The 144,179-nt window shown below is 42.3% G+C and overlaps 4 protein-coding genes across 5 annotated transcripts in view; 2 read left to right on the top strand and 2 right to left on the bottom strand.

Annotated features, from left to right (window-relative positions):
* Positions 1 to 8,444, top strand: part of LOC120059249 (PAN2-PAN3 deadenylation complex catalytic subunit PAN2-like) — a 17,837-nt gene extending 9,393 nt beyond the window's left edge. The window contains exons 19-25 of the mRNA XM_039008150.1: positions 2,666 to 2,725; positions 2,843 to 2,933; positions 3,220 to 3,377; positions 6,610 to 6,753; positions 6,932 to 7,111; positions 7,417 to 7,510; positions 7,639 to 8,444. Coding sequence (XP_038864078.1) covers positions 2,666 to 2,725; positions 2,843 to 2,933; positions 3,220 to 3,377; positions 6,610 to 6,753; positions 6,932 to 7,111; positions 7,417 to 7,510; positions 7,639 to 7,865 — 954 coding nt within the window. The 3' untranslated portion in view covers positions 7,866 to 8,444. The remainder of the gene's footprint in view (positions 1 to 2,665; positions 2,726 to 2,842; positions 2,934 to 3,219; positions 3,378 to 6,609; positions 6,754 to 6,931; positions 7,112 to 7,416; positions 7,511 to 7,638) is intronic.
* Positions 8,445 to 37,756: 29,312 nt separating this feature from the next.
* LOC120059247 (spermatogenesis-associated serine-rich protein 2-like) lies at positions 37,757 to 116,068 on the bottom strand. Of its 2 annotated transcripts, XM_039008148.1 has the most exons (13): positions 69,633 to 69,706; positions 63,943 to 64,285; positions 60,577 to 60,656; positions 48,011 to 48,119; positions 47,818 to 47,867; positions 45,548 to 45,779; positions 45,211 to 45,396; positions 44,866 to 45,001; positions 44,463 to 44,521; positions 42,943 to 43,052; positions 41,098 to 41,200; positions 40,748 to 40,896; positions 37,757 to 40,608 (listed from the first exon to the last, which is right to left on the bottom strand). In XM_039008148.1, exons 2-13 carry the CDS (start codon positions 63,965 to 63,967, stop codon positions 40,306 to 40,308), a joined length of 1,542 nt encoding a protein of 513 aa, XP_038864076.1. In that variant the 5' UTR covers positions 63,968 to 64,285; positions 69,633 to 69,706; the 3' UTR covers positions 37,757 to 40,305. The 2 variants fall into 2 exon arrangements, 1 of the variants encoding a protein (XP_038864076.1); XR_005478135.1 differs by lacking the exons at positions 37,757 to 40,608; positions 40,748 to 40,896; positions 41,098 to 41,200; ... (8 more) ...; positions 63,943 to 64,285; positions 69,633 to 69,706 and adding exons at positions 101,401 to 101,936; positions 102,035 to 102,135; positions 102,335 to 102,476; positions 102,613 to 102,749; positions 115,905 to 116,068.
* LOC120059248 (partner of Y14 and mago A) lies at positions 115,852 to 128,538 on the top strand. The gene is made up of 3 exons (XM_039008149.1): positions 115,852 to 116,236; positions 118,251 to 118,344; positions 127,027 to 128,538. Exons 1-3 carry the CDS (start codon positions 116,206 to 116,208, stop codon positions 127,508 to 127,510), a joined length of 609 nt encoding a protein of 202 aa, XP_038864077.1. The 5' UTR covers positions 115,852 to 116,205; the 3' UTR covers positions 127,511 to 128,538.
* A 9,150-nt stretch (positions 128,539 to 137,688) lies between these two features.
* Positions 137,689 to 139,405, bottom strand: LOC120058890 (transmembrane protein 198-like). Its single transcript, XM_039007635.1, has 3 exons — positions 138,842 to 139,405; positions 138,557 to 138,696; positions 137,689 to 138,358 (listed from the first exon to the last, which is right to left on the bottom strand). The coding sequence occupies exons 1-3, from the start codon at positions 139,398 to 139,400 to the stop codon at positions 138,206 to 138,208; spliced, it is 852 nt and encodes a 283-aa protein (XP_038863563.1). The 5' UTR covers positions 139,401 to 139,405; the 3' UTR covers positions 137,689 to 138,205.
* Between the last annotated feature and the right edge of the window lie 4,774 nt (positions 139,406 to 144,179).

The following is a 144,179-nucleotide window of genomic DNA, read 5'->3' as shown; positions in this document are numbered from 1 at the left end:
AATAGCTGTGCAGTGACACTCCCCATCCAACCTGACAGAGCTTGAGAGAATTTGTAAAGCCCTTCTTACATCAGCTGATGTCACAAAGTGCTGTACAGAAACCCAGCCTAAAACCCCAAACATCAAGCAATGCAGGTGTAGAAGCACGGTGGCTAGGACAAACTCCCTAGAGAGGCCAGAACCTAGGAAGAAACCTAGAGAGGAACCAGGCTATGAGGGGTGGCCAGTCCTCTTCTGGCTGTGCCGGGTGGAGATTATAACAGAACATGGCCAAGATGTTCAAATGTTCATAGATGACCAGCATGGTCAAATAATAATAATCACAATGGTTGTCGAGGGTGCGACAGGTCAGCACCTCACTAGTAAATGTCAGTTGGCTTTTCATAGCCGATCATTCAGAGTATTTCTACCACTCCTGCTGTCTCTAGAGAGTTGAAAACAGCAGGTCTGGGACAGGTAGCATGTCCGGTGAACAGGTCAGGCTTCCATAGCCACATGCAGAACAGTTGAAACTGGAGCAGCAGCATGGCCAGGTGGACTGGGGACAGCAAGGAGTCATCAGGCCAGGTTGTGAGGCATGGTCCTAGGTCTCAGGTCCTCTGAGAGAGAGAAAGAATGAAAGAAAGAGAGAAAAAGAGAGAGCATTAGAGAGAGCATACTTAAATTCACACAGGACACCAGATAAGACAGGAGAAATAGTCCAGATATAACAGACTGAGCCTGGCCCCCCGACACATAAACTACTGCAGCATAAATACTTGAGGCTGAGACAGGAGGGGTCGGGAGACACTGTGGCCCCGTCCGACGATACCGGACAGGGCCAAACAGGCAGGATATAACCCCAATGGGAGAAAGAGAGAAACTCCCCAAATACAGATGTGCCAAGCTTGTAGCGTCATAACCAAGAAGACTTGAGGCTGTAATCGCTGCCAAAAGGTTCTTCAACAAAGTACTGAGTTAAGGGTCTGAATATTTATGTAAGTGAGATATCAAAAAATTATATACATTTGCAAAAATTTCTAAAAACCTGTTTTTGCTTTGTCATTATTGGGTATTGTGTGTAGATAGATGAGTAAAAAAAACTATTTAATCCAACTTTACTTAAATCTGATGTCTCACCCCGTGTTCAAGAATTGCTTTTTTTTTCCTTCATTCAGATTACAACCTCTCACTTTCGGTTATTTGAAAATGAAATAATCTCCAAAATATCACTATTTTTAAAACAAGCTATAGAAAGCTGGTTGCAATTTCAGTTTAACCTCAAATATACTAATTGATAAAAATTAAAATTAAAATTGGAAAAAGTGTTTAAAAATTGTATAATCAGGGGCCTCCCGAGTGGCACACAATTGGTCCAGCGTCGTCCAGGTTCGGGGAGGGTTTGGCCCGGGGTGGCTTCATTTGGCTCATCGCGCTCTAGCGATTCCTTGTGGCGGGCCAGGCCCCTGCATGATGACTTCGGTCAACAGTTCAACGGTGTTTCCTCCGACACATTGGTGCGGCTGGCTTCCGGGTTAAGCGTGTGGGTGTTAAGAAGTGCGGCTTGGCGGGTCATGTTTCGGAGGACGCATGACTCGACCTTCGCCTCTCCCAAGCTCGTTGGGTAGTTGCAGCGATGAGACAAGATTGTAATTGGATCGCAATTGGATATCACAAAATTGTGGAGAAAAAGGGGGTAAAATTTCACACACAAAAAAAAGTATAATCTTTGTAAATGATATCCTAAATAGGACTTGTGGAGTTGTGTCACACATGCAGTTAACAAAAATATATGGAAATGTCTGCGCTATGCAAAATTACAACCAACTGATCGTAGCATTACTGCAAAAATGGAGGAGATAAGTGAAAAGGGGAGAAGGTAAGGAACTTGACAGTTGGTCCTGAATTTAAGACCAAAATTGGCTAAAGAAAATTTCATTTAAGGACCAAAAAATTGACAGCTGCGCCATACAGGTTGCAAAATAGTTGGGAGGAGATTTTTTATGTACCGATTCCATGGCACATGGTTTATGAACTGATACACAAAACGACGCCGGATTCAAAACTTCAAGTTTTAATTAAAATTATTATACAAAATTCTTGCAACCAATAGATATATATAGACCAATTATATACAGTGGGGAGAACAAGTATTTGATACACTGACGATTTTGCAGGTTTTCGTACTTACAAAGCATGTAGAGGTCTGTAATTTTTAATCATAGGTACACTTCAACTGTGAGAGACGGAATCTAAAACAAAAATCCAGAAAATCACATTGTATGATTTTTAAGTAATTCATTTGCATTTTAGAAATCTAAACTGGATAGTCTACAGTGATAAGATGTGAGGGGTTGAAGTTTGGCTGAAGGCTGGGACTAAAAACAAACAATAGTTAACTAATGTAAAATATACTGTCCATGAAATGTATGTAGTATGTAAAAGCTGGAAGTGGAAGCATAAGTATTGTTGTCCATTAGTTTACTTGGGTTAGGGGAAAATAATAAAGAAGGAAATATATTTCAAAAATATATATTGGGAATGGAAATTATGTAGACAATTACATTGATAAAAGCCACAATCTATCTGTATTAAAATAAAAAAGAATGAAATGCTAAAAGTGCTAAAAACAATATTTTGAAAATCTTATTTGACTAACTTCTTTTTGTTGATATTGCGGTGTAAGGGGGTAACACATCAGCAGTGGTATCTATTCAATGACTTCCTGATTGAGCCAATTGACAAGGTAATCTTTGGTTACTCACTGAATCAACATATCAAATATCTTATCAATAAATTAGCTCTTATCAATTCCTCAAATATAACTATGTGTTTGTATTTTGTTTTTGTTCATGTGTCTCAGGCTGAAGCAGCACAGTTTGATGTGAACTGGAAGCTTCCAGCCATCCTGTATTACGCCAAGAGAAACTACCACTCCAAATACGACCTACGCAGTAAGCCATCCACTCATTGTCAGTTACAGTTTCTTCATTTATCTGATCAGGGTCAACATGACCGTGGATTGCCATACATTATACATACAGGATTACATTTAAATCATATAAAATAAATAAGGTAATTTCAGCAGTAGATATTTGCTTTAGTGCATGCCACTCCACAACATAACCTTGACATCCTCTGTGAAGATGTGGGATGGTTGTGGTACTGTGTATGACTGCACTCATTACCTGTTTAAGAACATGCCCACCCCGACACTTGATGCCTGTCTGTCTTCCCCAGTTAAGAACCCCATCGAGGCCAGTGTGCTGTTGACAGAGGCATCGCTGGCGCGGAAGCAGAGGAAGAGCCACGCCACGTTCATCCCCCTCATGGTCAGTGAGATGCCCCAGGCCGGAGACCTCGTGGGACTGGACGCAGAGTTTGTCACCCTCAACCAGGTCAGTCTGGCAGGTGTGATTGCTAGGTTTAGAGTATACAGTGCATTCGGAAAGTATTCAGGCCCCTTGACTTTTTCCACATTTAGTTATGTTACAGCCTTACTCTAAAACAGATTAAATCGTTTTTTTTAGGGATGCACGATATATTGGTGAGCATATCGGAATCGGACGATATTAGCTAAAAATGCCAACATCAAAGCTGACGTGCATACCTATATAATGTAAGTAGATGACGTAACGACGCCACGAAAAATACAGCGCTACACAGAACAAAAGCAGAAAAATACTAAGCACACACTTCCAAGAACTAAACAAGTTCAAGTCGAGCAGTCATTTGAAAGAGTAAGAAAATTTCAGCGAGACAACTCAAAGGTGAAAACCATTAACGCCAAGATAATGGAATTAATTGCTCTTGACAATCAACCATCTTCTGTCATGGATGATGTTGGCTTTCGCCGACTGGTCGAGCCCCGGTACACACTATTTTTCAGATTTTCCTTGAAATATTACATACACGGCTGGACAAGATGGAAACGGACACAGTGACAGTGGTCACCGAGTAAGAGAGGCCACGGACAGACAGAGCTGAAACTTCACTGCTTGACATGTATGATGAAATCCTGGTTGAGAATGAAACGATTGAACAAATGAACAACGAAACAGCACAGCAAGTAAGTGAAAGAAATAGGTTTTGATTATGTTTTACTGGTAATGGGGACATACGTAAATGCCAACAAAATTACTCTTTGGTCAGTGTGGCGTGTTTGTGTGTGTAACCTTTATTTAACTGGGCAAGTCAGTTAAGAACAAATTCTTATTTACAATGACGGCCTACCCCGGCCAAACCCGGACGACGCTGGGCCAATTGTGTGCCGCACTATGGGACTCCCAATCACGGCCGGATGTGATACAGCCTAGATTTGAACCAGGGACTGTAGTGATGCCTCTTGCACTGAGATGCAGTGCCTTAGACCGCTGCGTCCAAGTGTGTGTGTGTTAACTATTTAACTGTATTAGAATGCTTAAAAGGCTGAAAAAAAAAGTAAATATCTGTTATCGTTATCGTTTTTTTGGCAAGGAAAATATTGGATGTCGGTATCGGCCAAAAATGTAATATCGGTGCATCCCTCGTTTTTTCCCTCATCAATCTACACACAATACCCCATAATGACAGATCAAAAACAGGTTTGTAGAATTTTTTGCAAATGTATTAAAAATACAAAACTGAAATATCACATTTACATAAGTATTCAGACCCTTTACTCAGTACTTTGTTGAAGCACCTTTGGCAGCGATTACAGCCTCGAGATTTCTTGGGTATGATGCTACAAGCTTGGCACAACTGTAGTTGGGGAGTTTCTCCCATTTTTCTCTGCAGATCCTTTCAAGCTCTGTCAGGTTCTGACTGAGCTCAATTGTCATGAAACGCATATACAGTGATTACTTTTTTGTCTCTTTCATACAAACTTTGAGAAATAACGAGGAGCGCCCACAATGTGTTTTGTGTGGGGAAGTGCTTAGTAATGAGTATCTCAAAACGAACAAATTAATAAAACGACACGTCCTGACCAAACATCCAGGCAAAACATGACGGTTAACCCAGGGAATTATTTCAGAACAGGGCAGAATGCTTTAAGAAACAGTGCTTCGAAAGTGGAAAAGTAAGTCAACTAACAAGGCATTGTTGTAATTTTATAACAGGTGATGATAAACAGAAATAATGGAGTACTATCTCTCATTGTAGTAGATGTGAGTTTATCTTTCAAACAATCCCCAGGCCTTGTAACGTTACACAGCTAATAACTAACGTTAGCCAAAGCAAGCTAACTAGCTACTGATAGTGCAACCCTAAGAAACAGTACAGATGAAGATGAAAAATTCAGGCCTACTGTACATTTTACTGTAGAAATGATTGTTTAAAACAAGTTTAGGTTGGAACTGTTGCAAGTAATACGTTTTATTCTGAACTGGAATAAACTGATTGAAGCAAGATGCTTTTTGAGACGAACACAGTTCTGGGTTGCTCATCTTCAGCAGGAAGCAGTCTCCTGCCTGACTGAGAAAGCAGTAGATGTTCAGATCCAGTTTGGCACCACATACCTATGCAAGTCAGGGTTCTCAAGTACAGAAACAGTGTCAATGCTGAGCATCACCTCAGTGTTGCACTGTCAAAAGGTTTAAGAACCCCTGCTCAAGGATATTCAGAGACTTGTCCTGAAGCCACTCCTGCATTGTCTTGGCTGTGTGCTTAGGGTCGTTGTCCTGTTGGAAGGTGAACCTTCGCCCCAGTCTGAGGTTCTAAGTGCTCTGGAGCAGGTTTTCATCAAGCATCTCTCTGTACTTTTCTCTGTTCATCTTTCCCTCGATCCTGACTAGTCTCCCAGTCCCTGCCGCTGAAAAACATCCCCACAGCATGATGCTGCCACCATCATGCTTCACTGTAGCGATGGTGCCAGGTTTACTCCAGACGTGACGCTTGGCATTCAGGCCAAAGAGTTCAATCTTGGTTTCATCAGACCAGAGAATCTTGTTTCTCATGGTCTGAGAGTCCTTTAGGTGCCTTTTGGCAAACTCCAAGCGGGCTGTCATGTGCCTTTTACTGAGGGGCTTCCGTCTGGACACTACCATAAAGGCCTGATTGGTGGAGTGCTGCAGAGATGGTTGTTCTCTCATCTACACAGAGGAACTCTAGAGCTCTGTCAGAATGACCATCGGGTTCTTGGTCACCTCCCTGACCAAGGCCCTTCTCCACCGATTGTTCAGTTTGGCTGGGCGAGTCTTGGTGGTTGCAGACTTCTTCCATTTAAGAAAGTTTGAGGCCACTGTGTTCTTGGGGACTCCCCAGATCTGTGCCTTGAAAACAATCCTGTCTTAGAGCTCTACGAACAATTGCTTTGTCCTCATGGCTTGGTTTTTGCTCTGCCATGCACTGTCAACTGTGGGACCTTATATAGACAGGTTTGTGCCTTTCCAAATCATGTCGAATCAATTGAATGTACCACAGGTAGCAAAGGGTCTGAATAGTTATGAAAATAAGGTATTTCTGTAAAATAAAAATATATTTGCAAACATGTATAAAACCCTGTTTTCGCTTTGTCATTATGGGGTATTGTCTGTAGATACATTAGGAATTGATTTTATACGTTTTAACAACAGTGATACATCAGGGAGCTCTGCTTGGAGATCCACTGTTTAAATTCCCCCTTATGGACCGGATACTGTCTTTATATAGGAGGAGGCAGAGCTACGCAGCGACGGCACCAAGTCCACCATTAAGCCTAGTCAGATGTCTGTGGCACGGATCACCTGCGTGCGTGGTCAGGGTCCCAACGAGGGAGTACCGTTCATCGATGACTACATCTCTACTCAGGAGCAGGTAATGCAGCCCCTCTCGCCCTGGCAATAATAATGACTACTTTAACAGGATGGATGGATGTCCATATAATTATTGCTATGCAGTAAAATCTGATGTGACAGCTTCCTAACAAAGCGACCTAGATTTAACTAATCTTAGTTCTTAAAGTTTATTCTTCCTCACTGTTTTGCTGGTGCAGGTGGTGGACTATCTGACCCAGTACTCAGGCATCAAACCAGGGGACCTGGATGCTAAGATTTCCTCTAAGCACTTGACCACTCTGAAGTCAACATACCTGAAGCTGCGCTTCCTCATTGACACCGGAGTGCGCTTTGTTGGCCATGGTTTACAGAAGGACTTCCGGGTTATAAATTTGCTGGTAAGTTTGTATACTTAATTTACCTGATTTTTAAATGGACCCAATTTTACCTGTATTTCTATACCCCTGGCTGCAGTTTTAGTAAAGATTATGGGCCGGTTTCCCGGAGACAGATCAAGCCTAGTCCTGGACTAAAAGCATGCTCAATGGGGAATCTGCTTTGAAAAATGGCTGTTTAGTCTAGGACTAGTCTTTATATGTGTCCAGGAAATCAGCCCTATAGGTTAGCTAGATTAACAGTAGACGGGGTCATTTCAATGGAGGGAGTGTGGGAGCTCATCTCTGTTTTGATGTACATTGCTCAGGTGCTGAAGGATCAGGTAGTTGACACAGTCTATCTGTTCCATATGCCTCGTAAGAGGATGATCTCTCTGCGCTTCCTCGCCTGGTACTTTCTGGGTAAGAGCTTATACTCCTCAACCACTGTTTTGGTCATATAGAAATTACCACTTAGTCTGACATTTTCCAAATTAATCCATGTAACAACCAAATTGTGTGAAATGGCAAACTTCTACTTGCTTCTCCAGACCTTAACATCCAAGGTGAGACCCATGACAGTATTGAGGACGCACGGACTGCCCTTGCTCTGTACAGGAAGTACCTGGAACTGAGTCGTGGAGGAGGGAACGACGAAGTCCGCAAAGTTCTGAAGGGACTCTATGAGAAAGGCCGCAAGCTAGACTGGAAAGTCCCTGACTGTGACACAGGAGATGGTCAAGGTAGCCCAAAAAGTATGAAACTGGCATTGCATTAGAGGGTGTAATGTTGGTGGGATCTGGATATTATTGGGGCTAACTAAACTTTATTTTTATTAGCAGTATACGGGATCTATCAATCCGCATTGATTGAATGTAGTCCCCTCAGTACAGTCTTCCCCTCAGTGAAGGGTCTGTGAAGAGAGCCTGAAGACATTCCTGCCAAACTGATTTAATCATGGTGTTTAATCATTTCAATCAGCCTTTTATTTTTTATTGTTAAAACCAGTACTCACAAGGTATTGACTCCCATAAAGTATGAAACTGGACAAGTTATCGACAAGAGCAGAATGCTGAAAGTGGTTGTGTCAGTGTCCCAACTTTCCACATAATCTTGCTTGCCTGTACAGTACCCTGATTTGACTCAGCCATTTACATTATTTGAAAAAGGACTGAACAGTTTTGATCTTCTCCAAAACAGAAGTCAAAACAATTTCTACTTTCATTTAGTATTTTTCTTTAGGTTTGTAAAGAGTGTTCGTCATTATGCTGTACATTATGCTGCTTACATGGGCAAATAATGTTAAAATTGTGATAAACTTTTTATAGTTACTTAAAAATAAAAGCTTAATACAGTACACTGAATTGTATATTTATATTTTCTTCCAAATTCACATTTTATGATAAAGTGGGAGATGGACATTTAAAAGCTAGAATCCTCAGTTGCTACATCCACTTATACATTAATGATATATACCCATTGATTCTTGAAGAATATAACTTATAAATATAAATATGCTTCATGAACTTATTTCAACTGTCTTAGCCCAGCAGAACCAAAAATATAAGGGTGTTTGACACCAATGTTTTTAAACAATGTGAAATGTAAACAAACACTATATAACCTCAAAACATGGTTAAAACGATGATTTTGATATCATTGATGAGTCCTTGCATCCACAGCCCTGTCTGAATTTGAGAGGGGTTACATTTCTCCAGGCCCATTACTTTTTACCAAAACAGAGGCGGGGTAACCCATGTTTCACTTTGAGGGATAATTATCCCATATATTGAAGTGTAGTGCGACATTGTGTGACGGCACGCGTTTATAGCACCCTCTGCTGACCATACTTGGAAATGTTTGCTTCTGTAATTCCAGGTGAGACGGGTGTAATCATTCATCTTGAATAGGTCAACGCAGGCTACTTCCAGTCTGCTTGTCTGACCATAATAAACCATTGAAAAGTTTTCCTGCAACAGAAACTCTTTCTTGGCCTAATTTTGCAATGTCCAATACGTTTTTGTTAGCTACCCTACATTTGTGCAGGAACGACGGGAGGTAGGCTATTTACTTTTGCAGCTTTTGAAAATGTTTTTCTGGAGCAAGTAAAAAATGAGATTTTATTGGTTAACGTTGCACAGAGTTGCAATTTAAATGAGTAGACAATGGGTGAGCGTATTTCTAAATGTTAATATGGATTTGAATTAGGCCTAAAACGTGCTATTTGGGTTATTGGACGGGATCCTGCGATGACGACCACCCAACGTTTCATTAGCCGTGCGCTAAACCGTGCTGTTACGTCATCCGTGTCTCTATTGTGACGTATGAGATTAAGTGGTTTTCAATGTCAGACAATGGCTAATCATATGGTCATCATTTTCTACAAGACCGGTCATGAGGCGAAGTCGATCAGCAGACATCTTACCAGCCAGCCACCCTACTCAGTAGACCCCACCGTCTCGACAATTATGATCGGACAGAAGAACAAAGTAAATGCTGTGTTTCTCTACTCTAGAATATCCCATAGCCAAATATACAGTCCATAATAATGCCAATGGACTTTTCGACTGCAATCAATTTAGTCACCATAGGCCTATTAATGTTTTAGGATACGTTTAGCAGATTATGTCCTTATTAAGCCGCATACAGACAGTCAGCGAAAACGCTGCTGACTATTCGTTTTCAAGTGAAAATATATTTCTCAAGCGGCAGAGAAAAATGACCAGCACGTGCGGTAGTAGTTGTGATCGGTAGCTAGCTGCGCCTTCGATGCCGCTGGGTGGGAGGCAAATCTTCCGCTGGCTTTTCATAGAAACCAATTGAGGGGGCTACGTTTTCTTTCGTTGTGTGTAGACCATTACATGCTCAAAAAAAGGTGCTAGTTAATAGCCTACCAAAAAAGGGTTATTAATTTGCCCCTCCAGGTAGAACCAATAACGTGTTCTATCCGGGACTGAACTAGAATTGCATTATCTGATTACTATTTACATTTAGCAGAATGGCGTATCCATAATTAAACTTGAGGAGTTGAACCCTTTTGGAACCTTTTTTTCTAAACTGTAGTAGATAATTTATTTCACATATGCAATCCATTCTCTCTTCTCTTCATCTACAGCGTAATAGTCTAAAGCGTAGCAGCCGCCGTGCATTGCAGGTGAGGTTGCTGTATGCTAGCATGCTTTCCATGCAATGCAGTCTGTTAACATCTGTTACAACGATGCATCATACCATTAGGCCTATATTCAGATGAGACCCAACTATACTGAAGATTCTACATAGAGGATGCTTTTAAGTCCATGGCAGGATAATATTTATTTTTGTTAGTATAAATCCCAAATGGCACTCTATTCCTTATTTAGTGCACTACTTTTGACCAGGCAATAGGGGAATAGGGTGCCATTTGGGACACATTATATTATTTAATAAGGGTACAGGAAATACAATTATGTTCACAGGCCACGTTGACCTACCCTGAGGTGATCGTTCGGAGTGTGGAGATGACATCGGTCAGTAGGAGAGACATCTCCTCTTCGATCAGCAACAACACCTACAACCGATACTTGCTGGAGAAACAACAGAAGATAGGTTTGAAACACTTAGAAGTTGGTAGCCCTTAAGACTCGTATCCATATATGGGTTGAAAATGGCTGATTTGAGCACTGATAATCGCCTAAATTGGAACGCATTGGCTGTTCAGTAAAATGCTATACATTATGTCAGCGCTCAGGCTGGCTCTAAGCTTCACAGCGCTGAATGGATTTTGACTGAAAACTTTCTGAACCGCACGCAACAAAGTTACCCCCATCCCTCCCGCTAAGTGTGCAACGTTTGCACCTTTTTCGTTGTCTGAGTGAGGGAAATGCTTTAAATTAAGAGGGCTCGATGTATTTTGAAAGATGAGAAGTTGAGGATTATAATAAATATTGCTTTGATGTCCTACAAGCAAGTCAAACACCTGTGAGTCCAAATGTGCACTTCACATTTCCATATCATAAAACTCATGTCATATACAGTGTCAACGTTTATGATCACTATATTTGATGTAGTTACAAGATAACATGACGTCGTACCCTGGGTTGTTCTGAACAGAATGAGCCTATGTTTGTCTATTGTGGAGCCAATTTGCTGTGGAACACGTACCTGAATGCATGCATGACTCCTTTCAATGCGCATCAAAATGATGATCTGTTTCTCTGAATTGCCCTGTGAAAGCCTAACACTCTAAGATCGTATTTTATAACTTAGCTAGTCATGTTGCAATAGAACAAGCTTTCAAATGATGCCCACCTGACCCACGGGCTGTTTTTTTGATTGCGTAAACAACAACAGTAATCGTATGTTGGCGGGGATGCAAGGTTGTGTTCCAAACAAAACAACCACAAGTGTGTTTGCTCTAGTTCATTTGAGCGATAAAAGTGCATTGAAATTACTTAAGAACTTTGCACTTTTTTTGAGAAGTGTGTGTCTGTCCACACCAGTTAGTCCTCTCACTCAAACCCATTTTTTTGTCATGTTGCACCTACTCCACATTTTCCAGGAATATTCTTATCATGTTACTGAATGTAATTTTCAGATTTCGTTATCAACAAATGCAGCATAAAGTAAATATAAAATGCACATAAAATCAAATCCAAATTTTCCCTAAATCTGCAAACTGTTTCATTTCAATTGCTACCATGCTTATGCATATGCTTTTTCGATTTATTCTGTTAGAAATATTTCAATTTAGACCTATAGGCCAAGGGTTAAATAGGCAAATGGATGGTGTTTTTTTAGTTTGGGCGTCTTACACAACTATGAAACAGATTTTGTATAATACGGAAATACTCGAGTACCAGTTTGGTAAACTGAAAAAATATATAAAACGCAACATGTAAAGGGTTGGTGTCATGAGCTGAAATAAAAGATCCCAGAAATTTTCCATATGCACAAAGCTTATTTCTCTCAAATTTTGTGCACAAATTTGTTTACATCCCTGTTAGTGAGCATTTCTCCTTTGCCAAGAGAATCCATCCACCTGACAGGTGTGGCATATCAAGAAGCTGATTAAAAAGCATGATCATTACACTGGGGACAATAAAAGGCCACTCTAAAATGTGCTGTTTTGTCACACAGCACAATGCAACAGATGTCTCAAGTTTTGAGGAAGCGTGCAATTGGCATGCTGACTGCAAGAATGTCCACCGGAGTTGTTGCCAGAGAATTGAATGTTAACTGCTCTACCATAAGCCACCTCCAACCTCATTTTAGAGAATTTGTCAGTACGTCCAACCGGCCTCACAACTGCAGACCAAGTGTAACCACCCCAGCCCAGGACCTCCACAACCTGCTTTTTCACCTGCGGGATCGTCTGAGCCCAGCCACCCAGACTGGTGAAACTGGGTTTGCACAACCAAAGAATTTCTGCACAAACTGTCAGAAACCGTTTCAGGGAAGCTCATCTGCGTGCTCGTCGTTCTCACCAGGGTCTAGACCTGACTGCAGTTCGACGTCGTAACTTACTTCAGTTGGCAAATGTTGACCTTCGATGGCCATTGGCACGCTGGAGAAGTGTACTCTTCATGGATGAATCATGGTTTCAACTGTACCGGGCAGATGGCAGACAGCATGTATTGGGCCATTGGGGCGCGTGATTTGCTGATGTCAACGTTGTGAACAGAGTGCCTCATGGTGGCGGAGGGGTTATGGTATGGGCAGGCAGGCATAAGCTACAGACAACGAACACAATTGCATTTTATGGATGGCAATTTGAATGCACAAAAATACCGTGACAATATCCTGAGGCCATTGTCATGCCATTCATCTGCCACCATCACCTCATGTTTTAGCATGATAACGCAAGAATCTGTAAACAATTCCTGGAAGCTGAAAATGTTCCAGTTCTTCCATGGCCTGCATACTCACCAGATATGTCACCCATTGAGCATGTTTGGGATGCTCTGGATCACTGTGTACCACAGCGTGTTCCAGTTCCCGCCAATATCCAGCAACTTCGCACAGCCATTGAAGAGGAGTGGGACAACATTCCATAGGCCACAATCAACAGCCTGATCAACTCTATGCAAAGGAGATGTGTCGCGCTGCACAAGGCACATGGTGGTTACACCAGATACTGACTGGTTTTCTGATCCACGTCCCTACCTTTTTTTAAGGTATCTGTGACCAGCAGATGCATATCTGTATTCCCAGTCATGTGAAATCTGTCACACCTTGATCTGTTTGATCTGTCTTTGCTCTCCATCCCCCACCAGTTGTCTCCCATCTTCCCCCATTATCCCGTGTATTTATACCTGCGTTTTCTGTTTGTCTGTTGCCAGTTCATCTTGTCCCATCAAGTCCTACCACCGTGTTTCCATGTTTCCTGTGCTCTAGTTTTTGTCTTTCCTAGTCCTCCCAGTTCTGACCTTTCTGCATGTCCTGACCCTGATCCTGCCGCCCTGTACCTGCCTGACTCTGATTTGGATTACAACTCTTTGCCTGCCTTGACGTACCTTTTGCCTGCCCCTTGTGTCTGCATCTGGGTCTTAGCCTGAGCCGTGACAAAATCCATAGATTAGGTTCTTGTGAATTTATTTCAATTGACTGATTTCCTTATATGAAATGTATCTCAGTTAAATCTTTGAAATTGTTGCATGTTGCTTTTATATTTTTGTTGTCATTGGGAAACATACATTTCCCAATGAGCAAAAACTGGTTGAATCAACGTTGTTTCCACTTCATTTCAACCAAAACATTTAATGTGATGATGTTGAATCAAAGTGGATAACTGATTGGATTTGAAAATCAGCGCAAGAGAATTTCATTTTTTCCCAGACAACTTTTAGCCTAAATCTAATGACATGGTGACATTTTTTGTTGATTTCACATTGAATTCATGTTAGTTGACAACTCAACCAAATGTAAATCAAAACTAGATGTTGAAATGACATGTGTGCCCAGTGGGTTGATACTTGGACTCGATATTAAGCCTTTGTCAAGTACTTGTTACACTGTAAAGATTAAACATCTAATCAACTTTATTTTTGGGCTTACAGAGTTGGTTTGGTTCCAGAAGACAGGGAAGAAATCAACTCTGGCTGTCGGAGCAACCAGTCCAACACCTGCTGTGTTCAATGTCACTAAGGGTCTATCTGACAAGTAAGGTATTTTTTACATATCCTTTGTGATTCAGGGTTGGTATGATGTCGACGGATCCCCTGCAGTTGTCAATTTATGAAGTGCATATGCACATTAGGCCTACAACAGAGCCATAGATTGATATGGCTCTGGCTGTATTGCAGTTGCATTGCACACATGATCAGATCTCACAACGCCTGGAGAAGTGTTTAATGTCTCAGGATGTATCATATTGAAGTGGATCCTTAGACTTTCAAATAAAATAAAATGTTATTTGTCACATACACATGGTTAGCAGATGTTAATGCGAGTGTGGCGAAATGCTTCTGCTTCTAGTTCCAACAGTGCAGTAATATTCAACACTTCTCCAGGCGTTGTGAGATCTGATCATCTGTGCAATGCAAATGCCATATGATCAGAGCTTTATATAGGCTATGTAGAAATCTATGGCTCTGTTGTAGACCTGGAACACAGCCATTTTAATGATTTCTATTGACCAGCGATATGTGAGTAAGACCTTTAAACAGGTCAACATTCACAAGGCCGCTGGGCCAGACGGATTACCAGGACGTGTACTCCGAGCATGTGCTGACCAACTATCAAGTGTCTTCACTGACATTCTCAACCTCTCACTGTCTGAGGCTGTAATACCAACATGTTTCAAGCAGACCACCATAGTCCTTGTGCCCAAGAACACTAAGGTAACCTGCCTAAATGACTACCGACCCGTAGCACTCACGTCTGTAGCCATGAAATGCTTTGAAAGGCTGGTCATGGCTCACATCAACACCATTATCCCAGAAAACCTAGACCCACTCCAATTTGCATACCGCAGATGATGCAATCTCTATTGCACTCCACACTGCCCTTTCCCACCTGGTCAAAAGGAACACCTATGAGAGAATGCTATTCATTGACTACAGCTCAGCGTTCAACACCATAGTGCCTTCAAAGCTCATCACTAAGCTAAGAACCCTGGGATTAAGCACCTCCCTCTGCAACTGGATCCTGGACTTCCTGACGGCCCGCCCCCAGGTGGTAAGGGTAGGTAACAACACATCCGCCACGCTGATCCTCAACACAGGGACCCCTCAGGGGTGCGTACTCAGTCCCCTCCTGTACTCCCTGTTCACTCATGACTGCACGGCCAGGCATGACTCCAACACCATCATTACGTTTGCTGATGACACAACAGTGGTAGGCCTGATCACCGACAACGATGAGACAGCCTATAGGGAGGAGGGCAGAGACCTGACCGTGTGGTGCAAGGACAACAACCTCTCCCTCAACGTGATCAAGACAAAGGAGATGATTGTGGACTACAGGAAAAGGAGGACCGAGCACGCCTCCATTCTCATCGACGGGGCTGTAGTGGAGCAGGTTGAGAGCTTCAAGTTCCTTGGCATCCACATCACCAACAAACTAACATGGTCCAAGCACACCAAGACAGTCGTGAAGAGGGCTCAACAAAACCTATTCCCCCTCAGGAGACTGAAAAGATTTGGCATAGGTCCTCAGATCCTCAAAAGGTTCTACAGCTGCACCATCGAAAGCATCCTGATGGGTTGCATCATTGCCTGGTGTGGCAACTGCTCGGCCTCCGACAGCAAGGCACTACAGAGGGTAGTGCATATGGCCCAGTACATCACCGGGACCAAGCTTCCTGCCATCCAGGACCTTAGTACCAGGCGGTGTTAAGGCCCAAAAAATTGTCAAAGACTCCAGCCACCTTAGTCATAGACTGTTCTCTCTGCTACCACATGGAAAGTGGTACCGGAGCACCAAGTCTAGGTCCAAGAGGCTTCTAAACAGCTTCTACCCCCAAGCCATTAGACTCCTGAACAGCTAATCAAATGGCTACCCAGACTATTTGCATTGCCCCCCCCCCCCACCCCCCACCCCCACACTCTGTTATTATCTATGCATAGCCACTTTAATAACTCTACCTACATGTACATAATTACCTCAATTACCTCGACACCGGTGCCCCCCTCACATTGACTCTGTACAGGTACCCCCTGTATATAGCCCAGCTATTGTTATTTACTGCTGCTCTTTAATTATTATTTATTCTTATCTCTTACTTTTTGGGGGGATTTTCATAAAACTGCATTGTTGGTTAAGGGCTTGTAAGTAAGCATTTCACTGTAAGGTCTACTACACCTGTTGTATTATTTGATTTGATTTATGTAGTGACCAAAGGCAACCAAAGATATTGCAGAGAGATGGCGAAGCATGAGGCTGCACTCATCAGCACCCAAACACAGATACTATTAAGCATCTGCGTATGTGCACAGGAATTAGCTTCTCTCTCTCTCTCTCCTGCAACATTGTTTCGCACTGTCTTTGTGTCGGAAGTTGTGCCACTGCTCATGTTTACGTCATATTACTCAATCTGTATTTAAATCAAATTGGAACACATTTTAATTGACATTTGTTTCAGGCAGTGGCAGTCCATACAAGGGGAGATGCCAGGCAATGTAAGATTATTTTCTCTTTATTCCACCAGAAGAGGCTGGTGGGAGGAGCTATAGGAGGACAGGCTCATTGTAATGGCTAGAATGGAAAGATGGAACGGTATCAAATACATCAAACATATGAAAACCACGTTTGACACGTTCCATTTATTCCATTCCAGCCATTACAATGAGCCCGTCCTCCTATAGCTCCTCCCACCAGACTCCTTGTCATACCGTTTCTGTACCACACAGGGTAAATGGTATTATCGCCCAAGCCTACTTCATAGAGCTCCTCCCACCAGCCTCCTGTTCATTCAACATACAGTTGAAGTCGGAAGTTTACATACACTTAGGTTGGAGTCATTAAAACCTGTTTTTCAACCACTCCACAAATGTCTTGTTAACAAACTATAGTTTTGGCAAGTCGGTTAGGACATCTACTTTGTGCATGACACAAGTAATTTTTCCAACAATTGTTTACAGACAGATTATTTCACTTATAATTCACTATCACAATTCCAGTGGGTCAGAAGTTTACATACACTAAGTTGACTGACATTGACATAATTTGAGTCAATTGGAGGTGTACCTGTGGATGTATTTCAAGGCCTACCTTCAAACTCAGTGCCTCTTTGCTTGACATCATGTGAAAATCAAAAGAAATCAGCCAAGACCTCAGAAAAAAAAATGTAGACCTCCACAAGTCTGGTTCATACTTGGGAGCAATTTCCAAACGCCTGAAGGTAACACGTTCATCTGCACAAACAATAGTACACAAGTATAAACACCATGGGACCACGCAGCCGTCATACCGCTCAGGAAGGAGACGCGTTCTGTCTCCTAGAGATGAAGGTACTTTGGTGCGAAAAGTGCAAATCAATCCCAGAACAACAGCAAAGGACCTTGTGAAGATGCTGGAGGAAACAGGTACAAAAGTATCTATATCCACAGTAAAACGAGTCCTATATCGACATAACCTGAAAGGCCGCTCAGCAAGGAAGAAGCCACTGCTCCAAAACCGCCATAAAAAAGCAAGACGACGGTTTGCAACTGCACATGGGGACAAGATCGTACTTTTTGGAGAAATGTCCTCTGGTCTGATGAAACAAACATAGAACTGTTTGGCCATAATGACCATCGTTATGTTTGGAGGAAAAAGGGGGAGGCTTGCAAGCCGAAGAACACCATCCCAACCGTGAAGCACGGGGGAGGCAGCATCATGTTGTGGGGGTGCTTTGCTGCAGGAGGGACTGGTGCACTTCACAAAATAGATGGCATCATGAGGTAGGAAAATGATGTGGATATATTGAAGCAACATCTCAAGACATCAGTCAGGAAGTGAAAGCTTGGTCGCAAATGGGTCTTCCAAATGGACAATGACCCCAAGCATACTTCCAAAGTTGTGGCAGAATGGCTTAAGGACAACAAAGTCAAGGTATTGGAGTGGCCATCACAAAGCCCTGACCTCAATCCTATAGAAAATGTGTAGGCAGAACTAAAAAAGTGTGTGCGAGCAAGTAGGCCTACAAACCTGACTCAGTTACACCAGCTCTGTCAGGAGGAATGGGTCCAAATTTACCCAACTTATTGTGGGAAGCTTGTGGAAGGCTACCTGAAACATTTTACCCAAGTTAAACAATTTAAAGGCAATTCTCCCAAATGCTAATTGAGTGTATGTAAACTTCTGACCCACTGGGAATGTGATGAAAGAAATAAAAGCTGAAATAAATCATTCTCTCTACTATTATTCTGACATTTCACATTCTTAAAATAAAGTGGTGATCCTAACTGACCTTAGACAGGGCATTTTTACGAGGATTAAATGTCAGGAATTGTGAAAAACTGAGTTTAAATGTATTTGGCTAAGGTGTATGTAAACTTCTGACTTCAACTGTGCCCTTCCTCACCATCAAATCCCTCAATTGTTGTTACTTATATACTATTACAGTATATTGTAAAAATCTTTTTAGTAATGTAGTTTCAGGAGACATGTCAAAAGACAAAGTGCTAAATATTTTTGGCATTCACATTACCTCTAATTTAAAAAAAGATCTGAATTTTCTTTCCCCTCTGTGTAAAAAAAGATGACAAGAGAGGACTTTAATGAGACCTGCAACACCATCCTATCGTGGGTGAAAGAGGCCGTTGGGACTGCTGTGAAGCCTGCCCTGGACCTGACCTGGGAAATCATCACCACTAACGGATCTTCAATTTTGTCCACCCCCTCCAGCTGCTCACGAACAGAGGAATGCTCAGTTGTGATCTGTCCCTTTCCATCAAGGTATTTTGAACGTAATAGTACTCTATGGTCAGTGGTAAGAACTTTGACCTGTGTTAATTGTCACATGTCAGACATTGACTGTACTGCTACTCTGCTGTTCTCTGAATTTTATTTATTATGGATCCCCATTAGCTGCTGCCACAGATTGTAAACTGTCATGGTCAAAACATATTGATACAACATTAGCTAAGATGGGGAGAAGTCTGTCCATAATAAAGGGCTCTTCTGCCTTCTTAACAGCATTATCAACAAGGCAGGTCCTACAGGCCCTAGTTTTGTCGCACCAGGACTACTGTTCAGTCGTGTGGTTAGGTTCCACAAAGAGGGACTTAGGAAAATTGCAATTGGCTCAGAACAGGGCAGCACGGCTGGCCCTTAGATGTATTCAGAGAGCTAACATTAATGTACACAGAGAGCAGCTACTCTTCCTGGGGTCCAGCAAAATTAAGGCAGTTATACAATTTTAAAAACATAATACATTCACAACAGATTTCACAACACATTAAGTGTGTGCCCTCAGGGTCTTACTCTACTACCACATATCTGCAACACAAAATTAATGTGTACGTGTGTGTATAGTGCGTATGTTATCGTGTGTTTGTATGCATGTATCTGTGCCTATGTTTGTGTTGCTTCACAGTCCCCGCTATTCCATAAGGTGTATTTTTTTCAAATCTAATTTGACTGCTTGCATGAGTTACTTGATGTGAAATAGAGTTCCATGTACGCATGGCTCTATGTAGTACTGTGCGCCTCCCATAGTCTGTTCTGGACTTGGGGACTGTAAAGAGACCTCTGGTGGCATGTCTTGTGGGGTATGCATGGGTGCCAGTAGTTCAAACAGAGAGCTCGGTGCATTCAACATGTCAATACATCTCACAAATACAAGTAGTGATGAAGTCAATCTCTCCTCCACTTTGAGTGGAAACAAGTCTCTCACCGTTGCCGCTTGCTATAGACCACCCTCTGCCCTCAGCTGTGCCCTGGACACCATATGTGAACTGATTGCCCCCCATCTATCTTCAGAGCTAGTGCTGCTAGGTGACCTAAACTGGGACATGCTTAACACCCCGGCCATCCTACAATCTAAGCTTGATGCCCTTAATCTCTCACAAATTATCAATGAACCTAAATATACCTCTGCTGTTTTCAACCAAGATCTCAGCGATCACTGCCTCATTGCCTGCATCCGTAACGGGTCTGTGGTCAAACGACCACCTCTCATCACTATCAAACTCTCCCTAAAACACTTCAGTGAGCAGGCCTTCCTAATCGACCTGGCCCGGGTATCCTGGAAGGATATTGACCTCATCCCGTCAGTAGAGGATGACTGGTCATTCTTTAAAAGTGCCTTCCTCACCATCTTAAATAAGCATGCCCCTTTCAAAAACATTCTAACCAGGAACAGATATAGCCCTTGGTTCTCTCCAGACCTGACTGCCCTTGACCAGCACAAAAACATCCTGCAGCAGTCTGCATTAGCATCGAATGGCCCCCGTGATATGCAACTTTTCAGGGAAGTCAGGAACAAATATACACAGGCAGTTAGGAAAGCTAAGGCTAGCTTTTTCAAGCAGAAATGTGCATCCTGTAGCACAAACTCAAAAAAGTTCTGGGACTCTGTAAACTCCATGGAGAATAAGAGCACCTCCTCCCAGCTGCCCACTGCACTGAGGCTAGGAAACACTGTCACCACCGATAAATCCACTATAATTGAAAATTTCAATAAGCATTTTTCTACAGCTGGCCATGCTTTCCACCTGGCTACCCCTACCCCGGTTAACAGCCCTGCACTCCCCACAGCAACTTGCCCAAGCCTCCCCCATTTCTCTTTCACCCAAATCCAGATAGCTGATGTTCTTAAAGAACTGCAAAACCTGGACCCCTACAAATCAGCCGGGCTAGACAATCTGGACCCTCTCTTTTTAAAATTATCTGCCGAAATTGTTGCAACCCCTATTACTAGCCTGTTCAACCTCTCTTTCATATCGTCTGAGATTCCCAAAGATTGGAAAGCTGCCGCGGTCATCCCCCTCTTCAAAGGGGGAGACACTCTAGACCCAAATTGCTACAGACCTATATCTAGCCTACCCTGCCTTTCTAAGATCTTCGGAATCCAAGTCAACAAACAGATTACCGACCATTTCGAATCCCACCGTATCTTCTCCGCTATGCAATCTGGTTTCCGAACTGGTCACGGGTGCACCTCAGCCACACTCAAGGTCCTAAACGATATCATAACCGCCATTGATAAGAGACATTACTGTGCAGCCGTATTCATCGACCTGGCCAAGGCTTTCGACTCTGTCAATCACCACATTCTTATTGGCAGCCTTGGTTTCTCAAATGATTGGCTCGCCTGGTTCACCAACTACTTCTCAGATAGAGTTCAGTGTGTCAAATCGGAGGGCCTGTTGTCCGGACCTCTGGCAGTCTCTATAGGGGTGCCACAGGGTTCAATTCTCGGGCCGACTCTTCTCTCTATACATCGATGATGTCGCTCTCGCTGCTGGTGATTCTCTGATCCACCTCTACGCAGACAACACCATTCTGTATACTTCTGGCCCTTCTTTGGACACTGTGTTAACTAACCTCCAGACGAGCTTCAATGCCATACAATTCTCCTTCCGTGGCCTCCAACTGCTCTTAAATGCATGTAAAACTAAATGCATGCTCTTCAACCGATCACTGCCCGCACCTGCCCGCACGTCCAGCATCACTACTCTAGACGGTTCTGACTTAGAATATGTGGACAACTACAAATACCTAGGTGTCTGGCTAGACTGTAAACTCTCCTTCCAGACTCACATTAAGCATCTCCAATCCAAAATGAAATCTAGAATCGGGTTCCTATTTCGCAACAAAGCATCCATCACTCATGCTGCCAAACATACCCTCGTAAAAATGACCATCCTACCGATCCTCGACTTCGGCGATGTCATCTATAAAATAGCCTCCAATACTCTACTCAACAAATTGGATACAGTCTATCACAGTGCCATCCGTTTTGTCACCAAAGCCCCATATACTACCCACCACTGCGACCTGTACGCTCTCATTGGCTGGCCATCGCTTCATATTCGTCGCCAAACACACTGGCTCCAGGTCATCTACAAGTCTCTGCTAGGTAAAGCCCCGCAGCAACCATTCGTAGCACGCGCTCCAGCAGGTATATCTCACTGGTCACCCCCAAAGCCAATTCCTCTTTTGGCTGCCTTTCCTTCCAGTTCTCTGCTGCCAATGACTGGAACGAACTGCAAAAATCACTGAAGCTGGAGACCCATATCTCCCTCACTAACTTTAAGCACCAGCTGTCAGAGCAGCTCACAGATCACTGCACCTGTACATAGCCATCTGTAAACAGCCTATCCAACTACCTCATCCCCATACTGTATTTATTTATTTATCTTGCTCCTTTGCACCCCAGTATCTCTACTTGCACATTAATCTTCTGCACATCTACCATTCCAGTGTCTAATTGTCAATTACAATTGCTAAATTTTAATTACTTCGCCACCATGGCCTATTTATTGCCTTATCTCCCTTATCTTACCTCATTTGCACTCAATGTATATAGATTTTTCTTTTTTCTACTGTATTATTGACTGCATGTTTGTTTAGTCCATGTGTAACTCTGTGTTGTTGTATGTGTCGAACTGCTGTGCTTTATCTTGGCCAGGTCGCAGTTGTAAATGAGAACTTGTTCTCAACTAGCCTACCTGGTTAAATAAAGGTGAAATAAAATTTTAAAAATATATATTATTAATGTTAGCTCTCTGTGAACATCTTAGGGCCAGCTGTGCTGCCTTGTTCTGAGCCAGTTGCAATTTTCCTAAGTCCCTCTTTGTGACACCTGACCACACGACTGAACAGTAGTCCTGGTGCGACAAAACTAGGGCTTGTAGGACCTGCCTTGTTTATAGTGCTGTTAAGAAGGCAATCCAGGGTTACTCCAAGCAGTTTAGTCACCTCAACTTGCTCAAATTCCACATTATTCATTACAAGATTTAGTTGAGGTTTAGGGTTTAGTGAATGATTTGTCCCAAATACAATGCTTTTAGTTTTAGAAATATTTCGGACTAACTTATTCCTTGCCACCCATTCTGAAACTAACTGCAGCTCTTTGTTAAGTGTTGGAGTCCTTTCAGTCGCTGTAGTAGCTGACATGTACAGGCGTGGCCAAAAGTTTTGAGAATGACACAAATATACATTTTCACGAAGTCTGCTGCCTCAGTGTTTTTAGATATTTGTGTCAGATGTTACTATGGAATACTGAAGTATAATTACAAGCATTTCATAAGTGTCAAAGGCATTTATTGACAATTACATGAAGTTGATGCAAAGAGTCAATATTTGCAGTGTTGACCCTTCTTTTTCAAGACCTATGCAATCCGCCCTGGCATGCTGTCAATTAACTTCTGGACCACATCCTGACTGATGGCAGCCCATTCTCGCATAATCAATGCTTGGAGTTTGTCAGAATCTGTAGGTTTTTGTTTGTCCACCCGCCTCTTGAGGATTGACCACAAGTTCTCAATGGGATTCATGGTCTGGGGTGTTTCCTGGCCATGGACCCAAAATATGGATGTTTTGTTCCCCGAGCCACTTAGTAATCACTTTTGCCTTATGGCAAGGTGCTCCATCATGCTGGAAAAGGCATTGTTCGTCACCAAACTGTTCCTGGATGGTTGGGAGAAGTTGCTCTCGGAGGATGTGTTGGTACCATTCTTTATTCATGGCTGTGTTCTTCGGCAAAATTGTGAGTGAGCCCACTCCCTTGGCTGAGAAGCAACCCCACACATGAATGGTCTCAGGATGCTTTACTGTTGGCATGACACAGGACTGATGGTAGCGCTCACTTTGTCTTCTCCGGACAAGCTTTTTTCCGGATGCCCCAAACAATCGGAAAGGGGATTCATCAGCGAAAATGACTTTAATCCAGTCCTCAGCAGTCCAATCCCTGTATCTTTTGCAGAATATCAGTCTGTACCTGATGTTTTTCCTGGAGAGAAGTGGCTTTGCTGCCCTTCTTGACACCAGGCCATCCTCCAAAACTCTTCGCCTCACTCTGCGTGCAGATGCACTCACACCTGCCTGCTGCCATTCCTGAGCAAGCTCTGTACTGGTGGTGCCCTAATCCCGCAGCTAAATCAACTTTAGGAGACGGTCCTGGCGCTTGCTGGACTTTCTTGGGCGCCCTGAAGCCTTCACAACAATTGAACTGCTCTCCTTGAAGTTCTTGATAATCCGATAAATGGTTGATTTAGGTGCAATCTTACTGGCAGCAATATCCTTACCTGTGAAGCCCTTTTAGTGCAAAGCAATGATGACGGCACGTGTTTCCTTGCAGGTAACCATGGTTGACAGAGGAATAACAATGATTCCAAGCACCACCCTCCTTTTGAAGCTTCCAGTCTGTTATTCGAACTCAATCAGCATGACAGAGTGATTTCCAGCCTTGTCCTCGTCAACACTCACACCTGTGTTAACGAGAGAATCACTGGCATGATGTCAGCTGGTCCTTTTGTGGCAGGGCTGAAATGCAGTGGAAATGTTTTTTGGGGATTCAGTTAATTTGCATGGCAAAGAGGGACTTTGCAATTAATTGCAATTCATCTGATCACTCTTCATAACATTCTGGAGTATATGCAAATTGCCATCATACAAACTGAGGCAGGAGACTTTGTGATAATGTATATTTGTGTCATTCTCAAAACTTTTGGCCACGACTGTATAGTGTTGAGTCATCCGCATACATAGACACACTGGTTTTACTCAAAGCCAGTGGCATATCGTTAATAAAGATTGAAAAAAGTAAGGGGCCTAGACAGCTTTCCCGATTATACCTGGATTATGTTGGATAGGTTTCCATTAAAGAACACCCTCTGTGTGCTGTTAGACAGGTAACTCTTTATCCACAACAAAAGTCTTTAAGGCTACTTTGAAGAATCTTCAATATAAAATATATTTAGATTTAAAAACACTTTTTTGGTTACTACATGGTTCCATATGTGTTATTTCATAGTTTTGATGTCTTCACTATTATTCTACAATGTAGAAAATAGTAAAAATATAGAAAAACCCTTGAATGAGTAGGTGTGTCCAAACTTTTGACTGGTACTGTATATATTAAAAAATTCGCAAAAGTTTCAAGAAGAAAAAATTCGCAAAAGTTTTGCACTGGGCCTTTAGTAGGATTAGCGTACCAATATAGACAGTATATTCGGAAAGTATTCAGACCCCTTGAATTTTTTCCACATTTTGTTACGTTACAGCCTTATTCAAAAATTTATTAAATCGTTTTTTCCCCTCATCATACTACACACAATACCCCATAATGATGAAGCGAAAACAGGTTTTTAGAAATTTTTGCAAATGTATATCATTTTTTGATATCTCACTTACATAAGTATTCAGACCCTTAACTCAGTACTTTGTTGAAGCACATTTGGCAGCGATTACAGCCTCAAGTCTTCTTGGGTATGACGCTACAGACTTGGTATACCTGTATTTGGGGTGTTTCTCCAATTCTTCTCTGCAGATCCTCTCAAGCTCTGTCAGGTTGGATGGGGAGTGTTGCTGCACAGCTATTTTCAGGTTTCTCCAGAACTGTTAGATCTTTCAAGTCCGGGCTCTGCTGGGTCACTCAAGGACATTCAGAGACTTGTCCCGAATCCACTCCTGCGTTGTCTTGGCTGTGTGCTTAGGGTCATTGTCCTGTTGGAAGGTGGACCTTTGCCCCAGTCTGTGTTCCTGAGCACTCTGGAGCAGGGTTTCATGAAGGATCTCTATGTACTTTGCTCCATTCATCTTTTCCTCAATCCTGACTAGTCTCCCAATCCCTGCTGCTGAAAAACAGCCCCACAGTATGATGCTGCCACCACCATGCTTCACCGTAGGGATGGTGCCAGGTTTCCTCCAGACATTATGCTTGGCATTCAGGCCAAAGAGTTCAATCTTGGTTTCATCAGACCAGAGAATCTTGTTTCTCATGGTCGGAGAGTCCTTTAAGTGCCTTTTGGAAAAATCCAAGCGTGCTGTCTTGCCTTTTACTGAGGAGTGGCTTCTGTCTAACCACTCTACCATGAAGGCATGATTGGTGGAGTGCTGCAGATATGGTTGTCCTTCTGGAAGGTTCTCCCATCTCCACAGAGGAACTCTGGAGCTCTGTCAGAGTGACCATCGGGTTCTTGGTCACCTCCCTGACCAAGGCCCTTCTCCGATTGCTCAGTTTGGCCGGGCGGCCAGCTCTAGGAAGATTCTTGGTTGTTACAAACTTCTTCCATTTAAGAATGATGGAGGCCACTGTGTTCTTGGGGACCTTCAATGCTGCAGACATTTTATTGTACCCTTCCCCAGATCTGTGCCTCTAAAACAATCCTGTCTTGGAGCTCTACGGACAATTGTTTCAACCTCATGGCTTGGTTTTTGCTCTGACATGCATTGTCAACTGTGGGATCTCATATAGACAGGTGTGTGCTTTTCCAAATCATGTCCAATCAATTGAATTTACCACAGGTGGATTCCAATCAAGTTGTAGAAACATGTCAAGGATTATCAATGGAAACAGGATGCACCTGAGCTCAGTTTCGAGTGTCATAGCATAAGGTCTGAATACTTAATTACATTTGAAAAAATATATATATAGTTACAAAAATATAAAAAGCATTTTTTGCTTTGTCATTATGGGGTATTGTGTGTAGATTGATGAGGATTTTATTTAATCAAGTTTAGAATAAGGCTGTAACGTAACAAAATGTGGAAAAAGGGAAGGTGTCTGAATACTTTCTGAATACACTGTAGACATCTGTAGCGCAGGCAACAACAAAAAATGTCAGCATCTCTGCTTTGGCAAAAAAGGTAGTTGTATAATTAAGCAATAAGGGCAGAGGGTGTGTGGTATATGGCCAACGCCGTGGTATATTGGCCATATATCACAAACCCCCGAGATGCCTTATTGCTATTATAAACTGTTTACCAACGGAATTAGAGCAGTAAAAATAAGTGTTTTGTCATACCCGTGGTATACGGTCTGATATACCACAGCTGTCAGGCAATCAGCATTCAGGACTCAAACCTTTCTCTGGTTTAGAATTTGTCATTCTAATGGAATCCAGAAACAACAACAACCCTGCCCTCAAAAATGTACATCAAAAGGTGCAAAGTTATGGGCAAAGACATAAAATTAAATATTTTTCTTGATCAAATAACATGGAAAACAACCACTTTGTGTGCAGTATTAATTTACCATCCTTACAAACCACTTGTACATTAGTGTATTGTACATAGGCTGGTCATCTAGGTTTGTACCTGTAGACTTTCCATCACTATGAAGAAAAACAATGCACAATACAGTAATTGAGTACATTGAGACGTCAAGGAGTTTTTGGTGATGTGATGATGTGGCTCAGTTGGTAGAGCATTGCGCTTGCAATGCTAGGGCTGTGGGTTCGATTGCAACAATTTCAAAGATTTTACTGAGTTACAATTCATATAAGGAAATCAGTCAATTTAAATGAATTCATTAGGCTGTAATCTATGGATTTCACGACTGGGAATAGAGATATGCATCTGTTGGTCACAGATGCCTTTAAAAAAATGGGCCTCACAATGGGCCTCAGGATCTCGTCACGGTATCTCTGTGCATTCAAATTGCATCGATAAAATGCAATTGTGTTCGTTGTCCGTAGCTTATGCCTGCCCATATCATAACCCCACCACCACTATAGGGCACTCTGTTCACAACGTTGACATCAGCAAACTGCTCGCCCACATGACACAATACACGTGGTCTGTGGTTGGGAGGCAGATTGGACGTACTGCCAAATTCTCTAAAATGACGTTGGTAGAGAAATTAACATTAAATTCTCTGGAAACAGCTCTGTTGGACATTCCTGCAGTCAGCATGACAATTGCACGCTCCCTCAACTTGAGACATCTGTGGCATTGTGCACATTTTAGAGTGGCCTTACTTTTATTGTCCCCAGCCCAAGGTGCACCTGTGTAAGGATCATGCTGTTTAATCAGCTTCTTGATATGCCACACCTGTCAGGTGGATGGATTATCTTGGCAAAGAAGAAATGCTGACTAACAGATATGTAAACAAATTTGTGCAGAAAATTCGAGAGGAATAAGCTTTTTGCGCATATGGAAAATGTTGGGGATCGTGAAACATGGGACTAACACTTTACATGTCCCCCCCAATCTCTGCTTGTTCATAAAAAATCTGTCAAAGTCAATATTGCTCAACTGAAAAGAGAATTTGAACAAAAGAGCTCGAGTTTGAACATGCCAAAGTTTCTTTAGACAACTTCTGCCCTATACAGTGAGGGAAAAAAGTATATGATCCCCTGCTGATTTCGTACGTTTGCCCACTGACAAAAAATTGTCAGTCTATAATTTTAATGGTAGGTTTATTTGAACAGTGAGAGACAGAATAACAACAACAAAATCCAGAAAAACGCATGTCAAAAATGTTATAAATTGATTAGCATTTTAATGAGGGAAATAAGTATTTGACCCCCTCTCAATCAGAAAGATTTTTGGCTCCCAGGTGTCTTTTATACAGGTAACGAGCTGAGATTAGGAGCACACTCTTAAAGGGAGTGCTCCTAATCTCAGTTTGTTACCTGTATAAAAGGCACCTGTCCACAGAAGCAATCAATCAATCAGATTCCAAACTCTCCACCATGGCCAAGACCAAAGAGCTCTCCAAGGATGTCAGGGACAATATTGTAGACCTACACAAGGCTGGAATGGGCTACAAGACCATCGCCAAGCAGCTTGGTGAGAAGGTGACAACAGTTGGTGCGATTATTCGCAAATGGAAGAAACACAAAAGAACTGTCAATCTCCCTCGGCCTGGGGCTCCATGCAAGATCTCACCTCGTGGAGTTGCAATGATCATGAAAACGGTGAGGAATCAGCCTCCTACACGGGAGGATCTTGTCAATGATCTCAAGGCAGCTGGGACCATAGTCACCAAGAAAACAATTGGTAACACTACACCGTGAAGGACTGAAATCCTGCAGCGCCCGCAAGGTCCCCCTGCTCAAGAAAGCACATATACATGCCCGTCTGAAGTTTGCCAATGAACATCTGAATGATTCAGAGGACAACTGGGTGAAAGTGTTGTGGTCAGATGAGACCAAAATGGAGCTCTTTGGCATCAACTCAACTCGCCGTGTTTGGAGGAGGAGGAATGCTGCCTATGACCCCAAGAACACCATCCCCACCGTCAAACATGGAGGTGGAAACATTATGCTTTGGGGGTGTTTTTCTGCTAAGGGGACAGGACAACTTCACCGCATCAAAGGGACGATGGACGGGGCCATGTACCGTCAAATCTTGGGTGAGAAACTCCTTCCCTCAGCCAGGGCATTGAAAATGGGTCGTGGATGGGTATTCCAGCATGACAATGACCCAAAACACACGACCAAGGCAACAAAGGAGTGGCTCAAGAAGAAGCACATTAAGGTCCTGGAGTGGCCTAGCCAGTCTCCAGACCTTAATCCCATAGAAAATCTGTGGAGGGAGCTGAAGGTTCGAGTTGCCAAACGTCAGCCTAGAAACCTTTATGACTTGGAGAAGATCTGCAAAGAGGAGTGGGACAAAATCCCTCCTGAGATGTGTGCAAACCTGGTGGCCAACTACAAGAAACGTCTGACCTCTGTGATTGCCAACCAGGGTTTTGCCACCAAGTATTAAGTCATGTTTTGCAGAGGGGTCAAATACTTATTTCCCTCAATAAATGCAAATCAATTTATAACATTTTGACATGCGTTTTTCTGGATTTTTTTGTTGTTATTCTGTCTCTCACTGTTCAAATAAACCTACCATTAAAATTATAGACGGATCATTTCTTTGTCAGTGGGTAAACGTACGAAATGAGCAGGGGATCAAAAACTTTTTCCCCTCACTGTATATCCCTATATGTAGATGAAAGCAAGCAAAAATTCTGAACTCATTGCTATGCTAACAGAACAAACACAGTGAGCAAGCAACATTTGTTTTGGTAAATTATCTTGTGTATGTCATAAATGACATTATAGCATGTTTCAATGTCTATCTTGATATTTCAGCAGCAGATCTAAGAGTGCTTTGTTGGATGAGGTTGACGATGAACACGGTGAGTTGCCCTGTGGATCAAACAGGTCCAGGCCAAGTAGGAATGGAAGTAGACTGTTGGTGGAACCAGTAGTAGTTCTGTTAGGTGGGTCGCAAGAAAACGTCTATCAGTGCATTCAGTCTGAGATTGATGAGTCAGTAAGCAACATAATTCTCTCGTCAGAGCTTAGAGATGACAATCTGTTGAAAGCAGTGAGTTCATCCAAGACTGTGAGCTCTGATATCTTTGAGGTGGCAATAAGGTACATCAACGCTGGCCTCTCTTATGTCCTCCTGCAAGCAACATGTAGCAGAAGCAGCCAAGTTGCCAGAGAGATGCTTTGCGTTGTCTCTGTGAAGTTGCTGCCGTTGTTCCCTGAGCTGACAGGAAAGGTGTTTCCCAGTGTCCCTGTAGAATTGCAGAGGATACTGGAATCGAAGTTGCCTCATGCCACAGCACAGGTTATTGTTTCTGTCATTGATGCCATGATTCATCTCTGTGGAAAGGAATGCACAAGGGATACTACAGAAGGGCAGGATTCCGTTAATAGCCAACTAAGTAGCTTTCTACATGCTGTGTCTGACAGAATCAAAGACATGATATTGAAGATCAAATCATTTAGCACCCAGCCTGACAAACAACCCGGAACATCCAAATCCATGGAATCTTTCCAGGACACAATGCCATACTCAAAACCCAAGCTTCTATTGTCATCCACCTCATCCATAGACCAGTCTTGCTCAAGCTTGATAAAGCTGTGCTCCTACTGTTATTCCACACCTGACTTTAACAGAGAGTTCAGTGACCTGGAACAGGAGAGACAAGTGGTTCAGTCACCTCAGCCGTCAATGTCAAGAAAGGAGGTTGTTGACCTTGGAGACATTCCATCTGCAATTTGGGACCAATCAAGAAATATGGAATTCCATAAAATAGCCTCAATGGCAGTGAGCCAGATCATGGAAAACACTGTAAATGAGATCACCACACTTTTTGATTCCAAAATCGGCACCATTTACCAAGGGGGATCACTTGAGAAGCTTGATGAACAAAGCATGCCACTGGAGCCCTCTATAAAGCTCCCACACAACACTGGTGAGGCAGCATTTGGTGTGGTAGATATCATCTTGGAGGGTGTGCGAACTGTAATTGATGCCAACAAGGATTTTTTAAATATTCTCACAGACCCTACACTCTTTTGGGAGCAAGTCCAATTGGTTTCTGACATTATCCTTCAAATGGTCCAGGCTAAATTGAAGGAAATGTTCACCGTACAACTGCTCCTCAACACTGAAAGCGACATCGGATTTAGTCAACACGGTGTAGTAACCAGTGCAAAAGAGATCCTGAGCCGGATCTTGGTGAACATCAAGAAGGGACTGCCAACATGTGAGTTGAAAGGGTCCAGGGAGGCACTTGCAAAGCAGTTTTTGGACTCCCTAACCCAAAACCTCGAGCTACTGATCACCAGGGACGTGGATCAACAGCCAGAACAAGGTGCCACCAGCTGCTTTGTTGAACAGAGAGTGGCTGACATTAGTGCCTCAATTATTGCAGAGACTAGATGCAGCAGTTTTCTAGAGCTCGAATGTATGGTTGCTGATGTTAGGCCTATAACAACTAATTTGTATCATGCCATTGTGGAGACAGCAAACGTCCTCTCTAAGGATTCGATTCACTTCTTGTCTGAGACTGTGCTCATTGAAAAGGCCCAGCAGGTAATGCTAGATTCCAGCAGCACCAATATACTACGCCTGGCAATCAGTAATTCACAGATGGCTTTCAAGAAATCATGCCCTGGGAAGGAGGACCTTCAGAAACAACTTGTTTTGGATTTTGTGAAGACATCGGTAGGGAACCTACTCCAGAAGTGTTTGGGTTTAAATGCTTCCCAAGATGAATCTCAACACCCTGCCTCTGGCTCAAGCCAAAAGTCTATTCACTCCATCCCAGGCTGGGTGATGTCGAAGCTGAAGGGTACTAAGACAAGCGTGGAAACTGTCTCTGCAACAGCCTTGATCACAACAGCCATGGTCCAGGAAGTAATGTGCTCCGTCCCACTGACCAGAGATCTGTCAGTGGATGCAAGTGTTTGCCTCAGCAAAGGTAAGGCATTTATTAATTTCATACATTATTTTCTAAACTGAATGTTATCCCAAATGTAAGGGAGATTTGAATATAAGGTGTTATTGTACTTATCTTACTTTCGCAACTTTCAATCATTTCAAATATTCATATTTTTATAAAATGTCCATTTTATTTTTTAAAGATCCTTCAAATATGTCTTTGCCGCTTGAGGATATTCAATGTTATGAGGAGCTAGTAACAGAATGTGACATAGGAAAAATGGCTGAGAAACCTTTGGACACTGAGGCTGACCGTCCAAAAACAGGACTGAAAACTGTAAATTGGCGCGAGAGAGTCCCCTATTTCATGGGTCTTTGTCAAAAGAAAGCACAGACAATGTCCCGTGTAAGTCTGACTAAAAGTTTGGCTTCAGAAAAAAAAAATTCTCAGGAAGATGTACAAGAGTTTCAGGCCTCTTCAAGTCAATGCACGGTGGCAAGAACCTCATCCCCAGTGGAATTGATCAGCAATGGGTCTGTGAATAGTGTAATGAATGCCCTTCTCTTGAAAGTCGAAGAAGATTTGATCGAATCAGTGTTGGATTTGCACCAGGCAGCAGGCGGGTTCAGTGCAGAGGTTCCCAGAGCCATTGCTTTGTCTGTAGTTCCGGCAATCCGCACTGACAAAATGCCTGAGCCATCTCTCACCATAACTAAGGCTCAAGGAAAGACAACCAAAAACAGGCGAGAGAGATCCTATTTCCCAAGTTGTTGTCCACAGAAGGCTCAAAAGAAAGACAAAGTGAGTTCCGTTTCTACTTTGTCTGACAAAGCTATGTTTGTTGACGACGTGTACCAGGACCTGCTCCAAGAAAAGGGATCTGCCATAAAATTGTGCCAATCAGTTGAACAATTGCACCTTGCGGTAGACGAGTGCAGTGCAGAGAAAATCGCCCATTTCTTGGGTCTTAGTCAAAAGAAACCAGAGACAATGTCCCTTGTAAGTCTTGCTTCAGACAAAACTAATTCTCAGGAAGATGTGCAAGAATTTCAGGCCACTTCAAGTCTATCCACGGAGGCAAGAATCCCATCCCCAGTGGAATTGATCTCCAATGGGTCTGTGCACAGTGTAATGAATGCCCTTCTCTCGAAAGTCAAAGAGAATTCAGTTGAATCCGTTTTGGAATTGCACCAGGCAGTAGAGGAGTTCAGTGCAGAGGTCCCAAGAGCCATTGCTTTGTCTGTGGTTCAGGCAATCAGCACTGACAAAATTCCTGAACCATCTCTCACCATCACTAAAGCTCAAGGAAAGACAACCAAAAACAGGCGAGAGAGATTCTATTTCCCTAGTTGTTGTCCACAGAAGGCTCAAAAGAAAGACAAAGTGAGTTCCGTTTCTACTTTGTCTGACAAAGCTATGTTTGTTGACGACGTGTACCAGGACCTGCTCCAAGAAAAGGGATCTGCCATAAAATTGTGCCAATCAGTTGAACAATTGCACCTTGCGGTAGACGAGTGCAGTGCAGAGAAAATCGCCCATTTCTTGGGTCTTAGTCAAAAGAAACCAGAGACAATGTCCCTTGTAAGTCTTGCTTCAGACAAAACTAATTCTCAGGAAGATGTGCAAGAATTTCAGGCCACTTCAAGTCTATCCACGGAGGCAAGAATCCCATCCCCAGTGGAATTGATCTCCAATGGGTCTGTGCACAGTGTAATGAATGCCCTTCTCTCGAAAGTCAAAGAGAATTCAGTTGAATCAGTTTTGGAATTGCACCAGGCAGTAGAGGAGTTCAGTGCAGAGGTCCCAAGAGCCATTGCTTTGTCTGTGGTTCAGGCAATCAGCACTGACAAAATTCCTGAACCATCTCTCACCATCACTAAAGCTCAAGGAAAGACAACCAAAAACAGGCGAGAGAGATTCTATTTCCCTAGTTGTTGTCCACAGAAGGCTCAAAAGAAAGACAAAGTGAGTTCCGTTTCTACTTTGTCTGACAAAGCTATGTTTGTTGACGACGTGTACCAGGACCTGCTCCAAGAAAAGGGATCTGCCATAAAATTGTGCCAATCAGTTGAACAATTGCACCTTGCGGTAGACGAGTGCAGTGCAGAGAGAATCCCCCATTACTTGGGTCTTAGTCAAAAGAAACCAGAGACAATGTCCCTTGTAAGTCTTGCTTCAGACAAAACTAATTCTCAGGAAGACGTACAAGAATTTCAGGCCACTTCAAGTCAATGCACGGTGGCAAGAACCTCATCCCCATTGGAATTGATCAGCAATGGGTCTGTGAATAGTGTAATGAATGCCCTTCTCTTGAAAGTCGAAGAAGATTTGATCGAAACAGTGTTGGATTTGCACCAGGCAGCAGGCGGGTTCAGTGCAGAGGTTCCCAGAGCCATTGCTTTGTCTGTAGTTCCGGCAATCCGCACTGACAAAATGCCTGAGCCATCTCTCACCATCACTAAGGCTCAAGGAAAGACAACCAAAAACAGGCGAGAGAGATTCGATTTCCCTAGTTGTTGTCCACAGAAAGCGCACAAGAAAGCCAAAGTGAGTTCCGTTTCTACTTTGTCTGACAAAGCTAAGTTTGTTGACGACGTGTACCAGGACCTGCTCCAAGAAAAGGGATCTGCCATAAAATTGTGCCAATCAGTTGAACAATTGCACCTTGCAGTAGATGAGTGGAGTACAGAAGTCCCCAAAGCCATTGCTTCGTCTGTGGCTAGAGTGATTAGCATAGAACAAATGGCTGAGTCATCTCTTAACACTATTGCTCAAGGAAAGCAAACCAATAACAGGCAAGAGAGATCCTATTTCCCTAGCTTTTGTCTGCAGAAGAAGAAAAAGCAAAACAAAGCCGAACAGAGTTTCACTTCTACTTTGTCTAACAAAGCTAATACCTCTTGTCCCCAAGAAGTCCTACCCCAAGTCTGTGGCAGTGCCTCCCCAAGTCTATGCAATACAACAGAAACTCAGTCCACAGCTACAGGAACTCCATCTACACCCGTGGTTTCCTTTTCCAGTGGGTCTGTGCATAGCTTGGTATGTGCACTCCTCTTGAAGATCCGGAAGAATGCCGATGGATCTCCTCCTCAGTCAGAGCCAGAGCTGATTGAGAAAGCCCTGTCTGTCAGTGGATCTGTGTTGACGCTGTTGGCAGAGGTCAACGGAATGTCCGTTGATGAGGAATCATCTACCCCTATTCGGGCACCTCCTGATGAGGTAGTTGAAGCAGTGTACAAGGACCTGCTGCAGGAAAAGGGTTCTGCAATCGAATTGCACCAGGCAGTGGAGCAGTGCAGTGCAGAGGTCCCTAGAGTCATAGCCTGGTCTCTGGTAAAGGAGATAAGCACGACTCCCCCCAATGAATTCCTTGCTGCCCCAGCTTTCCTCCTCTCCTCTGTGCTGCTTCTCTCCGGACATCCAAGTAAGGCGATCTCATTATCTGGAAATTCCAAATCACTTGCCGCAGCAGCAAGTGATAGACTCCCTAAGGATGAGAGTCAGAAGAGGTTTGGCTTGTTGCCAAAGCTGCCTAAGACACATAAAATGCAGAAGATGCCAAAGTTGAAAGCGAAGGTATGGTTTGAAAGTCTTTGAATTAATAACACTTTATTTAGTTAAGCGTCTCTATTTTGACATTTTATGCTGTTTGTGTGAACCATCAGTTTTAATTGTTAGTGAATTACAATTATTGGGAATGATCAGAATTTCTGTTTCTGACAGCTTTGTGACTTGTGTTAACACTTTTCTATGACCTTCCAGAACAAAGTGGATCCACTGGCCATCTACCCCTCTTTTGATCTTCTGAGAGAGGATCCACTTGAGGACACTTATGATCATTCATAAGAGGATCTATTGGAAGGCACCTCGGATGATCATACAAATGGTAAATCGAAAAAAATTGCAAACATATTTTTTTTGTTGAATACACATCCTCTTGTCCATACCATTTTGAAGTGTTACTGTTGATGGGTATAGTGGGTCTGGGCCCTGATTTTAGCTCATGCACAGAATTGATTTATCTCATGAGTTTCGCTCACACATCTGAAGTCAGGATATGACACGTTAACACCATAGATATTTGTCAGCAGCCTGTCACCATCTCACTACTCTGTAATATGTTGGGATGCTGAGCATGTGCAAATTGGTTTTTGAACTGTGGTGAAATGTTTTATGACAATGGGGTCCTAACTAACTCTCTCTAATTAGACTTACAGTGCAGCTGTCCTTTTAAATCACCTCCCAACCCATTGGAGAAGAACTGACATTCTGGCTCTGGCACCAAAAGACAGTCTCTCTTCACTAGCACTGCCAGTGTCATCACCAAGGCCTTCACTAGAGCACTTCACCCAGTCATGACCAGGTCTAGGACCATCTGTAGTAGTAGTTAACTTGACCACCTGATAATTCAAGAGAGGATCCACTGGATCTTCGGACCTTATGATCATCCATCTTTGTTTAGATAAATTGGATTCTGAACTAACAAGTTTATCATTCCATTCTTTTCATTCTTATTTGAGGTTGGTAGCCACACAATTACATTTAGACTTTAGCTAGGTTTCCATCCAATTGGCGACATATTTGCATGCAAATATTCTAAATTCTGCCTTAAAAACAATGTGTGCATTTTTACAACAGTGATGTTTTCATCAAATGACGTAGTGCACATAATACCTTTTGCGGTACTGTTAAATTCCCATGTGTCGAATAAGAAATACAAATGAAATGGATTTTCAACTCTGATGGTTTTCTCACAAAAAGAAATGTGCGCTATGTAGCGAATGTTTCCACTCCGGTATTGGCACATGCACTCTAGCCAACAGCGTGCAGATACAAGATCTGTGCGCTGTTGGCTAGAGCGCAGATATAGCCTACATCAGTGGTTTCCAACCAGGGGTACTTGGCCTATCCAGAAGACTCATGAGACCATAGGCCTACTGGTAAAATTGCACAAGGGGTTACTTCTGGGCTACTCCAGGCAGAGCAAAATTCAGTTGGTGGTACAGTAATCAAAAAAAGGTTTGGAATCACTAGCCTACATGAGATTATGGATTATTCTTATTTGTCAAGCGGCAGCAAAACATCGTTGATCATGTCATCAGCATAAGACACTCAACATTTATTGGAAAGGAGAATCAAACTCATCACCTTGCACTTTCAATCTGTAGCATAATAAACTGCATGCTTTCCCTACAAGTCGTAGGTGGAGGACAACATGTCATCGTGTGACTCCAAGTTGACTTCGATACGATGGTTACTATATAATTTCTCGCATAATTCATTTTACAGACAAAAAGATCCCACCTTGTCTAATGTATTTTGTTTTGTTGACATTTATAAAGCAGCCAAATGTTTCTCTCCATCTGTCCTGACATTTTATCTGACATGTACTTTCGTCGCATAAAAAGATTGGATGGAAACCTGCTTTATAACACTATCAAACTGCATCTCTGATTTCAGTTTTGGAGGATGCAGAGGCCTGTCACAGTTTAAAGCAATAGCTCCAGCCCTCATTTGACATGTTGCCGATTACTGAGATAAAGGCTTGATGGGACATCTTAAACAACCTTACTTGCTCCAATATGGCAAATTGAATTACACAATTCTTACATAGTTAACCATACAATGAGAAGTGAGCGTATCGCCATTTATTTTGCTTACAGTTAAGTTGACACGGATCTGTAAAATACTGTGCCCATGAAAAGCATATGAAGACAAAGGACACCTGCTTATGTATTGCAAAGTTTAATAGTAAATGAAAAGTGTGCCTTTCCGCATATGGGGGGGGGGGGGGGGTGTATTAGAATGGATGGGGAGGGCAGATGTCTTTGGTCCATACTTTGTGGTTGCTGTAAGGAGGGGGGGTGTATGAATTGGATGGAGGCAAGAGAAGGCACTTAAGTTTACAGTTTGGACTGGAAGAATTGGACTGAACTAGATTGTTAGTTCAGTCCATATGACTGAACTAGTTCAGGGGTAAACCATATGTTCAGCATGTATATAACATACAAAATGCCCCATGTGAGCGCAACAGAATTATAGCTATATATATACACACACAGTAAAGAAAGAAAATGTAAAAGAAAAAAAGGTAACATGCTACTCAATCTAGAATAGATTATCCAATTGGAAAACAATGAAGTAATTTTTTTATAGGCAGAGAACGAAAAAAGGAAATGTTTTTCTCTTTGGTGATCACCAGATAGTTGAGAATGTAGACAAAGCTGTGAATGGGAGTTCTTACACTTGGTAAAAGAGATGGACAGGCATAATTAATTCCCCATAGAGAATAACTCTAGCTTTTTGACAACTGTAAGAAATACTACATGTACATGCTTGAAGCTACCACAAGGTAACAACTAGCAATGTGTTGTGGAGAGAAAATGCAGTGCATGCATCTCCGCAATTGAAAGGTAGGCCTACTGTGCATTAGGATTACTGAAAATAGGCCTATATTTACAGTGCAGATCTGAGATTAGGAAAAATTTGCTGAAGGCAGGAAGCTCCTGGAATTGGCTACCAAGCCTTATGTGCTCAAGCACAGTTGCTGATACATGCCAATTGATCTACCCTGCTGTATACACTCTGCACTTCCCCAGAAGACTTTGTAAACCATTGAACAAACAAGAACTACATAATCTTTATGTTGATGTGAAATATAACAAAAATGAAGACATTTTCCTCATGGCCAAATTATACTCCTATGAAAAGAAGACTTCAGTACCTATGTTTATAACATATCTAAAACACAAAGGTATTCCTATGGATAACTTCCTACCAGTAATATTGGAGGAGATGGAGGGGGTTCTCTCAATTCTTCTACTCATCGGGTATGACCCTTTGGTACACAGAGGAAACAGCTGTATAACCTTATACACATGCCTTGCAGTTTGACACGACACCGCTCTGCTTTCGGTAAATGGTGAACCATACCAAGCCCCATTTCAAAAGAACATTATCAGGGGAAAAAGCAACATTATGCCTCCAGGCAGTGTACAAGGGGAAACAATCAGATATTTCTCCAGATTTTGTTAAGTTATTGTATACTTTACTAAGAATCTTAAATCAGTCCCAACTCGGTAGTCATAAAACGTATTCAAACTAAGATCGAAACAGCATTCACAAATTTGATCCGATTTTTTTCCTTCTCTAGGAAATGATCAAGAGGAAAGTTGATATATTAAAAAAGGACAGAAAGCTCCTAAAGCTCGCTTTTTAACATGTAAAAGATCACAAGAACGTGCACTGATGTTCGTGATGCAGGCATCTCTTCATTTCTAGAAAGGCAAAGTTGCACTGTGATACCTGGCAAGCATGTCAAGTGTGTGCCGTTTATGGTCCTGTCTGAGATGCACTGAAAATAAGAATGAGAGTAGACCAAATAACACCTAAATATATGTACTTCTAACAAAGGGAAGTCCAAATTCAGACTAGGTGTAGGGGTTCCTTTCTCATACCTGAGATTTGAGAAGTGGAATAATTCATAATTAAATATGTATGTAATAAAGAAATCGAGCCTTCTCCTTGGATTATACAATAACAATATAGAGAAGGACAGGACAACTATCCACTAAACTATTCTCATACATGTGAGGGAGGGAATAAACAACCGCCATCAGGCAACATCCAAAGTGATTACCTCTAGTTCTAATTATCAACTGATTCATTGTCCAGTTCAAGGAGTACATATTATTTACAGGCGCAACCAGTATTTATGGAAAGCTCTAAATGAATTGGATACAAATAAACGTATGTAGTGTTGATTGTATGCCATTGATGAAAGTCTTCCATACATACTAGCAAGCATGCCATAACATATGGAACTAAAATGGTGATGGACTACAAAAAAAAATAATAAGGCAACTAAAATATAAATGCCATTTAGCAGTGCACAAAATGCATATAAATCACAGCAGTCTCTGTGCTGAACTCATCATCAGATAACACTGGCCTCTGAAGTAGCAAAATGCTGCTAGATCAACAGGCATGAGAAAATAGGTCTTATTAGCGGATTTTCAAGTTTGGTGGATGAATGGTTTTGCCTATGGGTGGCACTACAGCTCAATTGACAAAAAGATGTAAACTTGTATTCTATTCTTCATCAAAAAGGACTTAGTGGGGTGGAAGGGGAAGGGTATCGAGGGTGGAGTGCCAGGGTTAGTAGGGGGTTTTAAGCCAGGTAGTTCCGGTGTCAGGGGCAGTGTGTCCGCGGAGGCCTTTGGGGCAGACCGTTATGAGAAGGGTGGTCTTGACGGTAAGAAGAGGATGGAGTGGAGTTGGAAGGGCCTCTTGTGGAGTTGGAGGATTGTGTGGCAGTGCTGGTAGGATGGCTGGGGCCGTCATCTTGGCCTTGGTTGCCCTGGTAGCCTTGGTAACCCTCGGAGCGGTAGCCTCCGCGATTGGTGTTCCTGTCGCGATAGGAGCCGCCATTATACCGCTGACCACCGGAGTAGTATCCCGGGCCCGCCGTATACCGCCTGTTGCCTTGGAAAGTCTGAAAGGTGCAGATTAAAAGCACACTTAAAACACAAAGCAATCATATTATGTTTAATATTTTTACTCCTAAAGAAACACGACTGAAAACAGTTAGCAACTCCTTTAGTTGCATGTTTATGATTGCTTTGTGAGCTGACCGTTTTGTTCGGCTGGGTAGGGTGTCCTTCGAAGCTGGAGCCCTGGTGCTGAGACGGAGGTGGTGCTTCTAGGGACCCTGGGCCTGTGATGGACGAGGAGGTGGAACTACAGCGGGACCGGCTGGAGTAGCCTGTCTGAGGATGGTACACTGAAAGGAGAGGGCGTCACGGGGGCAGGCGTTACCATAGAGATACATAGTATTATTATACAAATATGTGTTCTATTTAATTCTGTGGGCGTTACTATCAAGACAATTGATTAATTACCCTCTAAATAGCAATGCAATACTGTATGATCACAGTGAGTTTCTGTAAGAGGAAAGACATCAAAGAAGAAAAAAGGAATGTACCTGATCCAAATCCTGTGACGCTTGTCTTCAGTGGTTCTAGCTCGAAAGTGAACTTCACAGCTTTTCCCAGGTCTTCATCATACTTACGTTCACTTACAAAGTGCTGGAAAAAGAGGAGACAAGACATACAGTATGTGGACACCCCTTTAAATGAGTGGATTCGGCTATTTCAGCCACACCCATTGCTGACAGGTGTATTAAAATAGAGCACACAGCCATGCGATCTCCAGAGTTCCCAACTCTGCCACTGGCCTCTGGAGCACTGGAAACACGTTGGGGGTGCGTTCTCAGCCCTCTCCTGTACTCCCTTGTTCACCCATGACTGCGTGGCCATGCACGCCTCCAACTCAATCATCAAGTTTGCAGACGACACTACAGTGGTAGGCTTGATTACCAACAACGACGAGACGGCCTACAGGGAGGAGGTGAGGGCCCTCGGAGTGTGGTGTCAGGAAAATAACCTCAAACTCAACAAAACAAAGGAGATGGACTTCAGGAAACAGCAGAGGGAGCACCCCCCTATCCACATCGACGGGACAGTAGTGGAGAAGGTGGAAAGTTTTAAGTTCCTTGGCGTACACATCACGGACAAACTGAAATGGTCCACCAACACAGACAGCGTGGTGAAGAAGGTGCAACAGCGCCTCTTCAACCTCAGGAGGCTGAAGAAATTTGGCTTGTCACCCAAAACACTCAAACTTTTACAGATGCACAATCGAGAGCATCCTGTCGGGCTGTATCACCGCCTGGTACGGCAACTGCTCCGCCCACAACCGTAAGGCTCTCCAGAGGGTAGTGAGGTCTGCACAACGCATCACCGGGGGCAAACTACGTGCCCTCCAGGACACCTACACCACCCGATGTCACAGGAAGGCCAAAAAGATCATCAAGGACAACCACCCGAGCCACTGCCTGTTCACAAATTTGGCTTGTCACCCAAAACACATATCATCCAGAAGGCGAGGTCAGTACAGGTGCAAAGCTGAGACTGAAAACAGCTTCTATCTCAAGGCCATCAGACTGTTAAACAGCCATCACTAACATTGAGTGGCTGCTGCCAACATACTGACTCAAATCTCTAGCCACTTTAATAATGAAAAATGTATTACTAGTCACTTTAAACAATGCCACTTTATATGTTTACATACCCTACATTACTCATCTCTATACCATCTACTGCATCTTGCCTATGCCATTCGGCCATCCATATATTTATATGTACATATTCTTATTCATTCCTTTACACTTGTGTGTATAAGGTAGTTGCTGTGAAATTGTTAGATTACTTGTTAGATATTACTGCACGGTCGGAACTAAAAGCACAAGCATTTCGCTACACTCGTATTAACATCTGCTAACCATGTGTATGTGACCAATAAAATTTGATTTGATGAATCACACTTAACCATCTGGCAGTCTGATCTGGGTTTGGTGGATGCCAGGAGAATGCTGCCTGCCCAAATGCACAGTGCCAACTGTAAAGTTTGGTGGAGGAAGAATACTGGTCTAGGGCTATATTTCATGGTTCGGGCTAGGTCCCTTAGTTCCAGTGAAGTGAAATCTTAACCCTACAGCATACAATGACATTCTAGACGATTCTGTGCTTCCAACTTTGTGGCAACAGTTTGGGGAATGCCCATTCCTGTTTCAGCATTACAATACCCCAGTGCACAAAGCGAGATCCATATAGAAATTATTTGTCGAGACCGGTGGAAGAACTTGACTGGCCTGCACAAAGCCCTGACCTCAACCCCATTTTACACCTTTGGAAATAATTGGAATGCCGACTGCGAGCCAGGCCTAATCGCCCAACATCAGATAGTGTTATTGCGGTAGTCAACTAACCTTTATGTCCGCTCGCAGCTCACTCAGTTGGTTCTCAGACATGGATGCTGATTGGTCAGTTAGCCTGCGGAGCTCCTCTGCTCTCTTTTGACGGCCATCCAAAATGGCCACTTAAACACAGATACACAATATCAGTCAACCGCTCACCAAATATTCAGACACCTTCAGTTGTACGGAGAGAAATCCACACATAAGCAATACCATACTGAAACTTGGGACTAGCTATGTCCTCAACATGAGAAGGTAAGACTATTAGTTGACTAGTTTTTACAAAATAAAATCATACAGAATACAACACTGCATCTCTAAATAACTCCACAGGCTTTTCCTGGTGCTGACCAATATCAGGACTGAGGGAAAAAGAAAAACCACAAAAAAACTCCCACAGAGGAACCATACTGTTTGTTTATCAGTTGCTAAGGAGAATCAAATGACAGAAAATACTTCTCTCCTCATGAGGTAAAAAGGGGAAGGGAAGAAAGTCTAATCCATTAACAGTAACACACATCTAAAGGAAGGGAAGAGATTAGGGCAGAAACTGGTACATTTGAAGGAATGTTGAGTTTCTGTAATGTCAAAGAACTGCTCTAGAGTTCCCTCACTTCTTCCCTCAATTCCCCACACACCTAGACACAAAGAAAGCATTTAGTCTCCCTTGAAACCTGACACTATTCACTTTTTCCAAGCTCAGGACACACAACACTGTATTTGGAGGCAGTAAAGAATAAAGGGAGAATGGCCTACTTGTGGAAATATGCAGTCTTGCTCTGTCATGTTTCACTACATTGAAGACTGGTATGCCTAAGGCCAAAAATAACCTTGGGGACATACATTCGAAGAATTCTCCTTGGTTACGTGTTAACTTATGAACTGGGAGGGAGTAGGTGACATCTATAGGTAGCCTATATGGAATGTCCTAACTGGGACAAAGGCTTTCAGAAAAAAATAGAAACATAGTAAGAATAGAAACAAAGTCTAATAAACACTGAGTGTACAAAACATTAAGAAGACCTTAATATTGATTGGCACCCCCCCTGCCCTCAGAACAGCCTCAATTAGTTGGGGCATGGACTCTGCAAGGTGTCAAAAGCATTCCACGGGAATTCATGTCCCACGTTGACTACAACGCTTCCCACAGTTGTGTCAAGTTGGCTGGATGTCCTTTGGGTGTGGACCATTCTTGATACACAAGGGAAACTGTTGAGCATGAAAATTCCAGCAGCTTTGCAGTTCTTGACACAAACCGGTGCGCCTGGCACTTACTACCATACCCTGTTCAAAGGCACAAATCTTTTGTCTTACCAATTCACCCTCTGAATTACACAATCCATGTCTCAATTGTCTCATGGCTTAAAAATCCTTCTTTAACCTGTCTCTGAAGTGGATTTAACAAGTGCCATCAATAAGGGATCATAGCTTTCACCTGGTCAGTTTGTCATGGAAAGAGCAGGTGTTCTTAATGTTTTGTACACTGAGTGTACATTGAAGTCCAAATGCTAATTGAAAGGTGTTGTACTCACTGGCTTCTGCTTTGACTTTGTCCATCTCTGTCAACAGAGTAACCTCTCTGTCCATTAGACTAAGAGAGAGGTGGGGAGAAAGAGAGATATGAAATGACATGTTCTTTACTACGATAAGTTGACCATGATTATTTACATCTCTAAGATACTTTGATTTTGGCAATACTCACCATTTGTCAACTACGACAACACTGGTTAGCAATAGGCTAAATGTTACGCTGAAAGAGGTACTAGTGGTGGTTGCTGTAGTGCAGATGTGAGAGCAATGAACTGATTCAGTGATCAAATGCTTAAAAATAATGGAATTTGTGGTATGTTATATCCCACCATAACAAGTTAATATTCCAAATATTAACTACAACTTTACAAACTAATGTAGTGGAGTTAATGTTGGGAGATGTACCAGCTCTGGAGCTCAGCAAACGTCTGCTTCATGGTCTTAATAGAGGAGTCCATTTCATCCTTAACCAACACTCTGTATCGAGTAAGCGACACTGTGCATCTCTGCAGGTCCTTCACAGAGCGGTCAATGTTGGGCGCTGAGTGTCAAAGAACAGGGTTAGAGGTCACTTGTCTTAAACAAAGCATTACTAGAGCTGTCGTCATTAACACTCCAGTGCACACATCCTAGTTTTGTAAGATAATATACAGCTTAGGCACCTGGGACTACTAATCTACCATCGGACTGCAGGAAACCCATGGATTTGACAATATTCTGTATCAACAATAAAGCACATTTGGCACTAACCAATCTTCTTGGCTCCAGAAAATCCCTGTTGGCTTTCATCAGTGGTGAGCACAGAGGAAGTGGATGATTGCTGGGAGTTGGTTCTGGGACGGAACTTGTTGCCACGCGGGGGCTGGTGATTCCTTCCTCCTTGAGCATGATGAGGGGTGGTGCTTGGGCCACTACAAAAAGAGTCTACTTCCACACCTTTAAGGAGAAAGACACTGTAGTGTGATATTTTCCGATGGGCAGGCATTGGCTTCAACTACAGAAGATAATCAAAAGTGTAGTATAGTCAACAAACCAAAGCTTGACTGATGGGTAAAATAAAGCCACTGAGACTGCTCTATAACAATACCTGTAATGTCCGACGTGGCAGGTTCAGATTCGAGCTCAGCTGCATCCAAGAAGGCAGAATCCAACTGCTCACTCAGAGAGTCTAATGAGTCTCCGTCCAACACAGAGCCATTGGCATGGAACCCATTCACTGCTTCTGTACTCTCAGTCTCCGAAGGCTGTGTGGTTTCGGCTGGAGCAGGCTCCTCTCCCGGAGGCTGTGGCTGGGGCTTGGGCTTCTTTTTCTTCTTGGGCTGGATGTTGTAAAATCAAAGTCAGACTCTAACCACTACAATAAAACCTTACACATCTTTGAGTTCATACATAACAAGCATATAAACTCTGCAAAAAAGAAACGTTCTGTCAACTGTGTTTATTTTCAGTAAACTTAACATGTGTAAATATTTGTATGAACACAAGATTCAACAACTGAGACAAACTGAACAAGTTCCACAGACATGTGACTAACAGAAATTGAATGTGTCCCTGAACAAAGGGGCCAAAATCAAAAGTAACAGTCAGTATCTGGTGTGGCCACCAGCTGCATTAAGTACTGCAGTGCATCTCCTCCTCATGACTGCACCAGATTTGCCAGTTCTTGCTGTGAGATGTTACCCCACTCTTCCACCAAGGCACCTGCAAGTTCCCGGACATTTCTGGGGGGGAATGGCCCTAGCCCTCACTCTCCAATCCAACAGGTCCCAGATTTGCTCAATGTGATTGAGATCCGGGCTCTTCGCTGGCCATGGCAGAACACTGACATTCCTGTCTTGCAGGAAACCACGCACAGAACGAGCAGTATGGCTGGCGGCATTGTCATGCTGGAGGGTCATGTCAGGATGAGCCTGCAGGAAGGGTACCACATGAGGGAGGAGGATGTTTTCCCTGTAACGCACAGCGTTGAGATTGCCTGCAATGACAAGCTCAGTCCGATGATGCTGTGACACACCGCCCCAGACCATGACGGACCCGCCACCTCCAAATCGATCCCGCTCCAGAGTACAGTCCTCGGTGTAACGCTCATTCCTTCGACGATAACCGCAAATCCGACCATCACCTCTGGTGAGACAAAACCGCGACTCGCCATTGAAGAGCACTTTTTGCCAATCCTGTCTGGTCCAGCAACGGTGGGTTTGTGCCCATAGGCGACGTTGTTGCCGGTGATGTCTGGTGAGGACTTGCCTTACAACAGGCCTACAAGCCCTCAGTCCAGCCTCTCTCAGCCTATTGCAGACAGTCTGAGCACTGATGGAGGGATTGTGCGTTCCTGGTGTAACTCAGGCAGTTGTTGTTGCCATCCTGTACCTGTCCCGCAGGTGTGATGTTTGAATGTACCGATCCTGTGCAGGTGTTGTTACACATGGTCTGCCACTGCGAGGACGATCAGCTGTCCGTCCTGTCTCCCTGTAGCGCTGTCTCAGGCATCTCACAGTACGGACAATGACATTTATTGCCCTGGCCACATCTGCAGTCCTCATGCCTCCTTGCAGCATGCCTAAGGCACATTCACGCAGATGAGCAGGGACCCTGGGCATCTTTTTTTTGGTGTTTTTCAAAGTCAGTAGAAATGCCTCTTTAGTGTCCTATGTTTTTATAACTGTGACCTTAATTGCCTACCATCTGTAAGCTGTTAGTGTCTTAACGACCGTTCCACAGGTGCATGTTCATTAATTGTTTATGGTTCAATGAACAAGCATGGGAAACAGTATTTAAACTCTTTACAATGAAGATCTGTGAAGTTATTTGGATTTTTACGAATTATCTTTGAAAGACAGGGTCCTGAAAAAGGGACATTTCCTTTTTTGCTGAGTTTAGCTATGGTTGAGCAGAATGTAGGTCCTCATGACACAGACACCAGATATGTTCAGCTAGAGCTGCTGACTTCAAAGCAAAATGGGCGATAGGTGAAACAACAAAACAGATTATCTGGGACGGATGTTGAAAATTTGTGTGAGCTAGAAACTCTATAGTGAAATGCAGCCGATGATTGTTTGTTCAATGTGTTTTTACTCATCTCTATCCAAATAAACTAAACATACATTTCCTTTGACTAGCATTTAGAGTTCAAAGTTAAGTGGATTTAAAGTAAGTGTTTTTTTGCTCAAAGTCTGGATTGGTCTGTCACGAAGTATATCCTTTGAACTTGTTTTTAAAAAGTGTTGTCTCATAATCCTGTGAGGGACAGGCCATACTTAAAATGTCATGACACATAATACATTTCATTCATACTCATGTGGTCCTTTCATACAGAATGCAATACCTTGAAGTAAAGGACAAAGTTAACAAGGTTACCTTCTTTTTACCAGTTACATTCCACTCCTTCAAGATTTCAATGGCACTACCTGAAGGGAAAATGAAGTAATTGTGAGTTAAGAAGAATGCTCTCTTTCCATAACAGCCTTGACCTCGTTCATGACATGCAATGTTTCAGATTATCGAGGTTTAAATACTCATTAAAAAAAAGATCACTATGGCATTCCCATACCTTCTAGGAAAGCCTGGACGGCCTTATCAACGCAGTTCTCAAAGTGCTGCAACACCAGAACTATCTCATTGTTGCTTTTGTTGGGAACAACGGCCCTGACGGCACTAATCTGTGAAGAGAACGAATAAGAGAGAATGATCTGGCAAATTAAGGAAAATATTTAGCATAGTGATACATATCCCAGGGCCCTGGGGCCTCATTTCTAAATGTTGCGTTTTTACAACATGTGTGTGCCAGTTTACACAGAAGTTGGCATTTATAAAATCTGAATTTGCCGTGAGAATGAGCTTAATTTTGTGCAAACTTTAGACCATGCGTACACACTATATATATCTAGTGGTTGTATTGCAGGTAAAATAATAAGACATTTTTCTACAGCTGGCCATGCTTTCCACCTGGCTACCCCTATCCCGGTCAACAGCCCTGCACCCCCCACAGCAACTTGCGCAAGCCTCCCCCATTTCTCCTTCACCCAAATCCAGATAGCTGATGTTCTGAAAGAGCTGCAAAATCTGGACCCCTACAAATCAGCCGTCTCTTTCTAAAATTATCAGCCGAAATTGTTGCAACCCCTATTACTAGCCTGTTCAACCTCTCTTTCGTATCGTCTGAGATCCCCAAAGATTGGAAAGCTGCCGCGGTCATCCCCCTCTTCAAAGGGGGAGACACTCTAGACCCAAACTGCTACAGACCTATATCTATCCTACCCTGCCTTTCTAAGGTCTTCGTAAGCCAAGTTAACAAACAGATCACCGACCATTTCGAATCCCACCGTACCTTCTCCGCTATGCAATCTGGTTTCCGAGCTGGACATTGGTGCACTTCAGCCACGCTCAAGGTCCTAAACGATATGATAACCGCTATCGATAAGAGACAATACTGTGCAGCTGTATTCATCGACTTGGCCAAGGCTTTCGACTCTGTCAATCACCACATTCTTATCGGCAGACTCAACAGCCTTGGTTTCTCAAATGACTGCCTCGCCTGGTTCACCAACTACTTCTCAGACAGAGTTCAGTGTGTCAAATCGGAGGGCCTGTTGTCCGGACCTCTGGCAGCCTCTATAGGGGTGCCACAGGGTTCAATTCTCGGGCCGACTCTTTTCTCTGTATACATCAACGATGTTGCTCTTGCTGCTGGTGATTCTCTGATCCACCTCTACGCAGACGACACCATTCTGTATACTTCTGGCCATTCTTTGGACACTGTGTAAACTAACCTCCAGGCGAGCTTCAATGCCATACAACTCTCCTTCCGTGGCCTCCAACTGCTCTTAAATGCATGCTCTTCAACCGATCGCTGCCCACACCTGCCTGCCCGTCCAGCATCACTACTCTAGAGGTTTCCGACTAAGAATATGTGGACAACTACAAATACCAATATGTCTGGTTAGACTGTAAACTCTCCTTCCAGACTCACATTAAGCATCTCCAATCCAAAATTAAATCTAGAATCGGCTTCCTATTTCGCAACAAAGCATCCTTCACTCATGCTGCCAAACATACCCTCGTAAAACTGACTATCCTACCGATCCTTGACTTCAGCGATGTCAGTTACACAATAGCCTCCAACACTCTACTCACCAAATTGAATACAGTCTATCACAGTGCCATCCGTTTTGTCACCAAAGCCCCATATACTACCCACCACTGCGACCTGTATGCTCTCGTTGGCTGGCCATCGCTTCATATTCGTCGCCAAACCCACTGGCTCCAGGTCATCTATAAGTCTTTGCTAGGTAAAGTCCCGCCTTATCTCAGCTCACTGGTCACCAGAGCAGCACCCACCCGTAGCACGCGCTCCAACAGGTATATTTCACTGGTCACCCACAAAGCCAATTCCTCCTTTGGCCACCTTTCCTTACAGTTCTCTGCGGCCAATGACTGGACCGAACTGCAAAAATCACTGAAGCTGGAGACTCATATCTCCCTCACTAACTTTAAGCACCAGCTGTTAGAGCAGCTTACAGCTTACAGCACATAGCCCATCCAACTACCTCATCCCCATACTGTATTTATTTTGCTCCTTTGCACCCCTCTCTACTTGCACATCTATCACTCCAGTGTTTAATTGCTATATTGTAATTATTTCGCCACTATGGCCTATTTATTGCCTACCTACCTCATTTGCACACACTGACTTTTCTATTGTATTATTGACTGTATGTTTGTTTATTCCATGTGTAACTCTGTGGTGTTGTTTGTGTCGCACTGCTTTGCTTTATCTGGCCAGGTCGCAGTTGTAAATGAGAACTTGTTCTCACCTAGCCTACCTGGTTAAATAAAGGTGAAAAAAAAAAAAAAGATAGGCTACATGCATTTTAAATTTTGCTGTATGCGAGCCCATAGGCAGTGTGGTTTATATAGGCTACACAGTCTAATTAAATAGACAGTTGATATTTTATATTGAAGTATGTACGCGACTACTGCAATTATACATTTTTTTTGAGTAGCCTAGACTATGTTTCAGAATTCGCAGGCAGTACAGCATATTTTAGGTTGGGGGGAAAAGTTGACGCAAAACATGTTCAAACATTCTGCTGACAGGTCGACAACAATTAGTTTCTGAAAGAAAAAACAAAGGCTATCACATTCCTTTGCCAAATACAGCATAAGTTACTGCAAACAATTACACTGGTAGCGTATGTAAAATATTTGACAATATGGGTAGACTATAATATTGCTGTTCGATAGGAGCACAGAGTGCGACATCATAGCCTATTTAATCTCTAAGCCTATACCAAGGCAGGAGATTGTGTTTCTATCTATCTAAAATATTGAACAACAATTCATCTTTTGCATAAATGTGTGGGCTGTAGCAGTGTTTCCGCTGCAGTCATTTAACTGTGGCACTGCGTCACGGACAAAATCATTGCCACAACGGGAAAAAAATATCAAACAATATTTCTGTCGAGGCGAACTTTGAAGATGCTAGAACAGTCGACATTTACTTTTCCTCTGCAAACAAAACAAGTAATGAATAGAAAAAAATTGACAACCCCATAGTAGAACAGTATCTATAGTGAACTAAAATATAAATGCAACAATTTTACTGAGTTACAGTTCATATAAGGAAATCAGTCAATTGAAATGAATTCATTTAGGCCTTAATCTATGGATTTCACATGACTGAGCAGGGGGTGCCTGGGAGGGCATAGGCCCAGCCAATCAGAATGAGTTTTCCCCCACAAAAGGTCTTTATTACAGACAGAAATACTCCTCAGTTTCATCAGCTGTCTGAATGGCTGGTCTCAGACGATCCCGCAGGTGAAGAAGCCGGATGTGGAGGTCCTGGGCTGGCGTGGTTACACATGGTGTGCAGTTGTGAGGCCGGTTGGACGTACTGCCAAATTCTCTAAAACGACATTGGAAGCGGCTTATGGTAGAGAAATCAACATTCAATTCTCTGGTAACAGCTCTGGTGAACATTCCTGCAGTCAGAGCCGGTCCTGACCTCCCTGGGGCCCTAAGCAAAACCGGTGAGCCGTGTAAACCATTTGCCATGCTGTTCCCACATGCTTCAAGAGGGCGACCATTATTGTTCCTGTTCTCAAGAAAGCTAAGGTAACTGAGCTAAACGACTATCGCCCCGTAGCACTCACTTCCGTCATCATGAAGTGCTTTGAGAGACTAGTCAAGGATCATATCACCTCAACCCTACCGGACACCATAGACCCACTCCAATTTGCTTACCGCCCCAATAGGTCCACAGATGACGCAATCACACTGCCCTAACCCATCTGGACAAGAGGAATACCTATGTAAGAACGCTGTTCATCGACTACAGCTCAGCATTTAACACCATAGTACCCTCGAAACTTGTCATTAAGCTCGAGACACTGGGTTTCGACCCCGCCCTGTGCAACTGGGTCCTGGACTTTCTTACGGGCCGCCCCCAGGTGGTGAGGGTAGAAAACAACATCTCCACCCTGCTGATCCTCAACACTGGGGCCCCACATGGGTGCGTTCTCAGCCCTCTCCTGTACTCCCTGTTCACCCATGACTGCGTGGCCATGCACGCCTCCAACTCAATCATCAAGTTTGCAGACAACACTACAGTGGTAGGCTGGATTACCAACAACGACGAGACGGCCTACAGGGAGGAGGTGAGGGCCCTCGGAGTGTGGTGTCAGGAAAATAACCTCACAGGAAACAGCAGAGGGAGCACCCCCCTATCCACATCGACGGGACAGTAGTGGAGAAGGTGGAAAGTTTTAAGTTCCTCGGCGTACACATCACGGACAAACTGAAATGGTCCACCCACACAGACATCATGTTAGAAGGCGCAACAGCGCCTCTTCAACCTCAGGAGGCTGAAGAAATTTGGCTTGTCACCCAAAACACTCAAACTTTTACAGATGCACAATCGAGAGCATCCTGTCGGGCTGTATCACCACCTGGTATGGCAACTGCTCCGCCCACAACCGGAAGGCCCTCCAGAACCGGAAGGCTCTCCAGAGGGTAGTGAGGTCTGCACAATGCATCACTGGGGGCAAACTACCTGCCCTCCAGGACACCTACAGCACCCGATGTCACAGGAAGGCCAAAAAGATCATCAAGGACAACAACCACCCGAGCGACTGCCTGTTCACCCCGCTATCATCCAGAAGGCGAGGTTAGTACAGGTGCATCAAAGCTGGGACCGAGAGACTGAAAACAGCTTCTATCTCAAGGCCATCAGACTGTTAAACATTTGAGATCATTTGGATGATCCAGAAGAAGATTGGGAGAATGTCATATGGTCAGATGAAACCAAAATATAACTTTTTGGTAAAAACTCAACTCGTTGTGTTTGGAGGACAAAGAATGCTGAGTTGCATCCAAAGAACACCATACCTACTGTGAAGCATGGGGGTGGAAACATCATGCTTTGGGGCTGTTTTTCTGCAAAGGGACCAGGACGACTGATCCGTGTAAAGGAAAGAATGAATGGGGCCATGTATCGTGAGATTTTGAGTGAAAACCTCCTTCCATCAGCAAGGGCATTGAAGATGAAACGTGGCTGGGTCTTTCACTATGACAATAATCCCAAACACACCACCCGGGCAACGAAGGAGTGTTTTCGTAAGAAGCATTTCAAGGTCCTGGAGTGGCCTAGCCAGTCTCCAGATCTCAACCCCATAGAAAATCTTTGGAGTGAGTTGAAAGTCTGTGTTGCCCAGCAACAGCCCCAAAACATCACTGCTTTAGAGGAGATCTGCATGGAGGAATGGGCCAAAATACCAGCAATAGTTGAAGTGTACCTATGATGAAAATTACAGGCCTCTCTCATCTTTTTAAGTGGGAGAACTTGCACAATTGGTGGCTGACTAAATACTTTTTTGCCCCACTGTACGTTGGTGTGATTAACTTTGGTTTTCAGCATCAGTCTATTTGGACTGTCTGGAAGAAATTGAGAAAGTATGTCACAGTTAAGCAGTCATTTACACAAATGCACTTCTGCCATACAATCTTAAAATGTTACTAAGTTTGTAAACATTTGAATGTTTGAATTTAAATCTTATCATCAAAATATTCCTCTTCTGCACTGAGGCAAGATCATCAATGTCGTCATCATAGGACATGTGTTTCCCCACGTCATGATTTATACTCACGATGGCCAGACCACTCAAACGTTCCTGTGACATGGAAGATCTCAGGAAGCTTTTGATGTGCTTTCATTTTGAAAAGCTCCTCTCTGCCAATGCTACTGTTACTGGTAGGGTGACTGCAATTCTTAGGGCTATCCAAAGGTTAGGAAAGAGTTCCTCCGGGTTTTTCTCACAGAGAAAGGAAAGCAGCTCAAAAGGCAGTCATCTTATCTGATGGCAGATCAGGTAAATTCTGAATCTTGTGTGCCAGATTCATTCCACCGATGTCACAGTCATCTCTGAAGGTTAGAGTGTTTTCAACTTCCATGTAGTGGGCCTTTAAAAGACTCCCTGGACATCTGAGAGGCAGTGCAGCACTCCATATTTGGTTTTCACCTGGTTGAGTGTTTCAAATCTCTCATCCATGGATATCACAGCAGAGTCGACCACAATGTTGAAGTAGTTGACCTCAAGGTTTTTCAGTGCATCAGTCACTGGTTCATTAGGAGCTACATAGCTGAAATGCCTCCTGCTGTTTCTCAGTCTCTTCTCTTTCAGAACAGCCTCCACATGTATTTCTTCACAATGCTTTTGGCTGTTGTCTGGGCCTGAGAGAATCCAGTTTCCCGGTATGTAGTGAGGAAGGCCTTTGCATTTGAGATTAAATTCACTGCGATATTCAACTGCATTGAGGCGGATTGGAGGAGCTTGTTCACCTTGTTTGTCATTGTCAGTATCTCGCACCATACGACACAGCAAATCAAGAAGCCGTAGGACCCAACTTCCTCTGTAAGTGCTTCTGCCTCCACTTTGGCCACAGGATCGTTGATCGTCTGTCTGGCTTCCAGTAATGCCTCCCGAACCTCTGAAGCCTGATACCTGATTGCATGAACACTTTGGAGCCTACTCTCCCATCTTGTGTCACTCCATGACCTCACGGTTATGTTCACGTGCTTCTTCATAACAATCCATCTTTGTGTGGCAGCTGAAAAGAAGGTGAAGAGCGTTTGCACATGCCCAAAAACCCAACTGCATCTTTTAAAGATTTGGCAGCATCTGCAATGACAAGGTTTAGAGTAGGTGCTCCATATGAGACAAACACAGATCTGGGATTTTTTTTCAGCAGTCTGGCTTGTACTCCTTGGTGCTTGCCCTTCATGTTGGCCCCATTATCATAAGCTTGTCCTCTGCAATCTTCAAATGGAATCTTGAGCTCGTTCAGCTTATCTAAGACGACAGTGGACAGATTGAAGCCTGTTGTAACCTCAACATGCACAAAGCCAAGGAAGTGCTCCTTGATCTCTGGCTTTCCCTTTAAAGCCACGCTTCTCAGAATAATGGACATTTGCTCCTGGTGACTAATGTCAGGTGTACAGTCCAAGATAATGGAGAAGTACTTGGAGTCTCTTACTTGAGTCACTATTGCTTCCAGAATCTTGTCACTCACAATCTGTATCAGCTCATTCTGTGTGTGCCTCCCAAGGTAATGAGCATGTGTCTCTCCATCTTTAATTTTGCTGAGATGATTTTCTATAACGGGGTCAAATTTCACCAGTAATTCAACCTCTTTTAGGAAGTTTCCATTATCTGGTTGGAAGAGTTTGTCTGATGAACCCCTGACTGCTAGGTTTCTTTCAGCCAGAGACTGGGTGATACTTATTAAATGTGTAAGGACATCCCGCAATTCCTTTCTTTCAGCCTCTAAAATGGTCATTGGTATCTGGTCAAGAGTCTGTCCCCGAATTAGGCGCAGATCAAGTTCTCTCCACTCAATAATATTGTTTGTGTGTTCAGGACTACCCTCATGGTGTTTCAGAAAGGCGTTGATATTTGACCAGTCATTCACGTCTTCCTTTATTATTTTGTAGTCTTTTGTAGAAAAGAGCTTACAGCAAAAACAATACACAGCGTTGTTTTTGATTGAGTATGAAAGCCAGCTCCTGGTAATCTTTTCCCCATTTGACAGCTGTCTCTGTAATACGCCTGAATGGAAACCTCTTCTAGACTTGTCTGTACGGTAAGAAAAATCCAGTCCTGGTTTGAATGGACCCAACTCAGTCTAACTCAGTCCTCATAAAGTCTTAAGATTGGGGCCAATCTGCTGGGTCATTTGGTGGAGCAGCAACTGTTCTATTAGGGTCTGAGTTGCTTGTATCTGGTGCTGGCTGTACACCTCTATTTGTGCTAGTACTGGCTGAGGCTGCCTGTAATTCACCTGGGTCTGTGTTAGTACTTGCTGAAGCCATCTGTACTGGGTCTGTGTTAGTATTTGCTGAAGCCAGCTGTACTGGGTCTGTGTCAGTACTTACTGGGTCTGTGTTAGTACTTGCTGAAGCTGCCAGTACTGGGTCTGTGTTAGTACTTGCTGAAGCTGGATGTGGATCAACTGAGTCTGTGCTTGTACTGGCTGATGATCCAGCATCTCCTCTACTGACAAACTTAAGTGTTTGAATTAGTGTTTGAATTGTTGACCCACTGCTTAAGTTGACTGATAGAAACACCCCTGTGCTCCATTGTATTCAATGCATTCAATGCATCTTGAATACAATGGAGCACAGGGGTGTTTCTATCAGTCAACTTAAGCAGTGGGTCAACAATTCAAACACTAATTCAAACACTTAATGCACCTGTACATTATCGATAACAATATTATTCATTTTATCAGCTGCATCAAGCCCATTCAAACTGGCACCCCCATATTTCCATTTATACATTTTCAAATATACAATACTATGGCTTGGCTGAATACTTTACTCTAATTTACTGAGAGATGTGCATCCATATTGCCCAGTATGCCCAGCTAATCAACATTTTAAATTCAATATATAAATCAATAGTCAATGTCAATCCATTGCTTTCCATCTTGCATTAGCCCAGAGTTGTAACTAAACCTTGACTGAGAGACTAGATAATCATTGTCTTGTTTTAAAATGACATGCGCATATGAGGAGTGCCATCACACCCATATATTGTCTGGACTGGTGTCCACAGAGGTTGCTGCTGGAAAGCGCAAGTTTCATTTCGTGCATGCACATATTAACGCATGTTCACGCGCAACGCGGTTATCTTTTCCGAGCTGCAGTTTATAAACACCGTATGTAATAAATAGTTGTATTTCACTCTCACTTTTGTCAGGCACAAAGTCACAGAACACAGCCCTGGAAGTGGCTGGAAAGCAAGCAAGACAGACAGACTAAGAGATGCATTGCCCAGTTAGGTTAGCAAGACAGACTAGAGAGATGCACTGCAAGCTAGCACATCAACTTAACATTACTTTTATTTGCTGACATCAAACTTGGAGAGGAGAGAACACAGGTTTACCTGATTGCTGTTCCCGCAATTCTCTCATGGTATTTTCTTTCTCTCTCTTTTCGTTACCAGAAGGATAGTTCATCCTGTCATCCAAGTTGTAAACATTGACACTCGCTTTGACACGAGGAGGAGGCGGGGCCCTTGCTTAATTTGCGGGGCCCTATGCAACTTGCGTAGTGAGCGTATAGGGCCGCCCGGCTATGCCTGCAGTCAGCATGCCAATTGCCTGCTCCCTCAAAACTTGAGACATCTGTGGCATTGTGCTGTGACAAAACAGCACATTTGTGGCATTTTATTGTCCCAAACACAAGGTGAACTTGTGTATTGATCATGCTGTTTAATCAGCTTCTTGATATGCTACACCTGTCAGGTGGATGGATTATCTTGCCAAGGAGAAATGTTCACTGACAGGGACGTAAACAAATTTGTGCACAACTTTTTGTTTGCATGGAACATTTCTAGCATATTTTATTTCAGCTTATGAAACCAACACTTTACATGTTGCGTTTATATTTTTGTTCAGAATATTTACCTAGTTGGCTTGTTGTTGTGTGATCTATGCGAGATAAATATTCCTCAATTATATTCCTTCAATTTAAGAGCACCATAGGAAACATGCATTCTGACAAGCAGTCAATGCACAACAATTCTTGTAATCACTGGGAAAACAGCAGTTTTAATGGCCTTTGTTAAGAGGCAGTGGTGGTTAAAGTAATACGATAACTTAATAGAAAATGACAAGTAAAAGTCAGTCATCCAGTAAAATACTACTTGAGTAAAAGTATTTGGTTTTAAATATACTTAAGTATCAAAAGTTATATTAAGCAAACTAGACGGCACCATTTTCTTGCTTATTTATTAGCCTGGGCACACTACAACAATCAGATATCATTTACAAAACGAAGCATGTGTTTAGTGAGTCCGCCAGATCAGAGGTAGTAGGGATGACCAGGCATGTTCTCTTGATAAGTATGTGAATTGGACCATTTTCAAAATGTAACAAGTAAATTTGGGTGTCAGGGAAAAATGTATGGAGTGAAAACTACATTATTTTCTTTAGGAATGTTGTAGTCAAATATAAATACAAAAGTACAGATACTGCAAAACAATTGCTTAGTATTTTTACACCACTGAAAACAGAGCTCTCTCAGCTTTTCTCCTAAATATGCGTGACCTACACCATTTTAAACCAAGAGTTTTTAGCAGTTTCATGATTAAGCAGGTTACCAATTTTCCCTGAGTGCATAGGGAAGAGTAGTGCTAAATGTAACATGGGTCAATTGTAGAGGTCGACCGATTAATCGGAATGGCCGATTAAATCGGGGCCGATTTCAGGTTTTCATAACAATCGGAAATCGGTATTTTGGGGGGCCGATTCCCCCCCCCCCCATTTTACACCTTTATTTAATCTTTATTTAACTAGGCAAGTCAGTTAAGAACACATTCTTATTTTCAATGACGGCCTAGGAACGTTCTGCCTCGACAGATTATTAACCTTGTCAGCTCGGGGGATCCAATCTTGCAACCTTACAGTTAACTAGTCCAATGCTCTAACACCTGATTACATTGCACTCCACGAGGAGCCTGCCTGTTACCTTAGCTTACTGCATTCGCTAAGTTGCTAGCTAGCATTAAACTTATCTTATAAAAAGCAATCAATCAATGACTGTCATTGCGCCAATGTGTACTTAACCATAAACATCAATGCCTTTCTTAAAATCAATACACAAGTATATATTTTTAAACCTGCATATTTAGCTAAAAGAAATCCAGGTTAGCAGGCAACATTAACCAGGTGAAATTGTGTCATTTCTCTTGCGTTCATTGCACGCAGAGTCAGGGTATATGCAACAGTTTGGGCCGCCTAGCTCTTTGCGAACTAATTTGCCAGAATTTTCCGTAATTAGGACATAACATTGAAGGTTGTGCAATGTAACAGGAATATTTAGACTCATGGATGCCACCCGTTAGATAAAATACGGAACGGAATAAACGTTTTGTTTTCGAGGTGATAGTTTCCGGATTAGTCAAAGGTATATGGTTTAGAGAGAAATAGTCGACGCGTTATAATTCCTGTAATAACTTGCAAGGGGTTCCTTCGTTATTTTACAGTTCATGTCTTCCATAGAGAATGTCTTGATCTACTTCAAATAAGGTCTGTGTTTCGTGCAGGCTTAAACCGCTTCGACGTTTTGATACCCGTGTAAATCTCACTAGGATAATGTAACGTTAGTCAACATATTTTCATAAATCCACTCTACAGAAAAAATGATCTTCGCTTATATTTAGCCAATATTGATCAGAGTTACCTTGTCCTATGGATATCTACACAGTTATAAAATTGGCACGGTGGTGTAAGCCTACACGAAACACAGACCTTATTTTAAAGTGAATCTAAAAATATCCTATGGAATAAATGAAGGAACTGCTTTTCAGATTTTGCTAAAAGGTGTCATGGGAATTATGACTCGCACTTTGGTTGTCAATTCTTACCATGCCCATTATTGAAATAGGATTTCCTGCATATAGAAATTACAGTTTTTGTTTTCAACATTCATCACAGGTAACTCTATTTTTATTCAAACAGTTGAGAGTATTTGTCTCCTAAGCAGACTCTTCAGTATCATTGTCACTTCAGAGCTGTGTGTGTGTGTGTGTGTGTATTTATGTATTATATTAAGTTAAAATAAAAGTGTTCATTGTTCATTCAGTATTGTTGTAATTGTCATTATTACAAAAATGTGTGTGTGTGTATGATATATATATATATGTTTTTTTTATTTTTATAAATCGGCCGATTTATCGGCTTTATTCGGTATCGGCTTTATTTGTCCTCCAATAATCGGTATCGGCGTTGAAAAATCATAATCGGTCGACCTCTAGTCAATTGTAGGGTAACTTGGGGTAAAATGCCACCCTAGCTCAAAATTATTTTGGGGGAGTGATGGGGCAGATTACATTTTTTGTTGAGCAAGAGAAGTGGCAACCAGGGAAAGTGTTTGGGGGGGGGATTGTGACATGAAGTGGTTTCTGTGAGAAGTACAGGCAGAGAGAGGCCGTGTTACCCAAGTGACCCTAACAGGTAGACCTACATAGGCTATATGCATGGACCAATATGTTAAAATAACCTTTACGACCTTTCCCCCCCCACCGCATTTTTGTTTTCTCCAGAGGAAACACTAGGCTGTAGCATTTACTTTTAAATTGTTTTGAATATATAATTAATCTTGCAGAATGCGAGGACAGTGTATGGCACTCGCTATAGTCAGCATGCATATTTAAATTGAAAAAGTCATGGCAAAATATCAACCATTGCTTTTTCTTTTTAGAAACTTCCATTGCCTAATTCAAAATAGTTCCAAATTATACAACAAATAAAGGGTGTTATTGTCACCATAGTGAATGATGGCATTTTTCAGGCGAGGTTATAATCCTAGTTCATACACCCAAGTTTTAGGACGGGGGTCGGCTTTATAATGGAAAACATGCATGTGTATGGCATGCGCCTAGTTTATAAATCTCAATATATTTAGACGTACGTATTCTTTTTTACTGTGAAATTTACACAACAGATATAAAAGAGGCCCCTACTAGCAAAACTGGAATTGTATTCAAATCAATGCAATCGGAATGTAGTCAAACCTAGAGAGAAATCTTTTGTTGTATGATCCTTTTCAGTCCTTACCTTCTCCTTCATTCTCTCAAACGTCCCTCCCTGGGACATAACCATTTTCAAGTTAGTGTCGAACACCATACCAGAAGTATCTGGGGGGAAAGAGAGAAGATGTTGCTTGAAAAAATAAAATGTGGATTTGGAATCTGTTTTTTACTGGACCTAGGTCTATTTGCAAAACAAATTGTAAATGCATAAGCACATCATTTGTTCAAACAAAGATCTCCTCATACCTAGTCATTCCTGTACATTCAAAAGGTATTTGTGTTGAAAGTCAACCATGGCTGAGAACACAGGGATTGTCATAAATCATGTGGAACAGACAGGAGGACTTGGATATTTCCTTACTGGGTGAATAATGAGAAGATGCTTGCTTGATGACCTCTTAAGTAAAATATGCACTTGTATTACAACTTTTTTAATAAGGTGCTTGAGGCCTAGGCCTAAAGATTTTACAACACTTCTATGGGCTTTATTTAGGATAGGACCAAAAATAACTAACCCCAGAGAAATGAAACTTGTGTCAAGAAATCTTAGCATCTGGACTGGCCCAAAATGATCTGAGATCTGCATTGAATTTGAACCGGTTATAACGGATGTACAGTTCTAGAAACGGAATGAGTCAGCAAAGCAGGGGTTTATGCATCAGACGGATACGAATACCGCCCTAAACAAAATAAGCTCAATGAGATGAGAAACAGATGGGTTGCTGCAACCCAAAGACATGTGGCATGAGCAAAGAATGCCAGAGGACAGTTTTGCAGTACTCTGCAAGTCTTAATGGATGGCTTTATTTCAGAAAGTTCATGAAACAGCCTAACTTTATCTTAGAAAAGTTTGAACACTTAAAAGGTATATACTATCCAATGTGGACTGCATGAATGTCAGTTCAAATTGCTGTCCATCTCTCTCAACTATTGTGTTTGAAAGGATCCATTCTACCTCAATAAGATGTCTCGGAATGTATCCTTTCCAAAAGCGGTTCTGGCCAAAAGCAGCAGTGGCAACGATGTTTGGTCTGAGACAGTCAATGTTTTTTTTGTCTACAGTAATATAGCAGAGCAGGAAAATCTGATGGAATTCCACCATGCAACCTCCAGATATTAAAATAGAAATTTGCCAGGAGTTCATAGCTTTGAGTAGGGACGTCAAACGTTCAGCCTGCTGCACAGCCCCTATGGACGCTCTTCTAGAGCACCTGATTAAATTGTACAGACAAATACCCCATCTTTAAATGGTTAAATGTGAAATGTGATTGGGGCAAAACTTTGCGTTTGCTTTATTTAAAATCAACCCCTGAAACTTATCCAAAATGCTACAGCCCGCCTGGTGTTCAACCTTCCATGTCACCCAGCTCTTCTGCACAGTTCACTGGCTTCCAGTCAAAGCTCGCATCCACTTCAAGACCAAGGTATTTGCCTATGGAGCAGCAAGAGGAACTGAGATATATGGTTGTACCAACTAGCTATCTATCTTAAAGAGGAATGCACTAACTAAGAAGCTCTGCAGAACAGTGTCTGCTAAATGACTAAAATGTAAATTAAGATAATTATTTTGCCATATCTAATTAATGTAGAATTACTCTACTTTCCATTGATGTGGACAGTAGGTGTTAACACTACACAAGCTGATGTTTTGACAACATCAAATTGGGGGGGGGGGGGATTACACATGCTTTTTTACCTCAGATTGGTGATGTTTCTACAAAAGTTTATAGTTAACACAATGGCAAGATCAATTGCTTAAAGCAGATCAATATCTTGTGTACTATTGATTTTGTCATAATTCATGACGGTCTCTCTATAAAAAGTCGCTGGCCACACACAAATACACGGATTTCAAAGTCAAACCTTCACTTACATAGAAGCCAACCGTAGTCACTTCATATCGTATGGCGGGTCGTGATTCGTTGAAGTTAATTAAGAGAAAATGTAGTTTGTTCCCTTTTCCGTGATGGCAGCTTCACGAAATCAACATCACCCATTCCAAAATATAGATAGAATTTATAGAAGGCTTCTATCTAACCAACCATGGTTTCTCCAAGTTTCCGTGTGGCCTTTGACTAGCGTTAGTTTAAACAGCACTACACCCCAAACGTTTGCCCCGTTCTATTGATTTCAGCGTGATATCCATGGAAGTGATTAACAGAAAAAGTGTTATGCTATACTTACCGCATTGGAGACCCACTTGAAACAAAATGCAACACTTCAACATGTAGCAAGCAGTCTTCTTTAAAATTGTCCTCTAACCAGTGATGTACACATTGTTCCCAGATTCCTTGTGTTAGTTTTAACAGGACGTGCAACCTCATCTCCTCCCTCTTGCGTAATTGATTTCAACGAGATAATCGATAGGCGGGATTGACAAAAGTGTTGTATTAGTGTTTCTGTTCTGGTGGCCCCCGTATCAAAATGCAACGTTCCAAAAAGTACCTGACTCTTCTGCAGGTTGTCCTCCAACCAGTGATATAAAAATATATCCAGTTTCCATGTGGTAGTTTCAACAGCGCATAAACACGAGTCCAAAAACACACTGTGATTGATTTATTTTGATGATATAGGCCTACCAGAAATCACCAAAACAGGTTTGCCCTGCCTACTATGAGATGAGTGTATGACCTAAACAGACCCACTTGATTAAATTGCATGTCAATTTGTCGAGTGCTGCTTATTTAGCCTGATGCCAGCTCTGTGTGCTATCGTATCAACTCCTTGTCATGCCAAATATGATGTGCCAATCAATGTTTGGCATGACAAGGAGTTGACATGACATGTTCAAACATATCTAGGGCTAGGCTACTGCTTCTTGCAGGGAGATAGAGCAACACAAGTTAGAGCAGCAGATGAAACTTCCACCATTTACAAACACTTATTTAGGAGGGCCTATAAAAATTTGTCCCGATTGACTTAAGTGTCTTTGAGAATCAGCTTCACACATGTAATGGTGCACAATGCAGAAATCTCTACGCCATTTCCTGGTTGCTAAAATTGTAATAGTTTGCCTAATTTCAGTATGTGACAAAACAAGCAAGTATAGTGGAGACCATCATTGTACCATCTAAACCGCTGTGAAATATATTTTCCATAACAAAAAATATTGTATTTTCAGCTGGTGTACAAAACTAAAAGACGCAAAGACAAAACTTAACGGGAAGCATAGAAACAGCGAACATAGAACAGATCTACCGCTTCTTAGACTTGCTTTCAATGAAAATGAAAGATCTATAACTAAAATGTCTATGTGAATTTGGCCAGGGGTCGCCCAAAAAGTTACATAATGCAACATTAAAATGCATTCTAACACTGGTTATAGCATTTTCAATGCTAGTTTATCTGTTTTTAAAAACAAATAGCAGAGACGAATGACAGCATTACATACCCTTCTGGCTGTTTTTCTTCGCCATGTTGTAACTCCACTAGTCCAAAAAGTAGAGTAAGTAGGTCACAGCTGATAAGTGCCCCAGAGTACAGCTCTTCAAGTCAAAAACAAATCAATAAAAACAATTTTCCAGATTTTCAGTTTGAACTAGTTTCCTAAATGGAGACTTCAGCTCTTCATGTGTAGAAATGTTCCTCCTTGATTTCCCCTCAGACAGGATGCCAACAAAGGCTCACAAATCTGGCAGTGGGAGGGGTTGAAGGAGGCAGGGGCAGATCAGGCCTCCACCACTTCGGCTTGGATTCAACTTTTCTTCTCCGTTCTCCCCAAAGTTGATCCAATTCTTAAAAAATTAGACAGAAATAAGGTTACTGTCTTGGGTTGATGTCATAAGCAGAGGATTAGAAAGAGTTGCATGAGATGACCTAAGTGAACAGACAGAAAAAAACCTAGTAGTTCATAATTAATCTTGACCCAACAAATGCACACAAAATAAAATGGTTGTAACATTTAGCATATTCAGAGAAGAACTATTACATTGGTGCTGTCAAGTCTATAACTAGACTAACTAGACTAGGGAAAATGCCTTGAAATGTAGACGACAATGCATGTGCATTGTCTAGAACTGGAAATAGTCATGCACGTTCACAAAAAACTATTCCTTTGCTCAGAAGTCATAAAACGTGATGAAAAACAGATTTAAATAAATTACTCAGTCTGGGACATCCTTCTAGACACTCTGGACTCAATATTGTACATGGCAGCAGCATATTTTCAGTTTCGCTAAAATGCACAGCGAAGAAACCTTTTAATCATGATTTAGTCATAATAATTTAACTAAACTAATAATAATTAAACTGTTAAACCCCCCCCAAAAAATCATATGAAGGCCTACAAATCTTTGAGTACAGTTACATGCACTCAATAATACGATTGTGGATAGTCAGATTAATAAGTTAAAAAACGTTTCTATGCTTTGGAAGATGAACGATTTCACCAATAATCCTGTCTACATGGACACATCTGAAATCAGGTTACCTGATGGGACTTATGTAGAAAAATCACCCATCAAAATAAACGTTCTACCACAGCTACCATGTTATTTTTGCAAAGCCTATTTGATTCCGAGTTGGACATATAAAGTTTGCATGTGAAAACTATTTCTAAGATGCATACTTTTTTTTCTTCCCCAAACTCACTTCACGATGTGTATTAGAGGAAGGAATGCACTACCGATGCAGGCACATGCGCCGATCAAATACACTTCTGGAACGCCGATTAAGGTGTTTACATGTCCTAATAATTAGAAAGATTGCTCAGAAAAACAGGTGTTTTAATCAGCGTATGCTTACTTCGATTTTAACTTTAAACTGATTAAGATAAGCAGATGAAGGCGTTTACGTGACTAACGTCATACTCGGCCATTTGCCATAATCAATTTAATATCGAATTAGTGTGAATGTAAACGTACTCTCTGAGATCATGTTGAATTTGTATTAGAGCAAAGTAGGTAGTTAGGATTTTTCAAAAATCAGACATACAGATAGCTTATGTCACAATGAAGTTTTAGCAATACATATTGACACTAGCCAATATGCCAAGTTAACTTGCTGACAGACACCATGTCCATAATCAGTTTGATCATGCCAAGTACTTGAGAACCTTGAACACCACCCTCAGCAAACTGTGGAGTCATTTATGGGCCAGCTGTTTCCCACTTAGGTTTCCATTTGACTCAGCAGTCCTGGAAAGGGAAACTTAAAACTATGCAAACCCACACCCTTTTCATTATCCCTTCATGTCACAGTCCGGCACTCATTTCATAGCATGCCACCACACCTTTAAACACGTCAAACCATAAGCACTGTCAACAAGTTAGCCAAGAAATGGATGCATTGTGTTTATCAAGAGGGATGGTGCTAGTAGGTTACACACCATGTGTTGATTTAGGCAAAACACTGAATAGGACCAGGCAATAAACATTTTATTAATTGGCCTCGATTCTAAAAACTGAAGAATTTTAGACTAGCAAATTTATGAAACTGTAATAAGATGTCCTTTTGAAGCCTGAGCCAAATTTACAAGGGTCATCACACAAGACGTTGGCAACCCACTTGTGAACAGCATTGTAGTTCAATCAGTGCTGCAGGGTCTTGACTCACAAAACACACAGATAAAGAGCACAATCTGGAAATTTGGCCTCATGTAAAAAGTGTAGCCCTGTGTTGATCAAAGTTGTTAGGACTGCAGAGACTACAAATTATACCACATGAGACTCAATGATGCCAGGCTGTGTGCTTCCTTATGAATAGGACTAATACATTTAGAAAATGATTTGTTTAGAATCTGGGCAGCTTTTTAAGTTTGCTGTGTGTAATCAAAAAGGACACCACACTGTAAGTACGTTTACATGCACACTAATAAATCGATATTCAACTGACTATGGCAGAGTATGGCATTAGTCATGTAAACACCTTACTCTGCTTATCTTAATTGGCTTAAGGTAATAATCGAAGTAAGCATACACCGATTAAAACACTTGGTTTTCTGATCAATCTTTCAAATTATTAGAACATGTAAACAGCTTAATTGGAGTTCCAGTAGTGCAAGCCTCCCTCTTATGCGGGAATGAAGTGAAGATTTTTAGGTATTCATCTTATAGTTCACATACAAACCTTTTGTCCGAACTCAGAATCAAAAAGTATTCGCAAAAATAACATGGTCACTGTGGCATAAAGTTTATTTTGATTGGCAATTTTCTGCATTTATCAAAAGTCCCATCATCAGTAGCCTGATTTCAGAGGTGTCCATGTAAACATGATTATTATTCAAAGTTCTGGGACACTGTAAAGTCCATGGAGAATAAGAGCACCTCCTCCCAGCTGCCCACTGCATCAACGATAATCGAGAATTTCAATAAGCATTTTTCTACAGCTGACCATGCTTTCCACCTGGCTACCCCTATCCCGGTCAACAGCCCTGCACCCCCCACAGCAACTTGCGCAAGCCTCCCCCATTTATCCTTCACCCAAATCAGGATAGCTGATGTTCTGGAAGCGCTGCAAAATCAGCTGGTCTAGACAATCTGGACCCTCTCTTCCTAAAATTATCCACCGCAATTGTTGCAACCCCTATTACTAGCCTGTTCAACCTCTTTCGTATCGTCTGAGATCCCCAAAGATTGGAAAGCTGCCACGGTCATCCCCCTCTTCAAGGGGGGAGACACTCTAGACCCACTGCTACAGACCTATATCTATCCTACCATGCCTTTCCAAGGTCTTTCGAAAGCCAAGTTAACAAAGAGATCACCGACCATTTCGAATCCCACTCTACCTTCTCCGCTATGCAATCTGGTTTCCGAGCTGGTCATGGGTGCACCTCAGCCACGCTCAAGGTCCTAAACAATATCATAACCGCCATCGATAAAAGACAATACTGTGCAGCCGTCTTCATCGACCTGGCCAAGGCTTTCGACTCTGTCAATCACCACATTCTTATCGGCAGACTCAACAGCCTTGGTTTCTCAAATGACTGCCTCGCCTGGTTCACCAACTACTTCTCAGACAGAGTTCAGTGTGTCAAATCGGAGGGCCTGTTGTCCGGACCTCTGGCAGTCTCTATAGGGGTGCCACAGGGTTAAATTCTCGGGCCGACTCTTTTCTCTGTATACATCAATGATGTCACTCTTGCTGCTGGTGATTCTCTGATCCACCTCTACGCAGACGACAACATTTCTGTATACTTCTGGCCCTTCTTTGGACACTGTGTAAACTAACCTCCAGACGAGCTTCAATGCCATACAACTCTCCTTCCGTGGCCTCCAACTGCTCTTAAATGCATGCTCTTCAACCGATCGCTGCCCGCACCTACCCGCCCGTCCAGCATCACTACTCTGGACGGTTCTGACTTAGGTATTTGTAGTTGTCCACATATTCTAGGTGTCTGGTTAGACTGTAAACTCTCCTTCCAGACTCATATTAAGCATCTCCAATCCAAAATTAATCAGCTTCCTATTTCGCAACAAAGCATCCTTCACTCATGCTGCCAAACATAGCCTCGTAAAACTGACTATCCTACCGATCCTAGACTTCGGCGATGTCATTTACAAAACAGCCTCCAACACTACTCAACAAATTGGATAGTCTTATCACAGTGCCATCCGTTTTGTCACCAAAGCCCCATATACTACCCACTACTGCAACCTGTATGCTCTCGTTGGCTGGCCCTAGCTAAACACATATCCCATCTGTAAATAGCCCACCCAACTACTATCATCCCCATATTGTCTTTTTTTTCTTTCTTCTCCTTTGCACCCCAGTATCTCTACTTGCACATTCATCTTCTGCACATCTATCACTCCCGTGTTTAATTGCTAAATAGTAAATATTTCACCAGTATGGCCTATTTATTGCCTTACCTCCCTAATCTTACTTCATTTGCACACACTGTATATAGACTTCTCTATTGTGTTATTGACTGTACAACTCTGTGTTGTTTGTGTCGCACTGCTTTGCTTCATCTTGGCCAGGTCGTTGTTGTAAATGAGAACTTGTTCTCAACTGGCCTACCTGGTTAAATAAAGGTGAAAACAATAATAAATAAATTGCTATCATTATTCTTGCAAAGCATGTAAACATTTTAAACAAACTATTACATTAACCTAACTATCCACAATCTCATTATTGTGTGCATGTAATCATGCTCACTGACCAAACCAACCAAACCACTTTGGAGATTAATAGCGTGTAATGAGTAAACCCATTTGATTTGTTTTTGAATCCCTTCTCAAACCATTGTGGGCTTCCACAGCAAGGCACTTAGTTAACCAAGCTGATCTATTAGTCTCTTGTAGACAATACCTCTCAGTAAAGGTAAGGAAACATGTTATTTGGGTAAACTACCCCTTTAAAATACTTTGCATCCCAATAGTAATACGTTCGTCTGTGCCAGCTTCTCGAAAAGACCATCTGAAACTAACGTTACCTACTTCTAGGGAGCAAAAAAGCAAACATTTGACAAATTAGTTAATCAAGTCCTAAGAGGTAACATTAGCAAATGTTGCCTAAAAACTAAATTTTTTCCATCTATGTGACTGCATCTTAGCTACGCCTTTCCTGGCTAGCTTACCCCATTTGCAATGTCTCATTTTATGCATTGCAAACTAGTTAGCTTCTGTAACTCACTTAGCTAATTATGTGCATTACTGGCCGTTGTGCATTTATTTAGTTAGCTAACGTTAACTAGCTGACCGGGTACCACCATACCTACGGAATGTCGCTAGGTAATGCGTTAAATAGTTAGGGCTAGAGACCACCTAACGTTAGCTAGGAGCGAACTACCTACTATTCTCGCTTTGTTAAAATAACGTTATAAATGTGCAAATCTTCAAATGAACTGTTAGCTAGGTAGTTATTGCGTTACTGGATTAGCTAGCTATCTACTGTAAATATTTTCAAAACCACCCGAGACTGCAGTGTAGTCGCCGCGTATCACTGCATTCTTCAACTCAGCAGCTACGTTAACTAGGTAACAACGTAACTAGCTTCATTGACAATGCTAGCTCACGCACTTCTCTCCAGTTTGACACACAGCAAGCTAGCTAACTGGGTCTGTTTACTAACTTAATAGCCAAGATTGTCAGCTAGCTATATAAAATGTAATATTGTATTTTGGCGTGATTAAGCTCCTACCTTGGTGTCTTTTTCTGCAACGTTACTAGTCGTCTGTGTTCTCCACTCCCCAATATTTTCCCGGCCTCTCCAATATGGTGTAATTGCAGACCGCAATTCGGGGGCGTTTCTTGACATGGGCGTTAAGATAACAATGTTGCAGGTTAGAAAATGATGTTGGTTAGGCTTAGCTACAGTTGTCAACAACTGTTGTCCGCCCAACGCGAAAGAAACGGCCATGGACCAATGGCGAGCATCAATGGGTGTAACTTGACATCAAGAAACGCCGATATCAGAAAAAAGCCCCCAATTGTGGTCTGCAATTACACAGTTCACGGTCTTATGACATTGCACATCTATTCGGTCGTCACTAGTAACAACAGCCACAGTGTCATAAATCCAGCCTATTTCTACAATTTATCTTGTTAAAATTTGGATTTTTAACCTAACCACACTGCTAACCTTATGCCTAACCATAAAAAGCTAATAAAAAAATATATATAATAAATATATAGCCAATTTTTACTTTGTGGCTGTGATAACTAGTGGAAACCCATCTTCCACATCATCACTCCTGAACAGACTGAAATCGGTCATGCACGTCACACATGCCAAAATAACCTTTGGACAAAGTTAATTCGTTTATTCAGGCTTGATTTAAGATGTTTTGTAAATAATTTAAATTATCAACACATGTATTCTTGATCATGTCTAGAAGGAGAGGGAAAATACTATCTTTATGTGTCAATAGTCTTGACTATATTATAACTTTTCAGAGTCATTGATGTTTTGAGCACTGCAAAGACCTATCCCAGGCAGGGTGTGTTCCAGATTGATTGTCACACACATTGTAGAAGATAAAATTATTATGTCACACTGGTTCCTCAGATGTAACAAGGTACATTCCAGATTTCCGGCACGTAGGCCTGTGCAGATTATAGGATTGTAAAACCCGATGTAGAGAGAGGGAGAGCTAGTGATGGCTGCTCAATGAAACAAGTCCTGTAAGCTCTAGTTGTATCTAATCATAGCTATTGCCCGGTGATATGGTCAAGTGCTGCAAAGGACCTAGAAAAGCTGCAGCTGGCCCAGAACAGAGTTACGCCTTGCCCTTCAATGTAGTCAGTCTCTCTCAGCGCAAAGTAGAGGAGAGATTGACTGAATCAATTCTTGTTTTTGTGGAAATATTGTGTTCAAAATTCCAATAGTTTGTATAATCAATTTACACATATCTGACAGCTAGGCTGAATGACAGTGTCTTCAGGAAGTACAAGCATTTCGCAACACTCGCATTAACATCTACTAACCATGTGTGTGATCAATAAAATTTGATTTGAAGTATTCATACGGCTTGACTTATTCCACATTTTGTTGTTACAGCCTGAATATTTTTTGTTGTAAATTAAATACAGTAATATCTCATTTACATAACTATTCACACTCCTGAGTCGATACTTTGTAGAAGCACCTTTGGCTGTGTTTACTGCTGTGAGTATTTCTGGGTAAGTCTCAAAAAGCTTTCCACACCTGGATTGTGCAACATTTGCCCATTATTCTTGTCAATTCTTCAAGCTCTGTCAATGTGGTTGTTGATCATTGCTAGACAATCATTTTCAGGTCTTGCAATAGATTTAAGTAAATTTTCAAATAAAGTCTGTAACTCGGCCACTCAGGAACATTCACTGTCTTCTTGGTAAGCAACTTCAGTGTAGATTTGGCCTTGTGTTTTGTCCTGCTGAAAGGGGAATTTTCTCACAGTGTCTGGTGGAAAGCCAACTGAACCAGGTTTTCCTCTAAGATTTTCCCTGTGCTTAGCTCCATTCCTTTTTTTAATCCTGAAAAACTACCAGGACTTAACAATTACAAGGATACCCATAACATGATGCAGCCACCACTATGCTTGGAAATATGAAGAGTGGTACTCGGTAGTGTTGGGTTGGATTTGCCTCAAACATAACACTTTGTATTCTGGACATAAATTTTATTGCTTTGCAGTTTTTGAATATTTTTATTCTGTACATGCTTCCTTCTATTCACTTTGTTAATTAGGTTAGTATTGTGGAGGGACTGCAATGTTGTTGATCCATCCTCAAGTTTCTCCTATCACAGCCATTAAACTCTGTAATTGTTTTAGTCACCATTCACCACATTGTGAAATCCCTGAGCGGTTTCCTTCCTTTTTCGCAACTGAGTTAGGAAGGACACCTGGATCTTTGTAGTGACTTGGTATATTGATACACCATCCAAAAGTGTAATTAATAACTTCACCATGTTCAAAGGGATATTCAATGTCTTCTTATTGAAGTTGAATCTGTTTAAAATTCACTGCTCAACTGAGGGACCTTACAGATAATTGTATATGTGGGGTACAGAGATGAGGTAGTCATTCAAAAATGTTAAACACAACGTATGTGACTTAAGCACATTTTTACTCCTGAACTTATTTAGGCTTGCCATAACAAAGGGGTTGAATACTTATTGACTCAATACATTTCAGCTTTTCATTTTAGTTGTAAAAAGTTTGAAAAACAATTCCACGTTGACATGTTGTATTGTGTGTAGGTCATTGACAAAAAAAAAAAACTAAATTTAATCCATTTTAAATTCAGGCTGTAACAACAAAATGTGGAAAAAGTCAAGAGCTTTCTGAAGGCACTGTACTTACCTCACCAGATATTCCACGGGGTCTCTTCACAGTCCCCAAATCCAGAACAAATTCAAGGCAACGCAAAGTATTATATATAGAACCATGATCGCATGCAACTCCCTTCCACTTCAAATTACTAAAGCAAATAGCTACATTTGCTTTAATAAACCTCACAGCACTACGCCTCTCCCCTACCTGATCTAAATAACTCTTACGCAAACATATGTACTGAAGTGTGTAACTGTCATTAGAACCTTTTATTTTCCTTATATTGTTATTTTACATTTGTGTAGTTGAGACCTTGAGCTGTTCCTGTCTATTGATGTTCTTTCTACATTATGTAATGTTTTATGTGGACCCCAGAAAGAGTAGTTGCTGCTTCAGTGACAGCTAATGGATATCCGAATAAAATACATTGGTTGCACTTCTGTATAGTAATTCCACCTCCAGAAACATCCCACTGAGCATGGACCGACGCCAACGTCTTATTTTGGTCCTGTCCGGACATCTTTTTTTTTTTTGGTGCGGTCTGTACCGGCTTTGATATCAACGTTCACGGACATAGATTTTTGGGCCAGTCCGGACCAAATCCAAACGTCTATGTTTGGCTCAGATTTGGTCCAGACACACATTTGGACAGCACAATACAGTAGAGCACAGCAGGGTAAAGTGCAATAAAGAAAAGTAGAGTATAGTACAATACAGTAAAGTACAATAACGTATTGTTCAGTACAGTATAATGCACTGTATTGTACCCTACTTTACTCTAATGTAGTCTACTGAACTAAACCCTACTGCACTCTACTGAACTAAACTGTACTGAATTAAACTCTGCTCTGTGCCGTACTGTGCTGTTCAAACTTGTGAAATATAGCCTAGACGTCTATGATTCGTTCAAATTTGGTCTAGACCGACCAAATTTGCACTTGTTTGGGTCGGAGCGCATGAAAATAATACCCAGCATGCATTGCATTTTTATTTAGTACATTTATATTTTACTCATTCAGCAGACGCTCTTATCCAGAGCGAATAACAGTCAGTGCGTTCAACTAAGGTAGATAAACAAAAACATATCACAGTGAGCAAGAAACAAATGTTTCTTTCTGTTACTGAGGATGTTTTTGTAGTTGAAGTGGTCCGTTGGTTAATTCTGTAGGTTGAATATCACTGCCAGTTTAAAATGATAAACTTGGATTAGCTAATTGATCATTAGAAAACCCTTTCGCAATTATGTTAGCACAGCTGAAACTGTTGTTCTGATTAAAGAAGCAATAAAATGGGCCTTCTTTAGACCAGATGAGTATCTGGATCATCAGCATTTGTCCGTTCGATTACAGGCTCAAAATGGCCAGAAACAAAGACCTTTCTTCTGAAACTCATCAGTCTATTCTTGTTCTGAGAAAAATGGAGGCTATTCCATGCGAGAAATTTCAAAAGAAACTGAAGATCTCGTACAACGCTGTGTACTACTCCCTTCACAAAACAGCGCAAACAGGCTCTAACCAGAATAGAAAGAGGAGAGGGAGGCCCCGGTGCACAACTGAGCAGGAGGACACATACATTAGTGTCTAATTTGAGAAACAGACACCTCACAAGTCCTCAACTGGCAGCTTCATTAAATAGTACCCGCAAAACACCAGTCTCAACATCAACAGTGAAGAGGCGATGTCACGCCCTGGCCTTAGTATTCTTTGTTTTCTTTATGTTTTTTAGTTAGGTCAGGGTGTGACAAGGGGAATGTATGTGTTTTGTAGTGTCTAGGGGTGTTGTATGTTTATGGGGCAGAGTAGAGTGGAGTTGTCTAGTTATGTCTATGGCTGCCTAGATTGGTTCTCAATCAGAGACAGCTGTCATTCATTGTCTCTGATTGGGAGCCATATTTAAGGCAGCCATAGGCAGTAGGCTTTTGTGGGGTGTTGTCTATGTCTATGTTCTATGTTGCAGTTGTGCACTTAGTTCTGTTTAGCTTCACGATCGTTTGTTTTGTTCATTTTGTAAGTGGTTGTTTTTTCCTTCATTAAAGAAGATGTATTTTTCACACGCTGCGCCTTGGTCCTCTCTCTCTTATCAAGACGATCGTGACAGGCGACTCCGGGATACTGGCCTTCTAGGCAGAGTTCCTCTGTCCAGGGTCTGTGTTCTTTTGCCCATCTTAATCTTTTATTTTTATTGGCCAGTCTGAGATATGGCTTTTTCTTTGCAACTCTGCACGCTGAAATGTACACACACCATGATGTATAGCAGAGTCTACTGGGGGAAATGGTGTGAAAAGTGTCCTGGTCCCCTAAACCATTCCCTGGGCCATTTCTCAATTGGACTGGCTGAACTCCTGCGTCCTCTCTCCTCTTGCCTCCTTTTGAAATAGGTCAAAGTTAATTGAGGAGAGGTGGCGAGGAGGGAGACCGTGGATGAAAATACGCTTGTATGAAATTAGACTCCTTTCCACTCCCAAAATAAATATGTAAAGTGGTAAAAATTAGTTGTGCAAGATATTTTATAGATTAAAAACATCATGCTGCTTATTGTTTTAATGGGTGCATGATTTTTTTCCCTCTGACAAAACAGAAGCTGAATCAAAGGGGGTGTGGCCAATTTCAACATTTCCGTGAAGGACTCTGGTAGAATAGGATACACACGATTGTCCTTGATGAAATGTGGATATCGAGGAGGGGAGAATACTCTTCTGTTCTACTAACAAATTAACATTCCTTGACCACTTATCAGTTTCCGGGTTACGAAGGAGAGGGTGGAGGACGGACTTTTTCCCAAATGTGGAAATGCCTACCAATGGCACCTACGCGAGGTAGGAATTGATGCTCATAAATATTGTTATGGAAAGCCTAGGATGCCTACCCCTATGCACTTAGCGAGATATGAGAGTATCCTGGATCAATGCTCCACGTCCACTATGTTGTCTGATAGACGAACAAGGTAAATGTTTCCCCTGTCCAATACTATCCACATATTATAGAGGGCAGTGGTTAATTAGGGATTTCCCCATGTTTGAGCCCTTGATACAGGTTTTGATTGAGTTTGTCCCTAGGCACCTCTACATACAACATTATTGCATAGGTGACATAATTAGAAAATAGATTATTGGGTCATGCCCCCAAACCCCAGATTAAGGGACATCACAGTAAGCAAAATTATGTTGAAAAGACATCTAGAATAGGTATTTTCCAGACGTTGAAGTGACGTTTATTTTAGGTTCTGAATGAAAAGGTGAAGATATGCATTTTCCCGACATTGAAAATAATTATTTTCCGGATGTTGTAATCAGGTTAATTTTCGATTATGAATGAAAGTTAAAGATGTAATTTACAGACAATGAAAATACGTACTTTTCTGGTCATTGATTCTATTGCCAAATTTCAAGTGCACATGCATTACATAACAATAATACTTTTTAAATGCATTGAATAGGAAAGAGACAAAATATATAATGTATTATTGATCTCATCTGTCACATACTGTAAGTGTATGTTAGCCTTTTTTAAAATCTTTTGAAAAAGCTAACACAACGTGCCATTGGAACACAAGAGTGATGCTTGCTGATAATGGGCCTCTGTACGCCTATGTAGATATTCCATTTTAAAAAAATCTGACGTTTTCAGCTACAATAGTCATTTACAACATTAACAATGTCTACACTGTATTTCTTATCAATTTGATGTTTTTTTTTTTTTTTTTTTTAATGGACAAAATGTTTTACTTTTCTTTCAATAACAAGGACATTTCTAAGTGACTCAACTTTTGAACGGTAGTGTATATTTTGTGAAAAAAATGGTTTTCGGTATTTTGTTTGATGGTATATAGTAGATTAAATTATACATTGTGAGCCGTATTGAAAGCAACGAACTGTCTGTTCAAACAGTTTACACACAGCTCAGACCCATACACACTGCCACCAGGGGTCTCTTCACAGTCCAAGTCCAGAACGGACTCTGGGAAACTCACAGTACAACATAGAGCCATGACTACATGAAACTCTCTTCCACATCAAGTGAGTGTTGCACATGGGGATGTGTGAAACTTACTCCTCAGCCTGAAGTGTCCCCACTTGCTAGCTTTTCGTGTGGCACCGACTGGTAAGAAGCTTCAGGAGGGTGGTCGTGTGCTAGCAAGGGAGAGGTCCCAAGTTCGTCCCAGGTATGGGCTGAATCGGGAGGAAGTGGTACTCGCTATGCAAGCAGCATGACGTCCTTTACACAAGCAGTAAAATCTGATTTTTAAAAAAAAATCTATAAACCAACACCTAAATGGCACAACGCAAACTGTGAAGAGACACGCACACATACACACATAGTGCCTTCAAAGTATTCAGACCCCTTGACTTGTCCAACATTTTGTTAAGTTAAAGCATTATTCTAAAATGTATTAAATGTTTTTTTCCTCCTCATCCATCTACAAACAATACCCCATAAATGACAAAGCAACATTGTTGTGGTAAAATAAAAACGGAAATATCAAATTTACTCAGTACTTTGTTGAAGCACCTTTGGCACCGATTACATAATCGCTGTCTACTTGGGTGACGCTACAAGCTTAGCACACCTGTATTTGGGGAGTTTCTCTCATTCTTTTCTGCAGATCTTCTCAAGCTCTATCCAGTTGGATGGGGAGCGTTGCTGCACAGCTATTTTCAGGTTTCTCCAGAGATGTTCGATCGGGTTCAAGTCCGGGCTCTGGCTGGGCTACTCAAGGACATTCAGAGACTTGTCCCGAAGCCACTCCTGCATTGTCTTGGCTGTGTGCTTAGGGTCGTTGTCCTGTTGGAAGGTGAACTTTTGCCCCAGTCTGAGTGCTCTGGAGCAGGTTTTCATCAAGGATCTCTGTACTTTGCTCTGTTCATCTTTCCCTCGATCCTGACTACTCTCCCAGTCCCGGCCACTGAAAAACATCCCCACAGCATGATTCTGCCACCACCATGCTTCACCGTAGGGATGGTGCCAGGTTTCCTCCAGATGTGACGCTTGGCATTCAGGCCAAAGAGTTCAATCTTGGTTTCATCAGACCAGAGAATCTTGTTTCTCATGGTCAGAGTCCTTTAGGTGCCTTTTGGCAAACTCCAAGCGGGCTGTTATGTGCCTTTTACTGAGTGGCTTCCACCTGGCCACTCTACCATGAAGGCCTGATTGGTGGAGTGCTGTGGAGATGGTTGTCTTTCTGGAAGGTTCTCCCATCTCCACAGAGGAACTTTAGAGCTCTGTCAGAGTGACCATCGGGTTCTTGATCACCTCCCTGACCAAGGCCCTTCACCGATTGTTCAGTTTGGCTGGGCGGCCAGCTCTAGGAAGTCTTGGTGGTTACAAACTTCTTCCATTTAAGAATAATGGAGGCCACTGTGTTCTTGGGGACCTTCAATTCTACAGAAATGTTTTGCTACCCTTTCCCAGATCTGTGCCTTGACACAATCCTGTCTCGGAGCTCTACGGACAATTCCTTCGACCTCATTGCTTGGTTTTTGCTCTGACATGCACTGTCAACTGTGGGACCTTATATAGACAGGTGTGTGCCTTTCCAAATCATGTCCAATCAATTGAATTTACCACAGGTGGACTCCAAATCAAGTTGAAGAAACATCAAGGAAGATCAATGGAAACAAGATGCACCTGAGCTCAATTTCAAGTCTCATAGCAAAGGGTCTGAATACTTATGTAAATAATGCATCCATTTAAAAATTGTTATAAATTTACAAACATTTATAAAGACCTGTTTTCACTTTGTCATTATGGGCCATTGTATGAAGATTGCTGAGGATTTTTCTTTATATATATCCATTTTAGAATAAGGCTGTAACGTAACAAAATGTGTACAAATTCATATGGTCTGAATACTTTCCAAAGGCACTGTACATTCTATAACACGCACTCTACACACAAACACATTGTAGTATTGGAGATTTGATATTGTACATTTGTAATGGAGTAATGTAATAATGTAGTGTATGATGTATTGTTTTATTTTTGATGTAGGCTGTTTTATTATGATGTAATTGTTTTAATCCCGTTTGGACCCCAGGAAAAGCTGCTGCTGCCGTTGCAGGTTAGGGTTCCATCGCTATTGGGGATCCTAACAATAAATACTAAATACTTATAAACTGTCGAGAGTAGACCCAAAACTGATCCAAATGGAATGAAACAGGACTTTTGCGCCATTTACTCAAATGACATTTGCACTGCAGTTTACAGCTTAGAGTAGAATTTTGTACTCAGAAAACAATTATTCATTGCATTGTGGTGTTGCAGGCTAGTCTAGGCAGGTTAGGATAATTAAGGTAGCACGTTAGGAGAATTAGATTAAGTTAAGTAAAAGAGATAGGAAAGCATTTAGGCTAACCCTAACCTGCTACGAAAACAACTTCCGGCGAAGTGCCGTGTTTTTAGGGAGTCAGTGAGGATAATTGTATTTTCCCTAAACAGGATCAATAGGGGAGCTTTGAGCTGCGTGTCTCATGTCTTCACTGTTCTTTCATATGCACCTGACTCTCCGCTGCTTATCAGCTATTCCTCTATGGTCTTGTGGATTGATATTGAAAATTGGTGCCGCTTTGAATGATTTTGTGTGGTATGATTGCTAGTTAGCCTATTACAGATCTGCACAAACAGTCCACCTACTACTATTGTCACTATGAATGGTGGATAGGGCAGGATAGACAGACTATATTGGCCTGTGGTATAGTAAGTGTGTAGAAAAGTGCATAAGGGAAGTAACAAAACACCTTGATAAGGTAGGTGCATGCAAGCAGATGAGGAAACTTGGCTTGGATGGAAGAAATGACATAGTAAAACCTTCAAAAAAGCAAATGTAAACCAGGGAAGAAAACACACTACCATCCCCTGTGCCCAGTAAAAAACAACAACCAAGAGCGTAACTTTGTGTTGCATATTGGGAGTGGGGGGGGGTCAGGGTAAATGTGTTCCAGTGTCAACCACATCCTAAAAATGAGTAACTGAGTAGCACTGTCAAAGATGTTTCTACTGTAAACCTTTGATAGACAACATCCTGTTGTTTCCAATAGAGGTCGACTGATTCATAACAATCGGTAATCGGTATTTTTGGACACCGATTTGCAGATGTTATTTTTTTTTAACATCTTTATTAACTAGGCAAGTCAGTTTCGGTCCATGGCACTATACCCTAGACACCCACCTGAATGACCCAGATACTAAGGAGAAGTCCCTAACTGTTTTATGTGCTCGCTGTAAGCGGTCTCTGTATGCAGCTAAAATGAGGTCAGAGACCAAGAGCAGCACTGCCCCCTCAAGATTCTGAGCCTGCTTGGCAGGGTTGGTCCTGCAAAGCCAAAGCCCCCTAAAGGGAGAGCATAATATACAAGGAAATTCTCAAAGCTGCTAATGAGAACCTTGACGACCTTGTACCTAGCCGGTGGGGATTCCGGTGGGGTGCCCCCACCCAGGCAGTGGCAGTGCTGGCAACACTAGCTGCAGTAACCCATGGGGAGGGGGTCACACTCGGACATTCAGAGAGGGGGTATATTATTGTGGCCCTGGCGGCACAAAATCAAAGTCGGACTGCATGGAGATGCGTGGGGACATGGTCATGACGGGTGGCCGTATTGTGGGTGTTTCAGGAATAAGGTGTACATTTGACCTCCATTATCTAGGATGTGACAATGGTAAATAAATCTCTCAATTTTTGCTCATTTTTTTGTGCGGTCTTGCAGGCCTTCTCATGTAGCTGCAACTGCAAGTGCATTTGTAAATCATGACCCATCTTGAGTTGGGCTCTGGGATGGTGCAATTGTTGAGAAAGTGAGCTTATGGTTGTGTGGGGGTAAGGGCTGAGTGTGTGTGGGTGTATGTGTGTATCCCACAACTGTTGCGAAGGAAGAAGTAAAAGATGTTAGGGACAATAGAGGATGATCCACAGATATATATAATACAAATCGAGGTGAGGGCAATGGAAATGCATATGGCAATTGATCTACTTCAATTCGGTAAATGGCACTGTATGCTCTTTTCAAAGAATGGATCCCAGTCGGTTCAGGGCTATGGGATACAGGGGGTCGAGGGTGGTCTGCCGGGCATTGGGATGACAAGCCATCTCGAGATGAGGCCTTTTAGCGGGTGGAATAGTAGGGACCAATTGGAGGTTTACTTAGTAGAAATGCAAATATCATGGTACAACTATATAGACACTCAATCATTATGTTACTTTTTAATAGTACGTTTACAAAAATATATTCTGATTAAAAGAATGAAAGGTGTGTCTCATTATGGTAAGTGGTGAAATAAGTATAGCCAGTTACAATTGTAATGGCTTAGCAGATAATAAGAAAAGACGATCAGTATTTACCTGGCTAAAAGAGAAGGATTATAATATCTATTGTTTACAGGAAACCCATTCAACAATTTTAGATGAAGTTTTGTGGAAAAAGAACTGGGGGGGCAAAATATATTTCTCCCATGGGCAAAGAAATTCAAAAGGGGTGATGGTTTTAATTAACAATAATTTTGATCCAAATGTGCAAATTGTCCAAACAGATCCTCAAGGTAGATGGATTATTTTAAATATGTTATTGGACAATAAACAAATATGGCTTGTTAACCTATACGGTCCGAATAATGATGATCCAAGCTTCTTTGAAAATATATATAAGAATTTATCAACTCTACAAGCAACACTAGACTCTATTATTATAGTGGGAGATTTTAATACGGTCTTAAATACCTCTATGGACCGGAAAGGAAATCACACTACAAACTATCACCCTCAGGCACTTAAGGAAATCATGAATGTCATGGATATATTGGAATTAGTGGATATATGGAGACTTAAATACCCTGATTTAGTGAGATATACATGGCGGAGGCTGAATCAAGCTAGTCGTCTTGACTACTTTCTTATACCATTCTCTCTGGCACCAAAAGTTAAAAAAGTGTTGATAGGGGACAGAATGCGGTCGGATCATCACATAATTGGCATATATATTTCTCTTACAGAATTTCCACGTGGGCGAGGATATTGGAAATTTAATCAAAGTCTACTAGATGATAAATTGTTTAGAACTAGGACAGAAGATTTTATAACTGACTTTTTCAGACATAACATAGGTACAGCAGATCCCCTTATTGTATGGGACACTTTTAAGTGTGCCTTTAGAGGCCATGCAATTCAGTACTCATCTATAAAACAAAGGGAATTTAGATCAAAAGAGTCCATATTAACAAAGGAAATTGAAGGACTAACAGTACAGTTAGATAGCAATAAAAACGGTACCATAGAGGCACAGAATAAGTTAGAGGAAAAACAAAAAGAAATGGAGGAACTTATTCAAGAAAGATCCAGTGTAATATATTATAAAAATAAAGCGAACTGGATGGAATATGGGGAAAAATGCACCAAATTCTTTTTCAATCTTCAATATAGAAATGCTACCAAAAAAAATGTATTAAAACTTGTTACAAATGATGGAGTCACGCATGATTCACCAAATGATATTTTGAAAGAGGAAGTAAAGTACTTTAAGAATATGTTTTCGTTTCAGGCTCCTCCATCTCCACTAACTGAAAGTAATTGTATGGATTTTTTCCCTATTAATAATGTAAAATTAACATCTGTACAGAAAGACTCATGTGAAGGCCCAATTACAGAGGAGGAACTGCTTGATGCAATTGGGGCCTTTAAGGATGGGAAAACTCCAGGGCTGGATGGCATACCAGTGGAAGTATACAAAACTTTTTTTGATATACTCAAAGGACCATTATTAGCTTGTTTTAACCACTCCTATATAAATGGTAGATTATCAGACACGCAACAAGAAGGTCTGATATCGTTATTACTGAAACAGGACCCAAGTGGTATATATAAAGATCCAGTCCAATTAAAAAATTGGAGACCTCTTACACTTCAGTGTTGTGATGCAAAAATCCTAGCAAAATGCTTGGCGCATAGAATAAAAAAAGTTGTCAGATATTATTCATCCTAATCAGACAGGTTTTTTACATGGACGATACATTGGAGATAATATAAGGCAAGTACTGGAAACAATAGAACACTATGAAATATCGGGGACACCAGGTCTGGTTTTCATAGCTGATTTTGAAAAGGCTTTTGATAAAGTACGACTGGAGTTTATATATAAATGCCTAGAATATTTCAATTTTGGGGAATCTCTTATAAAATGGGTTAAAATTATGTATAGTAACCCTAGGTGTAAAATAGTAAATAATGGCTACATCTCAGAAAATTTTAAACTATCTAGAGGAGTAAAACAAGGTTGTCCACTATCGGCATATCTATTTATTATTGCCATCGAAATGTTAGCTGTTAAAATTAGATCAAACATTAATATTAATGGATTAGAAATCCGTGGCTTAAAAACCAAGGTGTCATTGTACGCTGATGATTCATGTTTTCTTTTAAAACCACAACTAGAGTCGCTCCACGGCCTCATAGAGGATCTAGATACCTTTGCTATCCTCTCTGGATTAAAACCAAATTATGATAAATGTACCATATTACGTATTGGATCACTAAAAAATACACATTTTATATTGCCATGTAGTTTACCAATTAAATGGTCTGACGGAGATGTGGACATACTCGGTATAAAAATCCCAAAAGAAAGAAATGATCTCACTCCAATAAATTTTTATAGAAAGTTAGCAAAAATAGATAAGATCTTGCTACCATGGAAAGGAAAATACTTGTCTATTTGTGGAAAAATCACCCTGATTAACTCTTTAGTCATATCACAGTTTACCTATTTGCTTATGGTTTTGCCTACACCTAGTGACCTGCTTTTTAAATTATATGAACAAAAAATATTCCATTTTATTTGGAACGGCAAGCCAGATAAAATTAAAAGGGCCTATTTATATAACGAATATGAATTCGGAGGGCAGAAATTATTAAATATTAAAGCATTAGACCTCTCACTAAAGGCATCAGTCATACAAAAGTTATACTTAAATCCAAACTGGTTCTCTAGTAAATTGGTACGAATGTCTCATCCTATGTTCAAGAAGGGCCTTTTTCCCTTTATTCAGATTACACCTGCTCACTTTCGGTTGTTTGAAAAGGAAATAATCTCCAAAATATCCTTATTTTTTAAACAAGCCTTAGAAAGTTGGTTGCAATTTCAGTTTAATCCACCTGAAAGGACGGAACAAATAGTACAACAAATATTGTGGTTAAATTCAAATATAGTAATTGATAAAAAAACTGTATTTATCGAAGAAATGTTTAAAAAAGGTATAATTTTTGTGAATGATATCATAAATAGGACTGGTGGAGTTATGTCACACATGCAGCTAACACAGACATATGGAAATGTCTGCTCTACCCAAAATTACAACCAATTAATTGCAGCATTACCACAAAAATGGAAGAGGCAAGTAGAAGGGGAAAAAAGTAAGGAACTTGTATGTCGGCCCTGTATTAAAGAACATAAATGGTTAAAGAAAAGTGTGATAAATAAAAACATATACCAATTTCATTTAAGGACCAAAAAACTGACAGCTGTGCCATATAAATTGCAAAATAGTTGGGAAGAGATTTTCGATGTACCCATTCCATGGCACATGGTTTATGAATTGATACGCAAAACAACGCCGGATTCAAAACTTCGAATTTTTCAATTTAAATTACTGTACAAAATTCTTGCAACTAATAGAATGTTATATATATGGGGTATACAATCTTCCCAGCTCTGCAGATTCTGTTGTGAGGAGGCAGAGTCATTAGATCATTTATTTTGGTATTGTCCATATGTAGCTCGTTTTTGGTCACAGGTCCAGGAATGGCTGAAGAATTGCAACATTTGCCTAGAACTAACGCTACAGATAGCAATACTGGGGGATTTGAAAAGCCATAGTCAATCAATCAATAATATAATAATTATTTTAGCAAAAATGTTTATTTTTAATTTACAATCTGTAGAAGCTATGAGAATAGGAAGGTTCAAATCTTTTGTGAAGCATCACAGCACAGTTGAAAAATATATGGCAAATAAAAATCCGAAATGGATGATGTTGGAAGATAGATGGGAAGGGTTGAGTGGAACTGAAGGGTGGGACTAATAACAAGATAAACAATGTAGGGCATACGGGATCTGTGAAATGTGTATAGGTGCGGAGCTTTTGTGAAATAGCACAGTTACAAGTGGAAATAAAATTGGATGGACAACAGAAATAGAGGAAGGACTAAGAACAAACAAGAGAGAACTATTATAAAGTAGACTGTGTCTGTAAAATAGGTATAAGATGTATAAATTGAAGGTAAAAGCAGAAGTGTTTATTAGTTTACTCCAATTGGGGGAGCGGTGGTAGGGTTGCGGGGAATAATAATAAAGGTATATTCTTTAAAAAAGTATGTATGTCTATATAGGTATGTGTATGTATATATGTGTATATGTATGCATGCGTGTATGGATATATATATTTACCCCAAAAAATATGGGGGATTGGAAATGATGCAGACAATTACATTGGAAGCAACATTCTTTCCGCAATATTAAGCTGATCCACCCCTAAAAAAAAAAAAAAAAAAAAAAACTAGGCAAGTCAGTTAAGAACAGATTCTTATTTTTAATGACGGCCTAGGAACGGTGGGTTAACTGCCTTGTTCAGGGGCAGAACGACAGATTTGTACCTTGTCAGCTCGGGGATTAGTTTTTGCAACCTTCCGGTTACTAGTCCAACGCTCTAGCCACCTGCCTTACATTGCACTCCACGAGGAGCCTGCGTGGCAGGCTGACTACCTGTTACGCGAGGGCAGCAAGAAGCCAAAATAAGTTGCTAGCTAGCATTAAACTTATAAAAAGCAATCAATCTTAACATAATGTAATGACCTGACTAGATCATAAAAGAACAACTGTCCAGACAGAGGATTGAGTTTACGAATGGACGGTTTATTAAACCAACTTTACACAGGCTACTGTTTGGCCGTAACCCACGCCAAATAAATGAAAGATAACCCACAAGCCAATCGTGACCTTCTCTTGTGAAGCCCAGACGTAAAAGAGAGAGAACAAAGGCTAAACCTGGTCTTAACTTCCAATGCTCCATCCCCCTGGACAACCCCCCTCCACGCCGCCAGGATGCCCGGCATCAGAACATTCCAGGCATTCCCGTGATTGGCAGATAGCAGGTTGATTGACATGTCGGACCCCGCGAACACTGGGTACTGGTAGGTACAACACAACCATCTACTAGCCTAACACATAACACACAGCTGTCTGTGCGGGTCGCTACACAGCCCCCCCCACCACAAAGTCCCTCGTCCCCGAGGGAACAAACAAAGTCTCTGAAGCGACCCGGAGGTCTCCTTTGCCTGCGTGGCCGTGATGGTCGCAGAGTGCCCCTCTGGGAACCAGGGGATGAAGGCAAGGACATGGGGGACAAGGAAGCGGGAACGGGTAATACAGTCCGTGGCTCTGGGGAACCACGCGGTGACACAGGGGGAGTGGGCTGTCTGGAGCCTTGTCTGCGGCACCTGGGGGTGGGTGCCTGGAGAATGTCATTGCCAGAGAGGGGAATTGTGGGGGTTCCTGGGGTTTGGGGAGAAGAGGCCCCTCTATATGGGGCTAACCTGTCCCGGTGCAGTGTCACCTTTCTCCCCCTGGGAGGAAGCTGCACCTGGTAAACAACCTCCCCTACCCTCTCCTGGACACTGCAGGGTCCCACCCAGTGACTGTCCAACTTGGGGCATCTGCCTTTTTTCCTTAGCGGGCTGTAGACCCAGACCAGCTCCCCAGCCACAAAGTGCCTTCCCCGGGTGTGCACGTCATAGTTCCTCTTCTGCCTCACACCTGCATTCAGCAGCTGCTCTCTGGCGAAGGTGTGGGCTGTCTCCAGGCGGTCCTGGAGTCTCCGGGCATACTCCGGCCCCGGGGGAACATGAGGGCTATCCAGGGGCCGACCAAACGCCATCTCCGCAGGGGTACGGATCTCTCTCCCCAGCATGAGGAGGGCAGGCGTGCAGGAGGTGGAGTCTTGGACAGCGGAGCGGCATGCCATGAGGACCATAGGCAGGTGCTTGTCCCAGTCACGCTGGTGTTTGGAAGAGACGATGGCCAGCTGCTGTCCAAGCGTTTTGTTGAAGCGCTCCACAAGGCCATCACTTTGAGGATGGAGAGGAGTAGTGCGGGTCTTGTGCATACCCAGCCTCTCACACATGGTGGCGAACACACGGGACTCAGTTTCTGCCTTGGTCGCTGTGGATGGACTCTGCAGCTCCAAACCTGCTGAACATCCCCGCTGTCAGGGCGTCGACGATGGTCTCTGCCTCCTGGTCAGGCAGAGCATAGGCCTCGGGCCATTTTGTGAAATAGTCCATGGCCGTGAGCACCCAGCGGTTTCCACTGTCTGTGGTGGGGAACGGCCCAACTACATCCACTCCCACCCTCTCCATGGGAGCCCCCACTGGGAACTGTTGAAGCTGAGCATGAGAGCGGCCTGGGGGGCCCTTTCTCGCTGTGCAGTTGTCACAGCGGCGGCAAAAGTCTTCCACATCCCTCTTGTGCTGCCCCCAGTAAAAGCCCTGACGGAGGCGGCGCAGTGTTTTTGTGACCCCAAAGTGTCCAGTCCCCACCCCCCCATGAGTACTCTGGAGCACAGCCTCCCGCAATGCTTTTGGGACCACCACCTGCCACCTCTCCTCCCCCGTAGCTGACTCCTTCCATGCCCGCTGTAACACGCCATCAGCCAGCCGCAGTCGCTCAAACTTTGACCACAACCCTTTGGTCGCGAGTGAGAGCGCTGTCACCTCTTCCCATGGTGGCCTCACCTGCGCCTCTACCCACTGTAGCACTGGCTGTAGGTCTGTGTCCCGTCCCTGCTGCTGCCCCCATTCAGCCACGTCGACAGTCTGCAGCTCACAGGTCCGCTCGCCCGACACACTGTGGCACAGACCCCCTCTGCACAATCTCTCCGTTCACAGTGGCGGCAGCCGTCTGCAGTACAGGGCCGACGGGACATGGCGTCAGCGTTGGAGTGGCGTGCCCCTGCCCTGTGCACCACCGTGAAGTCATTCGGCTGAAGCTCCTCCAACCAGCGTGCCACCTGCCCCTCTGGCTCTCTGAAAGACATGAGCCACTGGAGAGCAGATTGGTCAGTCCTTACAGTAAAGGGCAGACCACCCAGGTAGTACTTGAAGTGTTTGACGGAAGCCACAACGGCCAAGAGCTCCCGCCGGGTGACACAGTAGCGGCGCTCATGTTTGTCAAATGTTTTGCTGAAGTACGCCACCACTCTCTCCCCCTCTGGCCCCACCTGGGCCAGCACCCCACCCATGCCCACATTGCCCTTTATCCTGGACACAGACGCGAGCAATGTGAGGTCAGGGGGGGGGCGAGCACGGGGGCCTCGATCAGTGCACGTTTGAGGGTGTTGAACGCCTCCTCACACTCCACTGTCCAAGTGAAAGCCTTGTCCTTCGGCAGCAGGCGGTTCAGTGGAGCAGCAACGCTTGAGAAGCCCCGTACAAACCTCCTGTAGTACGAGGCCAGGCCCAGGAAGCTCTTCAGCTGACGCTGGTCGGTGGGGGTGGGCCAGTCTCTGACAGCCCCTACCTTGTCCTCCATGGTGCTGATCCCCCTCCTTCCCCACTCGGTGGCCCAAGAAGGACACCTCTCTCCTCATGAAGTGGCACTTCTCGGGGTGGAGCTTCAGACCTGCGGAAGCCACCCTCTCCAGCACACACCGTAGCGCCCCCAGGGCTGACTGGAAGGAGCTGCCATGAGCCAGGATGTCATCGAGGTATACCAGACACTGCTGTCGGGGGATGCCATCCTGCACCCTGTCCATCAAACGCTCAAAAGTAGCTGGAGCGTTGCACAGGCCAAAGCACAGGACCTTGAACTGCCAGTGTCCTCTGTTAGTGGAGAACGCAGTTTTGGCTCTGGCCTCTGGGGAGAGGGGCACCTGCCAGTAGCCACTGCGGAGGTCTAGTGAGGAGAACCAGGAGGACCCCCTATCCAGGTCCAGCGACTCATCGATACGTGGTATGAGTCCTTCCTGGTTACCTCATTCAGCCGCCTGTAGTCCGCACAGAACCTCAGCTTGCCCCCCTTCTTCGGAACCATGACGACTGGCGCCGCCCAGGGGCTGTCTGAGGGCTCAATGAAGTCTGCCCGCTGCATCTCCAACACAGCCTTGTCTGCCGCCTCCTGGCGTGCCAGCGGGAACGCATCTTGATAGGTCGAGCATCACCTGTGTCGATCTCATGCTGTACCAGATGAGTCTGACCCACCTCTTTCTCACTCAGCGCAAGTGAGGAAGAGGTGTCTCAATTCAAACAGCAACTGCCACAACCGTTCCTGCTGCTCGGGGTCAAGACCAACACAGTTCCTCCCCCATATCTCCCTCACTGCAGACAGTGTCCTCTCCCCTCCCATCTGGGGTAGCTGGGCTGGGGGGGCGCGGCCCGGGCTCACAGAGGGCTGTGTCGTGGAGGTAGCTGGGGGAATGTAACAACGCCGTAGGTGACAGGGGGGCTGGGGAAAAGTCACACACAGATGTGGGGGAGGGGGGGCAGCCATGAGTCTCTGCTGCTTTAACTGTTGGAGTAAAGGGTTTGTTGGGTTGAGTGAATGTGACATTAGGGGCCATGGTGACCTCCGGCCCTCCCTGGAAGCTCAGTGTGCCCCTATTTAGGTCTAACTGGCAGCCTGTGCTCCTAAGAAAGTCCAACCCCAGGATACAAGGGTCCTGCACAGCCGCCACCCACACAGGATGACGCACAGTCCTGCCCCCTACTGTCAGAGTCATTATTCCCTTCCCTTTCATGGGTGCCAGCTCACCTGTGACTGTGCGGAGCTGCACAGTTGTAGGCTCACACTGAGTCCAACCTGGCACAATATCTGGCCTCACCAGGGTTACTGTGGACCCAGTGTCCACCAGGGCGGAGCAGGGCACCCCCTCCACAGTGACATGACAAAAGTCCCCAACACAGGTCCGGCCCACCACAACAACAGGCTCCATCCGCTTGCCCTCGTCTGCGCCGGTGGGCTCCTCCTGAAGAAGATGGTGGTTGGGATAGAAAGCCAGGGGTCCGCACTACCCGGTCTATGCGGACCCCGAGCCGTTTCCCTGAGCTCTGGGGGACATGGGGCAATCTCGGCGCAGATGGCCTGGCTGGCCACAACCCCAGCAGACCCTGGGACCAGGGCGTGTGTTTCGTGCCGCCTGTAGCGACACAGCACGAATGAGTTCTGTCATTTCAGCCACCCATGCAGGCTTTTCCGGCTCCGGGCTGCTCTGCCCCCCAGCTCGCACAGAGGGTCTATCTCCCTGCACCCCCACCAAAGCCCCAGCTGAAGCCCCTGCCCACACCAGCTCCCTCTCCAAAGCCATCTCCAAGGCTACCTGCAATGACTCAGGATGAGCCAACTGGGTCTGTATGCGCAGCTCCGTAGGAGAGAGCGCCTGTATGAACTGGTCCCGTGCTAGCTCGCTCTGCACGGAGGGGGGCATGTGAGCATATGCCCGCCGAGAGAGGCTCTCAATGTCATTAGCTAGCACCCGTAGAGGCTCTCCAGGCTGCCTGCGTCTATTACTCAGTTCGGAGCGCAGTAGCCCGGGCTGTACACACTGTCCATAGCGCCTCCTCAGTGTTTCCACTAAAGCACAATAATCACGTCTGTCCTCGGGGCTAATCAATATCAAACAGGCCAGAGCTTCATCCGTGAGGCATAAAGCCAACTGCAGTGCCCTTTCTTCATCCGACCACCCCCTAAAATGAGCTAACAGTTCAAACTGAGCATGAAAAGCTTCCCAATCCGCCTTACCGGAATACTTCGGGGTCTTAATGTTACACCCCTGAACAAGGGGGGAAAGAATCACAATTGTGATACGGAATGTTTACTCATTGAACTTTTAGTGCAATCATTTTACATAAGTAACACATTTTACAGAATAACAGATCTACAGGAAATAGATAGTTTTGTAGGGTACAAGGCTTATTCAAGTCACAACAGTATACACTGTACATCACTGAAACAAATACTATTTTCAATATAATAATATAAGCTTTAACTCAGTAAACCATAACTCAATTTATCAACAGGCAATAAAGTGTTTGAAAAACCATTACACAAATAACACCGCAAAATATATTATTAACAACGCACCTGTTCATTCACAATCGACATAAAATGGCAGCTACGTAGCAGTACGAAGCTAGCTGCAACCGAGCACGGCTCATATTACTCTGCAAACTTAACTTCCTCAATATGTTACTAAGACACACCTTAAACACTCTTGACATGTTAGCAAGTTATTACATTTAAATTACTCGTTTTAATCATCAATAACGTACCTGAACAAGGGGGGAAAGAATCACAATTGTGATACGGAATGTTTACTCATTGAACTTTTAGTGCAATGAGAAAAAGACCGCGAATTCTCCGTGAACTTGAGTGGAGACCAGAGCAATCGATCTCAGGCTCATAGATTAAGAGCATTTAGTAGATCACAGATTAACACTTTTACCCACGACAACATAAAGTAATCAACATAACGTTTACACATTCCTCTCACAATTCGTACCCTTTGTATGCTTGACGGATTTTAACACAATTATATAAATGTTATCAATCTATCAACTAATACTGAATGCATGATCTTCTTAACCTTAGATGTTTTAAGATCCTCACATACTATGAACTTACTAATACTTTTTAATGTATAACAGGCTATTAGTATTTCCTTTAACCTGTCACACTCTCCCCGACAAAATAAATGTTGTCCCAACATTGTCTTCTTCAACAGTCTGTATGCACTGGACCTAAAAAATCCTCTTCTGTAAGGTAGTACTTGAGCAGAGGTCAAGGGTCACAGTTCAAATATAACTAACAAGTTATTCACAGTCCATATCTGTTGACCAGCTGTATAATAAACAGTCCTTTCTCATACTATTGATCAACAGTCCATCAATTCTAATGATCTAAATGCATAGTCTGCAAATTGTCTCTTGTGACAGTCTGTGAAATCAAGTCAGTAGTCCATGGTCAAACATGTCAACTCTGTTGCTGAAGCCCATACATGTAAGGTGGCTGAAAGTAACATTGCTGTAGTGATGGCAGCCATGGAACCAGTCCTGGTGCAGAGTAGACAGGAAACAACTGTGGCTGTATACTGTAGCAGGAAGGGATACCAAGCTGATCATAGGTGATACGTCTTGGAGGGTGTCTCTCTCTTTGTGGCAGCTGGTAGGCTGGTTCCTCAGGTTCAGCAGCATCAGTTAATGAAGGAAAGGCACTTGGTGGACGATCATCAGGCAAATTTTCAGCAGGCAAGTTCATCTCCTCAGCAGGCAGGTCTTGAACTGTTGTTGTCTCCTCCAGCCGCTTTTCAACAAGAGGCTGTGCTGGTAGCGTATCAGAGACTGTCACCGCAACTGTCTGTTTCACTGGTGGGGGCCTGTGTTCCCACTCTCTCGCTGGTTCAGCATTCCTCTCCTCAGGTACTGTAGGAGATGTGGGAACCTGTAGCGGCTCATGATGAAGGTCATATTCATCCCCGCTGTCATCAGAATCTAGAGGATGTGATGCAGGCTGATGTCTCCTTTTTTTCTGACTTTTGTCATCTTTGGTCATTTCTGGTTGTGTCTCAAAAGGTAAGTGGTCACAGGACATGAGCAGGTTTCTGTGCAGGACCCTGGAGCGTCCCCTACCCTTTTCTGGTCTCAATTCATAAATCGTCAGATCTGAACCCATTTGTCTCACTACTGTGTGAATTGTATCTTCCCAATAGTTACGGAGTTTGCCTGGTCCTCCTCTTGGTGTCAGGTTTTTAATCAGAACTCGCTCGCCAGGCTGTAGCACTGAACTCCTAACTTTAGCGTCATAGTACTTCTTACTTCTTTCAGCAGCTTTCTGAGCATTTTCATTTGCAATGGCGTATGCTTCTTCCATCCCTCGTTTCCAGTTCTCCACGTAGGCTCGATGGTTACTGGAACCTGCCTCTGTGCACAATCCAAAGAGCATATCAACTGGAAGCCTGGGTGATCTCCCAAACAGAAGATAAAATGGTGAATAGCCAGTCACTTCGCAACGGGTGCAGTTATAGGCATAAACCAGTTTGTTCAGAGACTCCTTCCAATTTGACTTTTGTGTCTCAGTTAGTGTCTTTAACATTTGCAACAATGTTCTGTTCATGCGTTCCACTTGACCGTTCCCCATCGGGTGGTAGGGTGTTGTTCTGGACCCCGCCATGCCACTGAGTTTCTTTAACTGATGGAACAACTGATTTTCAAATTCTCCCCCTTGGTCATGGTGGATGCGGGACGGGAACCCAAACTTCAGGGCAAAGTCATTGAAGATGAAATTTGCAGCAGTTTTACCTGACTTTGATGTGATGGCGTAGGCTTGAGTGAAACGTGTAAAATGATCAACAATCACGAGGATGTACTCATATCCCCCTTTGCATCTGTCGAGATGAAGGAAGTCTATACATACCAGTTCAAATGGCTGTGTTGTCACAATGTTTGTCAGAGGAGCTCTTGTTTCATGGGCTGGCTTTTTCTGCTTGACACAGCTACAAGTTTTAGTCACATAGTGCTCGATGTCAGATTGCATATATGGCCAGAAGAAGCGGTCACGTACTAGTGATACAGTGCGGTCTGTACCTTGGTGTCCCATGTTATTGTGCAACTCTTCCATCACTTTACCTTTGTACTGCTCTGGTAGAACTAACTGCTTGCGGGCTGTAGTGATTCTGTACAGAATGCCATTACTGTCTATTGTCAATTTGTCCCATTCTCTGAATAGGCATTTTGTCTTTGGACTGAATTCCTTTTGCTCTTTAACTGGCGGTTTGAAACCAGACAGTTTGAAATTGAGCACAGGACGGATGACCGGATCAGATTCTTGTGCTTCTCTTATCCCATCTTTTGGGATCGAGCTGGTTGTTGCAGTGGTTGTCTCACCTTCAGCTGACACTGACATAGCTGCAGCTGAAAGTGACCAAGGTACAACAGCCTCTTTCTGTACCTCAACTGCTTGTATCGTGGCAGCAATGGTGTCTGGTGGAAGCTCCTCAGAACATTCTCTCATCAGTGACTCTACATCCAGTGGCATCCTTGACAACGCATCTGCATCACCGTTCTCTCTGCCTGGCCTGTACTTTATTGTAAAGTGGAAATCAGCCAATTCTGAAACCCACCTGGAAGTGGTTGCGTTCAGTTTCGCAGTAGACAGAATGTAGCTGAGCGGGTTATCGCTGTATACAGTGAAGGACGGTGCATAGTACAAATAATCATGGAACTTATCAGTGATTGCCCATTTTAGAGCTAGAAATTCTAGCTTGCCTGAGTGGTAGTGATAGTTCTTCTCAGCTGCTGTTAAGGTTCGAGAGCCATAAGCAATGACCCTAAGCTTCCCATCTTGCTTCTGATAGAGAACTGCTCCCAAGCCTTGGTGTGACGCATCAGTGTGTACAACAAATGGCTGAGTGAAATCAGGGAAACCTAAGACTGGTGGGTGAAGCAAACACTCAATCAGCTGTTCAAGTGCCTGTTGATGCTGGTCAGTCCACAGGATTGGCTTGTTTGAAGGCACCACATGACTTAGTTTCTTTGTTTTTGTTTTCCGTGGGTGGTCAGGTAATTTCTCTGAATCTGCTTTCAGGAGGTCATACAGGCAGCTGGCCCTCCTAGAAAAGTCTTTGATGTACTGTCTGTAGTAAGTGAGTAAACCAAGCATTTGTCTGAGCTGGCCCACAGTCCCTGGTCTGATTTCTTTCAATGCTCTTACTGCTTCAAAATCGGCTGGGTCAACTCGGCTGCCCTCTGCAGACACTACTCTGCCCAAATAACGGACCTGGGGTTTAAAGAGATCACACTTACTTGGTTTGAGTTTAATGCCATACTCTCTGAGACGCCTCAAAACTTTTCGCACATCATTCACATGGCTGTCGAAAGTTTTACTGAAAACAAGCGTGTCGTCCAGATAAGGAATGCAAATGTCATCCCGGAGCCCTTCCAAACACTCCTCCATACACCGCTGAAAAGCTGCAGGAGCGTTCATGAGGCCGAATGGCATCCGTATCCACTCATAGAGTCCCCACGGGGTCACAAATGCTGTCAGTGGTCTGCTTTCTTCAGAGATGAACCCCTGGTGATAAGCTTTTCCCTGATCTAAGAGGGAGAACCAGGAATTACCACCTAAACTGTCCATGATGTCTTGGACCCGAGGGATGGGCTGGCGGTCGGGATGTGTCTTTCTGTTCAGGTCTCTGTAATCTATGCACAACCGGAGGGTCCCATCCTTCTTACGAACGCACACGACAGGTGAAGAATATGAAGAGTTTGACTTCCTAACCCAGCCCTGGGCTATGAGGTCATAAAGGTAACCCTTCATCTCCTGATACAGTGGCCTGGGCACTGACATGTATGTGCGCTTGACTGGTTCAGAGTCCTTTAAAGAAATAGTCATTTTCAATCGTTCAATGCAGCCAATGTCATTGTCTGATCTGGAGAAGGAGTGACACTCTTCTCTAAGCATTTGCCTAACAACCTCTCTCTGCTCTTCGGTTAGGTGAGTTAAACCTACTGGTGGATCCCACTGTTCAGTAGCAGTACATGGGGTTCGAACGCTGGTGTGATTCACTGTGGCTGGGGTGACAGTTTTTTCAAAGACTTGGGCAGGTAACACAGTCATAATGGTTTGTACTGTACCGATTATTGTGCGTCCTAGCAGGGCAATGTCGTGGTCAGTGGGGTTAGAGACATCAAGCCTGAACTGGAAAAACACCTTTCCTGACTCTGACTAGTGTGTCAAAGAACTCAAGGTCGTCTGGCCACTGCGGGTTCAGGTCTGGCTGGAAAAGCATTGTCATGTCCTCTTTGAAAGGCTGGGAAGCTACGCGGCACTCAATCTGAATGCTACTGTGTTTTGGGATAGCAACCTTCTCTTTCTTGGTTTTCACTGCGTATTCATCTGTCTGTTCTGCGCTAACAGCCTGTATAAAAGCACTCACCTTGTTTCTTTTGAGGCTTGGGAAAGCTGTTCTTATTGTACTGTATCGTTTAGTCTTTTCGGTCATTGTCAGGATGTGCTCGATAACATTGAAACCTATAATGGGATGAGATAGGTGACAGCCTTTCATTACCAGCACTGGGATGATCAGTTCCTTTGTTTCGTCAGTTTCAGAGGCTAGCCGAAAAGTTGTTTCAATCCATCCCAGGTACGGCATTTCAGTCCCATTTGCTGCAGTCAACCTTAGATCAGCAGGTGAGTCCAGGATTTCTGAAACATCTCTCAGCCTTGCGTTTGGGAGAGATTCCTCTTTCCATCGTTCATCAATGACCGATACCTGAGAGCCTGTGTCCCATAGAGCTTGGAGGTGGTGGCGATTCAGGTGACACTCAATAAGGCACTGTCTGCCGACTAGCGAGGTGACCTTACGGGGGTGGCAACCTTGAGCTAGGGATGGTAAGGAGTGGGCATTTTCCTCTGTGCAGGAAAACCTTTCACTGGTAGAGTTAATTTTCAGGTGAGTGCATTTTTCCTTATGTTTAATCCAATGTTGATTTTGACATACTTTGGAACAGTACAGTGTCTCTTTACATGATGAACATTGTTTCAGGTTCTCAAATGAATCTTCTCTGGCACAATTTGCACATTTCTGGGACTTTTTGGTAGCTACGGTTAACACTCGTCCCTCAGCGGTAACCTTTGCCCGTTTAAAGGGGCCTCCCTTGAAGGTCTGACTCCCCGGATTTTACATCCAGCTTGAAAATGTTCTCCACTCCCACATCGGAAGCAGTGTGTGCAGCGTGCATCTGTTCTGGCCTGCTGGCAGACAAAACACCTCCTTGGAGCTTGAGCAGAGCGGTTGGCATACCGGTTAGGTGCATATTGATGCTGCACAGGGTCAGGTGCTTGGGACTGACTGTAGTTGCTGTAATACTGCTGCTGGGACACAGGTGGCTGGGGGTCCCTATCTGGCCTCCTAACTGGAGGTGGGGCATAGGCACAAGGCGGTGACCGAAACATAGGCTGCTGTAATGTCTCCTTAATCTGAGCAATCTCTGCACTGAGACCTTTTAGAGAAGCTACACCTGTCTTAAGTTCAGCTAACTCTGTTAATAGTTCTGCGGGTATCTTAACTTTGGCTTCCTTCACAGGACACTTTGCGGATGGCGTATCTTCTAACTGGACTACACTTACAGTTGTAGCAGGCTGTGGGGCATGAAACCGCTTTTTGTTTCGTCTTTCTATCTCATTAGCACAAGCAATGTTAAGCTTCTCTAGCAAAACCTCATCTGATGTTTCGCTATCTAGCAGGAGAGGCTGCATGTCTATCCTGATACTGTCACTCTGGAGACCTGTAAGGACTGTGTGTAAACACATGCGCTGGACTAGAGCAGGGTCATACTTAAGCCCTGATTCTGACTCCTGGGATGCAAACAGTACTTTTTGCTTTAAATCTAAGATGCGCATCAGGAAGCTTTGAGGGGTCTCTTTGCTATGCTGTGCTTCTGAAGCTAGCTGTTTGTAAAGCTCTGTTGCACTCTTCTCTTGGAAGTGGGAACGCAGGATACATCAAAGTGTGGGAAGAGTTAGCTGGGGTTTACCTTCCAAGTAACTGCGTAGCTGTGAGCCTGGAGAAATAGCCCTGACTACTGCGTCTACTATTTCTACCTCAGGATAGCCTCTGTTAAGTCCACTCTCGATCTGATGGGCAAGGCTGGAAAAAATCAGTTTATCTTTCTGGCCCGGTTCACCTATCTGACTAGAAATTTTAAACTCTTTGCGCCAATATGAGCTGGGCTGTGCATTGGGTGAGAGCGGCACGCTCCCCTGAAGATTGGCATGGGGTTGGGGCTGACGCAGGGAATCACTGGCTTTGGCTGCAGTAATCTGCTCAGTTCCCACCCTTTGTTGTGGGGTTACAGTTCTCAGTTCTTCTATTCTGTGATGTATTCCGGCTGTTTCAATATCATGGTCAGTTTGCCATGTTTTGTTATCTATGCCACTGATCATCTCTGTCATTTTGTCTTTAAGTAGCAACAATTCCGACATGCCTCCATCTTCTAACTCTGCAACTTCCTCTCTTTCAAGGAACATCATAATGTGAGTCATCAATGATATGCGGGATTTGTCTTGAACATCTCTTCTCTGTTCGCCTGATATGTCAAGGAAATCACATATCTCTAGTAACTTGTCTTTAGTCAGGGTGTACAATTCTCCTACTACCTCTTCCTGTAGTTCTTCCAAGGCGGTTGTCATGTTGACAGAACAGGAGGAACTTTTACTGTGCAGGAGTTGACTCTGAATTAGATGGTCCTTACTGTCTCTGATGGTCGATCAATGGCCTCAGGTGACACGTACTTATCCACCAACTTCCAGCTCTCCTCGAACAGCAACACTTTCCTCACTGAAGCCTGCCTGAGTTATGTGGGGATTTAGCTGGCTCGGAATTCAGCAACCAGGATGTGGAAACTGGACATCTGAGCAGCTATCTCAGCGGAGCCTCCAAAAATGTTACACCCCTGAACAAGGGGGGAAAGAATCACAATTGTGATACGGAATGTTTACTCATTGAACTTTTAGTGCAATCATTTTACATAAGTAACACATTTTACAGAATAACAGATCTACAGGAAATAGATAGTTTTGTAGGGTACAAGGCTTATTCAAGTCACAACAGTATACACTGTACATCACTGAAACAAATACTATTTTCAATATAATAATATAAGCTTTAACTCAGTAAACCATAACTCAATTTATCAACAGGCAATAAAGTGTTTGAAAAACCATTACACAAATAACACCGCAAAATATATTATTAACAACGCACCTGTTCATTCACAATCGACATAAAATGGCAGCTACGTAGCAGTACGAAGCTAGCTGCAACCGAGCACGGCTCATATTACTCTGCAAACTTAACTTCCTCAATATGTTACTAAGACACACCTTAAACACTCTTGACATGTTAGCAAGTTATTACATTTAAATTACTCGTTTTAATCATCAATAACGTACCTGAACAAGGGGGGAAAGAATCACAATTGTGATACGGAATGTTTACTCATTGAACTTTTAGTGCAATGAGAAAAAGACCGCGAATTCTCCGTGAACTTGAGTGGAGACCAGAGCAATCGATCTCAGGCTCATAGATTAAGAGCATTTAGTAGATCACAGATTAACACTTTTACCCACGACAACATAAAGTAATCAACATAACGTTTACACATTCCTCTCACAATTCGTACCCTTTGTATGCTTGACGGATTTTAACACAATTATATAAATGTTATCAATCTATCAACTAATACTGAATGCATGATCTTCTTAACCTTAGATGTTTTAAGATCCTCACATACTATGAACTTACTAATACTTTTTAATGTATAACAGGCTATTAGTATTTCCTTTAACCTGTCACACTAACAGATACGGACGCAGCCGGGAACTGGGCGCCGCCATGTTTGTTTACATCCTGAGCCCCAGATTCCTCGTCCCGCCGCGTCGACGTCACCCCTTCGGTCCGCCCACCAGAATCCGCGCGAAACACAGTCGACGAAACACTCATGCCCGCTTCAGCCGCCATCACTCTAACGTCCTCCCTCAAGCGGCCTCTGGGCTCCGATGCCCTGGCGATCTCCTCAGCCAGAACCCCCGACGTCCATGCACACGCACCTCCTTGGCCATAATCGTCCCCTACCTCCACTTTCGGATTCCCTCGAAGCATTTTCAACCCCCGTTCTCACCTAAGGTAGCTAGCCACAGAAGTCAGCTAGCTAGCTGGCTAACTTTTATCAACGTTTTTACTTCTGACACCAATGTAATGACATGACTAGATCATAAAAGAACAACTGTCCAGACAGAGGATTGAGTTTACGAATGGACGGTTTATTAAACCAACTTTACACAGGCTACTGTTTGGCCGTAGCCCACGCCAAATAAATGAAAGATAACCCACAAGCCAATCGTGACCTTCTCTTGTGAAGCCCAGACGTAAAAGAGAGAGAACAAAGGCTAAACCTGGTCTGAACTTCCAATGCTCCATCCCCCTGGACAACCCCCCTCCACGCCACTCCGCCAACCGCCAGGATGCCTGGCATCAGAACATTCCAGGCATTCCCGTGATTGGCAGATAGCAGGTTGATTGACATGTCGGACCCCGCGAACACTGGGTACAACACAACCATCTACTAGCCTAACAACACACAGCTGTCTGTGCTGGTCGCTACACTAATCACTAGTTAACTACACATGGTTGATGATATTACTAGTTTATCTAGCATGTCCTGCGTTGCATATAATCAATGCGGTGCCTGTTAATTTCTCATTGAATCACAGCCTACTTCGACAAACGGGTGATGATTTAACAAGCGCATTTGCGAAAAAAAGCACCAATGCACCAATGTACCTAACCATAAACATGAATGCCTTTCTTTAAAATCAATACACAAGTATATCTTTTTTAAACCTGCATATTTAGTTAATATTGCCTGCTAACATGAATTTCTTATAACTTGGGAAATTGTCACTTCCCTTGCGTTCCGTGCAAGCAGTCAGGGTACAAAAGCCGTAATTAATTTGCCAGAATTGTACATTATGACATAACATTGAAGGTTGTACAATGTAACAGCAATATTTAGACTTAGGGATGCCATCCGTTAGATAAAATACGGAACGGTTCCAAATTTCGCTGAAAGAATAAACGTTTTATTTTCGAAAAGAAAGTTTCCGGATTTGCCCATATTAATGACCTAAGGCTCGTATTTCTGTGTGTTATGTTATAATTAAGTCTATGATATAGCAGTCTGACTGAGCAGCAGCAGGCTCGTAAGCATTCATTCAAACAGCACTTTCGTGCGTTTGCCAGCAGCGCTTCGCGCTGTTTATGACTTCAAGCCTATCAACTCCCGAGATTAGGCTGGTGTAACCGATGTGAAATGGCTAGCTAGTTAGCGGGGTGCGCGCTAATAGCGTTTCAATCGGTGACGTCACTCGCTCTGAGACTTGGGAGTAGTTGTTCCCCTTGCTTTGCAAGGGCCGCGGCTTTTGTGGCGCGATGGGTAACGATGCTTCGGGAGTGGCTGTTGTCGATGTGTTCCTGGTTCGAGCCCAGGTAGGGGCGAGGAGAGGGACGGAAGCTATACTGTTACACTGGCAATACTAAAGTGCCTATAAGAACATCCAATAGTCAAAGGTATATGAAATACAAATGGTAGAGAGAGAAATAGTCCTATAATAACCTCAACCTGAAACTTCTTACCTGGGAATATTGAAGACTCATGTTAAAAGGAACCACCAGCTTTCATATGTTCTGAGCAAGGAACTTAAACATTAGCTTTTTTTTTTTTTTTTTTTTACAATGGCACATATTGCACTTTTACGTTCTTCTCCAACACTTTGTTTTTGCATTATTTAAACCAAATTGAACATGTTTCCTTATTTATTTGAGGCCAAATTGATTTGATTGATGTATTATATTAAGTTAAAATAAAAGTGTTCATTCATTATTGTTGTATTTGTCATTATTACAAATAAATACCTTTTTATATCGGCATCGACTTTTTTTGGTCCTCCAATAAATCGGTATCGGCGTTGAAAAATCATAATCGGTCGACCTCTAGTTTCCAATGGGAGCAAATGAATCATAGCGGCAGAACAAGCACTGGCTATCCATGTATTTGCATATTTCCGTTATGGAACGCCTACTCTGAAGTGTGCGTATACAATAACTCATATCGCCCTTGCACTCCTAAACACAATTTTTTGAAAATTTGGCAAAGGGAAAGTCTACAAAACTTAGTCAACAGAGTTTTGGGAACATTGAGATCAAATGTTTCAATGAGAAAATTTGCAGAATGTCAGCCAAAATCCCACTGCGGGCCCACTGGGCTTACCACAAAATACAGTAACGAGAGTAAGTCGAAATGCCAACCTGATGCTTCAGATTTATACATCCGGTAAAAGATCTGTCTCATTGTTCTATCTGTGTCACATAAAGCTAGTAGCTGCCTGGCACTTTACAGTGGGGAATTCTTTCCCCCAATCAATCACACTCATGGTGTATTATTGAGGGGTCAAATTGACTTCTTTCTAAAAATGAGAGGGGCGCATGACCTCCCCACAAATTATGCACCTGCACACAACCCTCCCCAAAGCAGTTAGACAACCCTCCCCTATTTTGGACCCCCCGCCCCACCCCAGTAAATTTCAAACTGTCCCTTAAGTTTTCCTTTTCTCACTCTTGGTGGGAGAGATCGAAGCATTTGGTTGTTTTCTCTCATCAATTGGTTCTCTTTGCTCAGCAACAGAAGACCATTCCCTTTTGGACAGGAGCCAATGAAGGATTTTCAAATGTCTGCCACAGATTCCTTTGTCTTTTGTAAGGTCTCAATGTCTTGACATAGATAAGTAGCATCCATTATTTTGTTTAATTCAACTCTTAATGCACACTGTTCAGCTGTGATGTGGTTTTCCCTGACTGTGTCCTGCCCCATGTTTTCTTCCTGCTGTCTGGAGTCTATGTCCTGCCCCATGTTCTCTTGTGGATGCATCTTCCTTTTAAAGCAACTTGCTTCATTGACAATGTGATTTGTGTGCTTCAGCGATTGGGAACTTGACATGAACGAATGATGATGTAGCTGGGCTTGTCCGAGTCAATGCCTCCTTCAGCCTTTTCATTGCTTCTTGTTTTTTTGCCCTTGAAGCATTCCCTTTGACACTAAATGTGTCATACCTTAAAGAAAACAGTTTAATACATATTTAATCAAAGCTTAGAGAAATTAGAGGCATTGTTGAAGCATCCATTACATTACACTGTGCTAATTAACTCACCTAGTTACATGCCGAATGAAAAGCTTTGCTGGACAGTCCACTTTCTTGCCCCTCGGCACATATAACCTTTTCTTGCTATATACATGTTCTGAAGGCTGTTCCTATAGACACATTTGTCAATGAATGAAGAAATTACAAATCAATGAGTCAATGAGTTAAGAAATAATGAAGGCACAACTAACAGAGTATTACAACCTTTGATTTGTGGTTATGATAGGTTTATTTAACCCATTATGCCTTTAGACTATTCCAATTCTTTGGGTATATATGAATTCCTTATAATGACACTAGACAATGTACCTCAGCTGTAGGTCTTTTCGATGCTTTGCCATACTGGCAGGCAAGGATAGCTCTTTTTTCAACACAAACGGGGACATCGTCTGCATAATCCTCCACTTGCCAAAGTAGCCTTCTTTTGATTTGATCCTTTTTATGTTCAGACCTAGAGGATCACCAGAAGTGATCATGTAGGTAAATCAATAGAGTGAAATAGCATATACATATATATAAAAACTACTAAAATGTCTAATCCACAAATCATTTAATTACATGGACTAAATTGACACATTCAGACCTACCATGTATTGAATGAAGTGTAAGTGGCTCTTTTGTGGTTTTCTAGCAAGAACCCCAATTCTTCCTCAGATTTCAGTGCCAGACATGTAGCCATTGTTCCTACTTATAACTTTGAAAGAGGCAGGAATCCAAGCAAGATCTGTTGAATGCGAAAATGAAAAACATCTTAGATAAAGAGACAAACCACATTTCCATCCAGTTATTATGCGAGTATGGTTTCCATCCAGTTATGCGAGTAAAGTCATACCATATATTTTTTTAATGACAGCTGTGATGGAAACAGGACGTTTCAGTACAATTTTATAAATGCATACAGATCATTTGTTTGTTCAACATGGTGGGATCTTTTTGTCTGTAAAATTAATTATGCGAGAAATGGCAGTGGAAACACCTTCATGCGCAAATATTGATATAGTAACCATCATATCAAAGTAAACTTCGAGTCACGCGATGATATGGTGTGTGTGGTCCTCCCACAACGACTTGGGAAACCATGCAGTTTATTAGGCTACAGATGAAATAATGTATGATGATCTTCACGGGGTGGTGCACGGTGATCTTGATGCTCTTTTCCAATCAATATCAATTGTCTGATACTGGTGACATGATAAGCAATGCTTGACTGTTGTTTTTTTACAAATAAAAACATATTTTCTTATCCATAATAATGTCATCATGTAGACTAGCCTATGCGCACTATCGACGAGCTCTTGACTAGAGAGCACGCGCCAAGACCAGAGTAGGCACATTTGCTATTTAACGCAACAGTTTGACAAAACGATCAGTAGAGTCAAAAATGCGATGGAAACACATTCAACTTTTGATTTTTATTCAGTACATGAAAACGTACGCAAAAAAAGTACATTTTGTGTACACAATGTCATCACGTACTGTTTATCCGCAACAAGTATGCTTGGAGGAAACACACCACTGGTGGGAAAATATGCATATTTTCTTTATGCAGATTTTTGAATATTCACATGAAAATGCGTCACCAACTGTAAGGAAACCTAGCTTTAGACAGAGACTTACACACATACAGCTTATGTAGCTAGGTCTACTGTAAAGCTCATACTATATAATACACACCATAATTTCTTCAGCTGGATAAAAATCTGTTTTTGGTAGTCTAGGCCTACATATTGTGAAGTCACAGGCTGCCGGTGGCACTTTAATTGGGAGGACGGGCTCATAGTAATCACTGTAACGAAATCAATGGAATGGTATCAAGCACATGGTTTCCATGTGTTTGATACCATTCCATTCCAGCCATTTTTATGAGCCGTCCTACCATCAGCAGCCTACTGTGTGTAAAGTACATGTCTATAAGATGTATCTACACAGAAACAGAGACACAGAGAGAATGACAGACATACAGAGAGAGGGAGAGATGCTCACATACAGCTTATTCAGCTAGGTCTTCTACTGTACAACTCACATGCCTATATACATTGGTATGCATGGTTATTGATAATACTGACCTGAAGTATTGGTTTGCATGGTTATTGATAATACTGACCTGAAGTATTGGTTTGCATGGTTATTGATAATACTGACCTGAAGTATTGGTTTGCATTTTTTTGTAGTTCACATCACAATCACTGAAAAGGGAGGGGAAAGGTGAAAGGTAGGCTTAGTTAATCTTATTTTGGTCATCTAAACGCAAATAATTAATCTCATTGATATTGACTGTATACAAGTATTACTGCATGTTGACTAACCAATCGCAGTGAAATTAGATTAAATCATGATCAGTTTCATACATTCCATTCAGGTAATCTTAGTAGGTTGGCTTGATAGCGGCATTGACGTTGTTGGTTGGCTAGCAAGCAAAACGTGACACATTGTTCATTTTTAGGAAAACTTGGGTTTATTCGTTACGCCGATTCAGTTGAGAAATCCTTCATCTGCCACAAAGAAACGGTTTACTCAACACTAACGACTGTAAAAAGACGCCTGAGCGGTATCCCCACATTCGTTTTTCCCTAACCTTAACCTAATTATCCTAACCTCTTACGTTAATCATCTTAACCTGCTGCGTAAATTCTCCTAAGCTGTTACGTAAAAGTTGTAGCTTTATCTAAGTGCCTTGTTTTTAGAGAATCTCTGCTGACCCAACATTTTTGGGTAAATCCTATAGAACTATACGCCGTAGATAGGCTTTCTCAATTGAAATGTAACAAACCAAGAGCAAGTCCTGTTGTAGCGTACCTCTGTTTGAATTCGAGAGAGAAAACAGCCCTAAAGCCTCGCACATTGAAGTCATGCCGCGTTCAAAACACCTGGGAAATGGGAAATCTCGACTTCAGTGCGTTCACAACAACTGGAAACTCGGGGGGAAAACAAACTCCGCCTGGGTAAAATCGTTTTGAAAGGTCATCCAAGCCGGAACTCCAAGTTGGAAACGCGGGCATCTTTCTACAGCGCTGACTTTCCGACCTGAAGATCACTGTTGTCATGATTTGACCTTGTCAAACCTCCAGAGTTCCCAGGTGTCTTGAAAGCACCATCAACCCGGGTTACGCCCTGTTTACATTGTGACGCATTTCATTACACCGTACATAATCTTGTTGCGCTACTGGACGGACAGCATAGGGAGAATATTTTTATAACTAACCCAAGAGCTTACCTGTCGTTTCCAACGGGAGCAAATTACTCATAGTGGGCAGAACAAGCAAGGAGGTGTGCAGAGCCAAGCACAAGCTAGCGAGGTCCTATTGGCACGTTATAGCATGTATTTGCATATTGCCGTTAGGGTATACCTACTCTGAAATAACTCAATTCGCCCTTTGCACCCCTAAGCAACTACATTTTAACTTTGGCAAACGGTAAAGTCGACAAAACGCAGTCCTTTTTTTGTGTGTATTTTATTTGTATGTTTACCCCTTTTTCTCCCCAATTTCGTTATATCCAATTGGTAGTTACAGTCTTGTCTCATCGTTGCAAGTCCCATACGGACTCGGGAAAGGCGAAGGTCGAGAGTCGTGCGTTCCCCGAAACACGACCGGCCCGCCACAGGATCGCTAGAGCGGGCCAATTGTGCGCCGCCCATGGTTCTCCCTGTCGCGGCCCTGGACTCAAACCAGGATCTCTAGTGGCACAGCTCGCAACTGAGATGCAGTGCCTTAAGACCAACTTAGTCCACTCTGTTCATAACATTTCCGTTTTGGGAAGAGAAACTGTATTGAAATCAAATGTTTAATAAATAAGAAAATGTGAATAATGTCAGCACGACAACGCCTTTTCCCCCTCAGGAGACAGAAAAGATTTGGGATGGGTCCCCAGATCCTCAAAAAGTTCTACAGCTGCACCATCGAGAGCATCTTGACCAGTTGCATCACCGCCTAGTATGGCAACTGCTCGGCATCCGACCGTAAGGCGGCGCTACAGAGGGTAGTGTACATCACTGAGGCAAAGCTTCCTGTCATCCGGGACTTACAGTTGAAGTCAGGAGTTTACAAACACCTTAGCCAAATACATTTCAACTCAGTTTCTCAGAATTCCTGACATTTAATCCTTGTAAAATTTCCCTGTCTAAGGTCAGTTAGGATAACCACTATTTAAAAAACGTGAAATGTCAGAATAATAGAAAGATTTATTTCAGCTTTTATTTCTTCCATCACATTCCCAGTGGGTCAGAAGTTTACATACACTCAATTAGTATTTGGTAGCATTGCCTTTAAATTGTTTAACTTGGGTCAAATGTTTTGGGTAGCCTTCCACAAGCTTCCCACAATAAGTTAGGTGAATTTTGGCCATTCCTCCCGACAGAGCTGGTGTAACTGAGTCAGGTTTGTAGGCCTCCTTGCTCGCACACACTTTGTCAGTTCTGGCCACAAATTTTCTATGGGATTAAGGTCAGGGCTTTGTGATGGCCACGCCAATACCTTGACTTTGTTGTCCTTAAGCCATTTTGCCACAACTTTGGAAGTATGCTTGGGGTCATTGTCCATTTGCGAGATGCTGCTTCAATATATCTACATAATTTTCCATTCTCATGATGCCATCTATTTTGTGAAGTGCACCAGGCCCTCCTGCAGCAAAGCACCCCAACATGATGCTGCCACCCCCGTGCTTCACGGTTGGGATGGTGTTCTTTGGCTTGCAAGCCTCCCCCTTTTTCCTCCGAACATAACAATGTTCATTATGGCCAAACAATTATATTTTTGTTTCTCCAAAAAGTACAATCTTTGTCCCCACGTGCAGTTGAGGTGCAAACCATAGTCTGGCTTTATGGCGGTTTTGGAGCAGTGGCTTCTTCCTTGCTGAGCGGCCTTTCAGGTTATGTCGATATAGGACTCGTTTTACTGTGGATATAGATATTTTTGTACCGGTTTCCTCCAGCATCTTCATAAGGTCCTTTGCTGTTGTTCTGGGATTGATTTGCACTTCTTGCACGTTCATCTCCAGGAGACAGAACACGTCTCCTTCCTGCGCGGTATGACGGCTGCGTGGTCCCATGATGTTATTACTTGCATACTATTGTTTGTACAAATGAACGTGGTACCTTCAGGCATTTGGAAATTGCTCCCAAGGATGAACCAGACTTGGAGGTCTACAATTTTTTTTCCTGAGGTCTTGGCTGATTTCTTTTGACTTTCCCATGATGTCAAGCAAAGAGGCACTGAGTTTGAAGGTAGGCCTTGAAATACATCCACAGGTACACCTCCAATTGACTCAAATGATGTCAATTAGCCTATCAGAAGCTTCTAAAGCCACGACATCCTTTTCTGGAATTTCCCAAGCTGTTTAAAGGCACAGTCAATTTAGTGTATGTAAACTTCTGACCCACTGGAATTGTGATACAGTGGATTATAAGTGAAATAATCTGTCTGTAAACAATTGTTGGGAAAATTACTTGTGTCATGCACAAAGTAGATGTCCTAACCGACTTGCCAAAACTATAGTTTGACAAGAAATCTGTGGAGTGGTTGAAAAACAAGTTAATGACTCCAACCTAAGTGCATGTAAACTTTCGACTTCAACTGTATATAAACTCAGCAAAAATCACTGTCCTCTCACTGTCAACTGCGTTTATTGTCAGCAAACTTAACAAGATTCAACAACTGAGACATAAACTGAACAAGTTCCACAGACATGTGACTAACAGAAATGGAATAATGTGTCCCTGAACAAAGGGGGGGTCAAAATCAAAAGTAACAGTCAGTATCTGGTGTGGCCACCAGCTGCATTAAGTACTGCAGTGCATCTCCTCCTCATGGACTGCACCAGATTTGCCAGTTCTTGCTGTGAGATGTTACCCCACTCTTCCACCAAGGCACATGGAAGTTCCCGGACATTTCTGGGGGGGAATGGCCCTAGCCCTCACTCTCCAATCCAACAGGTCCCAGATGTGCTTAATGGGATGGCCCCAGACCATGACGGACCCTCCACCTCCAAATCGATCCCGCTCCAGAGTACAGGCCTCGGTGTAACGCTCATTTCTTCGACGATAAACGCGAATCCGACCATCACAACTGGTGAGACAAAAACCGCGACTCGTCAGTGAAGAGCACTTTTTACCAGTCCTGTCTGGTCCAGCGACGGTGGGTTTGTGCCCATAGTTGTTGCCGGTGAAGTCTGGTGAGGACCTGCCTTACAACAGGCTTACAAGCCCATTGCAGACAGTCTGAGCACTGATGGAGGGATTGTGCGTTCCTGGTGTAACTCGGGCAGTTGTTGTTGCCATCCTGTACATGTCCCGCAGGTGTGATGTTCGGATGTACCGATCCTGTGCAGGTGTTGTTACACATGGTCTGCCACTGCGCGGACGATCAGCTGTCCGTCCTGCTCCCTGTAGCGCTGTCTCAGGCGTCTCACAATATGGACGTTGCAATTTATTGCCCTGGCTACATCTGCAGTCCTCATGCCTCCTTGCAGCATGCCTAAGGCACATTCACACAGATGAGTAGGGACCCTGGGCATCTTTCTTTTGGTGTTTTTCAGAGTCAGTAGAAAGGCCTCTAGTGTCCTAAGTTTTCATAACTGTGACCTTAATTGCCTACCATCTGTAAGCGTCTTAACGACCGTTCCACAGGTGCATGTTCATTAATTGTTTATGGTTCATTGAACAAGCATGGGAAACCGTGTTTAAACCCTTTACAATGAAGATCTGTGAAGTTATTTGAATTTTTACAAATTATCTTTGAAAGACAGGGTCCTGAAAAAGGGACGTTTCGTATTTTGCTGAGTTTACTAGACGGTGTCAGAGGAAGGCCCAAAAAATTGTCAAAGGCTCCAGTCACCCAAGTCATAGACTGTTCTCTCTGCTACTGCATGGCAAGTGGTACCGGACCGCCAAGTCTAGGTCCAAAAGGCTCCTGAACAATTTATCAAAGGGCCACCCGGACTATACGCATTTAACCCCTCCTCCCGCTTTGTTTTTACACTGCTGCTACTCGCTGGGTATTATCTACAGTGGTTCATCCTTTTAAAGTTGCAGCGTACTGCGGCACAGCTTGCATGGTGCCGCAGAATTCTATGGCACGTTATTGAAGTGTTAACCCCTGGAACCATTGGTGCTAGTTTGACCACCAGAGGGCATCTTTGAGAAGCATTTGATAGTCTTCAATAGAGACTGTGCTTGAGAATGCAGGCACGCGGGACACCTGGGTTTAATTCCCCAACGGGGAGGAAGGGGTAGGCTGTCCTTGTAAATAAGAATTTGTTCTTAACTGATTCCATGTGTATTATTTCATAGTTGTGATGTCTTCACTATTAATCTACAATGTAAAAAATTGAATGAGTAGGTGTGTCTAAACTTTTGACTGGTACTTGCTTAATTCATTTGATCAATAATATGGTGTTTCTATTCCAAGAAAAACAAAAAACCCTCTGGGTGTCCGTTAGGATGGAACGGAAAATATGGCGCTGTACAACGTGATGGTCAGGAGTACAGTACTATCTGTAGCAACAGCTTGCACTGCTATGCAGTGTCTTAGACCATTGCGCCACTCAGGCACTGTAAGACCAAAATAATCCTAACAAATTAAAAGAATAAAAACCTTAGTGTAACAACAGTTTTAGTAAGTAATACTGAAATCGTGCACAATTATCAGTTTCTATTTAGGTTTATGTCACTCATTCATTGTCAGTTAGACACAGTAGGACCCAAGAGCATAATCAGTGCTCTAACTCTCCCATGCGCTGGTCTGGAGCAATGAAGTGGTGACACAGTACCGTACTAAACCACAAATTACCTCTAAATCCGGCAGCATAAAATCGCAAAACTTATAGTGGAGCAACCACTGTATGTATAGTCACTTTACCCCTACCCATGGGCGAAAAGTTGATATCAACTTTGGGGAGGACAATTACATGAAATTTTCTAAAGAGCAATTCCTGAGGGGGACACCAAAAGTAGTGCTGTAACACATAGCCTACGTTATAATATGTTAAATGTATATTGAGGAACCATAATTACTACTACTGGATAATTGATAGGTAGTTAACTGAAGGGTTGTCTCAACTTGTTCAAATGTTTAAATCATTATATACTAATACTAGTTATAGCAGTGTTCCTTATCAGTCCAGTATGTATGCATGCAGGTATTTGTATTTACAACCAGAAATACCAAGAAAGGCCAGTAGGTGGCAATGGTACTATACACTGTATGTGTGCAGTTTTCGCAAATACAATGAGCATGCTGCGAGTTCATCTAAAATAATCTCTATTGAGAACCATCACAAAGTTGGTCTCAGTATTTAACTGACCTTTTTATTTAACTTTTTCTGGTACATTTATATAGTCACTAAATATGTGCCACTGGCCTGAGACTACTACAATAGCTTTACAAGAACAAAAAGCTCAAAAGTACAGTTCTAAAAGCGAAATAACTACTTCAATGAATAACCAAAATAAATCAACCAAAATATCCTCCAAAAAAAACGTATTGTTCAGTCAGTGTCTCAACTCTTCAAACAGCTATGGACAAGTATGTCACACAAAGTATGCAATTTTAAATTAAATAAATAATTGGTAAGTGTACTGTCATGTACTAAAAACTGAGAACTACTAAACAAAAACCATACTATACACTAGGGGTTCTCAAACAGGGGTCCGTGGACCCCTAGGGGTCCCTGGTGTAATAAAAAGTGTAATGAACATATTCAGTACCACAAGGTTTCCAGTAACTTAACATATAATAGAGGGGGTGGGGCTCCCTGAGGACCGCTCAAAACCTTGCCTAAAAATATGCAAGGGTTCCAGTACCCAAAAAAGGTTGAGAACCACTGCTTTACACACTACTGAACTAATGAACAAAAGAACCGAACATGTTTGCGAGTTTCAATGGATCCAACAAATTGCTGGCAGATATTTTCCTTCTTGAGAGACTGTCCAGACTGTCTTTATGTACATTACAGACAACTACGGTGCTCAGTCTCTCTTGGCACATGCTAGCCCGTAACCAAGTCTTCAACCTACGGAGTGCACTGAAACTCCTCTCAGCCCCACATGAAGACACTGGCACCACAAACAAAATTCTGATCAGCACCTCAACTTGGTCAAACAACCTCCGCACCTCCACTGGAAGCCTCCTGAGGACCTCTGCTGCCTCTCCACTGCTGCTACAGGGGTATTTGTTGCGACAGAGGCAACTGCACTGAAAGAGAATCTATGTTCAGCTCAGGGTACTGATCTAGAGACTCATTCAACTCCCCCGTGAGAAGCGCTCTTTCCAAATTTTGCAGGCCGTTTAGACTGTCCTGGTCAAAACGTTCGCCAAACTTAAGTTCCATACCACCCAACACTTAAAAAAAAAAATCTGCACTATAGTGATCCACTGCTTTGCCAGCAAATCGTGTGTCTCAATGGAGTCAATCAATGTTGTTGCTTTCTCATACAGTGCAAGGTAGCTTTCATCATTTCTCTTGCCCCTAAGAGAAGACCGCACACAGTCGACTGCAGCCTGCATACCAGAGTCTGAGTTTTATTCTGCAGTGAAATGTTTATGCATTCAAGCTCTCCAAGAACAGCAGAGGCAAGTGAGGCCCAACATAGTCTTGCCTTTGGCTTATTTGAGCACTTCCGCAATGGCAGTTGAAGCTGTCTTGAATGCAGTTTTTGCCATCTCCTCTAGGCTGCTTAGTACCTGCTCATACTGCCCTAGCACAGCTCTAATAGCAGTATTCTGCACAGTCCACCTTGTTGGACATAGGGGTTTCAGGGTGGTCAGATGTGCATTTTCAGATGTGGCAATTGATTCAAACATGCTCTTAAACTTTCCTGGCTGACATCAACTGATGTAAAAAGGGCTTTATAAAAACATTTGATTGATAGAGGACACCTAACTGATGGACCCAAGAAAGGGAATCCCGGATCAGTGGGCTGAGCTGAGCAGCCAGCCTGTGTAATCAGATTTACACAGTGTGCTCCACAATGCACATAGAGGGCTAATGGCTGCTGCCTCCTCACAATTGCCTGTGCACCAGTGTATTGTCCTGCCATGTTTGAGGCACCATCATAACTCTGCCCACGTAAGCTAGACATGGGCAAATTGGGCCTCAACAACACATCAGTTGCCACTTTCGCAAATCCCTCACCTGTTGTCTCCAACACCCTGTATAGCCCAATAAACTCATCGTGAGGGACAAGGTCATGGTATACATAACGCAGGCAGACACTCTCCTGCTCAGTACCAGAGACATCTTGAGTACCATCAACAATTACTGAAAATTGTACAATCGGAAAAGACCTAATCTCAGCTGCAATGCCTGTGTACATTGTGGTACGCTCTGTTAACCACTTCTGTAAAATGGGATCATCCCCTTCTGTCCTAAGTTTCAAAAGCTGGTATAAATTCCAACTGTCATCCGTGTGGCCTCTAAAGGCATGTCCTGGTCTTGCTACATGCCGCACCAAACTAACAATTTTCATCAAGCAATGCCTTGCGTCCTCCTGCTGTTTACCCCACGCACTGGATAACTGGGCACTGATTGGATTTAGCTGGTGTGCTGTTACAGTTACAAAGTGGCGGTGGGTTTGGCAGTTTTGATGTGCTGCAAATTTTACAATGGCTTTTCTCCAGTTCCTAAATCCTGCATTAATGAAGGCAGCATCCGCTCTTTGGCCAAAAGATGGCTGGCTTGAAAACCCTTGGCTACAGTGAGCCATGTAGCCAGGGGAAAATCGCAAAACCAGTTCTCTTGAAACATCAACACACTGTTGGCAAGAGTTTCCAGTACTATAAATTGTGGGTGTGGCTGATATGGTTGTGTGCCATCACTGAGGTAACTGGACAATGCTGTGCCACTGTCCCATATAGTGGTGCTGCTGACAACAAGGTTGATACCTGGTCCTGATGTGGCTGTGACACTGTCATCTGAAGTCTCTCTCCCTGGCTCTTTCCCTTCCACCACCCTCACTTACAGTCTGTCCCCTGGAAAATAAATAAGGTCTTTGCCATACTCCTAACTACCGGTACCCAAAACGTACAATTATTCACAACATCAATACCATTGCCTTAAACAAATCTTAGTTCAGTCACCAGTTTAAGTTGAGAGTGGGGGTATCCATGGCGTTGTCCAATTATGTCCCTATTTTACAAGTCTAAAAAAGAGAGAACCTTTCATAATGTTGCCAAACAAAGACTCAACAAACTTACCTGAGACTCCCTGTCTCTGCCAGTCTGTCCCTCACTCTCTTTCCCCAGCTCTGCTGTCTGTGTGCCATATGTTGCCTGCTCTGCCTAATGACATTATGAAACATTTCCATTAGGATTTCACTTTCTTATGAACATTTTATCAAGTAGTCTGAGATATTAGGCTACTAGGGTTCTTACTTTGCGTTTTGGTGTACTGAAAATGCTCTGAGACCCATCTTTTTTCTACCTGGCGGGCTAGCTAGCGTTTGCTGCATCGTTTTGCGCGCTAACTCTGCAAATGCAGCTATTGTGTGTATGAACCTGGATTAGCCACACAGTGTGCAGGTTATTTACAGTAGCAGATGGGCTTCTATCACATATAATGGGCTTCGATCTACCAGGTAGCTAGCTAGTCAGCTAGAAAAATGTGAAACTGATTGCAGTGACAAGGGTTGACAGCTGTATGAGCTCACCATTTACACAATGTAAGCTGCAACCTTTTGTCATTTTATATAGTTTGTTTTATATTGGCTGGCTAACCACAATAACTGAATTTGCAGAGCTAGCGAGCACCAATTCCGTTTCTGTGGTGTTTGTTATAATCTTTGCTATCGTCAGTCTACTCCAAGATCGCCACACGGGTGCTTCAAAGTCCCCTAGCGACAATTTAGCTTTTGCAACGAGACCATTAAATATATTTAAGACAATGGTAGAAGAGAGTGTAATTATGTTCAGTTTGGAGTTCAGTTTATCGCTAAACTTTGGAATAAACTGACGATAGCAAAGATTCCATCTTTGACGACGCCACATAAATGGAATAGGTGCTAGCTAGCGTTTGCTGCATCGTTTTGCGCGCTAACTCTGCAAATGCAGCTATTGTGTGTATGAACCCTGCCAACATAAAACAAAATCGCTATGGTGCGATTGACTGGATTAGCCTCACGTGCATTAGCTACGTGCCTTAAGTGCCTTTCAGACGGTAGACACGAACACTTATCACCTTGCCAGCTAAGGAACACTACCATGCATTGCTAGCTTCTCTCTGATTCGAATTCAAACAGCTGCAAACACTGGTTGATGTTACTGTAGCTAGCTAGCAAAAGTCAGCTAATTGCTAGCTAACATAAAGAGTTACCTGTAATTCAATGCAAGACTGGTGACGGTTATAAATGTATTTTATTGTATTGCGTGGTAGAAGTAAAGAAATGTCTAACATATCCTTTGTTTGACCTACTCACTGGAGGTCAGCCACCAACGACAGACTGTCAGATTCCCACACATGCACTGTTCCTGCATCATGTGCCACTTCTGAGGACTGGATCAAACCATTGTGAGGCAAAGAGCGGGATCACAATCTTTTGAAATATAAAAACGCGCGATTAAGTGTCTATAATCAGCACAAGTGTTTTCATTGCATATTATTAATATTTGTGAAGTGACATAGTTATGGTTAGTGATATATTAGGGGGGGACAAATTATATTTTTCTCTATATGAGGGGGGGGGGGGGGGGGTCGTGTCCTCCGCCCCCCTGGGATTTCCGCATATGCCCCTATCTACATGTACAAATTACCTTGACTAACCTGTACATGACCCAGTACCCCTGTATAGCCTCATTATTGTTATTTTATGGTGTTACTTTTGACATGTTTTACCTTAGTTTTAGTAAATATTTTCTTAAAACTGCATTGTTGGTTAAGGGCTTATCAGTGAACATTTCACGGTAAGGTCTACCTACACCTGTTGTATTCGGCGGACGTGACAAATAAAATGTGATTTGATATCTGGCTCATTGTTCTGTGGCAGAGTGCTTATGGTCATGAGTAGAAGGGATCCAGCATGTCAAATTAACGTCAACAGTATATTGTTTTGGCTAACCATAACCTAATTATCCTAACGATGTTAATTTCTCCTAAAGTGTTACGAAAAGTAAAAGTTGACGTTAATTTGACAAAAGCTGGATCCCGTCTAGCCTTGACCAGTGCTTATGGTTAATTAAACTGTCCGCGGGTTTCCACTAGTTACCACAGACCAGCCCAGTCAACATTGGCAAGATCGTAAAAATTCATGAAAACCAACATTTACTTTTTGGCCTTCATTTAATGTTAGGCATAATGTTAGCAGTGTGGCTATATTATATATATAAAGCATGTTTAACGGTAATGTTTTTAAGTAAAAATAGGTATTTGATTGTGTATACTTAGCCTTAAGCGCTATGGCAGCACGCTAAGCTTTTTTGTTTTGTTATAATATTTACCTAACGTTAACTAGCTAGTTTTGCAAACGTTAACTTAGCTAGCGTCTAGTCAGTGTTTGCGATAGAAAATGGCCTTAACGAAGACTGACGATTACATTTTCATTTACCGGAGAATTACTTTTGATATAACCGTAGCAAATGTGTTTTTCTAGCTAGCTCCTTGTTCTATCTTTGCCCATAATGTACAGCAACTACCATTACTGCAGCAGCGAAAAACAGGAAACAGTCATTTTCAGAAGGTCCTGCTATTTGACCCCGCGCAAGAGAAAAGCCCATTGGACAAGTTCAGGTAGGTCCCTCCCCGTTTTGTTCTGTTTGCTACCGTTAAGTTCTTAAACAATACGTGTGTTCCGTTGCGAGACTTGAATACACCGATGGTTCAGCCACTTGGTAGCTAGCTATCGTTAATCAAATTAAGCAAAATTATGTAGTGCAGTTGTAAAGTATAAACTCACCATAGTCATGTCGGTGAAGAAGTTTGAATGCGGTCCCAGGCGGGGATTCTCATATGAACGTGTACGCGTATCGGACAGTTCTACTTTGATTTATAGCACCGCCCACCTGGCGAAATGCAGTGGAAATAGTGTGTTGAATCATTTTGCATGGCCTGGTGCGCCGGATGAGCGGAGTCGGGAATTTAGACCATTCCATTGGTCCTTAAATCACCTGGGGCACTGGGCCATGCAAAACGAACTATCAGTAAGGATGGCGTCACTTCCTGTCATTCCTGCCAACGGAAGTAGTTAATTGAGCAAAATGGCAACCCCTTATGTTGAAGATCAATCTGGTAAGGCTGGTTCAAGTCAGACATCCAGTTAAATATTGGTGAAGTTTGAGAATGAACACACAGTTTAGCATGAATAACCCGTAGCTACCCCAGAAAAGTAACCCCACGACGTTCGTTTTGTGGAGTAAACAAATTGTTCCAGCGCGACGTATTCTGCCCTGGCTAACCAGTTACTAGCTAAAACACACCACACTACACTAGTGCTAGTTAGCTAGCGTATTAGCTAATATTTCTAGTTAGCTAGTAGCTATCTATGTGTTAACGAACTAGTTCGATGTGACACCTGATTATGTTGGCTAGCCAAGATGGGGGCAACATTTATTTGTTAGATAACTAACTAGTAACTAGTACCAGCAGCAAGTGGCTAATTTGAAATAAATTAGCTAGCAAAGACGCTAGGTAGCTAGTTTACGCTAATAAATTATGGGTAATCATGGTAACAGAGTGATGCCGAAACTCAGATTTTTTACTTTAAAATGTATGGCAAACAAAAACCAATGGTTGCTAAGTTAATGAAATCACACAACTTTGCACAAGGACTATTTTGAAACATTTCCCCTTTTTATTTACAAAAACACCTTTAACGTTACTTGAAGAACCGTGCAGATGCTAAATGTATTAACAGTATGAAAGTACAAACCGTTATTCTGTTATCAAACTTTTGATATGCACTGTTCAAGTAAATGTGTTTTGGTAAAATGTATGGTGGAAATGTTTAAAAGTAGTCATTGTGCATAGAGTTGAATGGTTTGTTTAACTTTGTTTTTTGATAGAAGTAGTCCTTGTGCATAGAATCCTCTTAAGGGTCGGACCCTTTTTTTCAATTTTCTCTTAAAATGATATACCCAAATCAAACTGCCTGTAGCAAGGATATGCATATTCTTGGTACCATTTGAAAGGAAACACTTTGACGTTTGTGGAAATGTGAAAGGAATGTAGGAGAATATAACACATTAGACCTGGTAAAAGATAATACAAAGAAAAAAACAACTGTTATTTTGTACGTTTTGTACCATCTTTGAAATGCAAGAGAAAGGAAATCATGTATTATTCCAGCCCAGGTGCAATTTAGATTTTGGCCACTAGATGGCAGTTTCAGACTGATTAAATTAACCATTGTATTTCTGTTCAAAATTTTGTAGCAAGACTGCCCAAATGTGCCTAGTTTGTTTATTAATAACTTTAAATGTTCAAAATTGTGTACTCTCCTCAAACAATGGCATGGTATTCTTTCACTGTAATAGCTACTGTAAATTGGACAGTGCAGGTAGATTAACAAGAATTTAAGCTTTCTGCCAATATCAGATATGTCTATGTCCTGGGAAATGTTCTTGTTACTTACAACCTCATGCTAATCGCATTAGCCTACGTTAGGTCAACCGTCCCGCAGGGGACCCACCAATCCTGAAGACGTTTTTTAAACAAACCATACAACTTTGCAGTCATTGTATTATTGTTTGGGTGAAAAGATCTGTCTCAGCATCACTCTGTTACCGTGGAATTGCCCCCTATTAACAAATGTACACTGGCTAGCTAGCTAACATTAGCTATTTAATAACGACTATAAAACATACATTTCTATTCAATTGTTCTCGGTACTGTTCATGCTACTGCCGATGCAAACGTGGCAAATCGAGAGCTTTGGACTATAAGGTTCTATCTGCAAAAAGATGATTGAGATTAATTGGCTTCAAAGTTCTGGACCCTCATTGGTTTGATTTTGTCAGTTATCAGTGAACTTAACAATGTGAATCGGGGTATTTAGACTACTATATAGGTAGAGAACATTGAACAGAACAAGGCTATGTCATTAACTCAATTTTGACAAATGCAGATTGAACCTTATAGTCCCTAACTCTCAAAATGCACTGTAGTATAGTGAGTAGTGTATTGTTGTAACATACACACAGGGCAATGTTTTAGCAAGCAAGAGTCTACCAGCTGAATAAAACATTGGTTCAAGATAAATGCATTGTTTTCAGTGAATTTATAATATTTGCTCCTCCTGTTATAGGGAAATACATTGCTGCTACACAGCGACCTGATGGAACCTGGAGGAAGCCTCGTAGAGTGAAGGATGGTTATACCCCTCAGGAAGAGGTCCCTGTGTAAGTAATGCTTCCTAACAAAGTTACAGTACCAGTCAAAAGTTTGGACACACCTACTCATTCAAGGTTTCTACTTTATTTTTAACATTTTCTACGTTGTAGAATAATAGTGAAGACATAAAAACTATGAAATAACACATGGAGTCATGTAGTAACCAAAAAAGTGTGAAAACAAATAAATATTTTATATTTGAGATTCTTCAAAGTAGCCACCCTTTGCCTTGATGACAGCTGTCGTGACGTGACTTTCAGTAATGTAATGACTGTTATTTATCGAATGAACTAACTACGTTTAATTGTCACCCGATTTAAATTAATCATGTAACAATTAACTCATTAGGAATTTGGGGCACCACAGGAAAAGTTGTTTAACGAGTTACCATCTCCCGAATTAAACTCTAAAGATATATACAGTTGAAGTCGGAAGTTTACATACACTTAGGTTGGAGTCATTAAAACTAGTTTTTCAACCACTCCACAAATTTATTGTTAACAAACTATAGTTTTTGCAAGTCGGTTAGGACATCTACTTTGTGCATGACACGAGCAATTTTTACAAAAATAGTTTACAGACAGATTATTTCACTTATTATTATTTCACTGTATCACAATTCCAGTGGGTCAGAAGTTTACATACACTAAGTTGACTGTGCCTTTAAACAGCTTGGAAAATTCCAGAAAATGATGTCATGGCTTTAGAAGCTTCTGATAGGCTAATTGACATCATTTGAGTCAATTGGAGGTGTACCTGTGGATGTATTTCAAGGCCTACCTTCAAATTCAGTGCCTCTTTGCTTGACATCATGGGAAAATCAAAAGAAATCAGCCAAGACCTCAGAAAGAAAATTGTAGACCTCCACAAGTCTGGTTCATCCTTGGGAGCAATTTCCAAACGCCTTAAGGTACCACGTTCATCTGTACAAACAATAGTCCGCAAGTATATACACCATGGGACCACACAGCCGTCATACTGCTCAGGAAGGAGACGCATTCTGTCTCCTAGAGATGAACGTACTTTGGTGCGAAAAGTGCAAATCAATCCCAGAACAACAGCAAAGGACCTTGTGAAGATGGTGGAGGAAACGGGTACAAAAGTATCTATATCCACAGTAAAACGAGGCCTATATCGACATAACCTGAAAGGCCACTCAGCAAGGAAGAAGCCACTGCTCCAAAACCGCCATAAAAAAGCTAGACTACAGTTTGCAACTGCACATGGGGACAAAGATCGTACTTTTTGGAGAAATGTCTTCTGGTCTGATGAAACAAATATAGAACTGTTTGGCCATAATGACCATGGTTATGTTTGGAGGAAAAAGGAGGAGACTTGCAAGCCGAAGAACACCATCCCAACCGTGAAGCACGGGGGTGGCAGTATCATGTTGTGGGGGTGCTTTGCTGCAGGAGGGACTGGTGCACTTCACAAAATAGATGACATCATGAGGATGGAAAATTATGTGGATATATTGAAGCAACATCTCAAGACATCAGTCAGGAAGTGAAAGCTTGGTCGCAAATGGGTCTTCCAAATGGACAATGACCCCAAGCATACTTCCAAAGTTGTGGCAAAATGGCTTAAGGACAACAAAGTCAAGGTATTGGAGTGGCCATCACAAAGCCCTGACCTCAATCCTATAGAAAATTTGTGGGCAGAACTGAAAAATAGTGTGCAAGCAAGGAGGCCTACAAATCTCACTCAGTTACACCAGCTCTGTCAGGAGGAATGGCTGAAATTCACCCAACTTATTGTGGGAAGCTTGTGGAAGGCTACCCAAAACATTTGACCCAAGTTAAACAATTTAAAGGCAGTGCTACCAAATACTAATTGAGTGTATGTAGACTTCTGACCCACTGGGAATGTGATGAAATAAATAAAAGCTGAAATAAATCATTCTCTCTACTATTATTCTGACATTTCACATTCTTAAAATAAAGTGGTGATCCTAACTGACCTAAGACAGGGAATTTTTACTAGGATTAAATGTCAGGAATTGTGAAAAACTGAGTTTAAATGTATTTGGGTAAGGTGTATGTAAACTTCTGACTTCAACTGTAGATAACTCTTACATCAATAACAGTCACTTATTAATCATTATCTCATATCAGTCTCATTCTGAACGTCGCAGACCTCTTGAATCCGCAAGAACCCCAGCCTTTTCTGATTATTCAGTTCTACACAAATTGATTTATTTACTAACTAACTAAATAATAACACCGAATATACATAGACTTACATGAGACAAATGTCCCTAGTGTACTGACAAGATATGACAGCTTGTTACACATATGGAGAGGGAGGGGTAGATAAATGGAGGGAGAGTCAAACTTATCGTACATTTAGGAACTACCCTCGAAGTAATGATAATGCTTTGCTCACGAACTGCCGCCCGTTTGGGTAATAAATGCAATGTAATTATGTGTCTTTGTTCGTCTCTCTGTTGGAACCAACCAATCCTTCTATGATGAAGGGGCTGGATGGGTGTAAGGCTCTGGTTGTCCACCAGAGGTCACAATCTGCTTAGTAGTTCTGGCTTGTAGTGGTTGTTTCAGATGCACCAATGATTGTCTGAGATGGGGTGTAATCCTTCCTTTCTCGGGTAGATAGTCTAGTTCTAGATCCTTTACATGCACAGCTGCAGACTGTCAAATGGTCTGGTCTAGTCTTTATCTTCTTCACTTGTTTCAGAGTTTCTAACCATTTCAACGTGTGGCCAACTCTCCACGCTTTTCTGGTCTGATAGGTGAGGTTATCTTCTCACCTCGTGTTGAGACTAAGAGTTTAAACCATTTGTACCGTTCAGCTCACGCTGTCCGCCTGCTGCTCTCATATGTTAATTCTTAGCGAGTCCCTTTAAGCACTCTGGTCAGAAAGGCGGTTCCATCACACTGACACTCTCTTCTACCTCATTAGGGGCGTGGCTTAGTTAAAACTTCTTATGGCTGCAATCCTGTTAACGGGATCGATATGACAACAGCCAGTGAAAAGTGCAGGGCGCCAAATTCAAACAGAAATCTCATAATTAAAATTCCTCAAACATACATGTATCTTATACCATTTTAAAGGTAATCTTGTTGTTAATCCCACCAAAGTGTCCGATTTCAAATAGGCTTTTCAGCGAAAGCACCACAAACGATTATGTTAGGTCACTGCAAAATCACAGACAAACAGTCATTTTTCCAGCCAAAGGAGTCACAAAAAGCAGAAATAGAGATAAAATGAATCACTAACCTTTGATGTCATCTTCATCAGATGACACTCATAGGACTTCATGTTACACAATACATATATTTTTTGTTCGATAAAGTTAATATTTATATCCAAAAACCTCAGTTTACATTGGCGCCATGTTCAGAAATGCCTTGTTCAGAAATTGCAGAGCCACGTCAATTAACATAAATACTCATCATAAACTTTGATGAAAGATACATGTTTTACATAGAATTAAAGATACACTTGTTCTTAATGCAACCGCTGTGTCAGATTTCAAAAAGCTTTACGGCAAAACACAATATTCAATGATCTGAAAACAGCATTCAGCCACAAAAGCAAGCCATACAGTTACCTGCCAAATTGTGCAGTCAACAAAACTCATAAAAAGCAGTATAAATCTTCACTTACCTTTGCTGATCTTCGTCGGAATGCACTCCCAGGACTCCCACAATAAATGTTTGTTTTGTTCGGTATTGTCCATTATTTATGTCCAAATAGCTATTTTTGTTAGCGTGTTTGGTCAACAAATCCAACGTCAGGAAGCGCGTTCACTAAAAGCTGGCGAAATGTCCAAAAGTTCCGTAACAGTCAGTAGAAACATGTCAAACGATGTATTGAATCAATCTTTAGAATGTTTTTAACATAAATCTTGAATAACGTTCCAACCGGAGAATTACATTGACTTCAGATGAGCGATGGAACAGAGCTCCCTCATGTGAACGCGCATGGTCAGGTCATGGCAGACCTGACTAATTCCCCTCTCATTCGGCCCCCCTTCACAGTAGAGGCATCAGACAAGGTTCTACAGACTGTTGACATCTAGTGGAAGCCGTAGGAAGTGCAAACTCATCCATATATCGCTGTGAATTCAATAGGATCTTGGTTGAAAATCCACCAGCCTCAGAATTCCCACTTCCTGTTTGGATTTTTTCTCCGGTTTTTGTCTGCCATATGAGTTCTGTTATACTCACATACATCATTCAAACAGTTTTAGAAACTTCAGAGTGTTTTCTATCCAATACTAATAATAATATGCATATATTAGCAACTGCTGGGACTGAGGAGCAGGCAGTTTACTATGGGCACCTCTGTGCACCTTTCATCCAAGCTACTCAATACTGCCCCTGCAGCCATAAGAAATTAATGTACAACGGACATGAAAAACCATTATCTCATTAGAAAACTAAAATCACATTCGTATCTTAAAGAAATTAGGTTCGTCATTCATCATATTCTATTATCATACTGGATGGCTAGAATGTGTTTCTTTCCTAAGTTACAGTATTTGGTTCATACCGTTTTTAATAACATCACAAAATAATAAACAATGTGACAGGATTATTCTTTAGATCCCCACGGACCATTCTTAACATTACTCTCTAAATATTGTTCCAAAGTTCACTCTTTGGGTGTTATATTTTTGGGTGGCAAAATGTCTCTGTAACAAAGGAATTCCTTTCCCAATACTGAGGAGCAAAGGGAGAGATTCCCCTCCTGCCTAATTTATGACCGAGTGATAAGGTGTCAAAACCGGCACACCGGCACACAAAACCGACACAATCTTCCCCTCTTCTGTGGGTAAGAGGGTCTGGTGGTGTCAGCTATTTACCAAGCTGATCTGAGGCCTTTGATCCTCGACCAGGAGAGTCATGACACAGCTTTGCACACTCTTGGCATTCTCTCAACCAGCTTCACCTGGAATGCATTTCCAACAGTCTAGAAGGAGTTCCCACATATGCTGAGCACTTGTTGGCTACTTTTCCTTTACTCTGCAGTCCAACTCATCCCAAACCATCTCAATTGGGTTGAGGTCAGGTGATTGTGGAGGCCAGGTCACCTGATGCAGCAAACCAGATGCGTATCGCTGCAGAATGCTGTGGTAGCCATGCTTTTTAAGTGTGCCTTGAATTCTAAATAAATCACTGACAGTGTCACCAGCAAAGCATCATCACACCACCTCCTCACTTCACAGAGGGAAACACGCATGCGGAGATCATCCGTTCACCTGCTCTGCGTCTCACAAAGCCACAGCAGTTGGAACCAAAAATCTCAAATTAGGTCTCATCAGACCAAAGGACAGATTTCCACCAGTCTAATGTCCATTGCTTGTGTTTTTCGGCCCAAGCAAGTCTCTTCTTCTTATTGGTATTCTTTAGTAGTGGTTTCTTTGCAGCAATTCAACCATGAAGGCCTGATTCACGCAGTCTCTCCTGAACAGTTGATGTGGAGGTGTCTGTTACTTGAACTCTGTGAAGCATTTACTTGGGCTGCAATTTCTGAGGTTGGTAACTCTAATGAATGTATACTCTGCAGCAGCAAAGGGAAGCACAGCTGCGAGCTGCCCAGTGACACGAGCCTACCAAACGAGCTAAATCACTTCTATGCTCGCTTCGAGGCAAGCAACACTGAGGCATGCATGAGAGCATCAGCTCTTCCGGATGACTGTGTGATCATGCTCTCTGTAGCCGACGTGAGTAAGACCTTTTAAACAGGTCAACATTCACAAGGCTGCAGGGCCAGACGGATTACCAGGACGTGTGCTCCGGGCATGTGCTGACCAACTGGCAGGTGTCTTCACAGACATTTTCAACATGTCCCTGATTGAGTCTGTAATACCAACATGTTTCAAGCAGACCACCATAGTCCCTGTGCCCTAGAACACGAAGGCAACCTGCCTAAATGACTACAGACCCGTAGCACTCACGTCCGTAGCCATGAAGTGCTTTGAAAGGCTGGTAATGGCTCACATCAACACCATTATCCCAGAAACCCTAAACCCACTCCAATTTGCATACCGCCCAAACAGATCCACAGATTATGCAATCTCTATTGCACTCCACACTGCCCTTTCCCAGCTGGATAAAAGGAACACCTACGTGAGAATGCTATTTATTGACTACAGCTCAGCGTTCAACACCATATTACCCTCAAAGCTCATCACTAAGCTAAGGATCCTGGTACAAAACACCTCCCTCTGCAACTGGATCCTGGACTTCCTGACGGGCTGCCACCAGGTGGTGAGGGTAGGTAGCAACATATCTGCCACGCTGATCCTCAACACAGGGGCCCATCAGGGGTGCGTGCTCAGTCCCCTCCTGTACTCCCTGTTCACCCATGACTGCATGGCCAGGCACGACTCCAACACCATCATTAAGTTTGCAGACAACACAACAGTGGTAGGCCTGATCACCGACAACGACGAGACAGCCTATAGGGAGAAGGTCAGAGACCTGGCCGGGTGGTGCCGGAATAACAACCTCTCCCTCAACGTAACCAAGACTAAGGACATGATTGTGGACTACAGGAAAAGGAGGACCGAGCACGCCCCCATTCTCATCGACGGGGCTGTTGTGGAGCAGGTTGAGAGCTTCAAGTTCCTTGGTGTCCACATCACCAACAAACTAAAATGGTCCAAACACACCAAGACAGTCGTGAAGAGGGCACAACAAAGCCTATTCCCCCTCAGGAAACTAAAAAGATTTGGCATGGGTCCTCAGATCCTCAAAAGGTTCTACAGCTGCAACATCGAGAGCTTCCTGACTGGTTGCATCACTGCCTGGTACGGCAATTGCTCGGCCTCCGACCGCAAGGCACTACAGAGGGTAGTGCGTATGGCCCAGTACATCACTGGGGCTAAGCTGCCTGCCATCCAGGACCTCTACACCAGGCGATGTCAGAGGAAGTTCCTAAAAATTGTCTAAGACCCCAGCAACCCCAGTCATAGACTGTTCTCTCTACTACCGTATGGCAAGCGGTACCGGAGTGCCAAGTCTAGGACTAATAGGCTTCTCAACAGTTTTTACCCCCAAGCCATAAGACTCCTGAACAGGTAATCAAATGGCTACCTGGACTATTTGCATTGGGTGTCCCCCCCCAACCCCTCTTTTACACTGCTTCTACTCTCTGTTTATCATATATGCATAGTCACTTTAACCATATCTACATGTACATACTACCTCAATCAGCCCGACTAACCAGTGCCTGTATATAGCCTCGCTACTTTACTTTTTTACTGTTGTTTTTATTTCTTTACTTACCTATTGTTCACCTAATACCTTTTTTGCACTGTTGGTTAGGTAAGTAAGCATTTCACTTTTGTATTTGAAAAGCATTCGGAATTTTGGATGAAAAGCATGCCCAAATTTAACTGCCTGTTTCTCGGGCCCAGAAGATATGATATGCATATAACTGGTAGATTTGGATAGAAAACACTCTAAAGTTTCCAAAACTGTTAAAACAGTGTCTGTGAGTATAACAGAACTGATTTGGCAGGCGAAAACCTGAGAGAAATCCATTCGGGAAGTAGTTGTTTTTTTGGTTTTGTAGTTTTCTATTCAATGCCATTACAGTATCCATTGACTTAGGACTCAAATTGCAGTTCCTATGCCTTCCACTAGATGTCAACAGGCTTTAGAAATTGTTTCAGGCTTGTATTCTGAAAAATGAGGAAGTAAGCAGTCTGAATGAGTGGACCCTAAAGTGTCACAGAGCTTTTTCATGCGCACGACCGAGAGAGTGCCTTTCTTGTTTACCTTTTATATTGACAATGTTATTGTCCGGTTGAAATATTATCGATTATTTAGGCTAAAAACAACCTGATGATTGAATATAAACATCGTTTGACATGTTTCTATGAACTTTACGGATACAATTTGGATTTTTTGTCTGCCTGTTTTGACTGCGTTTGAGCCTGTGGATTACTGAAGAAAACGCGTGAACAAAACGGAGGTTTTTGGATATAAAGAGACTTTATCGAACAAAAGAAACATTTATTGAGTAAATGAATATCTGCTGAGTGCAACCATATGAAGATCATCAAAGGTAAGGGATTCATTTTATCTCTTTCTGACTTGTGTACCTCTTCTACTTGGCTGGTTACTGTTTGTAATGATTTGTCTGCTGGGCTATGTTTTCAAATAATCGTACGGTATGCTTTCGCCGTAAAGCATTTTTTAAATCACAAGAAGTTAATCTTTAAACCTATGTAAAATATGTTTTGTTTTCTGAATTTTTATAATGAGTATTTCTGTATTTGAATTTGGCGCCCAGCAGTTTCACTGGCTGTTGAAGAGGTGGGACGCTAACGTCTCACGTACCCTAGAGAGGTTAATTGCAATGCATTCCAGGTGACTACCTCATGAAGTTGGTTGAGAGAATGCCAAGAGTGTGCAAAGCTGTCATCAAGGCAAAGGGTGGCTACTTTGAAGAATCTCAAATGTAAAATATATTTATGATTTGTTTAACACTTTTTTGGTTACTACATGATTCCGTATGTGTTATTTCATAGTTTTGATGTCTTCACTATTATTCTGCAATGTAGAAAATAGTACAAATAAAGAAAACCCTTAAATGAGTAGGTGTGTCCAAACTTTTGACTGGTTCTGTACCTCTGTCAAGTCAACCTTTTATATGGCTTTGTTAGAAGCCTCTGCTGTAGATTGGTTGTTTCCTCATTTCCTCTTTGCTTTCAGCTACGAGAATAAATTTGTTAAGTTCTTCAAGGGCAAGCCCGATCTGCCACCGGGTATGAGCCCCAGCAATGCGGCCCAGGCAAGGCAGCAGCAGGGGATCCCCGGCATTGCAGAGAATGAGACAGCTGGGCTCTCCAAGACAGCCAAGCGAAACATGAAACGCAAGGAAAAGCGCAAGCAGCAAGGCCCGGATAGCAATGTGGATACACTAACAAATGCTGTTGAGACTATGACGTTTGCAGAGGACGGTGACAGTGTGACGTCTGCATCTAACCCAGCTGGAGCTACTAATGACACTTCATCTGCAACAGCAGAGAAGGCCAAGAAGATCAAGAACATAAAAAAGAAGCTGAGGCAGGTTGAGGAGCTGCAGCAGAAACTGGACTCTGGGGAAATCAAGCAAGCTACAAAAGAGCAGCAGGAGAAGCTTGGAAGGGCCAAAGCCTTACAGGTTGAGTTACTGCAGCTTGAGGAGGATTCATGAGATTGAAAATGTTGTAAAAAGTGCAGCAGACCAGTTGTGGAAGTTAGACTGTTCAAAAATACAAACACCCAGTTCTAAAAGAAATTGACATTTACAGCTGCGTTGATGAGCTTCCCTTGAACATTTTCTGGATATTTGTTATTATCAGACAGCCAATGAACATGAACTTTGGCTTTTGGAATATCAAGTGTACATAAACCCAACACTTCACGTGTTATGTTGTTGACAATAAGTGATCATGCTTTTCCCACACTTTGTCCAAAACCAATTACCAAACAACAATGAGCCAGCCAGGTTTTTTCTCTTCATTTAAAATGTACTTTTAAAACAATTGAACTGATTCCCTATGCTTGGCTATGAACTTATTGGCCATTCAATTATAGTTGTAATAGCATTTATTTGTGTACTTAGTATGTTCGTGCATTTTCTATCTTAGTTTTTATCTTTATCTTTATCTGTCAAGAATAGCATAAAATATTATATATTAGTTAGTTGCATTAAAGATAGAAAAATCCCCTATTGAAAAGAATACCTGTTTGTTGACCCATCTCTGTGTACTGAAATGATTGGATTACTTCAAATACAGTTTGAATTTGTGTACATAATGAAGAGGTTCATGGTTTACAACATTGTAAACAACTAATAATGTAAATCCCTGTGATTACAGGGGATATAGAGGATTGTGCTGTTTTTTTATCTGATTTCGGCAATCAGATAGGATTAAATGTTAGAATGTGATTCTGGTCCTCTGTGTAGGGATTCGGGTTTGGTCTGACCTTTTTTTTCAATCTGACCTTTTAATCAAGATTAAATGTCGTTTTTCAATGGCGATTTAGGATAGTTTTGATGCCGAAAATCTGGATTATCTTGATCTCACTGGAAGGGTGGTTTTAGAAAGGTGAATGGCACTACAACCAAGACATTTTAATGTAAACTGAACAAAAATATAAATGCAACATGTAAAGTGCTGGTCCCGTGTTTCTTGAGCTGAAATAAAACATCTCAGAAGTTTTCCATATGCACAAAAAGCTTATTTCTCTCTAATTTTGTGTACACATTTGTTTACATCCCTGTTAGTGAGCGTTTTATCTTTTGTCAAGATAATCCATCCACCTGACAGGGTGGCATATCAAGAAGCTGATTAAACAGCATGACCATTACACAGGTGCACCTTGTGCTGGGGACAATGACAGGCCACTAAAATGTGCAGTTTTGTCACACAACACAATGCCGGAGATGTCTCAAGTTTTGAGGGAGCGTGCAATTTGCATGGGGACTGCAAAGAATGTCCACCAGAGCTGTTGCCAGAGAATTGAATGTTGATTTCTCGACCAATGTCGTTTTAGAGAATTTGGCAGTATGTCCAACCAGCCTCACAACCGCAGAACACGTGTAACCACGGCAGCCTAGGACCTCCACATCCGGCTACTTCACCTGCGGGATCATCAGAGGGGGTGCTGAGGAGTATTTATGTTTGATTGGCTGGGCCTTGCTCCCCAGTGGGTGGGCCTGGCTCCCAAGCTGATGGGCCTATGCCCTCCCAGGCCCACCCATAGATGTGCCCCTGCCCAGTCATGTGAAATCCATAGATTAGGGCCTAATTCAATTATTTGAATTGACTGATTTCCTTATGTAACTCAACAAAATCTTTGAAATGGTTGCGTTTATATTTTTGTTCAGTATAACTAAGGTGACAAGGTTTAAAAAGCTATTTTGCATCTGAAAACCAAAGGTAATGTTAAATTGGTTGTAGTAAAGTCATGTGGTCAGTTGTTATATTGAGAAGTGTCAAATAAATGCATGTACTTATGTGATATGCAGACCATTTTTAATCTAGGTACCTTTTATTAATGTAGTTTACTCAGGTTGGGTTAAATGCGGAAGACACATTTCAGTTGAATGATTTTCAGTTGTACAACTGACTAGCTATCCCACTTTCCCTTTACCTTACTCATATCTGTTTCATTATGACAGTGTTGAAGTAGTACCATAGCCTGTCCAGTAGATGGCAAGGTGTAGGCCTGAAATGCCGGATTCTGTGATCTTGATATTGTGTTATCTGAATCAGAATGATCCTATCTGGTTATTTGCTGAAAAACCGTCTCAAAAACAGCTAGATCAATCTGATCTTGCATTGCAAAAAAGAGGATTACAGAATCCAGATCATTCTGAACCAGATTAAACGATTTGAAAAACTGGGCCCTGGTGACATCAAGAGGCAAAAATGTGACATTGACGTGTTAAATTAGTGGATCTTATATATAAGCATACTAATTAACAGTTGTCTCAGAACGGAAATGTGGTTAGTTGTTTTTCTCTCATAGGACAGTTGTGAAACTTGACATTACTGGAGGATTAGGTTTTTATCTCACAGACTACATTATATTTATCTTGAGAAATGTAGAAAGAAACACATCTTGATTGAGCAACTTCAGTGATACATTTAGGAAATCCTTCACTGTCTTTCCCTATGTGTGAATCACTGTTTCATTTTTCATTAATTATGCAATATAAGGTGCATTGAATACACCATCTGTATTGTAACCCTGTCTCAATTGTCATTTAAACTGACCAAGAATAGACCTTTAAAAGTTATTGTTAGTTATATTGACTTAATTATTTTGTGTTCCTCTGACGTGATCTAGAGTATTAGAGGTAATTTAATTCGTTGAAAGGGGATAGCTTTTGGGAGAGTTGTAAGTGGGCTGTGTACTTTATGAGTTGCTGTCGGTGTCTGGAGTTTTTATTTGCTCGAAACTAATCCCAGAATGCATTCCTCTAATGATTTATTATGTGGTTGGAAACAGGTCCCAGTGGGCAGACAATTATATAAAACTATGTAAAACCATAAACTACAGAGTTCCATAGAACATTATTTAAGGAACTATGGCTACCTGCACATTCCACTGAATAACAGTATGAGCCATGTAGATCAGATTTAGGAAATGACAGGGGCACTGAGGTAACCACCAAAAATCACACTTCGTAGCATGTTCTCTCTTTTGTTGTTTAGGCTGTCCTTCAGCTTGGCAGTCTTACATACTCAATATACTACATATGTGTTTAACTATAAGAACCTTTGGATACTTCCAGAAGGCAACTAACTTAGCCGTCTCAGCAACACTTAATAAGGCCACATTGGCAATGATGAAACAACCTTTGAGAACTCCTTCAATGACAAATCCCTCAAATATCAAGTCATGGGTGGGTCACTTTATTTATTCTCTTCCGGATTCATTGTTAGATAATCTTTATGGCAAAAACAAAGCCTTGCCATAAATGTTTTAGCTTTACAGCTATTTTTGACTGCTATATTTAACTAATGCCCATTTCCACAGGTTCTACTTGGTGTAAGATAATGCTGACCTACTGCATCTATAGCTACACCCCAGATTTGGGCCTGGCAAAAACATGTGTGGCCCTGCGGTCTGCGTTTAGGTACTGAAGTAAGATGTCACCCCTGAATTTCTGGGAGGTGTTGTTTCTGTAAAGAGCAGACATCAAAATCGTGTTTCATAACAATGATCTTGTCCAGTGCCCTTTGACAGACCAGGTGAGAGTCAGAGTGCTCCATAGGCGTACAACTGTCACTGCAGTTTGGATGTGTGAAAGAAGGCTTTTCAGATCTCAACTGACATGAGTCTGATGGGGACGATCTGCTGTATATGCATCTGAACGTGATATTATCTGTATTTTCACCTGTCTGAAACAATCCTCTGTCATTAAGGGGAGTCAGGCATTGTGCATTTTGACAAAGACAAGTAGTGGACAGAGGGGAAGTCTTCTGGCCGTGAACTGAGGATTGTAGCAGCCCGTGAGATTGGTCACGTCCTTGGCCTGGGTCACTCTCAGCACCACGAGGCTCTAATGGGACCCGTTTACCCTGGTTACCGTGCCAACTTCAAACTAAATCCTGATGCCATCTCTGGAATCCAAGCTCTCTGTGTTTAGGGCTGGATGATTATTTATTTTGTTTATACAGATTATGTGATCAATATCTGATAAAACATCAAATACTTCCGTAGTAAGACTTTGATTTCCTGTGGATGTTGTATGTACAGTTGAAGTCGGAAGTTTACATACACCTTAGCCAAATACATTTAAACTCCGTTTTTCACAATTCCTGACATTTAATCCTAGTAAACATTCCCTGTCTTAGGTCAGTTAGGATCACCACTTTATTTTTAGAATGTGAAATGTCAGTATAATAGTAGAGAGAATTATTTATTTTAGCTTTTATTTCTTTCATCACTTTCCCAGTGGGTCAGAAGTTTACATACACTCAATTAGTATTTTGTAGCATTGCCTTTAAGTTGTTTAACTTGGGTCAAATGTTTTGGGTAGCCTTCCACAAGCTTCCCACAATAAGTTAGGTGAATTTTGGCCATTCCTCCCGACAGAGCTGGTGTAACTGAGTCAGGTTTGTAGGCCTCCTTGCTCGCACACACTTTTTCAGTTCTGCCCACAACTTTTCTATAGGATTGAGGTCAGGGCTCTGTGATGGCCACTCCAATACCTTGACTTTGTTGTCCTTAAGCCATTTTGCCACAACTTGGGGTCATTGTCCATTTGGAAGACCCATTTGCGACCAAGCTTTAACTTCCTGACTGATGTCTTGAGATGTTGCTTCAATATATCCACATAATTTTCGTACCTCATGATGCCATCTATTTTGTGAAGTGCACCAGTCCCTCCTGCAGCAAAGCAGCCCCACAACATGATGCTGGCACCCCCGTGCTTCACGGTTGGGATGGTGTTCTTCGGCTTGTAAGCATCCCCCTTTTTCCTTCAAACATAACCATGGTCATTATGGCCAAACAATTCTATATTTGTTTCATCAGACCAGAAGACATTTCTCCAAAAAGTACGATCTTTGTCCCCATGTGCAGTTGCAAACCGTAGTATGGCTTTTTTATGGCGGTTTTGGAGCAGTGGCTTCTTCCTTGCTGAGCGGCCTTTCAGGTTATGTCGATATAGGACTCGGTTTACTGTGGATATAGATACTTTTGTACCTGTTTCCTCCAGCATCTTCACAAGTTCTTTTTCTGTTGTTCTGGGATTGATTTGCACTTTTCGCACCAAAGTACGTTCATCTCTAGGAGACAGAACGCGTCTCCTTCCTGAGCGGTATGACGGCTGCGTGGTCCCATGGTGTTTATACTTGTGTACTATTGTTTGTACAGATGAATGTGGTGCCTTCAGACATTTGGAAATTGCTCCCAAGGATGAACTAGACTTTTCTGAGGTCTTGGCTGATTTCTTTTGATTTTCCCATGATGTCAAGCAAAGAGGCACTGAGTTTGAAGGTAGGCCTTGAAATACATCCACAGGTACACCTCCAATTGACTCAAATGATGTCAATTAGTCTATCAGAAGCGTCTAAAGCCATGACATAATTTTCTGGAATTTGCCAAGCTGTTTAAAGGCACAGTCAACTTAGTGTATGTAAACTTCTGACCCACTGAAATTGTGATTAAGTGAAATAATCTGTCTGTAAACAATCGTTGGAAAAATGACTTGTGTCATGCACAAAGTAGATGTCCTAACCGACTAGCCAAAACTATAGTTTGTTAACAAGACATTTGTGGATTGGTTGAAAAACGAGTGTTAATGACTCCAACCTAAGTATGTAAACTTCCGACTTCAACTGTAGATGATAAAGACCGGTTCAAGACGTTATTTGTTTGAAACCTTTGCCTTTTCTGTTCTCCTTTAGGGAAGCCAGCCAATCGTCCCACAGTATCCAGAAAGCCAAATCATCCAATCCTAGAGGCAGGTCCACCACATTCTTACAAGGGTACCATGGATGCAATTATGTTAGGTAGGTACCGTAAAGATTTTATCCCAATGTCTGTCCTACAAAACACAATGTAAACTATATGTGAAACTGCAAAATAGCACAGCGCTTTCCTTTGGATATACAGTATTTACAAGTGTTTGTTTGTCTGATATTTATCCACCACCCAGGTCCTTTTTGCAAGACACACATCTTCAGTGGTTAGTATGTGTGGACAGTGTCTGACACTACTGGCTACAACACACCCATCCTGATCTCTGTGCTGTGGAAGGATCTACCAGGGAGCCTCAATGCAGCTGTTTACTCTTAGAGGACCAACAAGTCCTACTTCCTAAAAGGTATACCTTTTTGCCCTGACTCACACTATTCCTAGCCTGGTCCCAAATCAGTTTGTGCTGACTTGCCAACTTCGTTGTCATTACCAAACATTGTTCTACCTATACATAGGAGTCGTCAAGATATCATACAGATCTTGGACCAGGCTACACTGTCCCTGTTTCAGTTCTGGAATTTCTCTCAGAATTGTAGTTTTCATGTGTCACTGTCATGTTCTTTACTCAGGAGACAAAGTGTGGTGATATACAAGATTCAAACTCCCAAATACTTGGACAGCATTCATTCTAATGTTAATTCAGCCTTGTACTTTAACTGGAATAACAAAGTGATATTATTCAAGGTAAGGAGCAAATAAACAAACAAACAATGTTTTGTGGATAATATGTGAACATGTAATATACCCTCTAGTCTAAACCATTTCAGAATGAGTGGGATGTAGCGACAAGATAATAGTTACCTTTCATTCTATTCCTTAGTGTTCTCAGTATTGGCAGTGGGCTGAAGCTGGGGCAATGGACTCCAGCACGCATCCCAAAACCATCTCACATCTCTTCTCTGGGGTATCCTACAACCTGAATGCTGCCTTCACATGGACAAACAGCCATCTATAAGTTTTCAAAGGTAACTAGTACTGGCGCATCAACAATAACCAAGTTATGGATAAGGGCTACCCTCTCAGAACTTGTGAAAAATGGTTGCAATGTGATCTATAGGTTGTTAGAGGTCAGTGGTATTTCATTTGTACAGTAAGACATCAACCTCCAGAACCAGACTGTCACTGTAATGATACTATAGCCTAGCCAGTATATCACCTAACCCTATGAGGTGAAATATAGTAACATTTAAGGATGTTTATTTATTTTGACAACAGAAGAGCGACAAAAATGTTTTATATACTATCTCTTGTGCAAGGCATGTACAATGTACGTAATGTATCCCCCACATTGTATTTCACCCTCTTGTACACTGTGCATAAAACTGTTGGATTCTGGGTAAACTTTGAACATTGCTGTACTAGATACATGATAGATCAGAAGTATGGTATCTGAGGGATGGTAGAGAATGTTTTTTACATCAGAAGTTAATGGTTATCTTTAGGAGTTAGATGGCTTTGCTAATGTTTAGGGGAGACAGGTGGAGATCTTAGAACCTAACAATTAACAATGTCACTGAGGGAGAGAGGGTGATGTAAACTCAGCAAAAAAAGAAACACTCACTGTCAACTGCGTTTATTTTCAGCAAACTTAACATGTGTAAATATTTGTATGAACATAACAAGTGTCATGACTGTCTTGATCAGGTCAGGTTACAGGAAACCACAACCCTACAGATTATCTCTCACCCCCAACAGAGGAGGAGAGATCTAGGGGTCTGAAGATGTGGGGGTTTTATGACCTCTCACACCCATAGTAAATCTTTGGCCACAGACAACATTCCTTTGTCCTCTCACTATGGAGAACCAGCCTCAGAACATTAAACATGCAATAAAGGGACTTTGGAACAATGGTTTCCGTCAACTACAATGGTGGTCATGACGATAGATGGAATATGAAAATGTATGTCATTTTTGTTTCGTTATTAAAGGTTAATAGATGACGTTATTACGAAAACATTGTAAATGTAAGAGTTTTCCTAGGATATGCTTGATGTTTATACATTGTACGTTGTGTGGAAAATGTCCAAATCAAAGAGAATGTTTTGGTAAAGATGAAATGTGAAGTTAGTTGTCTAAAATTGGATTTGAGTAAAATCTAGACCTTGTCTCTTAACTTGGTACACCCAGAGAATTGCCCTAAAGGCGGTTACGCCCACTTCTTACCCGAGGGTATAAGACATGTGAGTTAAGAATGAACAGATCAGACTAAGTGACCCGAGCTGCAGCCGAGGTCTAAAAAGTCAACGAACCCAAAACTCAACCCAAGGTTGAAGACAAAGAAATCTTTTTCTACCCATGCTACTGATGAGTAGCTGTGTCTAAGCGGGTGAATTCAAGCCGGACCACCTAGCCTCCACTCTCCATCGAATCGTGGTATTTACACTGTTTCATTCCTACGCTGTGAGCTCTGAGCTACAGAGCTGTCTGTCCTCAGAAGACCCCTTTCAAGCACCCATTTTGGGTGACGTTATACTATGTTCTAATCAATAGCCTAGACTGTGTTTTGTGTATGTGTATATGTTATCATCATTTTAGCTTTCTAGTAAATAAATAATCAACTAAGATTTGTGTGGTACGAACTCATTGGTGGGACCCGGGTCCGTGCAGATTCCCGGATTATGCGACGTTCAGAATGAGATTGTAGAGGAAACTGATTAATTAGTGACTGTTGTAAAATCGATATTCTGATATTCTTTGAGTTAATTTGGGAAATAGAAACTCAATAAAACTAATTTTTTCATGGTGCCCCAGGTTAATGAGTTAATAATTGCTTGATTCATTTAATCACGCAATTAGAAACCTTTAATCATTTGATGAGCAACAGTCGTCACATTAACTAATACAACGTCACGACACAAGATTCAACAACTGAGACATAAACTGAACAAGTTCCACAGACATGTGACTAACAGAAATGGAATAATGTGTCCCTGAACAAAGGGGGGGTCAAAATCAAAAGTAACAGTCAGTATCTGGTGTGGCCACCAGCTGCATTAAGTACAGCAGTGCATCTCCTCCTCATGAACTGCACCAGATTTGCCAGTTATTGCTGTGAAATGTTAACCCACTCTTCCACCAAGGCACCTGCAAGTTCCCGAACATTTCTGGGGGGAATGGCCCTAGCCCTCACCCTCCGATCCAACAGGTCCCAGACATACTCAATGGGATGGAGATCCGGGCTCTTCGCTGGCCATGGCAAAACACTGACATTCCTGTCTTGCAGGAAATCACGCACAGAACGAGCAGTATGGCTGTTGGCATTGTCATGCTGGAGGGTCATGTCAGGATGAGCCTGCAGGAAGGGTACCACATGAGGGAGGAGGATGTCTTCCCTGTAACGCACAGCGTTGAGATTGCCTGCAATGACAACAAGCTCAGTCCGATGATGCTGTGACACACTTCCCCAGACCATGACGGACCCTCCACCTCCAAATCGATCCCGCTCCAGAGTACAGGCCTCGGTGTAACGCTCATTCCTTCGATGATAAAGGCGAATCCGACCATCACCCCTGATGAGACAAAACCGCGACTCGTCAGTGATGAGCACTTTTTGCCAGTCCTGTCTGGTCCTGTGACTGTGGGTTTGTGCCCATAGGCAACGTCGTTGCCGGTGATGTCTGGTGAGGACCTGCCTTACAACAGGCCTACAAGCCCTCAGTCCAGCCTCTCTCAGCCTATTGCGGACAGTCTGAGCACTGATGGAGGGATTGTGCGTTCCTGGTGTAACTCGGGCAGTTGTTGTTGCCATCCTGTACCTGTCCCGCAGGTGTGATGTTCGGATGTACCGATCCTGTGCAGGTGTTGTTACACGTGTTCTGCCACTGCGAGGACGATCAGCTGTCCGTCATGTCTCCCTGTAGCGCTGTCTCAGGCGTCTCACATTACGGACATTGCAATTTATTGCCCTGGCCACATTTGCAGTCCTCATGCCTCCTTGCAGCATGCCTAAGGCATGTTCACGCAGATGAGCAGGTACCCTGAGCATCTTTCTTTTGGTGTTTTTCGGTGTCAGAAGAAATGCCTCTTTAGTGTCCAAAGTTTTCATAACTGTGACCTTAATTGCCCACCGTCTGTAAGCTGTTAGTGTCTTAACGACCGTTCCACAGGTGTATGTTCATTAATTATTTATGGTTCATTGAACAAGCATGGGAAAGTGTTTAAACCCTTTACAATGACGATCTGTGAAGTTATTTGGATTTTTACAAATTATCTTTGAAAGACAGGGTCCTGATAAAGGGACATTTCTTTTTTTTTGCTGAGTTTATAATGTTTACATTGTGTCAGGATATGTTATTGTTAGGCATCAGGGATCCTCTAGGAGGAGAAGAGACACAGTCTGGTATCAATAACCATGACAGCCTTGAGTTGGGGAGGAGTGAGCACTTTGGGTAGAGGTGAGGTTAGATGAAGTGAGGAAGAACAGATATCACTAAGGTTCTGTCTAGCAACAGAGATGCGTTGGCTGTTCAGTTGTGGAGGAGGAGACTCAGCCTAGGAGACAGGGTTAAATATTAATACTTGTGTGAAATGTTTTTTGTCTGAATTACAGCTGGAAGAATTAAACTTGGTTAAGCTTCTCTAGTGTCCGTGAGTTATTTACTCAAAATTGGAACCTAACAACTGTAACAATGGATATCTTCACAAAAATGTATATTAGCAAACTGAACAAAATAAAGCAAACTTATTTAATTGAGGAATGATCAATGGTTATATTACGATTGACTGTCTGATACCTTAGACATAGAATAATAAACAAAACAACAAGGTGAATTAGTTGGCTGAATCTCTTGTCTCAAGAATCTGTCTGTTTTTCTTTTTACAACAGTCTATGAATTGTCTGCTGGAGAGAGGTGTTGGGCACCTTAGTGGAACTGGGAGGTGATGCCTACTATTTGGTGTTTGTCCCTTAGACCCTGTAGACTAGGGAGGAGGCATTCAGGGGAACCATGAAGCCTGTCTCAAAGTCTATCATGGTGTGGTTGACTGTGCTGTTGCTGATGATGCTGCTGCTAGAGGAGCCTGTACCCATCTGGCGGTCACGAAGGCTCTGGATGTAACTCTGTAAGGTAAAGTGGTAAAGAAAAAACATTGTTGCATTGATCCTCTGTCTAGGATGATAGAAAAAAATGCAATCTTTCAAAACATGACATGCAACTAATTGTCTATTAGCTATGTGCATAACGTTTTTCAAAAAAGTGTTTGAATCAAGCTCATTCATGCCCATTAGGACATGCCCATTAGGAGTGAAGTAACTCACTGGGGCCAGGACGTCTCCAGCATAACGCTTTAGAATTGGAGGCTTGCGATGGCGGTAAGTGCCCAGCTGGGGTCGTCTCTGGGCATCTCTCTGTCTGATTCGCATCAGTTGGACCTGTTTTTGTCGTCCACTGACAGGTACTGGAGGGCATTCAGAGTAAATTAGCATGGGACAAAAAAACAGAATTATGTTGTAACCGGTCAGTTTAACCTAAGTGTCGAATGAAGTAGTAATGACATCGAGGAAATAAGTGTTCCATATTTTGTATGAAACTGTGCCACTCACCTTCTGTGTGGGACACTCCTTTGGCAGTGAGCATCCATTGCACCATTACCCCCATCAGACTAAATAGAGGAAACACGCCTGTTATAACCCAGCTGTACCAGCAGAGGGGCCGAGGGGGAACCTGAGACAGGATGTCGTACGCATGGCCAGCCAGCAGAGATGTCTCTACAAAGTAGTCCACGCATGCCATCACCACAGCGGCTCCGACTGCAGCCGTGGAGAGCACAGTGAATAGTTTCTGCCACTGCAGTGTGAGAGTGGCACAAAAGGTGCTCGTGGCTAGGAGTGCACCGAGAGGCGCCCATAGTGGGGTAAGGCTGTAAAACTGTCTGACAACCAGTAGGTTGGCAAGGGTGAGCAGACACCCCAGCTCTAGGCCAGTAATGATGAGCCCCACAGTCTGTACCAGCATAGTCACCAGGCCACAGAGTACAGACACTCCCAGGAGGATACCTGCTTTGGTCTCCATAGTCAACTGGGTATCCAGCACAGGCTCCTTAAGGTACAACAGGCAGACTAGCGCAGATCCAAACATGAAGCCTGACAGGAACATGACCATCTTAAAGCAGCGGTATCCTAAAGAAAGAGAGACAAGTGGAGGGATGTTAAGTAACAAGATGGAGAAGGAAACAAAATGTACTAAAGTGAACTAGGTTTGACTAAGTAGGGATTGTTTTTTATTAAAAATAAATGTTTAGATGTCAGAGTTTGGTATACTGTACAGTTTACAGAATATTAGAGAGAAAGTTACATCACATGATGCGTAGTAAGCGTTTCTTATATCAGACATCAACATTTAATGGATTTGTACCAGGTCAGAAAGCTGCCTGCATCATCCCAGGTGGCTGTTTTCTGACTCTCTCTCAGAGGAATGCAACAGAACCAGGTGACCCATCTACCTCTCTCCTAGTCTGGAGCTTATCCATTATAACCCTGGCTAGCCTAGGTCAAACACCTGGCCCTCCTGTTTTTACTATAAGGCTTAGAGTTAGCTGAGGAAATCATTTCAGTTAGTATGATGAGGTTAAATGATGATGTATCTAGTGGAGCATTAGAGTGTTTTGTGGAAATACTGTAATTGAATTGCAGATATGCCTATCATGTCTTTAATGTGTAAGTCTTGAGAGTACACATGTGGAAGTTCCAACTGTCCTCTATTACAGGTCAGGAACTTACCAAAAAAGCAGTAGATTAGGCCTAACAAAAGGCATACTGAGCAGACGATGGATGGGATGAGGTCATACTTCCTAGTGAACCCCAACTCACATGCATCCACTTCAGCCAAGCCAGAGAGGATATATTGATCTACTTCAGCCTGGCTCAGCACTGCCCCATCAGTGACCAAGAGTGAGCTGGGGTCTGCCATCTTGGAGCAGAAGTTCAACAGGTCTGGATAATGACCGTGCTTTTATTTAGCAATTAAGGCCATCCGTGTAACCGTGTTGTTTTCCTGGTTTCATCTCATTTGGGAGCATACGTCAACAGTCAACACCAAGCCAGTATATTGTCAGTATTCCATTGGGACAGGACTTTGCTTCATTAATTCAAGGAAAGAATGTGACGAATGCTTCATGTTGTTAGAATGTAAGTGCTGAGGAAACAGGAAGCTCCTGTGAAAAGTGTGTGAATCAGACCATTTCCTGCCCTGCACCTGCAACAAGAGGAGAGGAGAATCAAATACAGCCAGAGAAAATGATATGACATCTGTAATAGGCAGACTATAAATGATCAAACTGGACTCTTCATATCTAGACTTCACATTTACATCTAAGGTAGATAATAGATTGCATGAATACGATGTATTTCAAGAAAAATCCCTCTGTACTCCACAACCCTATCCCCAGGAACCAGAAAAGGAAACTGAGATTTTATCTGGGTCACACACTTTTTTTTCTTGACCCTTTTGTTAAAATAGAGGATGCAGATGAGGAAACGAGGGGTGGCTTGATGCCGACTGAGTCATTGGGCCTCTTTGTTTTGAACATATGGTAAAGTTCTCCAGTCACAGAACAATGCTAAGAAAACAAACACCCCAACAGTAGGACATACCGTTCCAAAACCCCAAAAAGGCATGATATATTTTAGAATACACCATGTTGCTTGCAGGTGGGCTCAAAAGCTGGAAAAAATATTGAAAACTATGTAACACAATTAAACAAAACAAAAAATCTGGACAAAAAAGCAATACCTTCAGCATTCAAACCATTACTTTCAATGTGTACATGTACCTTGTTGATCGCATACTTACCTCTGCACACAAGGATAAATTGGGTTGCCTTAATCAACAGAGTATACTCTATGTTAAAGGACCTTATAAGCTTTCAGGCAGATCCCCAGATAATTGAATTAGAGGCCTATTAGTGGAGTAGTGAGGCTCATGTCCTTCTGCTTGTAAGTCACACAGAAAACACTATCACTTTCTATGGCACCAATCAAGTGATTTCCGCTATTAGAATATAATTAAGATGTCAGGATGATAAACTTTACATTTTTGATAACAAATTAAAACTGGACACAGCCATTTGCCAAATAGAGACTCCCTGTGAAAATATATATTTATATAGTCAGACACATGAACACCTCATTGTCAGTTTATTACTAAATAGTCAAATACAACAGGCATTACATGAGTTGTATAGCAACTTCCACTTTGATAATTAATAGGTGGTATCACGTATTTTGATCAGACGTAACAGACATATGCCTACCAGAGAGTATTTGTGATCATGAGTTTACAAATACTGTTTGCATGAATTGTTTTAAGAGTCTGAAAATAAGTAATCTTACCGGACATGAGGCATATCCTTGTCAGAATTACAATCTGTGATGAGAAGAAATAAGACTGCTACTTATTTGTCACTTTGTATGGTATTCTAGGTGGAGGAGTTATATCTGTTCCCTCTGTCTTTGCTGTGTTGAGGACATCCTACTCATGCGTGCGTTCCTCTCATCTGTGGACACTGAACGGCTGACAGCATCAGTGCAAGAAGTGACCATCTGTCCCAAGCTTGTTGTGCAGATCAGAGGTGAGGGAATACTGTTGTTGTCCACATGATGTCTCTCTAGTCATACAGATTTACAACAGAGGAAAATGTAAGATTGGTTGAACCCATTGCCAGATGTGTTTCGTCATGAGTCAGGCATGATGTAAGTTAACATGTCAGGGATGGAATATGGAAGTTTACGTTCTAGGAAAAGTGAGTGGTCCAGAAAACAGGTGAGATTCTGGATGTGATGAGTCAACAGCTCATACATTAAATACACATTAAATGTAGTCTCATATCTCAGTGAATATGCAAATGACCAATCAATGGTTTGTAAGAACAGAGAAAAATGAACTCACAAGATTGATAAATGAAATGGTGTTTCATGATGACATTATCAACCACTGATGTTTATTTTTTGATTATACACATACTGTACCATCTATATATATAAGACTGACAGTTTATTTATGAAACTATAAACTATCTCACAATGTACCGAGAGAGATTTACAGACACAGGGTTTACATTACCCACTGGAATATTTTGATGCACTGTTCACTGAGCCATTATTATTTCCAGATGATTACCAGATTGAATAAACATATCTGGCGAGATTGAATAAACAACATAATATATCAAAAATCTGACAAAGGAGCCTTGGGGTTTATACTGTAGGTTCAAGATTTTTTACGGAATATGCATATACAGTCACATCCGAAATTATTGTCACCCTTGAAAAAGATGAGCATAAAAGACTGTATAGAATAAATAATATAAATACTGAGCTAGGTTGTATGCTCAAATAATTATAATATTTTATGGGAACGCACATGCTCAGATAAAAATGTATATTGGCACCCCTTTTTTTAGTACTTAGTGCACCCTCCCATTGCGAGGATAATGGCACTTAGCCTTTTTTTCTATAATGTTTAATGAGTTTGTAGAACACATTGGGAAGGATCTCAGACCATTCCTCCATACAGAATCTTTCCAGATCCTTGATATCCTTCAGTCTGTGCTGATGGACTGCCCTCTTCAATTCAAACCACAGGTTTTCAATGGGGTTCAAGTCCGGAGACTGAATGTTGATTTTGTGGTTAATTAACCATTACTTTGTGGATTTTGGTGTTTGCTTGGGGTCATTGTCTTGCTGGAAGATCCACTTGCGGCCAAGTTTCAACCTCCTGGCAGAGGCAACCAGGTTTTAGGCTAAATTGTCCTGCGTGATACTTGGTAGAGTTCATGATGCTGTTGACCTTAACAAGGGCCCCAGGACCAGTGGAAACAAAACAGCTTCATAACATCGAAGATCCACCTCCATATTTTGCAGTAGGTATGACGTTCTTTTCTGCATATGCAACCTTCTTTCAAGGCCAAACCCATCACTCGTGTCCGTGGCCAAAGAGCTCTATTTTCGTCTCATCTAACCATAGCACCTGGTTCCAATCCAAGAGCCAATGCTGTTTAGCAAACTCCAGGCGTTTGCTTTTGTTGGTTGCTCACAATAAAGCTTTTTTTATGGCAACTCTTCCAAATAGCCCATTGGTTTGGTGGCGTCTAATTGTAGATTTGGAGACTTGGTGACCCCAAGATGGGACAAAGTTTTGTAATTCTCCATCTGTGGCCCTTGGAATTTTCTTTGCCCCCTGAACCACCTTCCTCACTGTGCATGGGGACAAGACACACTTGGGCCCTCTACCAAGCAAGTTTACCACTGTTCCAGTGTACCCATTGCCTGATTTATGAAAGTCAACAACGATTTGTCTCTTTTCATTTGTGAGCTCTTTGCCTTTCCCCATGGTGATGGATGACAAATGGATTTTACATGTGTGTTACCTCATTTTTATACCCCAGTGACACAGTAAGCCATTAAAGGCTACAATGCCGTTTGTTGAACTGAGATAAACAAAAAAAAAGTTGAATGTTAATGCAGATTAAAATAATCGTTAGGTGTCAAAATGATTGGCACCCCTATCTTTTTGAGTAATAAAAAGTATTCAATTAAATATTTCTCTCTGAGCAACTGAATGAGTATAAAATAATATATATATTTTTTAAATGTAGCATACAATATAGCTCGGTATTTGTATTATTTATTTTATACAATATTTTTGCTCATCTTTATCAAGGGTGTCAATAATTTGGATGTGACCGTACCAGAGGCAACCCCTCCCATTTGAAAGATAGATAAAGCTAAAGTTATGATTCTAGACACTTCTTAAAGAGACGGAATCTTGATGCTCCTTAAAGAGAACTGAGAATTTAATTCCAAAACGCTATGAATAGCGTTTTGGAATTAAATGTTGTTGTTGTTTTTTTTAATGGGCAAGACAAAATATTTAAGTGCCTTT

Source organism: Salvelinus namaycush, chromosome 14 (genome assembly GCF_016432855.1).
Source record: "Salvelinus namaycush isolate Seneca chromosome 14, SaNama_1.0, whole genome shotgun sequence".
Lineage (NCBI taxonomy): Eukaryota > Metazoa > Chordata > Actinopteri > Salmoniformes > Salmonidae > Salvelinus > Salvelinus namaycush.
The sequence above is the reverse complement of the archived record's forward strand: the minus strand, read 5'-3'. Positions and strand labels throughout refer to the sequence as shown.

What these genes read in the sequence shown, in the direction of transcription:
- LOC120059248 (XM_039008149.1), top strand. Translation starts at nt 116,206, where the DNA reads ATGGCAACCCCTTATGTTGAAGATCAATCTG. An exon ending in TTATGTTGAAGATCAATCTG is followed by an intron (nt 116,237 to 118,250) that starts GTAAGGCTGGTT and finishes CTCCTGTTATAG; the next exon opens with GGAAATACATTGCTGCTACA. An exon ending in CCTCAGGAAGAGGTCCCTGT is followed by an intron (nt 118,345 to 127,026) that starts GTAAGTAATGCT and finishes CTTTGCTTTCAG; the next exon opens with CTACGAGAATAAATTTGTTA.
- LOC120059247 (XM_039008148.1), bottom strand. Translation starts at nt 63,967, where the DNA reads ATGGCGAAGAAAAACAGCCAGAAGG. An exon ending in CGTCCAGGCTTTCCTAGAAG is followed by an intron (nt 47,868 to 48,010) that starts GTATGGGAATGC and finishes TTTTCCCTTCAG; the next exon opens with GTAGTGCCATTGAAATCTTG. An exon ending in TGCCACGTCGGACATTACAG is followed by an intron (nt 45,397 to 45,547) that starts GTATTGTTATAG and finishes TTCTCCTTAAAG; the next exon opens with GTGTGGAAGTAGACTCTTTT.
- LOC120058890 (XM_039007635.1), bottom strand. Translation starts at nt 139,400, where the DNA reads ATGGTCATGTTCCTGTCAGGCTTCATGTTTGGATCTGCGCTAGTCTGC. An exon ending in AGGAGTGTCCCACACAGAAG is followed by an intron (nt 138,697 to 138,841) that starts GTGAGTGGCACA and finishes AATGCCCTCCAG; the next exon opens with TACCTGTCAGTGGACGACAA. An exon ending in CTGGAGACGTCCTGGCCCCA is followed by an intron (nt 138,359 to 138,556) that starts GTGAGTTACTTC and finishes TTTACCTTACAG; the next exon opens with AGTTACATCCAGAGCCTTCG.